The 144179-nt window shown below is 36.0% G+C and overlaps 1 protein-coding gene across 2 annotated transcripts; it reads left to right on the top strand.

Moving 5' to 3' along the window:
- Positions 1 to 24805: 24805 nt before the first annotated feature.
- On the top strand, positions 24806 to 132149 carry LOC149544629 (serine/threonine-protein kinase VIK-like). 2 transcript variants are annotated; one of them, XM_089795223.1, is made up of 12 exons: positions 24806 to 25276; positions 47221 to 47457; positions 53932 to 54006; positions 70331 to 70390; positions 90794 to 90888; positions 91807 to 91927; positions 92069 to 92148; positions 129146 to 129208; positions 129317 to 129432; positions 129571 to 129656; positions 131632 to 131750; positions 131863 to 132149. In XM_089795223.1, exons 1-12 carry the CDS (start codon positions 25253 to 25255, stop codon positions 132011 to 132013), a joined length of 1227 nt encoding a protein of 408 aa, XP_089651349.1. In that variant the 5' UTR covers positions 24806 to 25252; the 3' UTR covers positions 132014 to 132149. The 2 variants fall into 2 exon arrangements, with proteins under 2 accessions (XP_089651349.1, XP_089651350.1); XM_089795224.1 differs by lacking the exon at positions 24806 to 25276 and having other exon boundaries at positions 47215 to 47457.
- The last annotated feature ends 12030 nt before the right edge of the window (positions 132150 to 144179 follow it).

Raw genomic sequence — 144179 nt, 5'->3', positions numbered from 1 at the left:
AACAAAACAGTGAACAGAAAGGCAAGTTTGAGCCTGATTGGCTAGGTCCCTATGTTATCACAATAGTGTATGGAGCTAGTGCTTATCAACTTTCTACTCTTGAGGGGGAACAACTCCCTAAGCCTATTAATGTATTGCATCTAAAAATGTTCTATGCTTAAAAGCTCACAAATCAGCTATTTGTATATATCTATTGATCCTGAAAAAAATCCTAAAAATTAGAAAAAGTCCTAAAAAAATTCTAAAAACCATATATGATGATGAAAAAATCCTGAAAAAAATGAGCATCTTAGTCAAAGTCTATTCTTGAATACTTTGATGTCTCACCAAAAATAAACAACAAGGTTTTTTGCACCTATGTCTATTAGGCTTGTTGAACACTCATTGCTCATCAACTCCACTGTCCCATCTTACCTTACCTAGCTTGAAATTAACTCTTGTCATAGTCTAGGGGGCATAACTTGTTTAGCTTTTCAAATATCTTCTTGCGCGAAGAGGATTTTTTTGACAATGCAGTGTCTTCCAAACAATGTTTCTCAATACTTTTCTGAGTAGTCTAGAGTGGTGATAGATTTCCCTCTTGCAGGATGAAATAGGAATAACCATGTGACTGTCATACACATTGCACTACACATTGCTAAGATTTGATTGAATTTATTTATGTTTGTGTTTTCCATGATGATTTCTTGCATGAGTGTTCCCTCCCTAATAATCTCTCGATGATGTCAAGGACTAGAAGATTGGGGGCATGGTGCATGTTTTCTTTGTTTTCTACTTGTGGGTGTGCTTTGAAAATCTTAGGTGTCTTGAGTATTTTTTCTGGATCCACTTGATGCTTGGAATTTACTAGGTTACATCATTGTCTGTTATGCAAGTGCATTCTTTTGGCCATCCTATCATTTTGTGTCTTGATGCAAGAATAATCTCGCTATATTAAATCTAGGAAATCCAATTGCTTTACTGATCTTGACCTCTATGTCTTTGGTCTTTAAGTTAGATTCCCATATATCTAATAAAGATCATATTCATATCATCATAGTTCATGCTAGTGTTGATTGTATGATGTAAAAGCTTGATGATTAAAATAGAGTCTAAAAAGTCAAAGAGTCCTTAGCTAATAAACCACATTTTCATGTTAGCCTGCATTATAGGATTCATTCTAGATTTGCATATAAGAGAGAACCTCCTCTTTATCATTCATGGATGTGTCAACTAGCTACATTCATATTTTCTTCCTCCTTCTTGAGTATATTTTCATATCTTTCGTAATCTTGTCGTTTCACTATCTCACTTCAAATTTCTTATTTTGACCTACTTGCACCTATACCTAAAATCGACACCCTGGATTCATTTTGGGATCAAAATCAAAATCTAATTTTATGATTAAGGTTGAAATTGCATTTTAAAATCCACTTCTTTCTATGGAGTTAGCTTACTTGCTTGATCCTATCTTTGATTCTCACTAGAGCATTTCTTCACTTCTTCATTTTCACATTGCTCCCATTCTGTTTTCACTTACTGTTTCACTTCATATCATGTTTCTTCTATTTCATGCTTGCTTGGGGCATAATTTCATTTCATTGATGATTTTTCTTGTTCTTTATTGACATATCTATCTTTGATCTTGCTTTATCTAACCATATTTTGCCAGTTTCTGCACTTCCTCTATCATTTCAATTTTGATCCCAAGGGAGCAGACATAATCTATCATTACTAGTTTTTGGCAACATTTTCTCTTTCAAGTGCATATGCTTGACCATTTCCATTTGTTCTTGATCTATCTAGTGTTCTAGACTATCGCTATTAGTCTGATCACTCAATAATTTCTATTGCTATTATAGTCTCTTTATTGTTTGACTACATGTGTTCCCATATCGATCACACATTAGTTAGAGAATGATTTCATACTTTGAAGTTAGAGCTATATATCTATTTGCTATCATGGCTTCTTCATTTGATGTGTTCCCATATCGATCACATATTAAGATGACAAATTCTTAGCTTCTTAACTATTCTTTGACCACATATCTATTTGCTATCATGGCTTCTTCATTTGATGTGTTCCCATATCAATCACATATTAAGATGACAAATTCTTAGCTTCTTAACTTTTCTTTGACCACATGTGTTCCATATTGATCCATATTAAAAATCAAAATTGGACTTCATTCTTAATCAATTTAATATTTCAAAGTGGAATGAAGTATCTTTATTTGAAATTCATTTTATTTTAAGTGGAATGAAGGATCTTTATTTAAAATTCATTTTATCTTGAGTGGATGATGTGTTCTAATTTGATATTCATAATGAGTTATTAGGTGGAGCTCACCTGCCTATTTTCTATCTAAGTGGAGCTCTTACCCCTCTTTTAATATCCTAAGTGAATTTTCCACTCAAATAAAGTAAGGTCCACTCATTCTAAGTCCATCTCCACCCTTGATTTGGATGTTCATGTCTTTTGATCTACACTATCCAGTTTTCTTTAAAAGAGGAGGGTTTCTCTTCATTGAAAAAAGAGAGTAGAGATTTCATAGGATTATGTTGTTGAGATTTCATAGAGTTATAATGCTAAATTTTTGAGTTCTCATTCTATCATTCTAGTTATAATTTGCATACATTTAGTTCATATTCTTATGCATGTTTAATCTAGTTTCTTTCTATGCATTTGCTTGATTTCATATAGTTTGCATTTCATCTCAAGAATCTTCCATTTTGTGGTTTATTCACAAAGGATTCTATTACTAAGATTTTACTGAGAGCTTTCGTATGCATTTCCATCCTTTGCACTCCGTAACTAGGGAGCTCTAGGTCAACATTCATGGAAATACCTTGGATATAATGATGTAGTGAAGTGTGCTTTTTCAAGTACACACCCCCACCAAAGAACCAAGGTGATGTAAGAAGCTTCCATGGTCTTGCCACCTTCTATAGGAAGTTTATCAGAAACTTCAGTCATGTGTGTGCACCCATGTTTGATGCTAGAAAAGGAGGAAAGAAGACTAAATTTGCTTAGACAAAGGAAGCCAATGATGCATTTAAGTACTTGAAGAATAAAGTCTCTAAATACCCAATCTTGGTTCTACCTAATTTTAATAAGGTTTTCACTATGGAAACTGATGCAAGCAATTTGGCCATAGGTGCAATCCTAAGTTAGGAAGTTAAGGCAATAGATTTCTTTTATGAGAAACTAAATGATGCTAAGAAAAAATTTCAACTTATGACTTGGAGCTTTATGCCATGGTACAAGGCCTCAAGAAATGGAGGCACTATCTAATTCAAAAAGAGTTTTTAGTATATATTGATAACCATTCATTGAGTTTCTTCAATTCTCAAGAAAATCTATCTATCAGACATCTAAAATGGATAGAGCAGTTGTAGGCTTACACTTTCAACATCAAACATAAGAAAGATGTTACAAAAATATTTGTTGATGCCCTTAGCAGAAGGGTTGGTCTAATTGAATAAGTACAACTAAAAAGTGTGGGAATTGATTCCCTAAGCACTTATATGCTGATGATCCTGATTTTGCAAAGATTTTTCAAGTTTACATAGAGATGGTTGGAAGATACCATATAGATTTATGTAAATATCTGATTCATAATAGACTCCTATTCAAAGGAGCTTAGTTATGCATTCCCAAATGCTTGATGGGGACAAATATCATCAGGGAGAAACATTGTGGTGGTCTAGGAGGACATTTTTGCATTGATAAGATAATAGACATGGTGAAAAGAAGTTATTATTGGCCAAAGATGAACATCAAGGTAAAGAAGTTCATTGAGACTTGTACCATCTGTCAAAAAGTCAAAGGTGTTTCAACAAATTAGGGGTTATATCAACCCTTACTAATCCCCACAAGACCTTGGGAATCAATCTCAATGGATTTTTTGATGGGGCTACCTAGAACCAAGCAAGGTTTTGATAGTGTTTTTGTGGTAGTGGATAGATTCAATAAAATGGTTCACTTTATACCATGTAAAAGAACAAATGATGCTTCTCATATTGCACATCTTTTCTTTAAGGAAGTAATTAGGATCCATGGTTTACCACAAACTATTGTATTTGACAGGGATGTAAAATTTCAAGGCCATTTTTGGAGAGCACTTTTTAAGAAACTTGGTATGAACCTAACCTATGGTCCTACTACCATCCACAAACTGATGGGTAGACTAAGATGGTAAATAGATCTTTAGGAAATCTCCTAAGATGCCTCACAAAGAAGTATGCTTAGAGTTGTGATCTACTCTTTCCCCAAGTAGAATTTTCATATAATGACTCCATGAATAGACCAACAGGTAAGACTCCCTCCCAAATAGTGTATGGTCGTCATCCCAAGGGACCATTGGACCTAGTAGAACTACCATCTGATTTCAAAATCAATGCTCAAGGAGAAGAGTTAGCAAAAACCATTACAAAGGTGCAACATTAGGTCAAGGAAGCATTATTTTGAAATATAAGGAACATGCTGATAAGAAAAGAAGGGAAATCCACTTCAAAGTTAGAGACAAGATTTGGGTATATTTGAGAAAAGAGAGACTACCTAAATGTAGATATTCCAAACTTTAGATGAAAAAAGTTGAACCATGCAATATACTCAACAAGATGGGTGAAAATGCATATGAGATTTCTCTTCCCCCTACCTTGAAAATTTCTTCAGTCTTCAATGATGTAGACCTCACCCCATACAAAGGCATAGCAGGTTCAACAAGTGAATAAGGTGAGCAAGTAGACATCCATAGTGAAGACTATGTAACTAATCTCCCTCAAAGAAAACCACTGGGGTTAGAAGAAATTTTGGACACCAAGTTGCTAAAACAAACCAAAACCAAGAATTACATGTAGTACTTAGTCAAGTGGAAAGGGCTCCCCAATATTGATGTAACTTGGATGACAGAAGACCAAATCAAACAACATGGTACTTTTGTAGAGAAATTACCCTCAAGTAGGAACTTGAGTTATCAAACACAAGGGGAGTATGGTGCAGGAACACCTAGCATAAATAAATATCAAACCTCAGATCCACATATAAAACCTCAAAAAGACTAATTAATAGGCATCTAGACCAAAATTGTATGACCTAGTTCCAAGATTGGCATTGTTATAAGCCCTTGGTCAACTATTGTCAAAGATGGTCAAAGGGCCTAGAATCTTAAGATTTTGGATCTTTTCATGTTTTATCATGTGTTAGGACCTAATTGGGTCATTAGATTTAAGTTTTCATAACATTTTCTTGTAAAGCGCAAAATGTATAAAAAATGCAAAATTGCTTGAAAAGTTGTTAAGCAACTTTTTGTAATTCAAAGCAAAAACTTCCTCAATAGAAATAAAAAGTTTGAAATGTTGTTATGATGATTGTAAGGCCTATAATAAGCCCTTTCAAGTGGATGATAGGCATAGAGAATGTACTTTCAATTTTCAAATTAATAAAATACCCTATTTTTACTGCAAATAGCCTATTGTTCCATGTTGTACAAATTCATACAAAATCTTTGAAAGTTTGAGACCTATTCTTTTAGATAGGGGAATGAATTAAATTTCCAATTCTTCTTTTTTGAAGTCTCCATCTATTCTAAAACTCAAGATATTCACATTTTTTTGTAAGTAGGTTTGGATTTCTTGCTATCCTAGGGTTTTGGAGCATTTTCAAGAATAGAGGAGGATTTTGTCATGGGAATTTAATAGCCTCTAGTGTAATCCTAGTATTGGATATGTATTTTAAGATGAAAGTGGTTTTAAGGTTGTACTTGCAGGGATCATTGATAAATTTGATGCCCTAGGCATGCATTTCCCATGTGCATTCTAGTGAAAGGATGCAACATCTCCCATGACTCCAACCAGACTTGGCATCAAGGCTTGAAATAAAGTTTATAACTTTCTTATTGTTATCCTCACATTTTCCCACCATTTTTTTGTATGATGGATTCCTACAACATGTATTTCCTTTGTAAATGGCGGCATAATTGCCTTAGTTGCCTAAGCAAGAAAGTGAACAAAAGCCCATTTGTTTGTGTCATCAAATCTTGGTGCCTTGGTATGTTTTGTAAGTCCCAAAAGGGTGTCCAAAAATGAATTTTTTTCCCTAGGTTGCATGGAGATATTTCCTTTAAAATCTGATTTTCATCAAAAAAGGCTACTAGTCTTTTTGGATGATTTAACAAAGCAACTATGTGGAAAGACTTACATGTTTTGGTTTTAACCATTGTTTCATGTCATTGGTGACCTAGATAGACTATTCCAATGTGTTGGAGTCTTCCTTGGTCATTTGAATAAATTTAAGGTTGTTTCCCAAAATTGGTCAATTTGCGCATTTTGAGCAACTTGTGATAAGTTGTCATGTTCATAGGGTTCCCTAGTGATTAGGATTTTCCTTGTTTGGGTGTAGGGTTTTGATAACCTAGTATCATCCTGGTAGTAATTGTGATTGGTGCTTGCACATTTTATCATCTTTACCAAGAGATTTGGTTGAAGGACTTCAGCGAAGAGGGCTTTTGGACCAATTGATCACCTTGTGATTAGTCCCACTAGGCTCCATTACATCAATAAGTATTAACAATGTTGATTTGCTTATGTTCTATGAGAATATTGGAATCATCTTCATATTCGTCAATATCTTCTTGTTGATCTCTAAATTGGTTTAGGAATTCTAGGATGACTTTATGTTTCCCTTTCATTTCAGATGTTTGATCTGATCTATGTCCCAATCCTGTGGTATCTCTTTGATATTTTAGATTTTCCAAGATGGGTTGTAAGAAACCTTCTCTTGGAAAACCAAGAGGTCCACTTCCTTTGTATCCCATTTTTACTAAAATTTCATATCCTTTTTCATAATGCTCAAGAGATATATGTTCATATTTGATGATTTCTTGTTTCTTTTCTTTGTATAGGAATTGTTCAACATTTTTGTCATTTTCTTCATCAGTTAAGGTACCCCCACTCACAAAAGTGTTAAGAATAGTAGTAGGAGGTGGGTTTTTATCATTATTTTGTTATCAATGACTTGCCATATGATCTAGGAGACAAGGGTAAGTCCGTGATACAAATTTTTTTCCCCAAGGTATATTCTCCCATGCTATGTTCTTTGACATCAACTTTTATATCTGAAGACTTGGAAGTAGACGCTAGATTGCTAGGGTCTTGATTGAGGGAAGTGGATATAATCCAATTATATGGTACGAGATAATCTATAGATGAATTCAAGGCATTGCAATACTAAAAAGTATTGGGATCTCCTTTAATTGGTATCTCTTGTCTATCATGAGGGAATTTTAGAAACTAATGAAATGTTGAGGGTACTGCTTGTATAGAGTGAATCTAGAGATGTCCTAAGAGAATATTGTAAGCTAGTTCCATATCCAAGACTTGACAAGGTACATCTTTGACCACATGACCAACTCTGATAGGTAACACAAATAATCCCTTGGATGCTTTTCTTGTTCATCATAAGCTTTGATTGTGATTTTCTTTTTAGGATCTACTTCATTTTTTAGAAAATCCTAGTGCATGGACCATTTTTAAAGTACATATCTTCAATCTAGCTCCTCCATCTATAAGGACTCTTTTGACCTTGTGACTTTGTACAAGGACTTCAATATGGAGCAGAGCATTATGAGGTTGATGAATGGAAAGGTCATTATTTTTTGTAAAGGATATCAAATGTGGTGTAGTCAGATGTCCCACCATAGTTGGGAATTGATTCTAATCTAGATTGGTAGGTATTGTGGTCTCTGTTAGATATTTTTCAAGAATTTCTCTATGTGATGTGGATAACTACAGAAGCTCTAATATGGATATCTAACTTGGTGTTTTCTTCAATTGGTCCAAAAGTTTATATTGTTTTGATGTTTCAGGCGTAGACTTTGGTAAATTGACAACTTTGGTTTGAGATGTAGATGATTTTGATGAAATGGCTTATAGTGTAACCTTTGCTTGATTTCTAGTGGTAGCATTAACTTGTTTAGATTCATCCTTCTCATTAAAGGTAATGACATAAGCATAGTATTGAGAAGGATCACATTCATATAGGTTGTTAATGTACGTATAGGATGTAGTATTGAAACTAGCTTGTTTGTTTGGTTTTTCATTAAAGTCATTTCCTTTATCATGATCTAGAAGTAGATCTTTGAATGTAGTATGTTGAGGTATGCCCATCAACATTTACTTCACCACTCTCCACTAGGTCTTGTATGACATTCTTTAATCTTTGACAATCATTGGTTTTATGTCCTTTGCCTCTATGGAATTCACAATTGTCATCAGCATTCCACCATGACGGTTTCACTTTTGGTTCATAATCTTTTACTTTAGGAAGTGTGATAAGTTTTTGAGTGATTAACTTCCTCAAAGTTGATTCAATAGATTCTCCTATGGGCATGAATGTCTATTTCTTGGGTATTAGAGATCTCCTCATGAAAGATTGATTGTTTTGGACATCTTGAGCATTTTGATTTGTTTGAGGACTAGTAGATTTGTTTCCAAGATTTAGTACTAGTTGTGATGTTTTGACATTTCAATTATCTACTACTCTATTGCTTACGATGTTTTTTTCCTTGTTCCAATATTTGGATTTGACATTGTTGCTATCGAAATTGTTGTTGTTGTTATTTTGATTCAAAGAATCAGCATTATCTTTTTCCTATAATTTGAGTTCTCCTTTCTAGATCATAGCTTCAATTTTTATACCATTTTCTATGAGCTTTTTGAAGTTTTTTGGACATTACAATTGTACCCTATAGCTCATGTTCGGTGTAAGATTTTGTATAAGACTATCCATCTTTTCATATTCAGGAATGATTTATGGATATTCTAATAAGAGGTGATTCCATCTTTGCAAAAAGGTGAGGAATGGTTCCCCATTCTTTTTTTTTGTTTTGAAAAGATCTAACATGGTCATGTCATGTATAATGTTGTAGGAATAATGTGTTACAAACATATCAACTAACTCGTTAAAAGACTTAATACTAGGTGGTAACTTAGAAAACCATTCCATAACTTGGCCTCCCAAGCTTCGTGGAAATAGTCTCATAAGGTAAGTCTCATCATGAGCTACTTCAATGTAGGTAACGCAAAATTCTCTAACATGGTCTTGTGGATCTATATTCCCTTTGTATTTATCAAATTTGGGACCCTCAAAATGAGGAGGAAATAGAATCATTGTCAAACTTTTTTCGAAAGGATATGGGCATATATCTTCTAAGGTGTATCTCTTGGATGAAGATCCAATTTGAATTTCTTGGATATGTTGTTGAAGCATTTGGATTTGTGGTACCAAAGGGTCTGATGATAATGTATGTCCATGCAGGACATTTCCTTGAACATTGATTCCTTGAGGGTTTGAACTTTGAAAGTTCATACTAGGAATGTTATACCCTTGTTGATGAGATCCTTGGAATGTTGAGTTGAATTGTTGAAAATTATTTTCTTGACTACGACCTTGAGAAGGAACATGTTGAGGATAACCTTTTTGTGTCATGCCTTGTGGGGTCATCCCTAGTTGATAAGATCCTTGATATGTGATGTTTGGTTTTTGAGTAGGACCTTGTAATGTTACCATAGGAGGACTATGCCCTTGTTGGGTTACACCTTTTTGAGGAGTACTTTTTTTGGGTATAACCTTATTGAGGTGGTCCTTGTAATGTTACCATAGGTGGACTAGGACCTCATTGGGTTACACCTTGTTGAGGAGTGCATTTTTGGTTATAACCTTGTTGAGGAGGTCCTTGTAATGTTACTAGGACCTTGTTGGGTTACACCTTGTTGAGGAGTACTTTTTTGGGTATAAACTTGTTGAGGAGGTCCTTGTAATAGTAAATCTTGTTGATGACTATTTTGTTGGATTAACCCTTGGGATGTTGTACCAAATAAAGGACTTTGAGAAGAGGAATTTTGTTGAATGAGTCCTTGGGAAGGCGTAATATTTTGTTGCAAAAAATCACTTGATGGTAAAGGATCTTGTGAGGTTGACTTTCTTGAAAAAGATGTTGTGGGCTAAATCCTTATTGAGGAAGCTCTTGATCACTAGAGGTGTTCTTAAGTTCATTGAGATCAAAATCAATAGGAAGCTTGACACCTTGTTTTACAAGTACGAAGAAATATCACTCTTTATCTAGGTTTAATATCATTTCCATTTTTTTTCTAAAAGATAGGGTCTTTCAAGGATTTCTTAATTTCTACTTTAGTTGGTTCATCATCCATTGATTGTCTAGAGGACCTAGCAATTTCAGTGGGCCAATGATTCTCATAAGTATTTGTTTCTTTCATGTTGGTTTGTTGTTGTTAGGCTTTCAATTTATGATTTGTAGTTTGTACTACCATAAAATGGAAAAAGGGGAATTTTTTGGTTGAAGGATTTGCTCAAATGTTGAAAAATTGGATGTAGACAATGATACTCTAAGTCTATAGGAGATGGAGACTCCCTATGATTTAGACAAAGAGGTTTCAAAATGTCAAATTGAGGTAAGTTTCTAGATGAAGGATGATAAATCTTGATAAGGAAACTCATTAAGATAAAATTTGTTCAACATTTAGAATTTTAGGGATGTAAGCTTTTGGGATGGTATATTAGAAGTATGAAAGTGAGATTCAAACTATTTTTCATTATGTGAAATCTATAATTTTTTGATCAAATTGGAAGGACAACTCAAATGGGTAACTTGAAATGTTCTCAATTTTTTTTGAAAAGGTTCTGATAGCTCTTTGTCACAAATGTGTAGTAATAGATGCATAAATAGACTGAACAAATGCATGGGAATAAATGGCAGATGTGCACTATTGGTGATTACAAAAGTGCAGATAGATAAACTAAATGTGCAGGTGTAATAAACAAAAGCACAACACTGTAAATGAAAGCACATATTTAGTGATCAAATACACAACTATAGTAAATAAAAGTGCAACTATTATTGACAAATGCACAGTTCAGATGAATTTTGAGAAAAAATATTTTTGATTTTCTAATTTTTTGGTTTTTTAAAAAAAATTTCTAGTTGTTTTCTAATTTTTGGTAAGAAAGATATGCACAAACATAAAACATAATGAATGATTCCTATAAGTGTTTCTAAAATGCAATGCATAAACACACCACAATCCTAGGTTGGCCAAGACAATATCTATTGAATCCCCACTTGGACTAGGTCCGGCCATGCTAACTCAGTGTGGACAGAATGGTAGCTTGGAGGCATAGGCTCCCCCTTATAGTGCACTCACTTCTCAGCACACCAAGCTACAAATTCCAAGGGTGATGAAATCCCAAGGAACCACTACCCCACAAGAAAGCCATGAGAGGTGTGGGATGTCTTTAGGGACCCTTAGCACCAACGGATAGAAGGTTTTTGGCAATCAATAACACAATATTTAGTAAGTGCATCCATTTGGAAAGTTATGCATTCAACAACTTATAAACATTAAGGGGATCCCTTAGTCTACAAAGGTTACACTCTGTAGATTTTGATGCACCACACAGGTACTAAGAGAGAATCACATCTCAACATAACAATATTACAAACACTCCATGAAACTTTTTTCCCATGGATTTTTAATTATAGTAGATTGGAAGAGCTTGGTGTTAGCTTGTTACCACTTGGGTCATTCCCTCTCACCGGCTATGCTAAAGCCATTATTGAGAGGCAGATCCTCTAAAGATTAGCACAAATTTTCTCTTACACCTAGGATCCATAAATGGCAAGGGGAGAGGATACTTCTTTGTACTAAAATTGGGTAAACATAGAATATGGCTATCCCACAAAACACAATTGACATGAAGAAAACACATGAAAATGAAAAGCATGTCATATTTTAAGCCCAAATGAAGGCTATGGTTTTCATTTAACAACCCCTTAGAACAACTTGCAATCAAAAGGTACAATCAAATAATTTTGAGGGGCCTTCGACACAACGACCTACAAAACCAACCTAGAGGGATACCAGAATGAACAACAACTCATTAGAATTTAGAAATCTATCAATGCAACTAGAAATATATCTAATTCAAACTACAAAAATAAATGCACAGTTATATAGAATAGAAGCATAGTAAGAAAAGGTAGGAGCGCAACTATAAGAAATGGTATCTGTGTGTGAACATAAGTGCATATATATTAAATGTAAATGTAGAATAATGAATGTGCTCTTCTGATAAATAGAAGTGTATGTCTAGCGAATAGATACACAGGTAAGACTGATGTGCAAATGGATTAAACAAACACATAGATGTAGTGAATACAAGCACAAATATGTAGAAAAGCACACAAAAAATGAATAGATGTGTAGTTATGTAGAATGGAAGTGCCAAAATGACCTATACGTCACCTACACACTTAAAAACTTCAAACAAAGATCAAATTTTGGGGGCTAGGCTCCACGGCGGGTGCCAAAGATGTATGCAAAATTATGTGTCAATGCCTAAACATCAAATCTAAGCTAATAAACACACACACAATGAAGGACTACAAATCAAAATGAAATCTTTACCTTTCCTTACCGTATGCAATATGCCTCCATTATCCTTGTAGTCTTGAGTCTTCTTGATTTGTGAGCCCTCAAATTGTGATCAGCTCCCTTCTACAATATTGTTTCAAGATGTTGGAGATTTATGAACTTCAATGCAAGATCAAATGGAATGATCCTAAAATAACTAAATGATGAAGATGAATGATAATGCAAATGGATTATGAAATAGATAACTAATTTCTTGAGAATGCTTCTAATGCTAATTCGAGATGCTACAATTGAGTATGATTCTAGATGCTTGCTTCCAAGTTTTAGTCCTACCCATGAAAAACTTAGTCATTAGTATTTAAGTGAGTCTGTGTGTAAGTGTGATGTTTAAGTATCCTTTAGGCAACTTACTTCTCATCTTTCTTGATTGAGTACCTTTCTTTGTTTTCTAGGTCTCCCTTGCATTACCTTTACCTAATCATTATGTGTGAGTTTTCTATTTTTTTGGTATGCAAGTCGTCTAGGTGATCTAGGCATGGTTGATATGTGGTTATCCATGTTTCACCATTTTCTATCTTTCCTCAACACCCTTTTTCCTATAGATTCTAAGCAATCAAACTAGTTTTCCTAATTGGTGAACTTAATCAAGTGTGTATCCAAAGGATGAAGCCATGAATGTGATCTAGAAGTTGTGTATACAATTATGTCATGATGGAAAAACCCACAAAGTCGCAAATCTAGGTCAGGAAGAAGCTCATTCTAGTTGTAGAGGCAAACTTAATTTTGTTCATGTCACGCCAAAATTCTAATTACTATACCTATTTCATTAGAATTTCCTACAATTGATTTCTTCAAGTGTATTAAAATGACTATTTATCAAGAACCATATCCTATGCAGTCATAATAAATGGCAATCAAAGTTGTTGACTATGATAAGTTAATAGGTCTAGAAAGTGAATTGAAAGAGCTAAAAAACACATCATTTAAATTCTATGATTTGGGTGATCTCCATAGGAGACTCAAATTCTCAGCCAATTCACTCGATCACTCAAAAGCTTAAAGAAAGTCGACTAGTTGAGGTAGTTGGTTTTCCAATAGTAGTACATGCACCAGAGCTTGTGAGGGAATGTATCAAGAGATGCGACTTGGAAACAAAAAAAATTTTGTTCCGTAACCAATCCATCCTCATCTCAATCAACAAGGTGTTGATGCAATCCACGTTCGACATTCCTATGAAAGAGGAGTATTGTGATATTGACTTTGGCTCTTCTATGTCTATGTTTAATGAGAAGAAGACCCTTATATGGGAAGACATGTAGAGGACATGGTTCTAGACTACTTGCTCGAAGAAGAGAAAAAGGCCCAAGACCCTATTCATCATGAATTTGAAAAGAGAGATAGTGGATATTCTTTCTCTACTTCTCAAAATAAAAGGAAAAGAGGAGATCTTGGAGTTCATCAAGCACCATTTCTTCCTAGTGCAAGCGATATGTGCTGAGGATATGCAAATTGATTGAGCGCAAATTATCTATGATGAGCTCGCCTCATGGATGTATTTGGCTAGAGGATTTAAACAATTTTACATGTCCTCCTATCTAATTTATGTCTTGGCTACTCACCACATGTGGCACTACCCTCCTAGCATCCATAACTATGATGAGCACACTAAGGTATATGAGTTCTATCCACATCTGTAGTTGCAAAGAAGTTTCAAGAAGTATGTGACCGTGAATGATGCCTTCACAATGAGGCTATGCTGAGAATTGCAAGGATGCTCTGAAAGGAGATTCCCACCAGAAGCAATCTCGGCCATTAGCCAATTTGGATGCTCATTCATCTAGTTTTTGACCTTCTCTTACTTGTGGATAGGTGCTTGTGATGGTTTTCCCAAGAGACTTCCATGGTATCCAAAAGACAAGGTGGTTCTAGTTGAATTATGTTGACAAATTCTTGAAGCAAACACCTTGTGCTCTAATGTAAAGAAAATAGTCAAGATTCCCTTCCCCATAGTGGTTGGACCCTATTCTTGTGCTTCCAAATTCAATGCTCAAAATCTAGTGAAGGGTTTCAAGAACAAGATCAAATTGATAGACTATGAGTTCCTTAGGCCTCAATATGATATAGTCAACTTTGTAAGGGATCACTTGAAGTTGGGATGTGCCTACAGGGATGTTCTAGATATTGAGGATTTCTAGTTTAGGTGTCTTAATGAATACCAGACCCAAGGGAAATTGTGGTCACAACTAACTATTAATGAGATTAAGTTATATAATGTGTATGTTGATGTTTTTGACCTTGTAGATGATGGAGCCTACATGTATCTCACATCCAATGAGAAGATCAAAGGCACCCCAATTTTGTCTACCCCACCTATAGATCCTGTCATAGACACTATGTAGGTCCTTATTCATGGAATAATCAAAGGAATAGATGAGTGGGTGGATTGGACCTGAGTGAGGAAGAAGAGGACTAAGAGCACTGGTTCTACAGGTGGAGTATCTTCTAGAGTTGACCAGTCGACTACAACAACAACCACCAAAACTACTACTTCGACATCTGTAGGCCTATTATAGTCTATTGGTCAAGGTGGAGACCAAACTATAAAGAAGAATGTGCCAATTACTCCTACCTAGGAAGGTGTCTCTCTTCTAGACACCGGGAAAGTTGGGGAGAAGGAGGGAGACAAGGACAAGGAGAAAGAATAAGAGAAATTAGTGGCCAAGCCTACTTCCCCTATTCAAATCATAAATTTGGATGGTGAAACAAACCCCATGGATGGCCAAGAAGAAGACACATCTTAGCAAGGGGATACCTTTGCCCTCTCAGTGACTAAGATCACTACCTTCCCTATTCCTTCCCAGAGCAAGCAAACTCCCCTGATACCGAGGAAGCTATTTGATCCTGCTACCCTGCAATTAGCTATCAATGTGCTCTTTATTGAGTCATGGCTGTAAGAGACCATTGATAGGAAGAAGAGGAGATATGAAGAAGGGACACCATCGAAGGACTTGATCACACAAGCCAACTCTTCTCAGCCATCCAAGAAAACTAAGAAGCAAAAGACAATTGTTGCATTGGCTACTAATTCAACTACTGGCCACATGTTGGTAGAGATTTTCAAGCCAAAAAAGGAAGGCAAATTCCATGAGCTTTCCAAAGATGATTTCTAGATTAGAATGAAGAATCTTGGTATCCCTATTCATGACTCCATGATGAACATGTGGAAGTCCACCAATGAGAAGATTGAAGATAAGTTGGAAGAGGTTAGAGTAGAAAAGGAGGTCCTAAAGGCCTCTAACAAAGAATTGATGGAGTACATTATGTTTGCACTTGAGAGCACTTAATCAAGCCAATTTGACCCGAATGTAGAGGAGAACAAAAATCTACTCCTAAATCTACAACAAGAGAGGCAATTCAGGCAAGTTGGCTAAACATGGGTAGACCAATAAAGACTCAAGGTCCCCCATTAATTGAAAATTTGGGAGGTCTAGTGTTAGATGCTCACAAGATAAGGCAAATAGCTTCCAATCATCATACCACCATACAAAAAGTAGTAGGCAGACTAATAGAATAGCTGGCCCTATTGCAAGAAGTGATTGACATGAAGACCAACATTGTCATTACCCATGGAATCCTCAAGATAGGCAAGGAATCATTTTTTCACTATAAATAATTCTTGGAGTTTAATATTGAGAGCTCTATGAGGTCTACAAACAAGCTCAAGGATGTACATGACCTGGTGGGAGGTCATTGAGAAATTATTTCAATATCTAAAGATACTGCATACAGAGTCCTTTGTGTTTGCTAATGGTAAGCTTGTGGATATTGAGAGGATGAAGTCGAAGTTCTTGGCGTTTGTTGATGAAGTCGTTGATCCACTCAACTTTTGAATGTCCAAGATTCAAGAACTCTCAACAAAAAACTCAATCATAAGGAGAGAATTGGAGAAGTTCCAATCAAGGGTTGCCATAATTTATGAATTGACTGAGATGCACGAGTACTAGATGATTTGAGCTGACAACATCATCATTCCAAATGTTGAGGAACTAGAAAAAGTAACGTGATGCCATGAAAGCTTACAAAGCCAAATCAGTTACTTCTAAGAATGCATGATGTTCTGATGTTCTTCCAGACATCTGTCACTCTCTCCCTTCTTTCTTTTTGTAGCCATTCATGGCATTTTGTCAGTCTTTATAACAGTGTTAGTGAACATATTGTCTTTTCTAATTAAACAATAATGCCCAAAACTTGGAAAATCCAATAACATTCACAACAATTGGGAAAACATAATATTTATTGGTTTCCCTCTACATTTATAGGTACAACTCCCTTTACAAAGATTTATCAATAAGCTCAAAAGAAACCAACAATAACTAAATATGCACTTTTACTAGAAAGTGCATAAGGATCACTATTGTACTCTTGGGTACTAAGGTAACAGTTTACTTATTTACAGAAAATAAATGAAAAGCTCAAAGTCCTTTCATCAACAATAATCTAACTAGAATCTAAACACCACTATAGTTTGAATTAATCGTGCAAGAAAATAAATGAGAATGGACCACAAAGAAATAGTAGTAGATATTATGTATGATTGATCATCATAGCTCACAAAGTAACCATGATCAAATTGCTTTAAACACCAAGTCTTAAAGTATAGTAAAAGGTGATAGATGTATATCTATTTAAAAACTTCCTTCAACACAAAGTCTTTTGAAAAGAATTCATATATATATATATTCTATCTATCACTATTTCTATCTAATTAACTTGAAACAGTATTAACTTTATCAAAGTGTATTTTTATCAAAGTGTATATATATATATATATTATCTATCACTATTTCTATCTAATTAACTTGAAATAGTATTAACTTTATCAAAGTGTATTTTTGCCTCCTAATAATCTAACCCCTAACTAGTTAAATGCTCCAACATTTATAGTTCTTACATATCTGAAAAGGCCTCCATTAAAGCCCAACCTTTTGGTTAAAAATAGTTACAAGCAACAAAGACAATTTTTGAAACAATTGCAAAAAAGAATAAACAAAAAGTAACTATTCTAATTAAACTTCATCACCAATTTTCTCTCTGTCAGCTACAATTTGCTTTACTAGCTTCCAACTTCTGAAGGCATTTGCAAATTCTTGCATTGCATGGGAGTGTGGGTTTTTCAAGCTTGACAATTTTGATCTACAAGCATCCTTCTACCATTTGAGCTCTTTAATTCTTTGGCTTTGTTGTGGCATGAGGTTCTTATTCAAATACAACATCGATTCGATGTTTGCCAGTGTAGTGAAGTCGCTAGGAGTAGGTGTATCATTGTCTTTGATTTTTGTCATAACGTCATTAAAACTACTTGTTAAGACCTTGGAGTCCATATTTCCATCTTTGAATTGTGTAATCCCTGTGGGATTAACATGCATATCCTTTAGAAGCTCTTTGTGCATCCCAACGATCTCAGTTTCCATTAATCGCATTTCCTCAATGGCTTCTTTGTAAATACACTCCTTCCAACCCATACTGCTCTTCAAGATGAATAGCATGCATGAGTCCATAGATTTCATGGGATTTTCACCAAGAAATTTTAGTACTTTGTATTTTTCAACCTTATTAACTTGAAACATGATGGCTTGGCATCGATTCTAATTAGCTTCCCATACTAGCACGAGGGTTTGAATCTCACCCAAGAGTGTCTCTCCCTTTGCACATGTGGTAGTGAAATCTAGGATGAATTTACTACCTTCCTTTATTATAGAGGCCACCTAGTCCTATACTGCATTTGAGCGTAGTTTTCCCTTTTGCATCTATTTGACTAACTGTTGGCTATCTGATGAATTTGGATCAAAAGATTGTGGGGTCTGAACTAGTGGGAGAGCACCTAAATTCATCAATGAATCTATATAGGCAACCATGGTAATTACCAGCACCTTGAGCTCTTTCTTTACTTTGCTATCTTTCTTTGATTGGGTCAGCATGTGATCTCTAGAGAATTTGAAAAAGTGGTACCCATATCTTTGTTAATGGTTCCTAACTCTACAGAAGTGACCTTAAAGCTTTCAGTATCAATTTCTTGATATTCATTCTTCTGTTTGTATGTGGACTACCATCATTACCTTTCCCATTACTGGATCTTTGATTAGATGTGCATCACTTTTTAATTTCTTTCTCTTAGAGCCACGAGCTACTTATTTGGTAACGATATCCTTAATAGGTGTAGACATAGGTTGTAGATTCCTCTTCTTGCTAACCAAATTAGATAGAAAAGATGGGATAGCAAGAGTAGTGGAAATTCCTTGAGCTTCCTTGGTGGGAGTCATGAACTTGGATTGATTTGATTTAGGAGCTTCAATTAGCTATACATCACCATTAGGATTATCCAAAAAAATTGAGTTCTTCGCCTAGACCATATTCTTGAGCCATCATCTTTTCTTTTTGAATTTCCTACTGCATGAGCACCTTGGACTTGGTCTTGGACCTGGTTCTAGGGGCCATGGTTTGTGCAGGAGATGGCATTCTTTTTTTCTTATTAGGAGTCAATGAACTACCTGCAACATGAGATGAAATTGGAATGCCAGAAGCTAGCAGTTTAGAGAAAGAAACCATCTTTGGAGATTTTCCATTTTGCTTTTCATTGATAGTCCTCATGTTTATGCTGCTTAGCTAGTTATCTGTGTAAGTGTGGATAGATCTGGTCCTCAATTTTATATCATCCTCTTCTTCTTGGCTCCAATATACGTCCAATTGTTTCAACTCACTTGCCTCTTCCCATCCTAGTTTGACAATGTCTGAACCATCTTCAACCACCCCTTTCTAGTTGGAATTTCAGCTTGAGAGAATTGATTTGTGGAAGTGTTAACCTCGAGTGGTCTCTTCTTAATACTTCTTCTTCATCATTGAAATCTTTCCATAAATCTTCTAAATGTGGAACTATAGGTGATTGATCTTTTAAACCAAGAACTTGGGCTACGAAATCTTTGTTGTCAAAATCCCTCCTTCCCTGATAGGATCCAAGATTGAAACTAAGTAAATTGCTTTCGATGATCGAGGCATTAATCATGCTGTTACAATTTAAATGGCCAAGGTTAATAGGAAAGATTAACTCCCAATTTTCTTAAGGTAGGTTGTCCTTAATCACTAAAAACAACTGTCTACAGAGTTCAACTGAGACAAAACAATCTAGTGCACAACGAGGCAGTTTCACTAGTTTTTCTTCAAATCCACCTACTCTCAAATAGGTGAATTTAGGAAATTGAATAAAATAACTCCCATAATTTTGAATCAACCTTTGGGCTTTTAAGGATAACCTTGGCATTGGTTCCTTTTTTAAGCTCAAATTTACACTATCTAATAGCACATCATGCACTTTCCTAAAATCCTCTAAGACCGTGTCTCTTTGGAGCAGAGGGCAGTACCGATAGATAGTTAGATCTTCACTCCAAATTTCATGTGGAAGAGAGGTAATATTACTGACACGGGAAATGTAATAGGTCAAATAGGAAGCCATATAATAGTTTTCCCTAGATTCCTTAGCATGCTTAAGCTGGCTTCTCAATGAACGAGCAATTAACTCAGCCCAATCGAACAAATGTTCTCCTTTTAGAATGATTTCTATATAGCGATACATCTAGTCTTCAAAAAGAAAAGCATCCATTGAACCTTTAACCTGGTGTAACAAGACCATGAGGTCGTGAATATGAGGTTTCATATGGTCTTTGGTGATTATCTTGGGCAACCTTGAACCGCCTCTATAGTTTGTCTTTGTCCACTTTCTGGCCATGGTGTTATGATACTTGTCTAAGCTTTCCTGATACTCCACTAAAGATTGGGTAGGGCTAAAGGTGGCAAAGGTACATTCAGACAAATATAAAATTGAGGAAATGGTTTCCCTAGAAATAGATAACATGGTCTCCCCATCTTTGTTCAAAATGCTTTTGGTTCTTACATCATAGTGGTCAATGCATAACCAAGGTAATTGAGAACTCAAAAGGGCAGGGGAAAAAGCCACAACTTCAACCAGACCACTTGTCAAAATTTCCATACAACCATTGACTTCATCTACTTGTTCAAGGAAATTTGCTTGTAATTTCTCAACCTTGACACCTTCTAAGTTAGTATCAGCAATAATAGGCTTCCTACACTCCAAACTGGAAATATTTGTGAAGAAATGTAGAACAAACTTCATTTTAAATAAGGAAATAAAAACCCAACATTGACTCTTTCTTTGAAATGCAGAGGATAGAGCAAAGGGGGAGAGATTTATTGTATTCTCACCTATAATATGCTAAAAAAAACTAGACTTTTTTTTTTCTTTTTGTCGCTTCTCCTTCAATTCATCCTTGTACATAATAAATAATAAAATGGAAAACTTGTATTCTTTTAAAGGAAAAGGAGAACATACAAGTGGAAGTATGACCTCATAATAAGGTATTCATGGTGAATTAGTTGCAGCCTGATTCGCATGATTGAAACCCATGACAAGACCTCTTTATTTAATAATTCCCCTTTTTGGTTGTCTTTGCAATGATTACCTTTTTCTGACAAATAATCTATCTTTTGGGTGAAAGATTTCGCCCTTCCAAGTCACGATGACATCCATTCTTGTGTTTGAAATGAAATTAATTAAAACACAACCTTCAATCATTGCTTCTTGACACCTCAATTAATGCCTTAGGAACCAGGAATCCTCAAGGAATCACGAGCACTTTTTGCCCAAAAACTTTTAGTAGTAGAACCACTTCAAACTCTTTGAATTGAAGTTCAAAGGGGTTTGAAGCGATTCAAAAGAATATCCTCATAACACTTAGTGGGTCTCACCTACAAGAAAAATAGTTAGTATCAAATCCTTTAGTTGAACTTCTTTGAACTACTTCGAACCAAAGTTTAAAGGGGTTCAAAGAGGTTCAACTCGTAAGAGATGCGATGAATAACACAAGGCAAATCTCCATATGCAAGGTTTGATGATATTTGGAAATGGGAAACCGAGGAAGGCTAGTTCTATAGTTAACTTGGGCATTCCAAAAGAAAACAAAGAAAAACCAAAATAAATGGCAACTCAAAATAAGGCTAACAAACAGACAATGATTCAAGCTTGTCCTATTGTTAGCTTATTTTGTTTAGAGATGCTCTGCGAATGCAATCATCTAGTGTAACAGACCATTTTGAGAAGGCCTATATATGTAAATTTTTGAGAAGTTAATAAGATCGACAAAATTACTTTTGGGCAAACCCCTATAGCTAGGACTACTGTGTGTGACTCTGAGTCCAATTTTAATTCTATTGTTCATTTAGTGATGGTGTAGTATTTGGAACCAACTGGCTTTTGTTGAAAATTGAATGAATGCTAATAAACTATGATTTATTTTCTTCATTCAATAGATTGTATGCCTTACTTTCTTCAACATAAGTTTCCCTTTTCTCTTTTTGCTATGCATTGTAGTTTGTGTGTAGTGTATTTCGTTGGATAAGGAGGCCAGAAATTGGTCAATGGAGTGACTGAGAGATAGACAATTCAGGTATTATCAAAACATTAGTTAACTTTGTAATCCAGGAATTACCCATTTTTTCATATTTTCTTTTTCTCATGTTGCCATAGTTGGTTATTCATGCTTCCATTTCTTGCATTAAGTCAGAATAGATTTCATGTTGTGAGTTAGTTCCCATTTTCACTTGCCTAAGTTGTTTAAAGTGTTGAGCAATCTGGTATTTACCTCTTCTACTCTTTGGTTAAGAGCATACCCCCCCAAAACCCGAAAAACAAAACTCATTGCAAATCTTGCATGTAAAAGGGAGTTGTACCTTTCAATTCAGAGGTCTTTGATATATTACTACACTGACCCTTTCTATTGTTAACTTTTTGTCCTCCATAAGCCTTTGGGCAATTCAAGAGTCAACCAAAAAGATAAGGAAGAAAAACTGTTCACCAACAATGCTGAAATGAGGAGAAAGAGGTTCTTTTTATAGACTTTGGACAGACCCTAGCCTAGGTGGCAACATTTGATAGTGGAGAGATTTAAGGACACATGGAAGAATGAGATTGACTTGATTGAGGAGATGGAGGAAATCAAGGATTTAGTTGAGTTATGAGAGGAAAGTTAGGAAAAGGAAAGACACTTGGCAGTGATCTCATCAAGAGCTTTTTAGAGGACTCCAACTCTAGAGAAGACTCGAAGGACAAGTGTCTCATGAGCCCTTATTGACTACATGAGGTGGATTGATTGACTCCAAGTTAGTAGAGGAAGAGGAAGGACTTAGTCTCCCAGAGACATATGTCTCAGAGGTTGAGTTAATCAAGGCCACATATCATCTTTTAGTCCCATAAAATAAGACACATGGGTGAGGATAAATAGGATTTTTAATAATTAATTAAAATTAATTATTGGGGCAACTATGAGGTGGCACATGACTTGGACTACTTAGGTGGACTGAAAGATTGAGTCATTTGGGCGAGTAGATAGCTAAGTAATTTAAATAAATTACTTAATAAAATTATTTGAGAGACATAGGATAGTGTAATTGACTTAGGTGAATTAGTTTAATAAATTAAATAATTTATAATACTAATAAACGAATAATATTAATTAAATATAGAAATATTTAATTAATTATTAGCAAGTGAATTAACTTAATAAATTAATTTTTTTATTAAAGTTAATAGAGGATAAATTATTAATTAAATATATAATATTTAATTAATTAAGAAAAAGGCGAATTAACTTAATAAATTAAATAATTTATTAAAGTTAATAGAAGAGACTTTATTAATGAAATACTAAAATATTTAATTAATTTACTTGACAATTTTTAAGTGCATACATACATACATACATACATACATATATAATCAAAATTATAAATCAAAGATTTTATATATACTTTCCCTTCGATTAGTTGACTTGACCATTAAATATTAAATTAGGCATATTGCATGTGATTTTGAAGGCGACCTGTGATGAGGGTGAACAAAGTATGGTGTCTACATCGGGCTTAATAATTTCAACATATAGTCCCATTTTCACTATCAACATGTGTCACATCACTTTTTCATGTCCGCATCAAGTCTTGTCATCTCATCTGCCAAATCGCATGCTCAAGCTTGATTAGTCAAAGATGATTCATTTAACTAGTCTCGAACTTATGTTTATCCTCCAACTTAAGTTGTGTGGGTGAACAGTGGGCGTCTATTGGGTCACACCCCTACATATCATATGATATATAATAAGTGCTTGATTTCTCCTTCAAACACGACGAACACATAATTCCAAGTAGTTCTTGGTTAGTATTTAGATTGACAGTGAAAGACATAATATTTAGATTAAATCTTTTGTCATATTGATGTTAGAGCACACATCATATTCAAGTCTTTGATTCGATCATCTACACATCTTCTGCTATCAAGCACAATACATTATTTACATTAGAAATATAATTAAGAGATAAGTCACAAGTTGGCTTAGAGTAAATTTTTATATATATTCACATATATATTGGTTGCAATAATATATATATATATATATATATATATATATATATATATATATATATATATATATAATGAAAGGGCTTGAGAATCCTAGCTTGAAATTTAGTGAAGCTAATTGAATAAATCTAATCATCAAATTTAACTTTTGGAAGGATAGGAATGTTCTTTTCACTCACAACTTTCTAGATATAAATGTTTCTATGTATACTAGAGCTTGTACATGTAACAATGTAAGGAGTTGGTCAACCATTGGGGGAATGCCCCTTGTACGTTGGTCAGAGTGCCACCAGATTATGTTCTGCTGACCACACTTTGCCCCTTGGCCGTTACTAGGGTTGTAGTTCTTTCACCTGCCGCTCCCAAACACCTCGGTCGCAAGCTTCTTGTTGCTCTCTTGGGGGTGAGAATGGTGGATGGTGTCATTGCTTAGCTTCTCCATCATGACGTGGCTTTCACTGGTCCTTGGGTCCTGCTCCTGTTGCTATTGGTTGGCCTACCACTTGTGGTGGTTTTGCATGGCCCAAGGCCACTTCTTCCAAATGGTCCTTTCTTCCAATGGCCGTGACTATTTCACCTCCTAGAAATGAGGAGGAACAAGATAAAGAAGATAATGTTGATGGATGGTCTTTGCCTGACCAACATGTTAACCTTGTTGACGTATGAAGTTCTAGTGATCATATATCCCTAACCCTTTTTTTTGTTTGTGAATATGTAACTTTAATATTCAATTAATAATGAAAGACTATTCATACCTTAAAAAAATCTATTAACTTTCATAACCTACATAATAGACTCTTTTATATATATAAAAAATTATAACTAGCCTCAATTTTTTTTTCTGAAAAGTTAAGATGGAAGTATAAAATTAAATAAGCTTACGAAAAGAAAGGGGAGGAGATTGATCTTCATTGTTCACCGCATTTGGCAGTGGCAAATTCCTGACAAATAACTGTCATGAAACGAAACCGTTAAAAATTTGAAAAAAAAAACAGCTTTGGCGTTATCACTGACCGAGCCGGTCTGAATTAGTGAATAACCGATGCAACGTAACATCTAAATTCTAATTCAAACCATTGGCAGATACAAATGAAAACGAGCGGCCGTGCTGAGATTGGATTGGGTTTTGAATCTGAAATCTCCTCCCAAAAATGGCCCATCCTAGTGTGGAAAAGACAAATGATCGAATGAAACAAAATGTCTCGGATTCTCCCACACGAATGTTTTGTCTCTTCAATTCAATGGAGCGATTTCCAAAATGCGTACAATCTGAATTGGCATTTCCATTAATTGTTTTGAACAGTAGAGCTGTGTGGAGTGACAGATTTCATAGCTTCATCAATGGCGATATCTCAATCCGTTCAGGTAGATTACTTGTAAGTCTGTTTATAATGGTTTTAAATTGGCGCGGCATAAAGTTTTTTCAGTAATTGTTTGTTCATAAAGAGCGAGGTATTTCGATATTGATTACTGTGTTGTGGCGATCTAGGTTTTTAAAATGATTTTAAGATCGGGGCTGTATACAATATAAACCCAAAATTTCGGTGTTGCGATATTCTACTATAATTCACTCAATTGCCCTTTTCAATCCTATCTTGTTCTTGTTGTTCTATTTACTTTTCCGAGATAGTCGTTTGCTTTGATTCAAATAGAGAAACCCGAGAAACCTGCTCAGTATTGCGGTCACAGTTCCACAATCTTATTTGGGCCTCTTTTTAATAGTAATTGGCTGTCATAGACGGATGGTCTCATGGACGTCATTAAAATGCTTCATTCATTATTGTAAGATTATGATGATGGAATTTGACACCGCAATATATCCACAAACCTGATTCATTTTTAGTTTTGGTCGAACAATTCATATCGTCTAAAGATCTTATGGCTACATCACATGTCAAATTTGTATTGCTAGCTTTTTTGGTCGGCCTTCAAAATTCTCAACTTAATCTGAAAAAGATTTTACTTCATGTCGTCACCTGGAAGACCGAAAATATATTATAGCGGGAGACTATAGTAAAAGCCAAAGAAATCACTAAATAAAGTTCATGTTTGCCATAAGCCTCTGTGGACCTGCCAAAGATTTTTTTTTTCTTTTAAATAGAAGGGTACAATCTGTTAAAAATTTGTCGACGTTAAATTGTGACACTGTAAAAGTACATCATGGATATGCAAGATCAGTAAGTACAAACGAAAGCTAGTCCTTCCAATACCAGTATTTGATTGAGGACTCCTCATGACCAGAGGACAGATATATTTAGAATCATGCAGTCGAAATTCTGCTCTAGAAAATATCAGACTGCAGCAGAGTATCATCAGAAATGCCAAATCTTTCATCCTGCACCAAAATACCAGATTTCAAGAACCGTCCTTCCACAAACCAAGGCATGGTAGAAGGGAAGCTACTTTCAGGGTTCTCTATGTTTTCCATCTACTGCCCACTCAAGAGCCATGCAGTTGATAAATCACGTCACATTCACTTTAGAGGTTGAATTCCCACTTAAATAATTTGCTCTATGACGTTGATAATGATTTTGGGATTGACTGACAAACCCAATTCTCTTAAGTTCTTGACACTTTGGATTCCTCTCTCCCAGACTATAGAGCCTCGCCATTAGTTTTCCACCGGATTAGGTGTTCATATTTGGAATTGAAGTAAAATATCCTCCTCCTCCTTCCCTTGGACTGCAGTTAAAACTACTTCCTTTGAATCTAGATTTAATATCCTAGGGCTTGTAGGATACTGTTCTCTACTTATTGTGAACCTTAATATATGTTTTTTCACTGTTCAGCTATAAAATTAGAAAGAAATAACATTTACAGCAACCAGATTGACAGATCTATTTACCTACACAGCGCAGAATGAAATTTCTATCCACAGATTACAAATAGATCTCTATGAAATCAACTGTTTCTTTAGTATTGCTGACAATAGACCCAGTTTAGAAAATGCATTATAAGGAATATACAAACAATCAGTGCATAAACTGAGCACAATGAGACTGATGGTCAAGTTTAAGATATTTTCTGGTCTGTTACTATTGCTAGTTCGCCCAGGTAGGTCAATAATGCAGGTGTGTTGAAGTTGCACACTTCTTAGGGTGACTCAATGCTTGCTGATCTGGACCGTGCCCACCAGTAGGTAATTTGGAGTATCTTGATGCCCTCCCTGCCAGATCTGAGAGTGAGTGTTCTGCTGGATGGCTCTTAAAATGCTACAGACCTGCCATCTCCTTAATTTCTGTGTAAAAAAGGTTTGATGATGAGAGGGCACAGGTGATGTGGTTGGAATCTGTTATGATCACCCAGGTAATATATTGGCTGCTCTAAGTTCTCAGAGTATGATGTGATTTCTGCCAATTTAATCAAGCTTTCCACCTGGATTTGTGACTGTTGATGGAAACTCTCACACACTGGGTCTGATAAGATGTAGTCAGATCTCTGATCCCCCTGATTTATGTGGAATTAGTGTTGATGGGGATTCTAGGATAAGTAATTTTACCATTAAGATTCTACTAGTAGGATAGACATTAGCCCTTCAAGATGCTGATTCTGAATTGCAATTTGAAATAAGTGAGTTCAATAGTGCTGATTTACTAGCCGCCTGCAAACAAAGAGTTGTCAAGATGCTAACCAGTTGCCATGAAGCTGGTTAAGTTTGAGTCCAAAGATGTGAACATCTTTTTCTCTTCCCTTAGATTAGAGTTGAAGAGGAAATTCTTTAACTTCCTTTAACTGATATGTTGTCTTGAAGCTAGGTAATCTTTTTCGAGGGCTGCCTTTATTACCTTTGCTTCTTTTTTACTTGCAAACCTACATAATATTGCATTGTTAGTGAATTGCTCAACTGGGTCTGCATTGACATTGACTAATAACTTGCAACCCTAAATGAAATTGCATTGTTAGTGAATTGCTAACGTGTGTGACTGCATTAACATTTGGTTAAGAATTACTAATGTATTTGTTTGCAGGGGGCTAGTAAATCAGCAGCTTTGTGAGTCATCCGGACTTGTGATCTTGAATGGTCATTCTTGCTTTCCTGAATCAGAGATCTTCACTTGCTAGCCTTATTGTGGTGGAGCTAGCATGGTTGATTATGCCTTCACCTTTCCCTCCTTCATCTCTCTCATTCACAACTTCACCATCTTGCACCTTCCCCTTGTGGACCATGCTCTCCTTAGTTTCGTACTCACATCTCTTCTCCTATCTCGCCTCCTCTTTTGTCATGTCATCCCTCTTCATCCGTTGTTCGTTCACCCATCCACTTTCGCTTCCTGGATGGTGATGGTGAGCCCTTTTCCTTTCATCTCTCAGGACTCCTTAATCTTGCTTGCTTCTCTAGCTCTTGTGAGGCCTCTTCCATGTTTGACCTGATTGCGGCAGCCATTTGGAAGGCCACCATCCTTTCCATACCTCATTGCCCTCCGCTTCTCCTCTGCAGTAAACTCTGTAATACTTGCCCTATGAACCAATGGTTCGATGCTGACTGCAAAGTCTTTCATCGCGCAATGTGTTTTGCTTTTGAGGGCCGCTCCCCTGACTTTACACACCTTCGCTCGTCCTATTTTCATTTTCTTTGTCATAAGAAACGATCTTTTGCCGCTGTCCAATGCAAATCTCTTTGCCACACTGATCCGCAACCGCTAGCTTTTTTGGCATACCCTTTTTCCCCGCAGTTCCCCTCTACCCTCTACCCTCCACCCTCGACTTTCGCTCCCTTACCATTCATAGCACGGCTCTTTATGATATCCCGAGATAGCCTCCTATTTACCCCATTCCGCCTCCTTTCGGCCATTTATTTACCCCCTCATATATCTATGAGGCCATCAGATCCATGAAATGTAGCATAGCTGCTAATGAGGAGGGGTTCCAAGCTAAACTCGTCAAGTTTGGTGCCTCGGTTTTGATCCCCTATCTCTCTATACTATTTAATAGAGTGATGTGTACTGGATTCCCGACTTCTTAGTCCAGGTGCTTGATTTATCCTATTCATAAGACTAGTCTTGTCTCTAATCCTGGGAAGTACAAAACCATTATGATTGGGCACACATTTGCAAAGCTATATGCGACAGTTCTTAACGCTATGTTATCTAGTGAGCTTGACAAGAAAGGTTGTAGAGCTAGAGGGCAGGCTGGTTTCCAGACCAACTATCAGACTATGGACCATATTTTCACTTTACAGGCTATTATTGAGGAGGCTAGACATACATCAGAGAAGGTAAACTGTTGCTTTGTGGACTTCCAGAAGGCTTTTGATTTTGTTCTTTGGATGACTCTTTTTGAGAGGCTTCGGGAGATTGGGATTTCATAGATGCTTCTTACTGCTATTATGAGACTTTATGAGACTATGGTGGGTAGATTCAGGACCCTGGAGGGCTTCTCTGATCCAATTCATAGCACCATAGGGGTCAAGTAGGGCTGCCCTCTCTCCCCTACTTAATTTGATTTATATATTGATGAGCTTGAGGACTTCCTTTCAAAGTCATCGCTCCCAGGGGATGGTTGTTACTTACACTAGGTCCTAATCTCCATTCTTCTTTTTGCGGATGATGTGGTTCTTCTTGGTTCTTCCCCAGAGTGTTTACAGAGGCTGTTAGATGGTTTGGCTTCCTTTTTGATCAGCACTAGCTTGTGGTTAACTTGGGTAAGACTCGAATTACGATTTTTAATTGCTTGAAGACTTCCCATCTTCACTTCTTTTTTTAGGGCCATGAGATTGAGATCACTTCCTCTTACATGCATATTGGTGTTAAGTTCTCTGGGCCTCGCTTCAGTATGAGACCGACGATTCAGTCCAGAGTTAATAAGGGTATGGGTTCTCTTGCCATGCTTGAGAATCAGTGTTTTAGTCACCACTTTTAGGATACCTTGTCCAAACTATCCCTCTTGGACTCCCTTGTTCGACTGACGGTTCTTTATGGCTCTTTGGTTTGGGGCCCGTCTCTTCTTGGTTCTGATTGGGCATCGATTGAATGGGTTCAAACTTTGCTCTTACTATGCATCATCAAATGCCACAGGTTCACTCCTCATAGTATCATTCTTGTTGAGTTTGGCGCACATCCCTTCAGTCTTGTAGCTATTTTTGATCTGGTTTGGTTTCTTCATCATCTGCGGGGTTTCACTGATTCAACTAGTGAATGGGAACAATATTCCTACTTGGCATATTGTTCTTCTGTTGATATTGCAAGTTCTGATAGGTGTTCTCAAGCTCATTGCTGGTATGCCCAGGCTTCTTCTCTAATGAGATCGATTGGGATTGATATTGATCGCCTCTTCCCTTACTTGTTCATGCTGAATGCCCTTGATCACCTCCTCCCCTCGCGAAAGGAGCTGAAAGAACATGTTAGACTTGATATCTATAGACAATATATCATTACTACCTGGACTAATCCGCCTGGTGGGTTACGTCTGAGGATGACCTTTTGTGCAGAGCACTTTTTGGAGATATGTGATGGGATTATTGTTTGTCCTAATTACTTATCTCGGCAGTGGTCTCATGCCCTGTGTATCTCACTTGGATCCTTCAGGGTTGGTTCTCACCTTCTTCGGGCTCAAACCGACCATCATATTGACAGTGGGGAGCGGATCTGTACGCTGTGTACTTTACAGGAGGTCGAGACTGAGATTCACTTTATTTTCCGGTGCCCTATCTATTATGAGATCAGAGGGAGATTCTACTGCTTGTTTCGAGATTGTTCTTTTCTTTCAGATTTCTTTAGTTACTGTGATTAGAGATGCCTTGCACTTTATCTTGAGGAGGCTACCTTGCTTCAGATAGTACTTTACAGTCACTGCTTCCTCACCAGCATTCTTCTATTCAGCTGATTACTGCTTTTTTCACACCCTTATCTCCTATACGTGGTGTGAAGAGGTCATCTAGCTCTACTAGATCATGTGATCACTCTAGATCTGTTAGACCCCAGACACAGTCTTCCACGAGACCATGGAAGCAGACTAGAGGTTTTGTACATCCACAAGTCTTCTCCTTCGATGGCTGACTTCTTTTTGCCTAGAAAGGACTCCTACTCCTTGTTGCTGCAGCTCTCTGTTTCTTTCTTCATCTTCTTGTTTTTGCTGTTGGCTTTTTTCGGACACCGTTTGGTGGTCCTGTTGATAGATTTCTTGCTGTAATCTTTCAGTCCCATAGACCTTTTGGTGGTTTTTGGTTGGACATTAATATATTTATCTTATCTTATCTTATCAACTTTATTAAGAGCATTCGACATTACCTTGTTAGAAGAAGCTAACACTTGAGATAAGAGAGGGTCGTTACCTCCTTTGGATTGTAAATCTCTGAAGCCCCATCATCGAGGTAATAGAGGATTCTTACCTCCCTTGGATTGTTCATCTCTGAAGTAACCTTCTGCTTTGCTTGTACGTGCATGATGTCTTCCGAGCTCCACTTTGAACCTAGCTTCTTTTGGCAGCATAATATGCAAAAATTATTGAATATTTTAGCATTTCCATCTTTCCCTTTTCTATTAGCATCTTCTCCACAACTCTCCACCCCTGTATCAACCTGCAAGCTACCATCCATATGCAAGCACATAGACACACAGGAGAGATCACATATGCGTGAGTGAATCCTCAATCAACATACAAGGACTCTCAACACAAGAAGGAAGAAAACCATACCACACATAAAACTACTTGGACAAGGCAGGCACAAAGAAAGACAACCCACACATGCCAAGGCACCAGAGATTCACGTCGTGGGCGACAGTAATTGTGTCAAGAAATTCTTTCCTTGATTGCATTTAACTTGATTATAAGTTAACTTGCAACAATAGATGTTAAGTTCAAAGATGATGATAAGTGAATCTTATTTTCTTCGGAAAATCTTATCATTGCCATTTGTACTAGCAATGCACAGAAAAAGATGGACAACATTTTTTGAATGCTTCTCTCAGAAGAAACCAGAAAGTTGTAATATGCACTCTTTTTTCTTTTTCATTTTTATTTGTATTTTTTCCAAGGTTGCACGGGTACGTGGGTACGGGAACGGGGACGGGTACGGGAACGCATATTTTTCAAAATAGGGGACGGGGGTACGTGTGTATGCCTATTTTTTCTATATTATTAATATTTTATAGAAAATATAAAAATCAAAATATATGTCATGAGTCATGACATTGAGCATTCAAAACAAGAAATTTGAAATATATATATATGCTATTGCTGAATGTTTAATGTTTAAAGTATTTTTCATAATAGGGGACGAAGGGACTTGGGTATGTCAAACTTATTTAAAAATTATACCTTTATATTTTCAAAAAATCTGAAATTATGAGTCATTACAATGATTTTTTAAAACAAGAACAGTGATAAAGTTTGCAAATGTAATGTATTGTTTTCAATTTCAGATTTGCTATATGTTTGAAATAATAATACATGATAAATGCTTAGATGCATAACAAAGAAGGCAGACTTTAAACATGAACAAGAGGATCCTAAATCATATAACAATGACATATTGCAAATGATAAACTTATGACTTGAACAGTGATAAAGTTTATTGTTAATGAGTATCAAAGTTTCAAACTGATTTGGTATTGAATTAAGTTCGATAAACAACAAGCTAATACAAAAATAAAAAACCAAAATCAGAATCTTAATCAAGGTCCTTAGCTATGATGCTCTCCACCAAGTACCCGGTACGTGGGATACGTGTACCCAGTACTTGGGTACGTGGGTACTCGGTGGGTACGAGTACCAGGGGTGTGGGTACGAGTACCCATGCAACCTTGATTTTTTCTGATTTGAGTGTGTCTTGCAATGTGGGAAAGAAGTACAGAAATAGATGTTGCAATAAACTATTTGCTTCAATGATTGAAATAGCTATTCAAATCCCAATATTCAGAAATATCCACAAATAGAAATAGTTTGACATTTGATTTCAGAATTTCGATACAATACATCATCAAAATGAATACTACCTACATAGGGAAAATGCTTCAATTACACAATACAAACTTACTCATTAATTAAAATGCTTCAATTACTCAATACAAACTTATTCATTAATTCTAGAAATGCTTAGGTCTGATTTTACATTTAATCTGCAAATAGTCATCAATGAACTTGGATGCCACTTCCCAATATCACCTACAGAAGCCACAAATTGGATGTGTTTAAGAAGGAAGGTCCTAGATGCCTCAATAGCAGCAGAAACTCCCCTCCAAAACCTTGCTTGCACTCTCTACAAACTCCCCTGCCACCTCTCAGCTTGTATGGCCACCAAGGGAAATGGCACATCTGAAAAAAAGAGGCAAATGAACAGTAAAATCTTCAATAATCTCTACTTTGAAAACAAAAAAAAATTCTCCAAATTTGGAAGATACAATATTAAAAATTACTAATTTTTTTTAAGAAAACGCCTTTGCTTTCAATGTCAAGATCATGATCTCATACAACTTATAATGAAAAGACTTGCACAAGATAAATATAATATGCTTCAAATATTTGATAATAATATGCCATTTCGAGGGGGCAATCTCCTAATTCTCTTCAAGGGAGATACTTCCAATACTCATAAAAACTCCTTAATTCCACATGGCGATAATAACTGACATATATGTCCTCTTCATACCATATTTATGCCTTGGATAGTACTTGGGACGACTTAAATGCCCAAAAGTGTTGACATAGATTAGATTATTGTAGATAAGAATATAGGTATCTTTTTTATTTTACTATCTCTTGAATGGTGCTTTTTTTGACTTATGGTTCTTTGCGGTTTATGATCAGAATAATAATGCAATGATATTTCACAAATGTGAACATTTCTGATTTGATAATACTTCAATTATTTCAGAGTAAGGATCACAATTTTTTGATTATAAGAGAGATAGATCAAATTCTAATAGACTTGCACTTGTGAATTTCTGTACTTGACTCTATTCGATCTCATATGGATTATATATACAATTTTTTTTGATATGTGATTATATGTAATGTCCCCTTTTTGGGACATTAGAAATATTGAAGTCTTATTTTATATAATGATAAAATTGACTATGAGACGTAGACTCAAATTATTAAAAGGTCAATTTAATTTTATAAAGAGGGCAAAAGGTCAAGGAGGAATAAGATGAAATGCTAGAGGGAAGTTGAAGAGTCATAAGGGAATAGGACAAAAGTCAGAGGGGAGTCGAAGAGTCTTAGTTTGTGTAATAAAAAGGGAAAGAGGCTCATTGTTGGGTATGCTTGATTTGTGATTCAGTTCAGTTTTTTCTCTTGTGAGAGATTTTAGAAAGCTTCAGCTTTCAACTAGTTTTAGGACGTAGCTCCTCGTGCTGGCAGACAGTGGACGCAAACCCATCATCCCGATAGACATCAGTTCAGATGCTTTATTCACCCTTATAGGTTCTTACTCTAGTATTCCAATCTGACTGTTAATTTGTATATAAGATTGAGTTTTTGTGCTGGTTATTGTGTTGTTGTTGAATAATGCAATAATGCGTTTACGGAGTTGTATGGAAGTTTTTTGGTTTTATCATTGTGGGTCTGTAATGCATTTCTATATGCTTGAAATCCTGAATATTATTCTGAAAGGAACTGGTTATTAACTTGTGGAGAATCTTCTGGTTTAATCATTGTATTGTATTCCATTTGCCTAAATTTGAGTTTGAAGTTGGTTAAACATCTGTTGGATTTTGTATTGGATTTGATTGTGCTGGAATACATCTGCAAGGTTTTAGTTCTGAATATATTGTTGAAAGAAAAATTTAGTAAATATTCGGTTAGGGATATTTCAGTGGTATCAGAGCTATCAAACCTACCATCTTGTTGGGCAGAAGTGAGTTTACTTGAAAGATTATCTTGAAACGGGATTTTGAAGTTTATGGATCAAGGGCAGCAAGTGATCATTACTAGTATTACTATGTGAAGTAATTGCAGAGATACAATATCTATTGATCATAGTCCTTTTCTCTAAGGATTGGAAATTTATTTGCACATTCTCATGAGTTGAAACGATGATAGCTGTGGGCTTTAATGTTTCAAATCTTATACCTTTGTTGGAATAGGAGGTGACTACTATCCATGATCCAAATTCTTGTGCGAAGGGCTTTCTGAACATGGTTGTTTGATATTTCAGAGGATGTAAGCATCAAGCTTGAGGAACCAAAAGAGAAGAGCGACTCTCACACTCAGTAGCAATCAGTTGACAGTACTATTACATTATTTCTCTAGTAACTGGTGGGAAGTATAGTGCATTTGCTTCAGTCAAGGTCCCTAATGTTAGCCATGAGGAATATTGGAGAAAGTTGTTTCTCATTGACAAGGAGAAGCCATAGGACCAGGACCCACGAAAGGTGTAGGAAAGAGGAGTATAAAATATCTGGCCATATATAATACCAGTTCTCACATATGTTGTGCAGTATAAGAAAAGGTGGAGGCTCGGTTACAGGAGGACAACCAAATACTGCTACGACAATCATTCACAAATAAATGTATGGAGAAAAATAAATATTTTAATTGTGAAACCCGATATTAAGTTTACGGGTACAAAGAAGAAATTGGGTTCTCCTCAATGAGTTGATATATTTTCCTATAGTCTAAACGTATGCTCAGAACTTATTCATGGGACGACATGATAAAGATCAAAATTAATTCAAAACATTCCATTGCGGGAGTTTGGCAGGTGTGTTGCATAACTTTTTCGGGAGCCACATAAATTAATACGCGAATGTTGAGTAGAATATTTAGAAGGTGATGAAATACGGGTGCCAAAGCCAAGGTCGGGTTGCAGTTAGAGGAACGCTAAGCAAGAGTATGCAGAGAACAAAATATCATTTTGTGGACCGGTATTAAGGTATCGCTAATGTAAGCAATAATCAAGAATTTTGGCGAAGGGAGAAGATCGTTGTCCAAACTGGTCACAGTTCCTGAAGAAGCTCATACAACTGCATTCTTAAATCTCTATAGGATCATGAGGGCAGTTTTATGGTTATGGATACCATTAGATAATGCTGAATTTACTAGCCGCAGCCAGGTGCCTCCAGTTTTCACGACAATTTTAAAATTTTTGAGAGACGATTTCAGAAAAGAATCACACCTATACTCATGAGACGTTGGTGAGAGTTGGAAATCTATATTCTAAGCGTTCCTTGTAATGTATTCTCAACTCTTGGCAACGCAGAAACATTTGTTGGTTTCTTATTGGGAGCATTAAATAGTGATGGTTTTAATATTCGTTTAGGAAGATGTCGGGCCCACCAAGCAAGCTATTGATTGTTTAAATATCAAACTTCGTGTGCCATGAAGTTTAGCAGGAACCGACAAGTGAACAACTGTGTAGAAGTTGATTGCACTGCACCCATTCAGAGTCCCAATTTGTCGTGCTTTTGGATGCTTTAATAAATCCGCTACCGTTACAAAGAAATTGCAAGTATATGTATCAACACTAAGCTAACTCTTATAATCGAAAGGCCACAGGAGAATAGAAGTGACATGTGTCATTGGGTGCATGAGATTGGACGATAGGCAAAGGTTCATTCATTTCGTGGAAATAAAAGAATACATAACGTAAGTAGCTCTTACATGGTTGTCGTTGTATCTTGGTAGTAATAGATCATGTCAAATCTGAGAGCAGTGTGACGGCTTGAAGGCAAAACTATGATTAAGCTAGTTGCCTGGGTGTTAGCTTGATTGCGTGAAGTCAAGTCCAAAGGAATGATGTCAGACAGATATGATGTGATTGTTAGTGGATGCTATTAAGAGGTGTATTTTAATGGTAAATATAACACGTACTGAAAGGGTTGTTGTGCGTTAGCAAATATTGCCGTGAATGGAAATACTGAGAAGTTAAGTATTGGACTTCTACAGGAGATTGGAGGGTGTTGATGTGTTAGTCGATGTAGCAAAGAGTGCTACATATTTTTGTACTATATATGTCATATAAAAAACGACATCATTATGAGGTCATTGTAATGGAACCTAGAGAAGCGTTTATGGTAGTAAGACTATACCATCTATTTTCAAATCAAATAAAAATTGGATTGACATTGAAGGCGTGATACAATTACAATAGACAATTGTTGCAGAAATTCCCATTAGTTGAACCTGCTTGGGCACCACTTGTTTGGGACTCAACAATCAATCCAGTGTGGGGAAGACTCAAAACACATCGGAATAGGGGTGGACATTTTCAGAAATAGTAGTTGCTTGGGTTGCATCTGAATTTTGTAAACATGTTTAGGCAGCTACCCAAATTTACTGTCAAGGACAAGGATCAAAACCTTGAAGAAAAGCTCTACAATATAAGACGAAAGCTTGCATATTTTCCTCAATCAAAACATGGGTTACTCAACAGAGAATTATCTATCCACAATGGAACAACTAGATTCAAAAAGTAAACATGTGAATATCATTCTTGTTGTGATTCCTTTGGCTAAGGCAGCATTGTTGAGACATCCTGATAAAGAGGTAAGATTTGTAGTCATGCAATGTATTGTTCAAATTATGAGAATAATTGCACCCTATGATCCATACAACAGGAAAGTGATGAAAGAGGTATTCTAGTTGATTGCAGAAAGCTTTCAAAAATTATGTAATATCCATAATCCATCCTTTGGTAAGGCAGTCAATATTTTAGAAACAATAGCAAAACTTTGTGCTTGTGTGATTTTGTTGGACCTTGGTTGTGAAGACTTAATTCATGATATGTTCCAACAATTCATGATTGCTATTAAAGGGGACCTTAAGGGAGATGTTATATCCTTTATGCAATCCATTATGTTCTTGATAATCGAAGAGAGTGATGATGATTCACAAAATTTGTTTTCTACCTTATTGGCTGAATTGAAACAAACACATGCCACTTCTTTTGATGCTTATAGGTTGGTTGGCAGTATCATCAAACAATGTGAACATAAATTGAAACCATTTTTAGTTGGGTGCAAGATTGTAGAAAAAAGGGAAGAAAAATTGTTTCAACCTATAATGGGGAATGAAAAGAAAGACAAAACTAAGTCATATGGGCAGCTTAACAAGGATGAAGTTGACGATATTATACAGGACCACTAGGTTGAAAAAGACACAAATATGGGTCAGCTACTTGGGAATTCAAAGGAATCTTTATGCATTATGATATCATGTCTGTTGGTTGATGACTATAGGATTGATGAATCATCTTTCGGATCAGCTAAATGTGTAGCAACACCGGAGGATAATTGTTCTTATGATGATAATACTTTCAATCAATATAATTCTGATTGGTTAGATCATAGTAACTCACTTTTTGAGATGGATGCTATGTGGATACTGGAGAATCCCTTATTTGAGTTTGAGAGTGGAATAGCTTTTGATGTTGATCAACAATTATCGATTGATACTGATTGCAGCTAGGTGATGATTGATTTATTACATTTGATAGAGGGACATGATGGACTTTTCACTTACATGGCCAAGGAGCATATAATGAGAGAAGACAGTATTGATTGGTATTCATTGATTGACTTTTCTGATCATTTATTTAATGCTTACAGTTACTCTATTATCACACATGTCGAGCGTAATATGGGTACTCGGTTGGTTACATTTCTTTTCATGAAGGAGGAAGCCATATCTAGCTTGCAAATCTTCAATACAGTTATAAATTCAGCACACCTGTGAGATGAGCAATGTTGTGGCAGTTTGATATCTTGGAGAATCTACTATTTTCTCGTATGGAATGACAGGATATTCTAGATAGTTGGGAAGATGGATGTTTTTTGTTTGCTTGTGGGACCGACCGCATGGTCAGTAATGTTTCAAGGAGTTGGTTGGCGTGATGTTGAGTTCCCATCTTTATTTAACTCTAGCAGTGCTTGTGATCTTAGTTGGAGTCAAGTTCTTAGTTGGATTCAACATTCTCTCGCATATGTTAGCAACACATGGTTGGTTGAGAGGATAGATTATGCACATGTAGTGATATAGGATCTAGGTATTAGCATGATTGGTGCATTATGGGTTTGGGATCCAGGTGTTGATCATATGTGTTTATGGCTTGTTGAGGACCTTGATATTCTATTCAGTTTGAGGTTGGACACAGTGATGATTAGAGTTGTTCAATTTACAGGTGTAGAGTTTTTTCAAAGAGATATGGGATCCAGGGATCCGATTGAGAGATAGATTGCAGAGTGACATCTTGCTTCGCAGTGTGGCCGAAATTGTTTTTAGTTTGGGCTACAGGGCTACCTTCAGACTTGTATGGGATCCTGGTATTGATTGCTTAAGGACAAGTAATTTTAAGGAGGGGAGATTTGTAATGTCCCCTTTGGGACATTAGAAATATTGAAGTCATATTTTATATAATGATAAGCTTGACTATGAGACGTGGACTCAAATTATTAAAAGGTCAATTTAATGTTATAAAGAGGGCAAAAGGTCAAGAAGGAATAAGATGAAATGCCAGAGAGAAGTTGAAGAGTCACAAGGGAATACGACGAAAGCTAGAGGGGAGTCAAAGAGTCTTAGTTTGTGTAATAAAAGGGGAAAGAGGCTCATTGTTGGGTATGCTTGATTTGTGATTCGGTTTAGTTTTCTCTCTTGTGAGAGTTTGCAGAAAGCTTCAACTTTCAGCTAGTTTGAGGACGTAGCACCTCATGCTGGCAGACAGTGGAAGCAAACCCATTGTCTTGGGAGACATCAGTTCACATGTTTCATTCGCGTTTACAGGTTCTTTCTCTAGTATTCCAATTTGACTGTTAATTTGTATTTAAAATTGGGTTTTTGTGCTGGTTATTGTGTTGCTATTGTATAATGCAATAACGTGTTTACGGAGTTGTATGGAAGTTTTTTGGTTTTATCATTGTGGGTCTGTAATGCATTTCTATATGCCTGAAATCTTGAATATTATTCTGAAAGGAATTGGTTATTAACTTGCGGAGAATCTTCTGGTTTAATCATCATATTGTATTCCTTTTGCCTAAATCTGAGTTTGAATATTTGTAATGTCCCCTTTTTGACAGGCACCAACTACTTATTTTATTTTAGCCTTTATTTTCCTCGGAGGCTAAAAAGGAAAAAATAAGGGGGAAAAGATATATTAAATTAATTACTTATAAGGTTGCTAAACAATGAAATATTAAAAAGTAACTTTATATTGAATTGATTTAATATTAAAGTGACTAACATAATAAAATATCAAAAAGTCACTTAAAAGAATAAAGTGTTGGATTCCTCTAGAAGCTTCTTGGAGTTGCTTGTGAAATCTTTATAAGGAGCCTTTGGGGGGTCATTTTACATATCCTGAGTTGCATATTCATCTATTGTGCTGAGAGCCTTAGTGCTTGCATACTTGCCTGAGGGTTTGAAGACTCTAAAGTGCCAATTTCGATTGTGAGATATCAACCCTAGTTGTGAGTGGAGGAATTAGTATTCAACCAATTCATTTGTGATTAATTGGGAGATAATATTCAGTGATTTTTATTCAGCCCGTGCATCTAATTTTTGACATTAGTTGGCAAGGAGAAAGGTTTCAGTTTTCGCAGCGGATCCGAAAAAGCAGTCCAAAAAAGCAAAGTGAAAAAGCAGAGCCGAAAAAACAATTCGAAAAAGTAGATCCGAAAAAGCAGTCCGAAAAAGAAAATCCGAAAAAAGCAAAGTCAAAAAGCATGTCATCTCAGCTACTTATTCCAGGTTCTTTTGGTATTTACATTTGGCAATTGTAGATGGATACATTTGACAAGTAATATATGTCTTTTGTTATCAAAGTATTCAGTCATTGTAAACATTGAAGTATTGAAGGGAAATCAACTTAATTCAGCTGTTCAGTTTGTATGCCAAATGTTTGTAAAAACATCTCATTGCATAGTCATTCATAGGATGCATGCCAAGTGTTTGTGAAAATACCTCTTGGCTGTAGGTGTGCATTTTACATCAGAATTTCATGTACTTGCATTTGGAAAATAATAAAAAAAAGTTGCATATCACTTTGATTTCCAATTAGTTATTTTGCAATCATTTGTATTCATCAATATCATTGGCATTCAAAAATCATAGCAAAACAACAAACATCAGCAAACTGAGGCTGCAAGGGAAGTGTTTGACAAAATTCCTAAGGCAGAAAAACAGGGATAAAACTTCAAAAATTGTCAAGGCACTTTACAATATTATAATTAAGAAGAAGTTGGTTAAACATCTGTTGGATTTTGTATTGGATTTGATTGTACTGGAATAAATTTGCAAAGTTTTAGTTCTGAATATATTGTTGAAAGAAAAATTCAGTAAATATCCTGTTAGGGATATTTCATTATATATACAATTTTTAAAAGACACGTTGATGGATAGACATGTCTCAACGTATTTTGAGACATGTCTCTTCATTGACATGTTTAATCCATAGTATCGTTTCAAATTGGTGTCTTAACAAACCGATGGAGATCATTAATACACTCAATGTAACTAAGCATAGATTGATTCACAATCGGTACAATATGTACAGTCATGACACATTGGTATGAACCAATTCGTAATTGTTAAAATTGTGTATCAATAATATTAAGGTGATACTCAATATTGATTATATTTAATGCTCAATGTAATGGTCGATATAAATATCCACTCAATGCAGATTTTATCAATACAAATATATATAAATATATATACTTGGAAATAATAATGATAATTAGATTCTTTTTTTTTTTTTATCAATAAGAGGCCGAAGCCAAGATTCATTATTATTATGTGTGATTAATTATTATTATTTATTTAGTTTGTGTAGAGTCGAACCCAAGACCTCTCGGATAAGAGGCTCACAATTTACCGTTGTGTTGTAGGCTCTTGCCTATAATGATAATCAGATTCTCATGAATGATAATTCACTTTAAATAATCAATATACTGATTTATGGTTTAGTATTAAATTATGTGTGTATGGATATCAGTATACTCAAAGTATATTGATATGCATACACATATAGAATCATAGATAATTGTATTGATAATTTTGATTCATGTTTATCTGACCAAAGCTATCATTTTAACACTTGCTCTTAGTTAGGGAAGATTAAATTTATTTAAGTATTCAACACAATAGATCCATTTGTTGTGAAAGAGAGATATCACCTCATTGTGATATAAGGAGAAATATATAAATACCAAGTCACATGATATTCTTCATAACTCAAAATATCCATGTTATGGTATGTACACTGACATCAACTCTCATGATGTCTACCGTATGGATGCTTAATCATGGTATATCCATGGATACATTATCGACCATGATTTTCCCTTAAAGATCATTATGATCTATCAAATGATATCAAGTCTATCAAAATGTCTAAGAGATATTAATTTTCATGACATGTTCATTGATATCAAGTCACATGATATCCATCATGATAGTGAAATAGATCATTGTAAAGTTGTTACATTACGATATCAAATACAAGTGTTCATTATTTGAAAAGTTGTCACTTTTCAATAATGTCCATAGGGGCCCATAAGGCCATGGAGTCACACACATAACAACAAAAGAGTTTACAAATTAAACATCTTTATATATTAGTACAAATAAAGAATAATTGAGACTCAATCTCAAATTTGACTTATATTTTCAACCATACCAAGTTTATTGTGAAAATGCTCAACTTTTACCCTGGAGAGAGGTTTTAAAAGAATGTCTGTTGTCTGATCACTTGTACTAATATACTTCAATCGAATCACATTTTTTTCTATCATCTCTCTAACATAATGATAAAGAATCACGATGTTTTTTGATCTATCATGGAATACTGGATTCACTGAAAGCTTAATGCAACTTTCATTATCACAATGTATAGTAGTAGGATTCAAGGGCTCACCAAATAGTCCCATAAGTAATTTCCTAAACCACACTGCTTCTTTTGCTCCCATAGATGCTGCAATATACTCAGCTTTTGTAGAGCTTTGTGCAACTGAGGATTGTTTTCTATTAATCCATGAGATCATTGCTGATGTGCTTTTTTTATTAGTCACACTTTCAGCCCAATCTGAGTCAGTGTATCAATGTAGATCTAGGTTAGTATTTTTGTATTTGAGACCATATCCTATTGTACCTCAAAGATATCTTAAAATATCTTTTGCAACAACAAGATGTATCTCCTTTGGTTCACACCTAAACTGGTTAAGTGCATTCGCTGCATAACATTTATCTAGTCTTGTGTTGACCAAATCGATCAGGGATCCAATTAATTGTTTGTAGAGAGCGGGAATTGCAAATTTTGAGTTTACTATTTCTTTCTTTAATTTGTGCAAATTAGTTTCCATGGGCATAGACATGGGTCTACATTCCAACATTTCCTAACCTCATCAAAATGTCAATAGTATACTTTCCTTGATTAAGAGTGATGTCATATGATTGTAGCCAAACTTCTAATCCAAGGAAGTAATGTACAATGCCCAAGTTCTTAATGTCAAATTTTGAACCTAGATCCCTTTTACATTGGGAGATTAGATGATCTCTCCTATGATTAATAGGTCATTGATATATAAAATAAAAATTAACATATCACCATCAATTACCCTAAAATAGAGGTTTGGCTTTGTGTCATTCTTGGGAAACTCTAATCCCACAAGGTAGTGATTAATCCTTTCATACCAAGCTCTAGAAGCTTGTTTAAGTCCATATAAAGCTTTCTTGAATTTGTAAACATGCGATTCAGCATTATGTATAACAAAACCTTCAAGTTGCTCCAAATAGGCTTCCTCTTCAATCATGCCATTTAGGATTGCAGTCTTCACATCCATTTTATAGATATTCCATCCTTTAGATGTTGCAATAGCAATTACAACTCTGACTGAAGTGTATTGGACAACATGGGAAAATGGTCTCTTCATAATCAATACCATCTTTCTGAAAGAAACTTCTGGCAACAAACCAGGCTTTGTGTTTCTCAATGCTACCATTTGTAGCATTTTTGATCTTGAAGAGCTATTTTGGTGATATGACATATTTTGATGATACCATCTTCGTCTTTGATCTAGGATCTTGGACTTCTTGGTGTGAACTTTGAAGTTTGGAAGATGTCTTTGAAATTTTCCTTTGCCCATTCATCCTTTCTTCTGTCTTGAAATTCTTCATAGGTGATGAAGTCCCTTGTTGTGTTTGTTTCCTCATCTATGAACATTATTCTTCCTTATATACATGAGTGGTGAAGTCATTGGTTGTATTTGTTTCCTCATATGTGAATGTCATCCTTCCTTACATTTAAATTCCTCTAATGTTATTCTTTGGAAACCTATGGTTGAAATGTATCCTACATCTTTGTCTGCCCTTGGTTGTTCACTTTGCATCAGACTTGAAAAACAACTTTGAGAAAATCGTCAATAACTCATTAAAATGACTTTATCAATTTTCTTCAATCTTATAAAATGGCTTTATGGATTTGGAAATGATGGAGTCCTGTCCTTGGAATGACACTTTCGGTTTGATTTTCAAGAAATTTCCCATACTTAAGGCATTTTTCATCATTGATTCCTTAATGATTTCACCCTCTAAAAATCCCTTCTTTCTCCATAAGTACCACCTTCTATCTCTTGAAACTTATACCTCTTCTTTTCTATGCATAAACTTAAACATTACCCTTTGAAACTTGGCCTTTTCCTTGCCCCACTTGGAATTTTCATTGGATACTTGGTGATTTCAAACTCAAATGGCTTTGGACTCCACAAATTTCCACCTTTTCGTTGGCTCCAAAGAGTGAATTTTATCTCTTGGTTTGCATTCTTCACCTAGGTTGTCAACACTTAGTGTATTTCATATCAAGAGAGGGAAGACTTTATCTTGATTTGAGGAATTTCATCAACACTTACACAAGTTTTCAAGTCATCCTATGCTGGAAGGACTTTGCTTGTGCTTGTGAATTTCTAACAACTTTCCTTCTTTGAAATTAGGAATTTTGTTTCAGGAAATTTTTACAACTTTCCATGGATTTGAATAAGGAATTTTTTGTTCTGCTTAGGCAGAGTTCATCTTGTGGAGTTGGTTGATCTTGTGGTGCTGGTTGATCTTGTGGATTGGTTGTAGAGGGTTTGCAAAGATCTTGGAAGATGCCTCCGAGAAGATTGGACCCTAGGGCGATTGATGATCTATGTGATGCTGTGGAGACTAGGATTTCAAAGAAGGTTAGATTAGATTTCAGATCTGAGATGGAGTTGATGAAGAATAATATGGTCGCTAAGATCATGAGAGCTATTGTTGGTGTACCAAGGAATGTGGGTACCAAAGATGGTTATTAAGAAGTTGCTGAAGACTTTGAAGTTATTGAATCTAGTGGTGAAGACAGAGATGATCACACACAGAGACCTATGGAAGACAGAATTGGCCGATTGGATAGATCTAGAGCTTAGTTGAAATTGAAGCATATAATGGATGTTTCTAATTTCTCAGGTACTTTGAATCTTGAAGACCTGATTGATTGGATTGGTGAGTTGGAAGACTATTTTGAGTTAGAGGATATTGGAGATACTCTAAGAGTGAGGTTGACACAAACTAAGTTGAAAGAACATGCTGCTTTATGGTGGAAAGAATTGCAAAGAGATAGAGAAGAGGAAGGTGAAATGAAGATCACTAGGTGGAGATTGATGGTTACAAAATTGAAGGCTAAGTTCATTCCTGCTGATTATGAACTTGAATTGTTTAAGAAATTGTAGAATTCAAAGTAGAAGGATATGTTTGTGAAGGACTATATTGAGGAGTTCTACAAGTTGAATATTCAATCTGGACATAGAGATTTGTCTAAAGAAAAAGGTTGCTAGATATATCAATGGTTTGAGATTCAATATTCAAGATGAGACTGGTATGCTGAATATTGCTTCGGTTGAGGATGCTTATCAGTATGCTTTGAGGGCAGAAGAAAAGTTGAAGAGAAGACATCAAGGTAATTCCCAACGGAAGGAGAAGCAAATGAAGGATAAACAAATTACCGAAACTTTATGAACAAAGGAAGAGAACAAACAGAGGTGCATTTAAGGGTACTTGCTACAGATGTGGTGAAGAAGGACAAAGATCTTTTGAATGTTCACATAAGACTGGCGACAGAAGAACCATTGTGGTGAATGAGGTTGACCATTCGGTGAATGAAGTTGAGCAAGATGGGGAGAACTTGCTGATTTAGAGAGTGTTGCTTGGTAAGCAGATGCTAGAACCTTGTTATAGGCGTATTTTTTTTAGGACTCGTTGCAAGTGTGGAGGTAAATGCTGGAATGTCATTGTAAATGGTGGTAGTACTACTAACCTATTTGTTGAGGAGATGGTTTAGAAACTTGGTTTAAAGAGAGTGAGACATCCTTGTCCTTATAGGATTAGTTGGTTGCAAAATGAACATGCTTTGGAAGTGGGGGAGCAGTGTCTTGTTAATTTTCAGATTGCACAGTATGTTGATCAAGTTTTGTGTGATATTGTGGACATGAATAGTTGTCACATATTACTTGGTAGACCTTGACAATGTGATTGCAGGGTAGTGCATGATTGTGTCAAGAATGTGTTTATTGTTGAGAAGGGTGGCAACAAGCATTCTCTGATTCCTTTGTAGAATGTAAAACTTGGTAGTAGGAACTTGAGTTTTGGTAGTTGGGTTGAGTAGAGAGATTCTGAAAGGGTTAGAGATCAGCATGGAAAGCAAACCTGTTGCACATCGAGGACAGTTGTGAAGATGCCAATTGCAAGGAAAGATTTGCAGAAGTAGAACAAAGGCAAGAGTGTATGCTTGGAGGACATGTATGTGAAGTACCAGTTCGGGAAAGATGTTCTTCCAGCTATTAAGAACATATTTTCTTCACACCTAGGGCGTCTGATGCAGCAGCGTCCTAGGAAGTCAGCAATCCTATATGTAGGAGCATTAAGCTAGGATTCGTGGAGATATGGCTTGTGCGGTTGGGGTTATGTTTGAAGCACATTTGGGAACCTTGACCTGAGTGCGCATAAAGTTTGGAGTAATCGTCTTGGAGTTGAAGCCATTTTGTTGGTGTGCTCCTATTTATTTCTTTAGCCCCTTTGATTTATGGTTAAATTAATTAATTAAATAAGTCATGATATTATTTTACGTTTTAGGTACACTTAATTAATTGATTTAATTAAGTAGTTTAAATATGTTGGGGACATTACTTATCTTCTGTTATGCATGGTTAGTGCAGATTATTCAGATTTTGGTCTTACTGTCTTATTGTCTGAAAATTTAGAGATGTAAATAAACTAATTTGTTTTTAACAATGATTCTTCTTCTGTTTACAGTCATTTAGAAATGTTCTATTTAACAAAAAGTTATTCTACCTTTGAGAGATTTACATGGTAAAAATTAGACTGTTTTTCGACATATTGTAACAAATATATTGCATTACATGCAGAAACCACACTACATGTCTGATAGTCCGGTGCCTACATATCAGCTCCTGTTCTATGCCAGTCATGGAAATGTGGATGGCTTGATTGAAGAACTGAGGGGTGGAGTTCCCCCAAATTTAGCTGACTATGACAACAGAACAGCTCTCCATTTAGCAGCTTGTGAAGGACATACTGATATAGTCAAGATTCTTCTAGAGAACAAGGCTAATGTCAATTTTGTGGATCGTTGGGGAAGCACTGTAAGTTCCACATGATGTTTTTTGTTCCTCTTCAACTCAATGCTTCACTTTATTAGCATAGATTAATTTCAATAATGATTTCATTCATTTTCAACTCTTTCTTCAGTTTTTCCTAGGATAGATTAATGCCAGCATGCTCAGCTTCTATGTTGTCATTGATAAGATGCAGCAAATTTGCCTCTTTTATGTCCAATTCAGTGCAACATTGATAATGATTCCTAGATTCTGCACAGAATATTTTATGTTCATGATGTTGAATATGTCAGTCTTATGTAACATTTTGTAGCAAACTGCATATTCATTTAGTTCAAATATGGACTAAATCAAATTCCTGATATTTACCATATTGAAACTAATTTACCAACGATGTTACTACAGGGATGAGAAAACCAAAGGTTAAACTACTTATAGATAGGAGGCTTTGTCAGCTTTTATTATCTCTTAGCCAAGGTGGCTACCACATTATACTTAGCAAAGAACATTATAAACATTAGATTTAGTTTCTAATAGCTCTTTGTTTATTCATATTTCGTTATCTCCATCTATCTCAAACTGCAGAGTTGATAGCCTTTCCCTTTCTGTTTTGAGATCCTCGAAAACTGAGAACTGTTTGTAAGCTGGCTTGGAGTTGAATATGCTCTTCATAGTGGTCTTAGAATAGAAAGACTCTATGCTCTTTCTTTTACCAAGGAGAACATTCTGCTTTCTGATATGTCTGCATATGTTAGCTCCTGTTCAGCACAGTGGATGATTAGCTGTCCCTTGTGGAATATTCTCTTTAGGGGTCAAATAAGCTAAACCCGTTTCAAGAAATATTGTATTTTAAATGATAAAAAGGATGGTCATCTCTTATAGTCCAAATCTTTCTACTTGATATGTATCATCGAAACGTCCTAGAAGAGTCGATTAGTTAGACTTATTGCTGAATAATAATTAACCTACCAAGATGATCTTTTTAATTCTGTGCTTTTGCTATTTGTGTTGCTGTAATGTCCCTTTTTACAAGATTTGAGACCCTACAAGACTTGCACAATTCTAACTTGAGCAATTTTATAATTTTGACCTATAATTTGAAATTGCAGACTTATAAATTGAAATGAATAATGCTTATACCACATGATGATTCAATAGAGTGAAAATTTCAAATGCATACACAATGTCATAATGCAAAGGACTGGTAATTCCAAATGCAAATGCTGAATATGATGTATAATTCCAAATGCATATGTTGAATATGTGAAGTTCCAAATGCATATGCTACCAAAAGTAATAAAAATAAGGTTGCATACAATAAACATAAATGCAGTTTCGTGGCAATATAAATTATGCTTTTATAACCTGAATGTCTGTCTCTGATATACACTGTTTATCCATGCTGCTTATACAGGTTGCGTCTAATCTTTCTTTATCATCATATGCATTGATAATGAAGCTGTGTCCGACATGGATAATAATTGTTTGCACCTTTCGATTTCTATCAGCAATCGGTTTTGCTCAATCAAGCAATCCACAAGAGAATATATATTTAAGTCAATATTATGATTTGCCTCTGACCATGTCACAATGCTCATAGTTTTATTCATCACTAGCCAATCAAGGGGTGTGATGAAATGGATGCCACCCTTGGGTTTTGCTCAATCGAGCAATCCACAAGAGAATATATATTTAAGTCAATATTATGATCTGCCTCTGACCATGTCACAGTGCTCATAGTTTTATTCATCACTAGCCAATCAAGGGGCGTGATGCAATGGATGCGACCCTTCTATAAAAAACAAATGAAACAGTATTATCGTCCACCATGATAGTACTTATTTCTTTGTAGCCTAATCTTAGTATGCACAAAAAAAGATTAGTACACACAGAGCAAATAAAACTTATCTAATCAAATATTGATGCTTCAATATTGATAGGAAAAAGAACTGAGATGTTCTATTGAGAGCTCCTTTCCGTCGTCTACAATCACACACTTTAGTCTCCCCCTCTCTCTCGCAGGCAACTCCCAAAAGATAGACACAGACTCAAAGAATGATCCTTGTCACCTCCATCACAATAAACTGTTAACAAGTATCCACTCAACTGAAGATTAATCACCCGACACCTACAGTCACACACTTTAGCCTCCCTCTCTCTCTCTTTCTCGCAGGCAACACATAAAAACTAGACGCAGACTCAAAGAATGATCCTTGTCACCTACATCACAATAAACTGTTAACAAGTATCCACTCAACTGAAGATTAATCACCCGACACCTACAGTCACACACTTTAGCCTCCCTCTCTCTCTCTTTCTCGCAGGCAACACATAAAAACTAGACGCAGACTCAAAGAATGATCCTTGTCACCTACATCACAATAAACTGTTAACAAGCTATCACTCAATTGGAAATTAATCACCCAACACCTACAGTCTCAGTATATCATGTCGGAAATTCAATTTGTAATAATGCGATGAATTAGATATGTGTTCATAGCCAGCAAAAAGATTGTGTCACCTTGTAAATTGCTAGTCTGAACCGCAACTAACCAAAGTGCCTCACTTGCATCATCTATACATATTTACACACACTAACTCGGACTTCCCAATGAATGCGTGTATCACTTTGTCTGAATATAACTACTAAGATGAAGATGTATCCAACGCACACCCAGCGGTTACTCCACAACTGCTCACCCTTCTATCCTGACACTGCAACAGCAACCAACTTGGATACAAGCCAAAGTCTCAAGACCACGATACCTGTGTGACATCGAACAAAAAACAATAATCTATTTAATACGATCAATGCCTGATCGAATAGTGTCTCTTCTTTACTCTGCGTGACTATTTTCCGTTACCTGCACGATCATCTCCCCCAAAGAACAAGTCTCTTAACAGTTAACAAAAGAAAAGGAAAAAATACACTGTGGCCAAAATAAAATGAAGTTACACCTCATAACGAGTGTCGAGAATTGATGTGAAGCATACCGCTACCTCCATAAGGAATATCGACAATGTGAGTAACCGCAGAGACATCTCAAAAAATGAACCACCAAGAAAATGAGCAAAATCTTGAAGGCAACATAGACAACACCACATAGACGCCAAGAAAGAAATACATGGCACAACAAATTGCTAGATAATAACAGGTGTTCGATTCCACATATTATATGTACAACAGGGATGAAAAATAACACCCGAGCATTTATTACAACAATAATTCCAGCTGAGGACACATCAAGTTCTTGTCTGCTTCCCTTTGAAACAAATCTTTGATAAGCCTGTCATTAGAGTCAACACCAACTCTCAACTTCAGTGCTAACCCCAAATGTGGTGGCAACAATGGAGGCATCGATGGCGGGCTCAGATTCAAATACAGATCCATATTTTTGTCACCGACCATTACAAATAACAACACAAAAGCCTTAAAATAAAACTCTAATGCCGTATTTAAAGCACTTCCATATCCAAAAGCTTAAGCTTAATATGAACAACGCCAGAAACAGATCTCAAGTCTCTCACTTTTGTTGTCCTTTCTCAATAATTCATATTCACAATGGCAATAACAATGGCCTGGTTGGGTTTGGTTGCCCCCGCTGACCATTCATAAACATGAGAGTGCAAGATGAATCATCTCACTAATCAGAATATGAAGAGTCTATCGCTGGAATTAATACAGAAGATAGTAACATGATCTATTGCAATTTCAAGACGATAGAGTTATAACACAAAACGTAATGGAGCAGCTAAACGATGAAGAATGAATATCAATGATGGCATGAGAATTTAATCACTGCAGAGATATTTACATTGTAGAATTTGACACAGCTTCCATGAAAACTCAACACTCCTATATTGCTGTTATCAAACCTTGCTCTGATACCATGTTAAGTTTTGCCCAGAAATAAAGATAAACAACAATAAGGAAGAACAAAAGACAGGTACGAAAGACACGAGTTTTTCCCGTGAAAACCTTTCTACTTGAATGCTTTCCACGGAATACCAAATATATAAAGAACTGAGAGACTCTTCATCTCACAACCAAAGTTCTCTTCGATTTCCAAAACCAAGTCTCTTCATATTTCCAAACGCATGCCTTAATTTCATAAAATCAGAGATAAAAATCTCTATCGCAGCTACAGTCTTCAGCAATATGAAGCGATACTAAATAACGATGATGACACCTGTCGATAAGAGGATAGTTATACAGGGATTAAAGACTGATTGATTACAATTGAGAAAGTGTAATAAAAAATATCTGGAATATGACTAATTGATTTAATTTAGCAATTAGAAACATAAATGAACATCATAATGAAGGGAAGCGTTGAATATTCATTATCACTAAGTTGGAGATTAATACTAATGGAGGGCTGCATACCAAATGGATTTGAATTGTGCAGCGCTTAGAATGGTCAGGGAATGATACAATTAAGAAGAGACATGAATCATGTCCCTTGTATGTGACTCATCCTTCCGATGATAAGTATAAAGAGGTATTCCAAGCCAAACAATTGGGGAAAGAGAAACCTGCACAAAATACCTATCAACAAATATTAATACATCAGTGATAACATATGAAGGCCAGTAAATAGTTATAAATCGGTTGATATGCAAATCTATACAGACTTCCACTGTGACACTCAGAGACTACAGTTTCATTGTGACTAATCTTAGTGATAGCAGTCATTATATTACTGACAAACAAATATAAGAGTATATACGATACTAACAAGAGTGATAACATCTGCCATACCTTAATGCTTATCATCGCATGAAGTCCATAACAACAGATTGGATATCAAATCAACAGCATACCCAAACAAGTGTGAACACATTGTGCATAAATCGATAGGGTGAATGAAAGAGAATCTCCATCTTATAGCCAGTATACTACCACTACTTAAGAGTGATATCAGAATTATTGTTCAGCAGTATAATCATTGTAGGTTTTTTTGCTTGTAAATTAGAGAAAACAATGTCAATTCTTATAGGACCGGAAGGGGGACATTACAAAACCTATCTCAAGATTTTCCTTATCTAATATAAAACATATGTATGGTTGTACGTGTTTAAAAAATATTAATAATAAAAATACCCATATTTCGAAATTGCCTTCAAAGAATATAGATACTTGAATGTGGCAGCTTGAAATTACAAGTGTTTTGAAAAATGCTTAATGATATAACATAGATCTTTTAGTGTATCTTGTAAAAATGATCAGTATAGCCTAACCTACTTTGATATTATGTTAGAAATGTTAATAATTAGGTCTTAGGATAGTAATCATTATAAACAAGGTATAAATAAAAATGAGATGAGAATCATACAAGTCTTCTTTGATAGTAATAAACATGGACATAAATATATGCCAACATGAAGATCTTGCATTCTGGACTATATGAAGTTCATCTTGTCATAATTTATAATTCCAGTGCCTTAGAAAGGATGCTATGAGGTCTTTAAAAAATTATGGAGTCGCAGTCTCCTCAAAATTAGCCTCTCCTCAAGTTCATTACACAGTGCTCATAGGATTTAATACAATGCTTTTACAGTTGGAGTATTTATAAGGAGAAGATTTTACAATGTGCCTGTGGATGTAATATATATGGTAGGACCTACTAATGTCTACTTGCAATATGTAAAATACAAAAATGGACTTACTTAGCCTACTTGCAGGCTTAAAGGACTTACTAATGCCTATTTAGGTCTTATTTTATGCATATTAGGACTTATTATGCCTACTTGTGGGATTTAAAACTAGATTTAGCCACTCGGTGGTGTTGATGGAATGAACACTCCCCCTCAATGGCTTTACCTAAGGCCAAGCATTGATTTGAATCTGGAATATATAATGGCTTGTCTTATGCCCATTAGGTCTTACATTTTGGATTTGGACATTGGTGGTGTCATGTACTCCCTTTGAATGACATCATCTTAAAAGTAATCACCGTACATAGGCTTTAATAAGTGATGGCCAATATTCCAATCTCTTTTATATCATACCAGCCTTTCACTTGAATATAATTGGAGAGATTCTTTAATGATGGAAAACTTTCACTTTAGTGAGGTGCCCATGATTTTCAACATTCTTTTATAATAGAGGTAGAGAGAACTTTTAAGATTGTATACTTTCACTTTATTGAGGTGTTTGTGATCTTCAGTATACATTTGACAAATTCTTGATATTGTTGGCTATTAATGCTTGTGCTTTAGATATATTAGCATATGATTGATGATGAATCTTTAACTATTTTCTATGAAAACCTCACACCATCACCTAAATAATTGACTTGACTACAAATCCTTTTTATTGGTTAATTTCCCTTGCTTACACTTGAACTAACAAATTTATTATTTTTATAGCATAAAAAATGTATTGTTCAATTCTACAACATTCTTTAGATGCATTTCCTTTAAATGATTTATTGCATGTCTCTTTGAGTATTCTTTTTGGTTGACTACCTATATTAATTTCATTAAGTAATTTGGCAGCCACTATCAAATGCTCGACGATGTAACCACAAGGACATTTGTGATATTCTTGAAGCAGCAGGGGGGTTGGAATCGGTACATATTGTTTACTTTCACATCCCTTCAAATACAATGCTTGAAACATAAGATATAAATGGATTATTTATTTTGAAAGAAATATTAATTTATATCGAGTTCCATTTTTTCCATGAGGTGTAGTGGTTAGGAATAATGCAATGATACCCTCCTTTGAGAAAAGTTGTATCGTAATTACTAGTTAGTAAATGTTAGGGATAGAATAAGATATTGATGGATTACAACTATACTCTTATGATGCAATATATGTGACAAAAAATATCATTTTATAAGATTACATATATCCTATTTGAAGTATGAGCCTATGTTATACTTGATTTGTTGAGAATTATTTTACTATTAATAACATTGTGCTTTGTATTCTAGATGTGGTTGGTGATTGCTTTCTTTTGTTGGCATCACTTAGTCCTTAATGGGAGCCTTCTTAGGTCATAAGTATTAGTTAGATGCATGACTAGTAGATATATATCAAAATGAGAGATAATTCTTTAATTTGACCTTGTACATAATCCCTTAGATATTGTACTCCTTAAGTTTCCCCTTGCTCTAGAATCTTCTATATTGATTTACATTTTTTGCTGTAGTAATTTTCCTCTTAGAGTGTTGCAAGATAGGTCAAAGTAGAGTTTGCAAATTTTCCTACTACTCTTCAAGTTGTTGAGTACTTTGGTTTTTCGCTTGGTAAGTTTTTTCATTTTTAACTCTTTCTTTTTATAGAAGCAAGACAAACATGGGTAAAAATGTCAATGCAGGTAAAATACTTGTTAAAATGTGTCTTTCACTTGTTTTTGCTATAGTACTATGCATTTTCTCTTTCGAGATTCAATATTTAATATAATTCTTTTTGTAATTGAATTTGCAAAAAAAAACATTTCTTTAAGAGATTTTATCTTTAGTACTTGTTAATTGGTTGCGTCATTGCCAAGTTTTTGTCGAGCTTTTGCCAAGCTGAAAATTTTGGGCTCATTGAGTCCTCTCTAAGCTCAAGTCTGTGAACTATGGTTCAAAGTACCCAATATTTTATTTTAACCTTGTGTTTAGGGAGAATTGGCTGAATACCATCTCCAAGAAGAATGAGAACAACCTTCTTCCACATATGCTAATTAATGCACAAGGTCGTTGGAGTTGGCTCTTCATCTTTATACATGATAAAATATATACTCAACAACATGCATCGAACAAAGTTTGCAAAAAAACTGTGTTTCCCATCCCTACAAAGGTTTCATCTTTAATCTCCTTTCTTTTTTATTAGGTTTATAATTTGTCTTTGTGAGTCTCTTGGAAGCAACCCATAATCCTTGTTAAATTTATTTGTACATTTTCCTATCTCATTTAGCTCTAATCCTTTTCTTATTGTACTTCCATGCTTGGAATGATCATTGTTTAGTTAGGCTCCCACCAAAAGGGCTATACTTAGTCTTCTTCCATAAGGGTGAGAAAAAGGCAATAATGAGCTGATCAGAGGTATGTCGATAGGGAAGTACTGATTGTAAAGTACTATGATGGAGTAGGGTGGTCTCCTGAAGATAAAGTGCAAGACACCACTGATCATTGTAATTGAAAAAAGATGAAAGAGAGAAACATTCCCGGAATAGACAATAAAATCTCCCTCTGATCTCATAAAAGATAGGGCAATGGAAAATAAAGTGAGTCTTTGTCTCGACCTCCGCTAAAGTACACAACTTGCAGATCTAGTCACTGCTATCAATATGATGGTCGGTTTGAGCCCGAAGACGATGAAACCAACTCTAAAGGACCCTAGAGAGATATGCAAAGCATGACTCCATCGTCTAGAAAGATAACTAGGATGAACAATAATCCCATCAAAGATCTTCAGAAAATGCTCAGCATAGAAGGCCATCCTTGGACGTAAACCACCAAGAGGGTTAGTCCAGCTGGTGACAATGTACTGTCTGTAGATATCTAGTTTGACATGCTCGTTTAACTCTTGTTGTGAGGGTAGGAGATGAGCACTGGCATTCAGTAAGAACTGATAAGGAGGGAGGCAATCAATATCAATCCCAATTGAACTCAATAGAGAGGATGCTTGCTCATACCAGCAACGAGCTCGAGAACTAGTATCAGAACTTGCAATAGCAACAGAAGAGCAATACGCTAGGTAAGAGTATCTTTCATGTTCTCCAATCAAATCCACAAAACCATGAAGGCGATGAAGGAACCAAATAAGATCAAATATGGTTGCAAGCTTGAAGGGATGAGCACCGAACTTAGCAAGAATGATGTTATGAGAAGTGAACCTATGGCATCTAATGATATGTCGTAAAAGCAATGTTTGCACTCGTTCAATTGAGGTCCAATCAAAAACAAGGAGAGAAGGCCCCCAAACCACAAAGCCATAAAGAACAGTTGGTCGAACAAGGGAGTCCAAGAGGTATAACTTGGACAAGGTATCCTGAAAATGGTGTCTGAAACATTGTTTCTCAATCATAGCAAGAGAACTCATACCCTTACTAACTCAGGGTTGTATCGCCGATCTCATATTGAAGCGGGGAGCAAAGAACTTCACTCCTAGATACGTATAAGAAGAAGTAATTTCAATCTCTTGTCCTTGAAAGAAGAAGTGAAGATGAGAGGTCTTTAAGCAATTAAAGACCATAACTCGAGTCTTACCTAGGTTAACCACTAGTTGTCGCTGGTCACAAAAGGAAGCCAAACCATCAAGAAGCCTCTGCAAACTCTCTGGAGAAGAAGCAAGAAGAACTATGTCATCCGCAAAGAGAAGAATGGAGATCAGGACTTGGTATAAATAGTAGCCATCACCTTGGAGCGAGGACTTCCTAAAGGAAGTCCTCAAGCTCATCAATACACAACCCAAACAAAGTGGGGGAGAGAGGGCAACCTTGTTTAACCCCAATGGTACTATGGATTGGAGCTAAGAATCCCTCAGGATCCTGAATCTACCCACCCACAGTTTCATATAATCTCATGATAGCAGTAAGTAACACATCTCTGAAATCCCAATCTCACGAAGCCTCTGAAATAGAACCATCCTAGGAACATAATCAAAAGCCTTGCGAAAATCAACAAAGGAGCAATAAACTTTCATTGATCTATGTCTAGCTTCCTCAATAATAGCCCGTAACGTGAAAATGTGATCCATAATTTGGCAGTTTGCTTTGAAACCAGCTTGCCCTCCAACTCTACAACCTCTCTTGTCAAGCTCTCTAGATAACATAGTATTCAGGGCTGTAGCATATAGTTTGGCAAACGTGTGTCCGATCATGAAGAGGCTGACATTCTTGTCCTTATAGGATGAGTTGACTGCAAGATGATCATGCAGTAGAGGTGAAAGAGCAATGTTTGGTGAACTTCAACATTGGCTCTAGCTTGCAAAATATTGTAAGGAAAATGCTCATGTTGCTTTGTATGTCATATTTAGGAATATTGTAATTCCATTTCATTGGAGATAATGCAAAGTAGTTTCTTGTTCTTGCAAATTGTTGTTGTTTCTCTATTTTGTTGTGCATGTTTGTGTTAATAAGGGGATTGCCCTTCATCAATCATTGGATGAGAGCATGGTATAAGATGTAATAAAATCTTAAGGATGGTTGGTCTTAAGGTTTAAGGTTATATTTCTAGAGTCTTCTTGGGCAATTAAAATTATCTCTTTAAAGAAGGCATGTAGATTTGTCTTGGATAGTTTCGAGTGGATGTACATTGTGGCTCCGACTTGTAGAATATTGTAAGGAAAATGCCCATGTTGTATTGCATGTCATATTTTTGAATATTGTAACACAAAGAAGCTTCTTGTTCTTACAAATTGTTGTTATTTCTCTGTTTTATTGTGTAAGTTTGTGTTAATGAGGGGAGGGCCGTTCATCAAGCATTGGATGAGAGCATGATATAACTTGAGATGGGAGAATCTATTATGCTTAGGAGATTTTTGATGGAACAAAATAAGAGGCAAACAAACATACTCGAAGGAGGAATCATTTTAAGATTATATGCAAGTCACGAGGTAAGTGTTGTAAGGCTATTGTGGACTGTGGAAGTACTGACAATTTGGTATTAGAAGAGATGGTAGAGAAGCTTGGAATGAAGAGGCTGAAATGTTATTGTCCTTATAGGACAAGTTGGCTGCAAGATGATCATGTAGTAGAGGTGAAAGAGCAGTGTTTGGTGAACTTCAACATTGGGTTTTTCAGAGATGAAGTCTTATGTGATGTTGTGACTATGAGTGCTTGTCATGTTCTATTGGGTAGACCTTGGCAGTTTGATAGAGGATCTATCTATGATTGTAGAAGGAACTTGGCTACAATAGAGAAGAATGGGTAAAATTTTACTTTGGCTCCTTTGAAGGAAGAAGGGAAAAGTGTGAGAAACGTTTTGCGTTGTGAAGAGATGTGGTGTTGAAGGAAGGCTAGTATTTGAAGAAGGATCTTGAAATTGGATCCATAAACAATATGGTACTGAAAGGCGACAAAGGTAAGTCAAATGTGCTAAACAAAGGGTTTGATGGTAAAAGTCTTGTACTACCAAATATAGATATGAAGCATGATGAAGAAAGTGGAGAGCAAGAGATGTTGAAGGATCTAGTTGAAGAAAGAGGAGTTAAAGAGGAAGAAGAGTGTAGACAAGGAAGACATTTGGAGAAAGAATGAGGATGTAATTTACATCCTAAACCCTGTGAAATGTTCATGAGTTCCTCCGATGGAGCCTCTTTTCTCACCTAGGTTGTGTGATGTAGGAGCATCCCTGGTTCTTGGCAATCTTACATCAACCAAAAATATTTCCTTTCAATTTGTTCTTAGCATGTTCCTATTAGTTAGTTTCTGTATTTTTAGTGCTGTTCCTCCAAGTTTTTACATCGTCTCTTGTGGACCTTATGGCTTGATTTGGACACCATAGTGAATCTATGTCTGGGTTTGCATCATGATCCGTTTCTCTGCGGTTGAGATCCATTGGATTCTTGCTCAAACTTAAGGTCTTTGATCTTGCGATCCATATCCTAGATGGGCGAACCTATGAGGCTTGTCATGCAATGTTCTCGAGTTCGTGGCCGACCTACCTATGGTGCATGCTTCATTTCATACCATTATGATGGAGTTCTTTCAGATTTGGTTCGTGATCTATTTTTACAATTGTATGCTTCACAATTTAGTTCATACCATTAGCTTCATTACCTTAAGCCCTACCTATAATGTTCCTATTAGGAGAAGTTGTAGATTCGTGGCTGTCGTTGATTCAGAATCCTCTTCTCCTCTCTTTAGGAACCTTGGTGATCCTATGGTTTCTTATGATCCTAATCCTTCCATGATGAAACTCTTCTCATTCATCTCATGATGAAAATGAGGCTTAAGAGTGCCTCTTGAATTCATAAGCTTGCTATTGAGGTTGATAATATGCATAATTGGCTTCTTCAAGAGAATCACAATACCAATACTATTGCTGCTTTTGATGCCCTTAAGAAAGTGATCCATAATGATGAGCATAGAATTAATATTTTGCGTGGTCTTACTCACCTTGTCCACTCTCATGTTAAGCCTTTGACTCAAGCCGCATCCAAAATAGGAATGGTTCCACCAGTCACTACTATTGAACCCTCCTTGCCTTTTTCCACCCCTATATCTAGCGTTCCTACCTATGTTTCTCCTATTGTGACTACTTCTATTCAACCATCCAATCCTATTAAGAGTCTTCCTATTCCTTCTTTCCTTGTGAGTGTTCCACTCACTTCATTGCCTACCTCATACAATAGTGTTCCCTACACTTATACTAATCCTCCTACTGTGGTTCCTAGTGTCCCACCTGTAGCACCTACCATTTTAGCTAATTTATACACTCTTACTAGTGTATCAAATGTGTCATTGCAATCTATTTCCTCTAATGATCCTGCTATCATTAGCCATGCTCAAATTGTTTCTTCCTTACAACAACAAATTGCTTCCTTACATGTGATATGGGTTGTCCTTTGTCCTTTTGACATTATCCGTACCACTACCCCTAAACAAGCTGACATGCCTCGCCTTGATACTTCTAATAGGAAGGGTGACCGTGTGACTCATCTTAAAGCCTTCCAAGTTCTATGTAGTGATTATGCTCATGATCATAAGATCTTAGCTAAGTTGTTTGCTTGTACTTTTCGTGACAAAGCTTTGCAATGGTATTGTTCTTTGCCACCTTATTCATTGATTCCTTTCACAAACTTGCTAATGCTTTCATTCAACAATTTCAGAATAATATTGGTCCTTAAGTGTCTTTGATTGAGTTGATGCATTGCAAACAAGGTCCTAAGGAAAAAGTGATTGATTTGATTAGTAGATTTAAGCATTTGCATACTCATATTTCTTATTTTGTGCTTGATATTGATATTCAACATATGTTTATTGCTAATTTAAAAAAAGACATTAGAGGATTTTGCTTACTAAATTTACTTCCTTTTCACAACTTTGTGCAACACTTCATCATTATCAATTACAAGTGAGTCAGTTTGAGAGCACCACTACAATGGATTTTGTACCCGTTGATAAAAGTGAGTCACACCTAGTCACAACAAATTTCACAAACCTAACTATGCCAAGATCAACAAAGCCACATTTATAGTAGACGAACAACTAGCTGCTCCATCCAAAAGCGTCATTGCTTCTTCCTCTATTTTTCAGATGAATTGTAAGTTGACTCCTCTTTCTGAGTCCTTGCATTCAATTATGGGAAGGTTGGTTAGTGCTAATATACACTCCCTCTTGTTAGACCACTTCCTCCTACTACATCAAGTACACATTCCAAAGCCTTTTGTCAATATCATCATTAGCTTGGCCATGATACTGAGGAGTGTTATACCTTGAAACATAAGATTCAAGACTTGATTGATTCCAACGCTTTGTTTGTTGATAGTCATGATAATGGAAATAAATTTGTGGCACCTTCTCATCAAAACCTTCAAGTCTACACCAATCCATTACCTCAACACACTAATACGATTGCTCATCCTTATTTTGCTTCCCCTGACACAAACATTGCCTATGATAAACAACATGAAGAGAATGAACGAACTGTTAACATTGTGGAGTGTGTACCTCCACCTAAGAAAAAGATTTCATCTAAATCTCATGATCAACCTAAACCTAAACCTAATCTTGAACCTACACTTAAGCGTGTCAAAGACCTTACTATTTTAGTTGATGATTCTAACATTTTTCATGCTCCTAATGGTCCTCTCTATATTGTTACTAGAGTTGCTAAGTATCCTTCTTATGGTTATCTTGTTGATTCTACTTCTATGGTTAATGTTATCACTGAGGTACATGTAATGTCCCCTTATTTATTAATTTTAACAATATATCAAACAAATAATAGAATAAACAATAATAAATTATAATATAATTTATTATTATATGTTATAAGTATAATAAGAAAATTAATTGATCAATAATCATATTATCCATTATATATGATTATAATGTAATTAAAATATAATAAACAAATGATAAAATGGTAAAAATAAACTCAACACAAGTATTATTATAATTGGTTTGATAAAAGTAATTACCAATAAACATATATAATAAATAATAATAATATAAATTTGAGATATTATTACATTATAGATATATTAAAAAAATATAATAATTAAACATCAATTTAATAATGAAATATATAAATAAACAATAGATATGTTCATCATGTAGCTATCAAAATGTAAGTAAAAAACTGATGTTGAATTAGTAGTTGATAAGGGAGGTAATTTGAACGGATACGTCCCATGCAATATGACCCTTCATTGTTCTCATCATCCATTTAGGATCATCAAAGAGAGTTAAAAAAAAATAGGGAAGAGAGAAAGTAGTGATAATACAAAATAACGAAAAAACAAGAACTATCTCAGTCTGAATTACCAAAGAAGCCTTAAGACATGAATCAAGAAGATAATCGACACCTTAGTGTAGAAAAAAGAGACATAATAAATCAGAATCAAGACTTTAATAAAGTCTGCATAGGAAATAAATTTTTGTTTGATGCCCAATTTATATACCCAATGTCGAATGCGTCACAGTGAGCGACAAGTTTACAATCTAGACAACAGTAAAAAATCATCTGCAACAAGTGACGGGGGACATATTATGTCTGACTCAGCAAAAGGAATAATAGAGATAGGACATCAAAGACATGAAGAGATTATTGGAAGATCCTAGGACGAGAGCTAAAACAAATGACATCCTATACATCATAATAATTGATATACTGAATTGATAGTCACTGGAAGTAAGGAAGAAGCCATCCAATGCTTGGGAGAAAGAAAGGAATGCAGCCACTGATCAATCAACATCTACAATTTCATTAAAGGAGTTGTCATATAGACTATACCAAACATGGATCATTGCAGATGAGGGAAAGGAGTGGAAAATATGAAAATATTTCCCTAAACACATTGATTTGTTTATAAGAGACTACCATACCCATGAACGTATATGGGCAATAAGATTGATCCAAATAACATTAAGGATTATATTAATTGCATATAGTTATGATTCTCAATCATTCCTATATTCGTTGGGAAACATTCGATAATATATAAAAATATAGATAACCTTTTTTATGCTACATAAGTGAGAGAAACCGTAATAGGAAAAGACAAACATATCCCTCTCTTGAGATCAAAAACCCATACAATTTAATATGTTCAATACATTCGAGCATTTGAGTAAAACATTACCACTTGGATACATAACAAACTGTAAGTAAAAGCTTATGGTAGTATTTCAAGCCAATTAATCATATCTAGTGTTTTAATAACTATTGAGAGTACACATCTTAAGAATAAGCCATCTTTGTCAACAAAGTAAGAAAAAACACTATGCCTCAATATTACAAAGAAATCTAACAATGAACATTATAGATAATCTGTCCCCTATAATAGTAATTGGTAAGAGCAAGAAAAACTTGAAATAACATCATAATAGATATTACAAGTCCGAACTCTAACAGGAGGTCCTACAATAAATAGAGTAAATTCTATATAGGCCCATTACAATTGTAATACGAAATAAAAATCAATTACTATAAGTTTTTATAAAACATATCACAATACTTTGTCCATCACTAAAAAAGAAGGTCAACAAGATCAATCTTGCATATTCAGTGAGAATAAAGAAATTCGGGAAGTGTTATGAATTCCTTAACTATTTGAGCAAGGGACATTACAGAACATTTGTTTGCTAAGCAATTGCACCATGATTTTTATGATTCAACTGATACTTGGATTCAAACTTGTAATCGTTTCTTGTATCCCCCTCATGGTAACATTTCATTTACTGTTCAACTCTGTGGTAAAGTGGCGAATAGTGTTTGGAGGTTGGTGCCAATGTCCCCTCTAGGTGAAGGTACCATTCAACATAGATTGATAGATTTGTGACGTGCTTAACCGCCTCCTGTGGATCTTTGTCTCTGGCTGTTGTGTCGTGCATTGACAACTTGAGCTTTAGTGTAACGACAACGGTGATTTCAACAAGTGGTATTAGAGCACTGTGTTATGGGTTCAAATCCCTTGGGTCATGCTGGGGGGGATTGTTGGGAGGTTGGTGCCTCCGTCCCATCTAGGTGAAGGCACCGTTCAGTATAGACCGATGGATTTATGACTTGTACTTGACTATCTCTCGTGGATCCTTGACTCTGGCTATTGTGATGTGCATTGACAACTCGAGCTTTTGGTGTAACAACAATGGTGATTCCAACAAATAGTACCTTTGTTGTTATTCATACTTCCGATCAATTCCAAGTGAAGCTTGGTTTACCTTGGTTGACTTACATGCAAGCCATTGCTTCTTCTGTTCATTAGTGCATTAAATTTCCTCATGATGGTGAGATTAAGACGATCAAACATAGTCTATATCATCCTTCTAGGCCTAGGCATTGCGCTACCCTTGATTCCTTTTGGTCTTGTATTCCTACTACACCTCCTACTTGTCCTGATTATCTTTTCCAATCATATCAAGTTCATTTATGTTGAAAGATTGTTGAGTTGAGTATGCTTAGAGATATTACTTGTGTTCTTTTGTCTACACCTTCTATACCTATTTCTTCCAATTCTTTCATTTCTAATGTTTAACCACCTCTTGCATCTAATGCTTCTTCTAGAGTGGTTCTTCCTGTTGTTTCCCAACCTATTAAACAGTCCATAACAATGGTAAGGAACTTATGGCTATCGATCCTACTTTTCCTCAACAAATTTCTAGCAAGACTAAGCATAACCAACATGTTCGTGAACATCAAAAGAACCGTCAAGCTTGCGCCAAGGCCCATATTCATGCTTCTCTTTCTTCTTCTCCTTAGATCAGCCCATGTTTGTAGAGGAAGTTAATCATACTAATGATGTAGATAAAGGTGATATTTATATTTTGGATTCTATAGCTATTAATCTTGATAAAGAAGATACATTAGATGATGATAACCATGAGAGTATTGATCTTGATGTTGATTTACCTAACATGCTTTCTATGTAGTTTTCACTTGCACCTAGTCTTGAGCATAATGACTCTCCAGGGGGTCCTTGTTTAGACTTAGATATTGTCCCTGCTGTGTTGGATGTTGCTCCTTGTGCAAGTTGTCCACCTTCTCTAAACACTAAAGATTGAGATTGAAGAGGAGGGCAATGCGCTTAAGTGAGCTCCCTAGCATAGCAGCTTTTTGTGCTCTTGTATTGTGATGTGCTTCCCCTGTAATTGCTTGCTATATGTTTGTTTAGATTTCTTAAGACGACCCTTGTTGCTCCGTTGGCGCAAGGTGATAAGGGAATCAAAATGTTCTATCATTCTTCTATTTGTACCTTACTTCTTCTATATATTGTTATATGTTATGTTGTACATGTGCCAGTGTTCGTAATTGTACTCGTGTTTGTTTGCTTGGATTTGTGAAATGGCAGCATCGATTCTTTTTGGTCTCCATGATGATGGTCCAAAAAGACTCTTCTTTGTAATTCTTACATGTCATTCTTCCATTGTATTGTAATTCTACTTCCTTTGGGGAATGATAACATTTCATACTTGATATAATACTTATATATTATCATATGCTCATATTGACCCCGAAGTTAGTAGATTCCTTGGTGCTATCTATATGTTATGTGCTTATTTCCCTTGATTTGTCTCCTCTTGGGGGCATTTCACTAGTGGAAACATCTCTTAGTAGATGTACGTATACTCTGTTAAAGCCATTGCTCCTGTTAAAGTTTTATCAGTGATTTTAGGTGGGGGAATACACTCTGCTCCTCTTTTTTTTTGCTTACAATCATGGAGTAGTAAATATGGATTTTGAGAATGGCTTAGAGTACTTTAGCCTTGGACACTTGGTAAGCTTTTTGAGTTATCCTCATATCTATGCATTGCTGCTTCATCATCTTTTTTGCACACACCTTGTGAATACCTTTATGGATTATACACAATACTAAAGAAAGGATTCTCCATGTACACCTTTTTTTATAGGAAGTGAGCATCCTTGAGATTGGGCCTCTCTCTCCTTTGCACTCACATATGCTAGATCTCATTTATAGGTAACACATATAAGCTTGCTAAATCTCATATGTGGGTAACACATCCAGACATATGCTAAATCTTATATATGGGTAAGACAAGAATTTGCTAAATCTCATATATTGGTAACGCATTCAAACATAACATGCTAAATCTCACACACAGATAACACATTTATTCTCTTTGATTCATAATGAGATGTACATTTATCATTGACGAATTAATCGCACGTCTTCCCTCTTTGCTTCTTTCAGTTAGTGATTTCTCTCTTATTATGATCTTGGAGTTAGCAAAGACTCGATCCCTTGGGGGCCTGATGGATTCTTTGTCTCCTTGATTGTGATGAGATTATCTTATGTCTTGTGCTCTACTTTACCACGAGTTTGGATCGAGTCCAAACTCTCGCTTAAATTGGAAGCACTTCAGTTTAATGATTGTTTATCACCTATTTAATGCGGGATCATCATTTATTTGCATCTCTCCCCTTTTCTTCTCATTCCTCATTAGTGCTCCTATTTCATGGCGTAAAGCTCGAGGTGGGATCTAACAACTTAGGTCCTCCCTTGCCTTCATCCAATCACTCGGAATCTATTTTTCTCACCCTAACAAACTTTTCTTGAAACTGCACCAAATTTTTGAGATCTATTTTGGGGCCCCGAGGGAATCTTGAGGGTTTTGGGCCATAATTAGCAATTAGCAGTGCATCCCTGCCCTAGCCCTATTTTGGGTCTACTTCTTGGGTCCTATGTTTGGATTAATCTGAGGTGTTGATGCAAGGTACAGCCATCCTACAAGAGAAAGTTAATCTCGACCCCTTTATAATCTCATCCATTTGCCTCATTTTGCATCCATTACACACTCACAAGAACATGTCGCACTCAAGCACTCAAATTCTCAAGTGTTCAAACAATTCCTCAATTGAAGATCAAGGATTCAAGCATTCAAGCAATTGAAGGAGTTTATCTATCATTCAAGATCTCCCTCAATACATTCAAGATCCTTTGTTGTAACTTCTACATTCAATTTGGAAAGTGAGCTCATTGTATTCGATTTGAGAGATCCTACGATTGTAAGGTGAATTCCTACATTTACTTTACATTTCAGTATTTCAATTATTTTAATTTCAAAGTTAATTCCTAAACTGGTGTTTGACCTAGGCAATCCCTCCCATCAAGAAAAAAAACCCCCTTTATTTTACAAGTTTCAGATCTCAGAGGAAGAACAGGTTGCGGATTCAGATACCCTTTTCGTCAATCTTCGGAGATTCTGAAAAAGTTTCACATTTGGAGACCACTAATCAGGGTCTTATTTCTTCCCTACTGCCTAAAGTCGTCCTTGTTGAGAAAAGTCAACTTTGCCAAGCAACCAAACTATTTCTGGGTTTTGGAGATCTCACACTTTCAAGTTTGGGGCTTGGATTATTCATTGATTTGAGTTGCGCAGACATCAAAAAATCAGATCCAAAGTTTTTCACTCTTAAGGTGAGTTCTCTAATTATCTTTGTGATTTTAGCACATCTAGTTTCTAAATCTAGTGTCCTAATTTCATTCATAGCTTTTGCTACCTTAAGGGATATAAGGATCTTGCATTCTTTCTCTAATTCTATCCTATTAGATCTTTGCTTGCATTGGTGCCCCTTCATCACTTGGTTGGCACTAATCTTCCTAGATCAAATTACTTTAGAATTGAGATTTGAAAAGGTTGATTTTCTTTCATGCCCCTTTGAGGTGTTAGGTTATGTGATGAACTTCGGTTTACCTTCGTTGATTCACATCTGCCCCTACACACCAGTAGTGCCATTTTTCTCCATGTATTATAATGATGTGATAATAGCTGTACACCATTCAATCATGTCACTATCTATTCATCCTACACTAGACCCACTGATGCATTCCTTTGATACCATTGTAAAATTCTGCCTAGTCTGGACATATTTGTTTTTTCCCGACTTGTTTTGGTTTCCATATTGCACTTGGCAATAGAATCAACACAGACATTAACTATGCAATATATCAAAGATTATGCAGTACCTCATTGCAAACAGATTACTAACACCAGTGCATTTATCTCAAATTTCTTAATGACTGTTTATATATTACAAAATCAGATATGAATGAGGTTGCAGACCTATTTGTCTTCAAATACAATTATAAATAATTAGTGATTTTGTCGCTTCAGCTTCAAGATTCAATGCTATTCATAATGTATTCCTACCGTCACCAGTCTTTTGAGCCTCAAATGTCTTGACAAATAGGGCAACTTGTGAATTAATTGTTAATTCACAATTATGACGTTTTGTTGCTGATGAAGGATCTGAGGAGATAAACTGCCTCCTGAAGAGCTCTGAAACTCCCAAACTAGACCCTCTTATCCACTATGCTAGCCTTTGAGTGTCAGTTAATAGGCTAATCCCTCAAACTCTGATGCTCACAATAATGGGGAAATTATATGCTAGGGCTTGACATGCTACATCTCAGATTGTGGTTTATGGTCTAGATTCTAGAGCAATCATGGAACTCAGAGATTTATCGGGATTGGATAAAAGGAGTGGGTATGCTGAGGAATTTGCTCAAGCAATGCAGGAAGTGCATGAACAAGTTAAGAAAACACTCAAAAGATCAAGGACAGAGTTGATCTAAAAAAGAGGGACATATAGTTTCAGATTGGAGACCTTGTGCTGGTACATTAGAACAAAGAGAGACTACCCAAGGGAACCCATAATAAGTTACAAAAGAGAAGAAATGGACCTTGCAGAGTTTTGGAGAAGTATGGCACCAATGCCTATAAGATCAATCTGCCTGCAGACATAGCATTGTCTCCCATTTTTAATGTAGCAGATCTATTACCCTATAAGGGCCCTCCTTTAGTGGATAACACTAAGGCATCTACTGTTGAAGATATTATGCCTGAGTTACAATAATTGCCTACTCAAACACAACCATAGGCTAAAATGGTATTGGATTCTAGAATTGCTAAGAATAGGCTAAAAAGGTATTGGATTCTAGAGTTGCTAAGAATATTAGGAATCAAGTTTACATGGAGCATCTTATCAAATGGAAGGGATTACCAAAGCACAAGCTACTTGGGTGCAAGGAGCTGACTTTAAGAAAGTAGGCATTGAAAAGTCACTCCTTTCATCTCATGACTTTGAGTTCTTTTTACATTGGGAGAATGGTGCAAGAGCATTGAAGTTTTGGGATAATATCCTAAAGTTTTAGCTTGGAGACCCTTTAATGGAGTCTTGTAATGTAATAAGGGAAATTTGCAAGCCCATTGTGATGTTTTAGTTTTGTTTGTTATCACTTTAGCATTTTATAGTTCAAATAGGAGAAAACTTTTCATACTTGTCACATAATGACATTTGTTCCATTTTGAAGTAGCAAGGGTGTTGAGAGTCAGTTTTGACCTAAAGAGGGCTAAGGAGTCATTAGACACAAAAGTGCATCAAAAGGAAGTGGAGTTGCACAAAGGTTGACAAAGTTGTACAACTTTGCAACATTGACGATGTTGCTCAAGCAAGAATTGCAACTTTTGCATTTGAAGGAAAAGTTTGTTATGGAAACCAAAAATTAGTTGGAAGGAGGATAGGGAGTCATGCATATAGCCCTTAGGTCGAATGGAATCAAGTTGTACAATTGTAATCCATTTTCTTGCAATTTGATGTATTCTGATAGTTTTGCATTTTTGTAGGTCTATAGTGCCTATTTGTGAACTCAATAATACTTGTCTTCAAGAAAGTGTCAATTTAAGTTGAACTGAAGATAATGGGAGTTGTTTAAGGTCAGTCCATTCCTAGTTGATCAATGAGCACACTTAAGGAAGTGTTGAGAAAACACAAGAAACAAGACCACTGGTGAAAGATTCTAGACCACTCCTATTAGTTTTGCTTGGGAAGCTCTAGGAGAGATCTTGTAGGAGATTAAGACCACTGGTGAAAGAGTCTAAACCATGATGATTCATGACTTACATTGTGGGAAAGATGATAGATGGGTTTGATCTTTAAACGAATCAAAGATGTGTTAAACTCCTAGGGCCTCCCCACCAGTTCTTTCTTATCTGGTACACATAATTGCAACACAATCAATCCAAAATTCAAACAACAAAAGTCAGAAATTCATGTGAGACCCTGAAAATCAAAATTCAAAGGTTTATTGACAAGTGTTTGACAAAATGTCAAATAATCCAAAACTAAGAAAAACAAGGCTGAATTAGTAAGGGTTCTTACATATTTGTAGCAGTTATTTATTTCTTAATAAGAAATTTCTTTTTGTGGCCTTCTTGGATATGCAATAGTTTGTCTTAAGGGCTGCTTTCTTGATCATTGGGATCTTTGTTATTCTAGTAGGCCCAGCTCTAAAGATAATGTCATTACGCTCATATTTCTGAACATTTCTTAAAACTTTTTTGCAATTAAATTTGTATAGTGGATTAATAGAGACTAAATTGTCATTTTTTTGAATTTTTGATGTAGAATTTTTTTATTAAAGGTTTTGGAGTATGTCTATCATGAAATAGAGTAGGTGCACTTTAGTGGTATCTTTTAAATGCTGGAAAAGGGATCTCATTTTGCTAGATAATATATTGCATATGTACAAAAAAGTATGTTAAATTTTTTCACTTTTATTCCAGTTTTTATTAGGCTCTTAGGTGATAGACAAATGAAATTGGTTTGAGAAAGTGATCTCTTATTGATGTGGGTATGTGGGGGTTATTTATTCTGTTTAAAATGACAAAAATGCTTTTGCTTATTTCAGTGAAGAAATTCCTTGTTTTATCTTGAAACCTTTTATATAATTATTCAATTACCTAAAGTAATTTCTTTTCATGTGTATCCTCAGTACCAAAATGAAATTGACCCTAATGAGGTGGACTTGAAGAATTGGAAACGCATTGGTGAAGTATGTATTCTATAAATCATTATTTCTTGCTCCTAGGAAGCCCATTTTAAACAACCTTTTATTTATTTATAGCTGTCTAATGTGCTCTTTTTTATTTATATAAAATGTCATGGGTGTTTTGAATCATAGCATGTCTAGTTTAGTTTTCTTTCACTTCATTTGATATAATATATGGTGTCATTCATTAATTGTTCAAAATTAGTTTCATTGAGGAATCAAATAACATTAACGACAATATTAGTAATGAATAATGTTTTCCATGTGCTAGGGGAATTCGAGCATCTGATGTATTCAACAAGCATTTCCATAAAAGAGATGATGCCTTTTTGGATATGCTATATCCGTATATCCAATATTCACCTTCCCTTTAAAGACCCTTGTTTAATGTTTAGTTACATATTGTAGAATCCATGTTCTTATCTACATGGGAGTTTTTGGATATATTGGATTACCAATAGAGGCATTCAGTCTCCACCACACTGCTAAACATATTCATCCCTATATCTGAGATTTTATCATCCTTTAGTTACATTGTGGGATTTGGATTAATGATATCAGAGCACCGAGTTTTTCAATGCCTTTATTGCATGGTCTCAAATGACTTCACGATTGAAGCCAAATTGTATTATAGAAGCCATAGAAGCAATAATTGTTTGGGGGATGAATCAGAAAATAAAAAGCGTACAAATTCTTTAAAAATTGGGAAAAAGTTGAATTTACAAAAAACTGAATTGAGGAATAACAGTCAAAAACTACTTATTTTAAATTTAAGGGCATTTTCATAGTATAGATGTATTGGGAGAAAATAAAATATAGATTTGAACTTTTTAGTTGTAGGTAATAGATTTTCATTGTTTATATTTATATGGTTGATTATATTGCACAAAACATATACCGCAATACTATAAATAATAACTAGATGGTAACAATTTTCAAAATGTTAATAACAATACCATGTGAGCCTTCTATAGTATCTTCATAACCCATTCAGTTTTCTCATTGTCCTCTAGGGTTAGATAAGGCAATGTGCTGCATATGAGATACAAATCATAGAGGGGAATTTGTGTGTAAGGAGTCTTCCTACAACAACATGAGCAACAAAATTGTTTGTGAACCACATTTTGTGGTGCCACAGTGGTAACAACTAAGTCATGTCTCAAACAATGCAATTGCAGATTTGTGTTTACCGCATAGGTTAATTAAGAATTGCACATAGACAATGAACACGAACACGAACACGAACACGAACAGCAGAACTCTTATTATTATTCGCATATGCCAAACAGTACATTATGCTTCCATGTTCCAAATGATAAGATGAATACAATGCTTCCCGAAGGGGTTATAAATACTTTCCGAAGAACTTTCCCGAAGGAGTCCGTCAGCCACATACAACATGTCGCTACATAACAAAAACCTTTCCGAAGGGACCTGTTGGCTACATAACAAGAACCTTTCTGAAGGGACCCGTCGGCTGGTACACAATTTCCTTTCCGAAGGAACCTGTCGGCTGATACACAATTTCCTTCCCGAAGGGACCCGTCGACTGATACACAATTTCCTTCCCGAAGGGACCCGTCGACTGATACACAATTTCTACTAACGACATCATCCCCCCCCAAAAAGAAAAGTCGTCTCCTGACGACTATTACAGAATCTCTGAGACAAATCAACAACTAAAATACATTGACTGACTAACTGGTCTTCAACACTGTCACCTTAGCCAATCTGACATCTGACCTTGACGACTATAGAACAAAACTCAAACAACTAATACAAAAATATTGATCTACCACATCACTTTCACATTCATCCCATTGCATCTATAGCCTTTGCTTACACAATATTGACTCCTCAAGCTGACCTTGATAGCCACCTGTGCTGCTTTCGCTGCTTCCAACTCCTCGATACCCTGAGCCAAGTGTCGCTGCACTGCCTCCAATTGGATGATCAGCTCCTCCTGAGCTCTCTACACATCCACCAAGACAGCCTCATGGCAAACACCTACTCTCAGTGCCTCTGGTACACAAACACTCCATGCCTGTAGCAGCTCCAAGTCTTCTCAACTGGTCAGACTCCCACGACTGATATCTGCAACGACTGGGGGTCCAGGGAGCAACGCCCCCGGCAGGGTCGAGGGGTAGCACCCCTCACTGCCAAGACCAAATTAGCACTCTTAAACCCACACAAAACTGCACGGAGCACACCATTTCTGTCATTTTCTGCCGATTCTACACTCTTTCTGGCAATCGTTGGTTCTTCCTCTACCCTGTGGCTACCATGGACTCTGTTAACTGCCCCTTCTGTCCGTCAATAACACATTCACTTTGTACTGCTACAACTTTTATTGAACCCTTCCTCTTTGTTGCCTGTGTAGACCGTATCGTGTGTCTTCCTTGCTGTCGGTACCTTTCTGCTATATCTGTGGTTCGACCTAATACTTTCTTCCTGCGCAGTCGTACAGTAGAATCTTTCCTTCTTTTGGGTTTGTACTGTATGTTCTGTCCTTCAGCTTCAGTCATACCCGCGTTTTCTTCTTCGGCTTCTTTGTGTTACTTCGAACATTCATTTCCTCCTTCGGCTTCTCCATGTTCTTTCAGACATTCATTTCCTCCGTCGGCTTCTCTATGTTCCTTCGGACATTCATTTCCTCCTTCGGCTTCTCTGTGTTCCTTCGGACATTCATTTCCTCCTTCGGCTTCTTTGTGTTCCTTCGGACATTCCTTTCCTTCTTCTTTCTTACCTTCATCGATCCTTAGCATATTACAACTTGGAAAGAGCTCGTAATCCTCTATCTGCCAGTGGTAAAGACCATTTACTAAATCCAGATCGTCATCTCCTTCCAATCGTAGGACTCCCTCCTGATTAGGTTCCATACTTTGCCTCCTCTTATCATCTTCTCCTTCGGAATCCAACGATAGAGCTTCTTCTCCAACCATCTGAGTGTGTAGATCGATGACATACTTCCGGCCTTTGCTTTCAAGTGATAAAGTATTTTTCTTCCAATCGTGTTTTTCCTTGGCTTGTATCAACCACCCCCGGCCCAGAATGGCATCATATCCTCTCCGCTTCAGTGGGATCATGACAAAGTCCAACAGGAACGGTTGTGTTCCAATCGTCACTGGTTGTGCTGTGAGTACTCCCAATGGCTTGATTCCATGTTGATCGGCTGTTAACAATTGGAAGGTAGGTGGCCATAATGTCGGCTGTCCCAACTTTTTTTAAGTATCCTCTGGTAGCACATTGATACCGGATCCTCCGTCGACGATTGTGTTCGTTAGCACAGTCCCAAGAATGCCCATTTCAACAACTGCCGGATAGCGTCCGGATGAAAGAGCTAATAGCATCGGGTCTTCTGCACTTGCGCCACTTTCCTTCTCCTTTTTGTCCACTGTACTTGCTCCACTTTCTTGCTTCCTTCCATGTTCCCCTGGTAGTTGAGCAGTGGAAACGATGTTTGTGAGTGCCGATCGGAGCTGAGGCATAGTGAGCAACAGATCATTTATCCCGATGTGTATCTCAGCTTGCAATATTTGCCGTACAATGTTCTGTTTTGCGTAGTTCCGTACGGAGGTACTCGGCGTGTCCTTCAGGTGTGCTGTTTCTGCCTGTGTTGCTTTTTGGATCTTTGCCCGTGCTTCCTCCAGTCTCTTCTTTTCTTCCGCTGGGTCGGGGTACACTTTCGCTTGCTTCCGAGTGATTGCCAGAACTTCTTCCTCATCTATCTCAACAGTAATCAAGTTTATTCCGGACTTCGGGCACCTAGCATCTTCATGATCACCAGGTCCACACCATCTGCATAACAACTTCGGTGTATTCGCCGTGGTACAGTCTCGGGCGAAGTGACCCCACAGATTGCATGCGCGGCATTGAACTATTGGCCGACCATTGGCATCATATTGAATTCGACTCCTTCCACCATTATTGTTGTTGCCGGTATTGTTATTGTTGTTGTTTTGACTGTGTCGGTTGTTTCTGTATCCGCCCGATGTGGCACCTTCCGTACTGGTGTTCCCGTTCCCTCTTGACGGGGATGCCTCGTGCGTGAGGAACACTTGCTGTGGTGTTCTTGATTTCAGGTTGAAAGGACATTCCTTTACCGAGTGTCCTAGAATCTGGCAAATCTCACAAAATTGATCTTTTGGGTAGGATCCCTTCGTATGGCCTTCTTTCTTGCACTCCGTACACCATAGATCATTGCCCTTAGTCTCCTTGTTCATGTTTTTGAACTCCATCATCCGAAGCATGTTCTTCTGAAGAGAACGGACTTTCTTGCTGCTGCCTTCATCGTCGCTGCTATCTTCTCCGAAAGGCTTATCATCATCTGAATCGGATGAGCTGGTCTTCTTCTTCTTCTTTGTCTTCTATTCACTTTCGAGGTTCAATGCCCGATTGTATGCTTCAATATATGTCGATGGTGGCACGATCTTCATCTTTTTCCGCAGCTTTGGGTGAAGGCCTTCAATGAACCATCTTTTCTAGAGCCCATCTGTCGGCTTATTCTCCATTTTATTGATTAAGTCCTTCAACCTCTTGGCGAAGACCCTTACTGTTTCATTCTTCTTTTGCTTGGTATTGAATATCTCCGCTACAATTTCATTATTGTCACGCAGAAGTTGAAATTCTGCGATGAACTCCTTAATGTTATCCCAACTGTTTAACTTTTGTGGATCAGTATCAGTAAACCAATCAATCGCAACACCCCGTAGGGTGGCTGGAAACTGTCGGACCCATTCGTTCGTATCTGTTATGTCATTTGCCCTCCAAATTGTTTCGCATGGTTTACAATGTCGAATGGGATCAGTTGCTTCATCACCATCAAATTTAGGCAACTTTTCCTTCGGACTTGCCATTATCACTGTATGTTGAGGGTTTTGTTGTGTACCTGCGCTGTTTTGCACTCCCGCGCTGTTTTGAGCACCCGCGCTGTTCTGGACACCCGCGCTGTTCTGCACACCCGGGTTGTTCTGCACACTCACGCTGTTCTGCACACCCGCGCTGTTTTCGACTTTCGCGCTGTTTTCAACACTTGTGCTGTTTGCAACACCTGTGCTGTTTGCAACACCCGCACTGTTTTCAACACTCGTGCTGTTTTCAACTTCCGTGTTGTTTGGTGAAGAAGAGGGTTCGTCAATCGAAGCTGTTCGTTCCGGAAGTATATCTCGGACAAAGAGGTCACTCCACGCTCGTGCTCCTTCGGCACTTCAAGTCGTGCGAGTCGATCTCCTTCCGTCAGGACTCTCTTCCCGTGGCGTATGCAGGTTCAGAAACTCCTCCCTTGCTTTTTCCACCAAATTGAGCCGCAGTCGAGTCTCCTTCAACAATCCTTCCGCGCTCTTGTTTCCGTTGGCAATCTTCTGAAATCTCTTTCGACGCTCTATCTGCTGAGCCAAAATTAAATTTTTCTGCTCAACGCGTATGTCATCTTTTTCCTTCAACTTATTTTTATCTTTGTTCAACTGATTTGGCATTTAATTCATATCCGCCTGCTTGCGTACCAGGTCCATCGGGCAACGGCGCCAAATGTTTACCGCATAGGTTAATTAAGAATTGCACATAGACAATGAACACGAACACGAACAGCAGAACTGTTCTTATTATTATTCGCATATGCCAAACAGTACATTATGCTTCCATGCTCCAAATGATAAGATGAATACAATGCTTCCTGAAGGGGTTATAAATACTTTCCGAAGAACTTTCCCGAAGGAGTCCATCGGCCACATACATGTCGGTACATAACAAAAACCTTCCCGAAGGGACTCGTCGGCTACATAACAAGAACCTTTCCGAAGGGACTTGTCGGCTGATACACAATTTCCTTTCCGAAGGAACCCGTCGGCTGATACACAATTTCCTTCCTGAAGGGACCCATCGACTGATACACAATTTCCTTCCCGAAGGGACCCGTCGATTGATACACAATTTCTACCGACGACAATTTGGTTTTATCTAATACATCCATAAACTTTAGAAGTATGACACCAATATTACAAGAAGCGAGCAAGTTGAGATAAGACATCGAATTGTATTGACTTGAAGAAGACATAGAGTTTTGGCAACAACTTTACCAACCAAAACCCCATGACAAATTACTCCATTCAATGGAGCTTTCCATGTTAGTGGATTGGTGGAGATTAGAAATTTTGAACCTATTTCCAAACTTTCATAGAATGTTGACTACCTGACTCTCTTGTAGACTCCAATTCATAACAAATGCTTTCTATCTTGCTTGTTGGGTCCATAGATGGAATTGGAACTGAGATGACTGTTGTGCTGCATTTTGTCACTGCAAAATGTAGGTAACAATACAAAACTTTTTCAACTTAGTTTCACATTTCTTTGAGATAGTTCATTATTTAATTGGCTAACAATGATTAATCAATCGACCCCAATTTGAATAATGAATCCTTATACTGAGAGTTTCATCAAGTCCTTTTTGTTTTTCATTTTATTAAGTCTACGTTTGATTTTTGAAGCCTTCAATGCCCTTTTTCACATTTTTAGTGTGTCTGTTTGCTTTTGGTCTTTTGGTTTTGTTCAATCCCTTGCTTTCAATTTTCCCTTAGATTCGATATATCTTAGGGCTTCTTCGGACTTGGCAGTCAAAAGATATCATCATTTAAGTGCCCAAAAGGTGGACTCTCTAGATGCAATTGCATAATTTTAAATATCATATTATATTTTAATGTTGACATTCACTTTCTGAAAAATATAACATAATTCACTTTTTTATCTTTTAAAGTTACTTTTGACTTAAATTTATCACTTAAGTGACTATAGAGTACTTTATGTTAAAATATTTTCAAGTTGAGTTGCTTTTTAAATTTTTCACTTAAGTGACTTTATTAACTACATAGTTTGATTTATTTTTGAGTTACTTTATTTTTTATTTAAAACATCTAAGTTAAATATTGCTTTTTGAAATAATATTTGCACATGATATATTAATTATATAGTGTAAATGTTATTTTTGGCCCAATTAAGTGATATTTCCTCAAAAATCAATTAACCATGTGCTTAATTGATCAATTAAGTTGTCCAATACAACTTTCAACCCACTTACATGTTTACATGTAAAGGGTCTCCAAGAATGCAATTTGCACTGGAAAGGCAATTTTAAACACATAAAACATGTTTCTAAAACTTGTAATAGACCTCCAAGGATGTGATTTGCATGGAAATGACCTTTGACATGTTAAAGTGTTACATATAATGCCCTTGGGAGAGTGCGATTTGACATTTGAATGCATGTATATGCATTAAGAGACAATGTTTTTCATCATTTCCAGCAAAAATGTTTCATGCATTTGCATTTCTAGGACACAATTTTGTCAAGATCTCCCAGAAATTTGCACTTCTAGTCCATATGTTTGCAAATGGAGATAAGATAATAATATTAATGTCCAACAAAAAACCACAAGGGTTTATGGGATTGAGCATACAAACAAAAGAGCCGACCAAAGCAGGAGCACCAAACGGTGTCAGAGAAGAAACAAAACAAGACACAAAATTAGAAAAACCAAGGTAAGGACTAAAGATCCTTCCTTGGTACAAAACAATTAGTCACAAAAGGGTAGAACCGTAAATGATCCAGAGTCTCAGATTCTTGTTGAAAACCACTGGATGAGTGTCGTTGCCGAGAAAGACTAGTGCAGTGTTGGACCGATTTGGAGCGAGTGGTATTGGATGGCCTTTTTGCGCCCCGTGATGGAGACAGGGGGGAGAAAAAGGCGGTGATGAGCTGGTCTGAAATATGGCCCTGAGGTATGATTGACTATAGGGTATGTTCACAGAGCTGGGTGACCTCCCATAGGTAAAGTGCAAGGCACTGCTAGTCAATATAGCTGAAGAACGCTGAAAGAGAAAAGCAATCTCTAAATAGGCATTAAAATCTCCCTTTGATCCCATAGTAGATAGAACAGCGAAATATAAAGTGAGTCTCAGTCTTCACCTTCGCCAAAGTACACAATCGACAGATACGGTCCTCTCTATCCATATGGTAATCAGTCTAGACCTAAAGATGGTGAGAGCCAACTCTGAAGGAGCCCAAAGAGAATCTCAGAGTGTGACTCTAGTGCCGATAAAGATAAGCAAGGCAGACAATAATACCATTTTGAATCTCAAGAAAGTGCTCAGCATAAAAGACCATCTTCAGACGTAATCCGCTAGGAGGATTATGCCAGGTAGTGATAATGTACTATCTATAGATATCCTGTTTGACATGCTCATTCAACTCTTGATGTGAGGGAAGGAGGTGAGTAGGAGCATCCAATGAGAATTGGTAAGGAGGAAGACGATAAATCTCAATCTCGATCAAACTCAACAGAGAGGTGGCCTAGGCATACCAACAGCGAGATCTAGTGCTAGTGTCAGATCTCATAACCGTAACAGAAGAACAGTATGCCGAATGAGAATATCTGTGTTGATTGACAACCGAATCCATAAAGCCTTGAAGCTGATGGAGAAACCAGATCAAGTCAAAAATGGCAGCAAGTTTGAAAGGATGAGCTCCAAACTCGACCAAAACAATGTTGTGGGGGATGAGTCTATGACATCTAAAGATATGCCGTAAAAGCAGCATCTGAACATGCTCAATAGAGGCCCAATCGGAAGCAAGAAGAGAAGGTCCCCAAACCACCGAACCATAGAGAATAGTCGGTCGAACCAAGGAGTCTAAGAGGGACAACTTCAACGAAATGTTTTGAAATTGATGTCTAAAGCATTGTCTCTCGAGCATGGATAGAGAATCCATGCCCTTACTAACTCTGGAGTGAATAGCCGGTCTCAAGTTGAAGCGAGGTCTTGAGAACTTCACCTCGAGATACATGTAAGAAGAAGTAATCTCAACCTCCTGCCCTTGAAAGAAGAAATGAAGATGAGAGATCTTTAAACAGTTAAAGATCATGACCCAAGTCTTGGCCAGATTGACCACGAGTTGACACTGATCACAAAAAGAAGCCAAACCGTCAAGGAGTCTCTGTAAACTATCAGGAGAAGAGGCCAAGAGAACAACATCATCAGCAAAAAGGAGAATGGAGATCAAAACCTGATGCAAATAGCACCCGTCACCAGGTTGCGAGGAGTTCAGAAGGAAATCCTCAAGCTTGTCAATATATAACCCGAAAAGAGTGGGAGCAAGGGGGCAACCTTGCTTCACCCAAATGGTGCTCTGAATCGGAACAGAAAAGCCCTCCGAAGTCCTGAATCGACCAATCACCTTCTCGTATAGTTGAACAATAGTAGTCAACAACATATTAGACCCAATCTCGCTAAGTTTCTGAAATAAGGCCATCCTAGGAACATAATCAAAAGCCTTGCAGAAGTCTACAAAATAACAATAGACTTTCTCAAAGCGGTGCTTAGCCTCCTCAATAATAGCCCCCAACATGACGACATGATCTATATTCTGGTAGTTCGCTCGAAAACCGGCCTGACCTCTTGCTCTATACCCTCTCCTATCAAGCTCTCTAGATAGCATAGTGTTCAGAGTAGTGGCATAAAGTTTGGCAAAAGTATGCCCAATCATGATGGTCCTATAGTTACCAAGATCAGAAGTAGGCCCAGACTTATGAATAGGGTAAATCACATGTCGCAATCAAAACTCAGGAAACCTAGTACAAACCACTCTATTAAAGAGTGTAGGAAGGTAGGATCCAAGGACCGAAGCACCAAGTTTGAAAAGTTCTGCCTGGAAACCTTCCTCATCCGTTGCTCTACTACATCTCATGGATCTAATGGCATCATAAATACTGGAGGGGGTGAACAGATGACAAAAATGAGGTGGAGTGGAATGAAGAGTTGGCTGCCCTGGAATGTCATAAAGTGTAATGGTGTGGGAGGTCAAAGAGTAAAAGTCAAGGATGGAGGGCAAGGGGGACAACAAGGGAAAAGGGTACACCAAAAGATTTGGAGATTTTGAATAAGTGTGGAGCAAAGGGATATGCACTGAGAAGAGGCAAAAGAACGTTTCTTGTGGTGAAGAAAATGAAGGTGAGAGGAACATAGGTGGGTGAAAGCAAGGGACTGAGTCTCAAAAGCTAAGCGAACAGAGCAATGGAAAGCTTTACAATCAAGATCAAACCATTGGTTCACACGACATGTATTCTAATGCTTAGACTTGAGAGAGGGAGGAGAGCAGTGAGGGATAGAAAGGAGAGCGGACTCCCAAATAGCAGAAGCAATTAAATCAAACATGTCGGAGGTCGCATATGAATCACTGAAACTAGAAGGTGTCAAAAGTCTCCTCAGATGGTAGGAAAAGAGCTCACCATCTCCCTTGGGGTAGCGGAAATGAGTAGGGGTGTAGGCAGTGTCAGATGAGATGCAGGGGGGCTGGGGAGAAGGCAACAAATGGGGAGAGACGTGGATAGCAATGCAAAAAAGAGCATGGTCAGCAAAGGGGAGATGAGAAATGGTGAAACTGTGAATGGAGGGAATGAAGGAAGAAGAGGTGATGACATAGTCCACAACACTCGCACCGCCACAATGGGGGCAGTAGGTAAAGAGGTTAGAACCAAGAAAGGATGATAAAACATTTAGAATCAACAAACCAGAAGACTCGTAAAGCTAGAGGAGGTGGCGATTGTAACAAGAGAGCGGCCCAAGGGCATCATCCGAGGTACGTTGAAGTCCCAGATTGGTCGGATCTATCTTAGAAGTGCAGATCGAATCAAAGCCCCGGTCATGTATAGGCTCTGGAGATTCCTGGTTCGTGCATTGAAGTCTCCAAGAATAATGATGTCACTCAAAGATGCAAACTGCAAGATACTCTCCTGAATGTCGCAAAATGGATCCCATCCTCGGCCTCATGAATGGCATATGAAGAAGAGGTCGGTGGAAAGTAACATACAAGGACCCACGTGAATTTGGTAAAGGCGTTAGAATGAACCACTAATGTGTAGCTGAAAATATCATCTTTAATCAAACAAGCAACACCCTTGGACCCACGAACCCCACCAGAAGCATGAACCTCCTCTCTGCAAACTGACAACCACTAGTATCCAAGGTAACTTGGAAGAGGGCACATGGGACTCTCATGGGTCTCTGTAACAACCAAAATATCAGCGGACCCCACCGCATTGTGAAAGAGACCAGGTAATGACCATAAAGAGCCATTACCATTCTAGCAGTTGACAAGAAGAGATGGAGTGGAGGGCTTCTTCTTGTCAGACTGCTGTTGAAACCATCATGGAGAAGGCATTTTGGAGTTTTGTTGCAAGATTTGGCATATGAGAATCGTGTTTTTTTACCAAGGCGTTGTGCATTTGGAGGGCATGTTTTTGCCCAAAAACGTCCTTCTACATGCATTACATCATAACATTTTTGTATTATATGGGTTTTTAAACTTGCATTTTGCCTACTACATGTGAAAACACCCAAGTATTTGAGATTGAAGATCATTATTTGCAAGCATTGAAAAGGTCAAGGAGTTGTTTGGAAATTCAAATTTGGAGGAAAGTCAATCGTTCACACCTATTAATCTTTGAGCTTTTTGAGCTCGAAGTAGGTTGAATTTTTTAAACCTTTGCAGTTTTGTTGCATATTTTGGCTTATCATTGTACACTTGTTCAAAGACATGCCATGTATTTTGCAAAATTCCTTTAAATAAGATGAAAACTTCAATTTTCAAATGCTTGGAATTTTCTCAAATTCCAATTTCGAAATTGAGAGCAACTTGATATTTGTCATGTTTGAGTCAATAACCAAAGGTATGCTTTTTTTCCTTCGTGCATATTGTTTGTTTGTTGTTTTGATTTTTCCTTTTTTCAAAAAGGTTAAGGATTCTTTCCCAAGAATGCAAGAGCATATCACACATTTTCACTTTCAAACTTTTCATGCAAGTGCATCACATCTTTTCACCAACACATGTCAAAGCATATTGCATCCATTTCCCAATATATGCATTTACATTTGAAGAGCATTTACATGTAGTTCCGTCCTCCATGCACATTTACATGTAATCTCATCCTTCATACGCATTTACATACAAACCTATCCTTTATACCCACTTACATGTAATTCTATCCTCCAAACCTAATTACATGTTTACATTAAGTGATAAGTACATTTAAATCACTTTACATGTAATTGCATCTAGAGAACCCAATTTTTGTAAAAAGTCACACTTTTAAACACCAAAGTCGTCATTTGCATGCATCCATATGCATACCAACATGCATTCTTGGCCATACCCACAAAAGAGCATCTTTGCCCACATGCAATCCACCCTTGAGAGTCCAACTTTGGCCCTTTCCATCCGAATCCATATGCTTTCTGGTTCATTTCCAGCCATCATATATGTTCCATAAGTATCTAATCCATACTTTGAACACTCAACCCTTATGGATTCGTCATTGTAATTCAAATCCCAAAATTTTCATGGATCCAATCTCATTGGAAGATGATTTCATCTTCATGTTGCGGAGCACTCTTCAAGATATATCAGAACTTCTTCGAAGAACAGAGACATCCGATTGAGAAGATATACTTTGATCCTCAAGAAGCAGTTATTCATTTGGTCTCCATTTTTCCAATGGCTGGCCTAGAACCTGAGTTCGTGTGGGAATGTACCAAGCACTTTGCTTCAAAAAGAAAAAAGAGTTAAAGATGCTGATGGAAAGTTGTTTCGAGTTTACATTCAGACACCATCGAGAAGGTTTTCAAAGTGTCAGAGACTCCAAAATGTGCCAATCTACAAAGGACAATCCATGACAACTTGAATGAGAAAAAACTTGATCACATCAAGGTTTCAAATGACAACGAGAAACTTATCAAAGAGAATGCAGTGATGCAAAATATAGGAATTCCCAATTCCGCGGACATCACAAAGTACAAGGCTTTTTATTGATAATCTACAGCGTTGATTCGTTCAGAATCACCAGTTTCAATATTTTCTTTGAAGTGTTTTCCAACTTTGTAGTTGCAGAAGATGAATTGCATGAAATTATGCAATTGCATGTAATTCGATATGGAATCCAATAATTTCTCTCACCTAGTTTGATCGGATCAAAGTTGATTGAGTTGCTCCCACTTTTTCCTCCACTTTTTTTTCAACTCCTTTGCCTATATAAAGGAGTGCCCTATCATTGTAACAATCAACTTTTGTTGTATGCAAGAAAGCTCTATCAAACTTGTGCAAGCATAACTTTGATTGTGTAGTACCAATTTGGGAGAAAAGTGAATACAAGAAGCAAGTGGAGCTGAACTTTGATTGAGTGCAATTGTGATTAGTGCAAATTGGAAGTTTTGACTACAATTTGTGCCTATTGTCTCTAACTCATGTTATTATTGTGTGTTTAATAATAGAGCATAGTGAGTTAAGAAGCAATCGGAGCTGAAGCTTTGAATGGGAGCGATTGTGGTGATACATAGACTAGAAGCTTTGATTGTAGCTTTTATTATTATCTCAAATTCACGAAAAATAGTTAGAATTCCCTACTTCTAGAAGTCTTTGCGCCCCAATGGTAGAGGTTATTCTTATAGGATAGATTAAAACAAAACCTATAGCCAATTTGGTACGCTTTTAATGAGACTTTGAGTTGGGGTTGGTTTGTCGGTATCACCATTTCCAGCTATTAGATAGAAGTGTAGTTAGAGATTTCATCTTGCCCATTACTTGCTCTGCGGGTAAGTGGATTCTTTCTTGAAATCTAAGAGGAAAGAATATTAATAACACCCCTTACAAATCTCTCAACTTCTTGCTTACCTTGAGTTGATCCAAGTAATGGTGAGAAGGGGCTGCCTTCCATTTAAGGTAGGAGAGACTTTGTCTAATATGCTGTGGTCAGTCTACCTATTGTGCGACTAGATTTTCACAAAACTGTCAGTTGCAAAATATCCACCCAACAATTTTTGGTGACTCTACTTGGGACACAACACGCATTTGAGAGCCTCACGCTTCCATTTGAAGCATACATGTGTCCTTTTTTATTGTAAATATTCGTTGTGATCTTATTTCTTGAAGTTATTTCAAGCATTTACCAAGGACATGTAAATGGCCCAAGGTCCTTGGGGAAATGCTTTTGGACTGTTGAATGTAGCTCTACCTCTACATGATCTTCCTGATGGCTCATGAAAGAACTTTTCCAAGTTTTTTGGTGATGGACAACATCCTAATCATCATGGGTTAATGTCTAGGTCTAGAAGTTTAAAATTTGCTAGGTTCAAAATTCGGGCAACACTGACAAAGTATGGCACAAGCTCAAAGCTAACCCACACTGAGGCAACGTCAAATCCTCTCTATGGATTAGAAAAGTATTGATGATTACTCCCTATGCATTCACAATAAAAATGATCCCACCTCAGTTAAGTGTTGAATTTCATAGCTCTGCATATAACCTTCGTTATCTAAATCATTGGCAACAAAACCCATTGTGGATGTAACTACAAGAGAACTTGATGCATTATGTGGTTCTCTGCTGCTCCCAATAGATGCACTCATCCTAATGGTATCAATTGCACCTATAAATGTGATAAATGTGGCCATATCCTCAACTTTCTCACAACTATAACCATAAGTTTATCACCAATTGTCACTATGGATGATTGTACTATATATGTAACTAGTGAAGATGGTGCCAACCTCAACTCCATGGAAAGCTACTTGATTTGGGAGTGAGACTCATGAAGGGACAACCACGCTCTCTCTATAATGAATCCATAGTCACTCCTTGTTAATGCGTCTATGTATATATATATTATCAGATATAAATTTATATATATTTAAAGTATTATTATATGAGAATTTAATAATAATTCTTGCAAATCCTATATAAATATAACTCAAATTTATTATTATATTAATTCCTAATAATCGAATAGACATGTCTCATGAAGGGACATGTCTCTTCCTGGCCTATGCTCTTTTAATAAATAAGAGATTGCTACCATTTGGAAAACACATACCAAGAAGGCAGTGCTATTAATTTGCAAGTGATACTCTTAAATTAACATGGTATCAAAGCCTAATTGCAGATGTAAATTGAATGAAGAGTATAAGAAAGGGAATGGCATTTGCAAAATGGACGCTTCTGAAGCTCATAAAACTTTAATTAAAGCCCTTGAAGACTTTACTAGTCGTGAAAATTGGGATGACTTCTTCAAAAATTCAATTAAACAAGCTCTTCGAGTGGTATAATGAGCGAACGAATCTAACTAAGCCAATCACCGAGCATTGTGCCCTCTATTCCAACAATGCCCAACTAGAGTTGGACATCCTCATTCTTGGCTGTGGAAACCCTGAGCTTTTAGAAAAAATTTACGACACAGGATTTAAGTGTATTATAAATATCGACTTTTCCAAAAAGTACCTGCGTACTTGCCATGACATGATCTGGAAACTCATAGATATGACTAATATGTAGGGTTTAGTGGTTAAATGCCTTAGAAAATCAGCTTTTAAGTTGCATGATGCTAGAATGATGTGAAGTGATCTGAGGGGTAATGCAAAGCTAGATCATGGATTACCGATTTGGATATCGAAGTTCGCTATTGCTTGCATGAGTGTATACTCTTGGCCATCGACCCTTTCCCCACGGCAAGTTTGGAAATGGCTACTTTGTTTTGCGCTCCTAGTAGCCCTCACGACAGACCTAAAATATAGGGAGTATACGTCTCAAATTACAAGGCAAAAGAAGACCAAACCGGCCTTGACCCGCAACTAACTTCTTGATGAGGGAGGCTACCCAACACAAATGCTTAGGAAACTCTTAAGCGAGTCACCCACAGATCTGCATGAAGGCCTACCTGGCACTTTATGATTGAAGGAAAGGTTCTTCATGAACAGGTAGAAATCGATTGAGTTTATCATTGGCTTCTAGGTGCAGGATACCTCCGCCCTGCTCCGTCCCATAGGACAATGTGGACAATACCTATCAAATACCAGATAAATAGCACAGCCAATTTTAACCTTCCACCACACAAGTAGAGATCGTGGGAGAACAGAGTTCGGAACATGATTAGTTTTGGTAAAATGACAAGAAAAATGAACAAGAGTTTATATTGGTGTTTTCACCTTTGGTGTTTTTGAATGATTATTTATTCGAAGTTGGCATAGAAGCAATTGGATTGGGCAGTAACTATTGTCCAAACGTGAGCCAAGCTTCTGTTCTTTGAATATCAACTCGACTATTTGAATACCACCTATTATGCACATTTCCAAAGACACGACCCCATCGGGAAGTACTTGATGTCATAAGTAGATGGAATTACATAAGGACAGATTGAAATGAAGACCCCCTACTTGACGGTATTCCACGTGGGTACAGAGGGGCCCATCACTAAATAAAAGAGAAATAAATGAAGCACATATGATGTAAAGAATTATACCGAGATACACGTGAATAAAAGGGTAAGTACAAGTCACAAGTATTCGGGACCCACCGCTAATAAGAGGTATGAAGGTTGGTATATTAGTATATTATATGTTGAATTACGAAGTCTAAGTTATTATGAAACATAGATAATATTAAAGGTAATAACAAAAGTAAATATATGCAAGGAGAGGTTTAGATCTCATAATGGGAAACTAACATCCATCTGATCTTATATAATAAAATATATTGATAAGCAAGTCAATATAACATATTAATAACTTTGTTGAATATTTGAATACAATTAATTTATTATGAATTAAGTATAGAATCAAAATTTTTAATATCCTTATAATTAAATTACAATAAAATTATTATTATGAATAATTATCAAAAGTGATTTTTATTATAAGAGCTATTTTCCTTGATCCTTTTCTCTCCAAGGATGTTCTTGCAAGAAAATGAGATCAGATTCAGAGGGATCTTGGCATTTCATTAGAGGGAACCTTAAAGGAGAGGGAGTAGATAGAGGATATGGTTTAGTCAACCTTCGGTGATCTCGATCGTATTCATTCAGAGGGAGTAGACCATGTTGAGATGTGTTACCCGCGTCTTAGACTTAGCTTCTAAGTTTTTCTCATTTTTGAAAATTGCCTTGAAGTTGAACTTGAAATTGTGAGTTCAATGTTCAAAAGGTTCAAAGTTGGTCTACCTATTGTTGGATATTTGAGTTGCATATAGTCTGCATGAACCTTGAACCATTCGGTTCAAAGGTCTACTTCGCTTGTCTACCTAAGTGTGGTTAGTCCTATGACTTCTAGTGGATCGTAGTGCTCTTTTCGATATTGAACCTTGAACGGTTTTTTGTGTTGGTTCAAGTTCAAAGTTCAACGCGAGACTTAGGTTTTAGTCAGTCATGAGCATTGCATCCCAACATATTCACAACAGACTGAATTTGAACCTTGAACCAATCGCCCATGGTTCAAGAGTTCAAAGTTCATAACCTTAAAAAGAAAGGCTAGTTGCTAAAGACAGTTGGTAGTACAAACACTCATAAACTTTCCAAAAATGGGAGGACATGCATTCAATAATCATTGGTAAGAATGATGATAGAGTAAGATTTTGATGCGTGTTAAGATCAAAGTACTCATTAATGAGTAAAACGCGCCATGTCACATCAGTACTTTCCCTATCATTTCGTGACACGCTCTCTAGGTTTTGACTTCCATGAAATCCTTCTTTGATTATTTTGCCATGATGGGTTAAGGTAAGAGCTCTGTTTTCTTTTGGAGATAAAATGAGGTAGCAATTTTGTGTCCCTACAGAGGATTTTCGTGCAGACTATGTGGTGAATTTCTTCCTTATTCCTCTAAGAGCTACTGTTTTGCTTTCCTTTAGCAGAAAAACAACTCATTTGATTTCTTTTCTTTCCCCTTTTGATTGCATGCAAGTTTGAAAGGCTGTAGTTATCCTATGGCTGCATTTTTCCCCAAACTGCCCAAGGAAAATAAACCATCACCCTTAACCAGTTTCTTGCCAGGATTAGGAGACACTTCCCTTGCAAAAGAAGAAATTGAGAAAGTAGCGGCGAGAATTGATAAGGCTAAACCTGGGTCAATTGTTGAGAAAGTGTCTTTGAGCGGGTTAGTGCAAGCTGGGGGTTTTCCTGAAGCAAACCTCTGCCCAAAATTAGTTTTAGAATGCAAAGATAAGTATGATGTTGCAGAAACATATATTAGAACACATAGTGGAGAGGTCTTATTCTATGTGATCCAGGTGGCAGTAATGGGCACCCTGAGATCCCACCTTAGGAAGTATACAAAGACTGGACCATCAGCCTATCTTATGGCCAGTTCAACACTATTGCTAAGAACTGGGTTGCTAGACTAGAGAAAGGTGGTTCACGGTTGCCATGGCCCTTGACACAAGAACATATGATTCCTGAGACCCGAGACATCATTATTCTTCTCAATAGGATAAAAGGGAACCAACACGCCTTCCATTGGGAGAATTGGATGTACTTTTTAATCCAAACCATTTTGGATGAGGGAAAATATATTGATTGGGCAAAGATCATAGAAGATAGGTTACACGAGGAACTTTCACAAGTATCCAGAATTGTTGGCTTTTATATGTCCTACTATTTGTTCTATATCTTGGCTTGTTCCAGAGAGTGGAAAGGCTTACCTCATGAAGACTGGACTGGTAATATGACAATTTATGACTACTACCCCTTGCTGCAGAGGACAAGGAACCTTGAAGATATTAAGAGGGTCCAAGATACTTTCCTAGCTAAATTAGTCTTCGAATTGCAAGGCAAGGGAAATAGAAGGTTGTCAGAAGAAGCAGTTCAACTCATTACGATCTATGGCAGCTTCTTCATCCAGGTCCCTAAATTTACATATCTGAGAGTTGGAGGCTATAGAGGTGAACCCATGAAGTTTTCAGGTATTGCTTGGACCATTATGTGCTAATTGAAGTTTGCTGACAAGTAGCAGAAGTGGAAAAAAGTTGCAAAGCAAGGAGTGGTTTAGGCTTTGTCTTCCCAATTGAACTTGGCCATTATCGCTGTAAGAGCATCCAAGATGCTCTCAGTCTAGAGTCCGAGCAAGAAACTATGAACCTGTCTCCTTATATTGCTTGAGCTAAATTTGATGGCAAGGGTTTTGCAGAGGCTCAATTCAACTTGCATCCCCCTTCTGTTCATGTACCACAATTAGAAGATTTTTGGGCAGATTCTGAAGTAAGGAAGAGGTGGTGATCTAGGTTCACCTTGAAGCAGATTCAAGAATTCTATTTGCAAATGGATGTCACCGGTGTTGAAGGGGAAAATGAAGTGGCTGACCCATCATTTATTGAGAAAGTTGAAGGTTTCCCTATACCTGAATTAGATTGGGATAGGCTTTGAGTAAGATGACTTGCAGGCTAGAACTCTCCCTGTTCTTGACACAACTGAGAAATGGCTTATCGAGAAGAAGAAATCAAGATTGGGAGCAACTGGGCAGAGTCCTCAAAAAGGCTCTGCTAGTTCTAGTTCAAGTTGGCCCCTTCATCATACTGATCAAACTGTCACATGTCACCTTGTAGGTAATGTAGAATCCGAACCTGAAGTTGAACCTCTCGTTCAGAGATCAATTCAAGTTCACCATTCATCTAAGATTACTCGCTCGTGCAAGAAGAAGAAAAAAGTTCAACAAGCAGTAGTTGTCGATCTAGATAAAGAACAAAGTGAAGGCAAGCTGGCGAGGGAATCTACTGCCAAAGCTCCAAACAAAGCTATGGACCAGAACACCCAGTAGGCAGTCGATGGTGCTAATACACTGAGTTCATTAGCTGTTGGAAACTCTCTAGTTTTCCAAACCCCATCATCTAAAGGTGATTTGTCTGCACCCAACCGGTTTGACCTATGAGTAAGTAAGAAGAGAAGTTTACTATCTTTTGAAAATTTAATGTTTCATGATGGTTGTAGACATGCTATAATGCTTTTCATGCTTTAAATTAAGAAAGTTTCATATCAAGTTGAAATGGTACTTGGTAAAATTGATTTTAATTCTATTGCAGCATGCTTTTTGTTCTTGATCTTTGAAATGAATTTCTTCTGTCCTGTAAAATAACTGTAGAGGTATGCTGGGTCGAATTGTCAAAATTCAATTTTAGTTTTATTCCAAATCTTAATGCTGCAGAAGGACTTTAACTGGTTGAGTTTTCCTTAACAATCTTGATTCGGCAAGCTGCAATAGAGCTAACTGATTTGTTCTTGATGACTCTGTTATAATTTAGTAATGACCAACCTGTCTTATGCACCACCTCGAGACAAAAGAAAATGCTCTTATCTTTTCAATCTATCCTCTATTAAGTATTCTGGCTAGGACAAGGACTAAAAAGTCATCTTTATCTTTTTAATAATTTAGCATTGACAATGTTGTAGTTTGGAAGTGGAATGGAGGATTAAAAGACAATTATTCTTGTATCATTCACTTTTAATGATTATGAAAATTGATTATTATAACATCATATTATGATTTGTTTGTGCCTTTTTGTAGCTTTCTTTATTAAAAATAAATGAGGTAAAGTAATAGATGGTTGACAGGGTGCATATGGAGAAATCTATTTGGTGAAGTGGCGTGGTGTTGATGTTGCTGCAAAAACTATTCGAGCCTCTATTGCTTCTAGACCCCAGATAAGGCAAGCTCATTCAGCTGCACTGTGAAATTTATGGTTGCAAACAAAAATGACTGTTAATTGTAGCATATCAGATTGCCTAGCTTTTCATGAAACTATTACCAGTGTCTTTTTATTGTCATTTAAATCAAAATAATTAGTTAATTCTAGAATGATGAGTTTTTTTTTCTAATTGAAATAGGTATTACAAGGCTTCTGAAGTGTTCTTGTAGCTTTGGCAATGTCTTTTTTATTGAGAGAAAGGTAAAAGTAGGTAGAATTAATGTTGACAAAATGAAAAACGTAGGACAATGGGATTCAATGGATAACCAGTGACAGCTGAGAAGATTTAGATTAAGAGGACCTTAAAAGCAATGAAACAAAGCAAGAGAAGAGTAAATCATAAGTGACTAAACATGCCCAACCACAATGTGTAACTACTGCCATTTAAGCGAGGAAATGATCTATGTCTGATCTGACACTTTATTATCATAGATGTAATCTTCAACTTTTATAAACTAGAAGCGAGGGAAGGCCCTCAGTGAAGCATGAACATTTTCTTTTTAGTGCAATAGTCTTGTGAACATAGCCCTAAATTACAAGCAGCTCTCTTCTACTTTCTTGAGTTTAATTAGATTTCTGCTGAAACATAAATTATGGTAGAATTATTTCTCAAATTCATTTAACTGACACAAGATACTTTTTATTTTAATACTATAGAGTTTTTAGTCTTAGATATATTAGCACATGTTGATTGGTAGGGTGAGAAGATGCACTTATATATCTGTAATTTCTCGTACCATAAAATTGTATCCTTTTTGAAGAACATTTAATAAGTCTATTGAGCAGGATAATGAAACTAAAAAGGCTTAACAATTGTGGTTTTTTAAAGGATTTACAACTCTGAGGATTTTCAAGATTTACTCATATTTGGAACTTCAGGTCTAGCTTTAGAAAGGAGCTTGATCTATGGCAAACTCTACGTCATCCAAACATTGTGCAATTTTTCGGTGTGGTGAATGACAATGATCGCCTGATTTTTCTTACCGAGTATCTCCCCAATGTAATTCTCTTATCTGAATTTTAATATATACACAAGTTGAATTATGTCTATAACAATTACCTAGTGCAATATTCTGGATGTAAACAAGTTCAATTGAAATAAGAATTATAATCTTGAGTATGATACCTTGTTTTCTGTCAGGGGAACCTGGATGATGTTTTGAAGAGAAAATGGAGACTTGATGCACATACTGCAGTGAAATATGCTCTTGATATTGCCAGGTATATTTAAAGTTTTATATTATTTCCATCATCCATTATCTTGTCAACCTGTTTGGTATTCTTTGGTAAAGAACGGAATAAAAAGATAGGGAAATGGTTGGTATTACTAGCATGTGGGTATTTTTGGACTTACATTTATCTGCAATTATCATCTCTGATTTGTTGTCATTTCTTGAAATGTGTTAGCTCCACACCATCTTTACTTAAATTATATGAAAACATATATTATCTCCTTACAAAGGAACATTCGCATGCAAATTACATTCTTTCAATTGGTAAATAGGGGTTCTATTTGGCTTCCAACCCATTAAAAGTCTGATCAAGATTATTCATAGCAATGCTTCATCCCACAGGATGAAGACGTTGGCTGTAAATGGTTCATCTGTTTAAAAAGGCAGGCCTTATTAAACACTATAATATCCCACCTTAATATAGTACTGTTTCCTTCTATATAAGCAACGTTCTTTGGCTGAAGGGAGAATACAGACTACAAACATCATTGAAATTTGAAATGGGTTTTGCTCATTTATCATTCTTAAGTTTATTTATGCACAATTTATTGATTTTTACTGCATTTAGTGTTTTGTCAGTTGTACAGTTACTCTTGCCTACAGTTTCCTTCTGTGCCTTTATAAGCAAGGCAAATTTGTACAATATTTTGTGATCTGTTTATACAAATACATTTGTCTGGTGAAATATTTCTCTCATGTGAAGGTTATTTTTCTATTTGTGGTTTTGGAGTGGAATCTTTTATCCTTCCGTCAAACATGGTATTAGATCAAACATCCAACATCTTCTTCCACATTTTAGGTTCTTCCATCAGTGTCCTGGTTTGTTCGATTAATGATATATGCGTCTTTTCATTTGACGCATCTACATTAGTGACATTTATATTCTTGGTTTGAGAATAGACAAATATTTCTTTTGTAGATTGTTTAAGATTTCTAGTTGACCTCTCGTGATGCATTTAGTGTGGTAAGTGTGAAGCCATATTTTCCTAGACAAGCAGATTAATGTGCATACCAACCTAGCTGCTACTAGCTACTTTATCTGGGTTGTGGGATCATTTTGCAATGACTCAGATTCGTTATCAGAAGTACCTATGTCCAAGGTTTAAATCCTTGATCTGTGGATAGTGGGGCTATTGTTAGTTTGAAAGAAGCATTAGAGGTTGTTTACAACTTTACAGAGACCTATGGTGCTTGCATGGAAAAATAGATTTGTACGTGAGGTGGTTTCGAGATGACATGCCGCTTAAGTTCAGATATTCACAATGAATCTCCAGTTTATCTAAAATTAGTTTTGAGTTTCACTTCTCTTGAGAAGGTGTTCTTTTCTTGACTGGTGGCTATATATATTAGTCTATTTTTGATTGATGCCTTTCTCTCGTCTTGTTTGGTGAAGGCCTAGATTCATCTTTTCTTGGCAGATCTGTAATCATTCATTGTATTCGCCTTTTCAGCATCTATTCAAAGGATCAACATTATTTTCTTTTTGGAAACGGCTTCTTTTGTGTTTGGTTTCAAATCGACACTTTTATGTGACGACGTACCTAATATTGGACTTTAATTTTTTCTGTTCCCACATGGTTTCTAATAGCTCTTGTGATTTCATTTATGGCCACTATTTAGATTTCCTAATGCCTTTATTTTTTCTGCAGATTATGTTTGGCAATCCTTTGTGGTGCACATGATTAAGTACTTGCTCTTTAGTAGTCATTGACCAGGCTGCTCACAAGGTTCCCTTCTTTTGATCGACTCCATTGAGACCAGTGGTTGGGAAATTCTGGTCTGCTGTTGTTGATTGCTTGGGTGGTTTCTCTTTATCTTTCTGTGACTGATGTATGTGTTGTTTCATGTTCATTTGCAGTTTCCTCTGTCATCGTTGCTTGGGGATGCAATTTTCCATCAAAGGTTGGCAAGAATTTTCATGGGCAGTTGTACTAGTTTGCAGGTCTACTAGTTTTTAAGCTTGGTAGGAGTATGTTTTTATTTTTTTGAACCCACTTTCCCGCACAAAAAACTATTCCCACCTATTTATCTTCTAATAAGGGGTAGAAATCAATTGAGTTGGGTGATGACCACTTATGTGGAAGCTCGAGTTGGAGCGAGTGGTGGTATTATTGTGCAGCTTGCATTATTGTGGGGTAGAAATCAATTGAGTTGTGGTATTATTGTGCTTTGGGAGTGGAGCATAGAACCCAAGGCATTTAGTAAAAACAAACAACTATTAACCTTGCGCCAAATGTGGTTAGGTGGGTGACCAATCACATGCTCTTGTGCTGCTTAATTTTGCTCCATAGTGCCTTTTATAAGCCTTTTTTTCAAACATCCACAACTTTTAGTAATGGGATCAATTTTTGGCACACCGTATATCGTCGAAAATCTCTTTTCACCTTCACTATGGTTGAGGTATTGTTTGTTGCCTGGTAATTAATGTTTGTTAGTCTTGAGTCAGGAGGTTGTGTTGAGGGGTCAGTAGTTAGCCGATGGTTGTCACTTGACACCTCTCTCTATGTACATTGTACTTACCTTTGGGTGATATTATGAGATGTTGGCTTATGTGTGGTAGTAATGTTGTGTCTTTAAGATATATTGTAATGCTTACGAAAACAATGAATAGTTCTGAGTTATCTCAATTATATTTTGTATGCTTAGTGTTATGTTTCATACATATTTTACTATGTTATGAATGTAGACCCTACTAGGAAAACATTTGGTGTTGTTGTCTGGACGAATTTGGGAATGATGGTAGGTTGTTACATGGTGCAAATAACATTACGCACCAACCAATGAGCAACAAGGGTAAGAGCAACACTAGAGACGAATTGTTTGTAGGAGAAAGAGCATTTGTGATGGAGTGTGCGAACATATGTAAATACGAAGAAAGGTCTAATGAGAAGTTCCTCGAAGGGCAATGTGGACTTCGTTGGGTTTGAGTCCAACAATTGATGGTTTGATGTGCCATTTACCTAGGCTATTGGCACAACATTAACTTGCCCTTTGTAACTTGTGAGAAGAAGACAATAGAGAAAACCATCGTCAATAAATCCTACAGTGGTATGAGTACACCCAAAGGGAAGAGGACTATGGCGAGAGAAGAAGTCAGAAATGTATCCTCACCGCTTCATAAGGAATAGTTAATTCTAATAACCTTAAATAAAGATACAAATCATATCCCGAGGGGACAAGGAGACGAGTATGATGCCATTTAGAAAGCCTTGAGGTGTGAGGAACAAGTAGAAAGGAGATGAAAGCTATGAAGACATCTTGAAACACTACCTAAAGGGGGAGAAGGGTTACTCAAAGGGAATCGAGGAAGTGCCGAAGTGAGCGAGTGTTCCAAAGGAGGTACCAAAGAGTATAGATTGAATGATGTTGAATGAGGTGGCCGCAGAGATAGAGGAGTGGTAGAAGGTGACAAGATATTTGAACTGATTGAGGATACTTGACATCATTTGGAACATCTCACACTTATGTTGCTAGGAAATAGATATTTTTGTGGTGTAGAACCAGAACGAAGGGATTCAAGGGGGTCGGAGGTTAGAAGACTACACAATATAGAGCAGATAGAAGAAGACAAACACGTGAGGGATATGGTTGCGAGAGGACATAGGGTTACCATAGTCAGAGTGATCTATTTGGGTCAAGTGTACCAATCTCAACAGCCATTCCATTCAAACTTCGTACTCAAGGTAGCACGCAAAATTGGTCTACAATATAAAAGAATCAAAAGTTGCCAAAATTTACAAGGATGTATCAAAGGATCCTGTACAACATTGTAGAACATGAGAGACAATTTGGTCGGTCAATTGGTAGAATGATCTAACAAATGAGTGACAATTTCTAGCAACACTATACGGGGTGGGTGTCCATTGGTTTTTAGAAGTAGATAAAACCAAGGTAGCCTTATGGACTGACTTAAAGAAGATATCCCAGGAGATTGAAACTTCTTTGTAATGACAACGAGATTATCCAAAAAATCTATAGCATGAAGCAGATAAAGCATGAAAGTGTGTGGAATTACAACTCACAACTCAAGGAGTTATTGGGAAAAATGAAGAACCGATCGACTGACGGATTGAAGGGTTGGTTTGTGGAAGGACTCAAAACCTCCTTGAGAAAGATGATGAAGGTTGTGCCTCTTACATCATATCTAGATGCATCTAAGTGCCATGGGCATAAAAAGTGAAAGTAAGACATTAGTGCAAGTCCGATGATGATGTTGCCTTTGAAGGGAGTAACAATGATGAATAAAACAACAAGAAGGTGAAAGATATCCGCTCGATGATGGATGAGTTTAAAGCTATGAAGGGGAGAAACAACAAGATGAAAGGAGATCTATGGTGCATAAATTGCAAAGAAGAAAGCCACACTAAAGGCGCGTACCTTAATAAGGCCTTTTGCAACATTGTCACATGATAGGACACTCAACCAAGGAGTGCCATATAACATGAAGATGTGGAGTGTGCATGTACTCTTTGTACAAGAACAATCATCAATGGTTGTTGCCATAACCACCTCTAAACAATCAACCAATGTAGCAGCTGCATCATTTGGTGGATACCAAAACCAAAATATCCAAAGGGGTGATAGAAGCAATAATAATAACAAAAACAAAAGTTGTATACAATACAATGCCAATGGATAACCAATGATTCAATGTCGTGCATGTAATCAATTGGGATAGTTTGTGCAAGATTGCAAGGAGAGACCCCGACACCTTTTTCAGTTGTGTGGTCCTAGTGACCACGTGGATGCAAATTATCCAAAGCTAGGAGTGAACTTGTTGAACATTGATGGGTTAGGAGGACAAGAGGTATTTGCACTCATTAGACACAAGACAAGAAAGGCATAAACCCAAAGCCTAGTACAAAGGAAAGGCTACGAGAGGTGAAGGTTGACATTGAGAAGGAGATATTGGAAGAGCAAAGGGAAACCCTTAACATTGTCAACACTAGTTGCACATGGGAGTGCTTGTGGAAATCGAGGACCTCTTGGAAACTATGCCCAAATTGGTGATGACCATCCTAAGCACCATACATGTACTTTCTCGTATGCTAAACTACATAGAAGTTATGGCTAGTCCTTTAGTAGACCCAATGCTATTGATGATAAACAATGGTGTCATGTCCCCTTCTCAATTTTAATCCGGGCAACAGAATTAATCTATCTCCACATCCAGATAGATTAATATCGACTTCAGGCAGGATGCTATCTAGTCACAAAAGGGGAAATTAATTTAATATATTCCTGGACTTTATTAAAGGTGCAGAGTTAAGTCACTTTAATGTTTTAAAGTTATTTACTTTATAAATAGCTTTAAGTGACTATAGGACGAAAATGACTTTTAATCCCACATTCTTCGCACGTGGTATTTTTCCCTCTTTCCAAGGTTATAAATGCACGAGTTTGCATTGGGATTAACACACAAGAAGAAAATTTATGCGCTAAGTAATCTGAATCCTGGTTGCTTTAATGTGACTGGACTGTGACTTTGAGGACGAAACCCCTCAAGTCTGGAGACACATAAGGAGCTGGATGATACCCCAAGCCTCCTTTAAATTTGTGTATAAGACATTGGGCAGAAATCGGCAATGAGAAGGTTGAATGAATCAAGAATGGAAAAAGGAAAAGAAAACAGGTATGAAGAATATATGTGACCTTGGTATTTACAGTATCTACTGTTCTGTGCTTACTATCCAGTCATAGGCATCATTCCAGTATTAGCATTCGAAGAACTAAGGAACTGGTGGTGTAGCATTAGTTATAAATCGTATGTGTTCCTGTGAATATTCTGAAGCAGACGGATTGAGGCTCAGACAGACGTTTGGAGAGCACTGTTTTTCATGTGGAAGAAACTACAAAGGGCAAGTATTGGTTCTATGTTGTGACTGTCACGTCCATTAAAAGGACTGGAAACAGTGGAGATCTAGGCTGCCGACAGTTGGATTGTGTCCTGTATGACCAACGTTTAATTTGAGCTTCATCCTAGACGGGTTGGGTGGTCACTACGTTGGCAGGAATTACTGGGGATAGACGTGACTGGACTTCAAACATACATGCCAGTACTCAGGGTACAGATTTCTTGACGGGTCGGGTTACTGAAAAAATGTTAAATGGGCGATTTTGGGTTTACTTGTTGAAGGAGACGGGATTGAATGTGGAAAGGAAACTGAACCAAAACTTGGTCTACGGCATCTTAAGTGGTTAGCACAGTCGGCTCCATACAGCAGGAGACATTATCAGCAAGCCCAACGTGATTAGAGGTCTGTAACGATGTGCTTTTGAAACCTATTCTGTGCATTGTATGTGAGCAGGAATTAACCTTCCTCCATTTATTTCTGAATATCAAAGTATATTTGGGGTCACATTCTTATTTGCATAGGCGTGTGCTAGTGTATTGTATTTCTCATGAAGAAATAACATCTTTTCAGTGTGGACGATACTGTTGCATATTCTGAGTTATTAGTGCTATTTCAGTATTCGGATTGGGTGGGTCTTGTGATGCATTTTTGGCTGAGATTATACTTTCTGTTGGTCTGAAGAGCATCATACAGTTGCCTATTATGTGAGTTTGTGCTTGTGTGAGAGTGTTCCATTTAGCACTGTGGCAGCAGTTTTCAGAATGTCTATGATTTGTTTGACAAAATTCCTACTGCAGTGACAAACTCATTTGGCACAGTGATTGAATCAAAGATCATGAACTGTTCATTACAGAGGAAGCAAAACAGCTAATAACTTTGGGGAACAAATTGATGTTCTGCCATTAGCAATATTATTCCTTAGTTGTACGTTTTTTTGTGATACGTTGAACAGTAAAGCAAACTCAGGAATCACTACAGAAGTTTGTGAACTGTTTGTTATAATTACCATTACTAATACATATCAACATTGGCCCAATTTAATATCAAAATGTTATAAAGTTCATCAGTACTGCTGTAGGTAATAGCTCAGTATATTACAAATGGACGATACCCCGTTGTGGTGGAGGAAGGTTATATTCGGAACATCCTCACCGACACTATCATTGATGGAGGATCAGTGGTGAATGAGCTACCCAAGGAGACTTGGAAGAAGTTGTGAAAGCTGACATTGTGGCCACCAATGTTTAATCTCATGGGTGCCAACGAACATGATGTCAAACTAATTAGGAATTAAATGGCACATTGAGTAATGATTGGTACACAACCATTTATTCTTGACTTTGTGGTAAATCCATTGAAAAAGAAGGGTTGTGACGCTATCCTTGGGAGGGTGTTTTTCTTTAATGCTAAAGTGAATTACAATTGGATACACAACACACTATCCATGGATGACGAGGCGAAAAATATGTGATTGGCTTGAAAACACAAGGGGTGAAAGAGGATATGGCATCCTTCTTAGAATTTGAGTGAGACGGGTAACCGATTGAAGTAGAGGAAGGAAGATAGTGGATGAAGCCGAGCAAGGAACGTGTCTTGGAGCTAGAAGGTAGCTTGGAAGATGATGTAGACTCCATGAATGAGATTTCCATTGGTCTATGAGCCCTGCTGGCTCACACTATTTGTGTTGAAGAAGTATTGCTTTTGTTTTTGAAATTTTACGTTTTTTAAAGTATTGATGCATAATTGTTTTATTAAAAAGATATAGAAATGACAAACTTGAATGCAAGAAATGATAACAATTCACTCGAACTTTATTTTCTATTGATTGAATTGCAAGTATTCACAAATGCACATGCACAAATGCAATAACTTTATTTATTTCAAGAACCTGGTATGCAGTCATTTAATCTTGTCAAGAATTGGATCCTCTCTTTGATCATACATTGCCTATTGATGGTAAACCACAGCCCAATGAAATGTTACAGTGTCTATGTAATTGATTGCGGCAAATGAAACTCCAGATGTTGCTGCAGCAATTCTGATTGCAGCCTCAATGAACACTTTCAAACGACATTAATACTTATAAATTCTTGTCAAAATTCAGATGCCTAAGATAGCTGTCCAACCTAGTTCCAATTTGCAGCAGTAGTGATTAATGATTCCTCAATAAATACCTTTAAACCCATCTTGAAAATGCATACCAGTAATCAGAAAGACGCACAATTCATTGGCAATGAGAGCCAATTCAAAGTACAAATCAGATTGGAAGAAATTATCAATTTCTCCAAACTCCAATGCCAGGTTCTTGAGCTCACCTAATTCATGAAAGCATAAACAATAATAGCAAGATGAGAAAAACATTTTCCAAGCATTGTATTTATAACCTTTAATGCTAAGGCGCTCACCCTTTCACTTAAGAGACTTCCTCATTACACTTTTCACTTGGTTAAAATTTTGCATTTGGAAGCATATTCAATTTTTAAATATAATAACTTCTTTACAACTTAATGGCTAGAGTCTTCTTGTGCACACTTTTCAATAAAGAGTCTACTTCAACACACCATTCAATTAGAACAACAAACTCAAAGTTATTAATTTAGACTTAATAAATAACCTTCAATATGCACATATTATCAAAGCTCAATGAAATACTGATATCATAGTTTGCAGACTCGGACTCGGAGAGTACTCAGTAAACCCAAACTTTTCAACTCGGCATATACTCGACAAAAACTCGGGGAAAACTCGGCAACTCAGAAAGTCCAAAAATTTAAAATCTCTTAAAGAACCATATATGTTTTTTTGTAGAATACAATTACAAAATGCATTAAATTAGTAATTCACATTTCAATATAGAAAATGTGTAGTGTGATAGCACTAAAATGATGTGAAAAATGCATCTAATCCAATGTTTTCCCTGCATCAACATTTTTACCTACATTTTTTTACATCTATAAATATGCAAGAGTTAAACTTGAGAGTACTCGCCCATCAAAAAAACTTGGGAGTACTCGGAGAGTTTGCAAACTATGACTGATATAGTCTGGACTCAAGGCGTCACTATTGCATTGCCCAAATTAGAAACCCACTCTCTTGACTTACTATTAATAGTAAGTCGCACAAACAAGGACCCTGAAAACCAAGTGTCAACTCACAAGGGTTGCAAAGATCAACTAACATACCCATGCTCTTAAAACCTGCTAAATTGGGGATATTACATGGTAAACAAAAGATTATGAAGTGTTCCACCCATCATGTAGGATGTTGCAGATTGAAGAAGAGTTTGGAGAGAAGGACGTGTTTCCTCATGAGCATGGGGAATATAACTAAGGGGAGGCTTGAGTCAATGAGACTCCCTCAAATCACTTTGAAAAAGATAAACTCATAGGGTTCGAGAAGCCCAAGATGAAGGAGACAAACTTGAGAGATGAAGTAAATCCAAACACTATATTGGTGGGGGATGATTGGAACCAAGTCTTGAAGGTCGTGGCCTTCAAAATACCTTTGTAGTACAAGGACATCTTTGCACAGATGTACAAAGATTTGAAAGGGGTGCCTCTGAAACTATGCATGCATCGTATTCCACTTGTGTGGAGAGCCCAATTGGTGCTGAAGCGATGGTACCAGATGAACAAAAAGTATGTAGTGAACGTGAACAAGGAGATTTAGAGGATTTTGGAAGCCGACATCATATTTCAGGTATAGACAAGCGAATGGGTCTCACCTATCATCATCTCATTGAGAAAGGATAGGACCCAAGTCTTCATTTGTGTGGACTTCTGGTGTCTGAATGCGATCACCATCAAGGATCCATTCCCGATATCAGTGATAGATAGTATCTTCGAGGAGATAGCAGGGTACAAGATGTACTTCTTTATGCATGTCTTCCCAGGGTAGAATCAAATTTCCATTGCGGATGAAGACACGCTGAAAACTGCATTTGTGGAGGAAGGTGGATATGCCTACAATTGGATGTTGTTTGGATTGTGCAACACACATCCAACCTTTCAATGGACTATCTTACACATTTTTTATAGAATGTTCTTGGGGAACATTAAGGCATTTCTTGATGATTGGTCCATCTAGAGTGGATAGGATACCCACTTGGTGGCCCTACAAGAATGTATAGAATTGTGTCAAAGAGCACAATTGGCCTTGAACTAGAAGAAGTGAAGATTAATGGTGTTGGGAAAAGTTTCTCGAGCATATTGTGTGCAAGGCCAAATTGAAGACAAATCTGGATAAGGTTAAGGTAATTGTTGAAATAAAATCCCTAACTGATGTGAGCAGATTCAAGTCCTTCCTTGGACACATCATGTATTATTAGAGGTTTATAACAAACTTCGCAAAGGTCTCCTACCCTCTCGACAAGATGATTTGGAAAGGAGATCACACAAGGAGAATTAAAGTCAAGACTCTAGGTGCACCCATCTTCCTCTATAAGTCACTTTAAATTGATATAATATTTGCACTTTAGAAATTTAACATAGTCTACTTGACATTGGTGCCTCAACAATTGATTATAAAATGGCCTCATTTTAATGACTAAAAACCCCTTAAGTCATAAAGTGCAAATACAATGTTAAAATATAATATTAATTATTATTATAGTCACCTTTAAATGTTTTCACTTAGGAAACCTCCTTATTTCACCAAAGAATAGTAGATAGCTTATTGATTCAAGTACACTACATCATATGTCATCTCTTATGGATATGTTTTCTTCTTTTGAGCCTTTTGGTTGAACTAACATTTTGATGGGTTACAACACATACTTAAAGGTATGTGGGAAATGAATTATTCATACGGCTTAGGGATCTTTCAATGATGTTCTTTGTGTTCCGTCCTTGACTGCTAATCTCCTTTCACCTTATCAAATTACTCATGGTGCACAAGGTAAGATAGTTGAATTCACTTCTAGATCATGTATACATTAAAGATATGGAGACTAGAGAGATCGTTGCTACAAGTGTGGTTGATTGTGTATCTCAAATTATTTCTTCTCATTTTGCTCATGATGATGATGGTGTTCCTTTGGTTGATGTCCACACCTTCCATCAAAGGTAAATGATGTTTGTGAGAAAAATTTGGGTCATTTAAACTTTGAATTTCTTGAACCTATTGTTGAGCTTCCTCCACTATGTGCTTTTGTGGATTTGGAGATTAGTTCTATTTGGTAGGTTTACTATTGTTTTTTGGATCTTGCTTTGTGGGATGACTACTTGGTAGATATTTCTGACTTGTTTGTGGAGACTCATTATGTAGATTTGGAAGACGTATTTGAAGGGTTTTCCCTCCTCTTTGATGATAGTTTTGAGCACTATTGTTCTTTCCTCTTTGGATATTGGTAATGATAAGTTTTTGTATTTACTTGCTTTGTCACATTTCTTGGTTGAGTTTGATCATGACTATGTAGAGGCATATTTGCGCTCAAAGACTCTTAATTAGTTTTTAGAGATTCCTTTAGAGACTCACTCCTTTCAGTTGGACATGGAGTGACTTTCTCATTATTTGGTGGACTTGATTCTTCCTACGAGGACATGTATTTTTTGTAGGTATTGGATCATCCATAGTTCAAAACATTGTTATCCGTAACTTATCGCCGAGGGGAAAAAAGCAATATCGAAAAATATTAGAAACAAGTCAAAAACTTCTTAGGAAAATACTGTGAACTTAAATAATTGCTTAAATTTAATTAGAAATGAACTCTTTTTTGCAAAATTCAATAAGGAGATGCATCTAATGAGTTAGTAAAAAAACCAAACAAGCTGGTCTAGATATATAAAAATGCAAATAGGATACAAAATCGCATCCTCATATGGAATGTTGATGGCTTGTACCCATAATCTGATAGTCTAAACTCTGAAACAAACTAAAAGTATCAAATTATCTTTGTAAAACTATAAGCAAATACAAGTATCAAGTACAATGTCAAAATAGGCTACATCTTTCTCTTCCCCTTCTCAATAGCTCTAGTAAAATCTAGTGGAGTGTGAGGGGGTCTAGCTCTAGAAGTTTGTTGTGGCTGTGGCTATGACTCAACCTCCATCCTGGATGTATATGGTGCTGACACTAGCAATGACTCTGTTGGGTGGATATTTTGCAACTGACAGTTTTGGGTAAAAATTCAGTTGCAAAATAGGATGACTAGTCACAACATGTGAGATAGAGTCTCTCCTACCTTAAAGGGAAGGCTCCCCCTTTCATCGTTCTTTGGGTCAACTTAAGGAAAGCAAGAAGTCGAGAGATTTTGTAAAATGGGTGTTACCAATATCCTTTCTTCTTAACTTTCAAAAAAGAATCCACTTACTTGTGGAGTGAGTAATGGGCAAGGTGAGTCTCTAACTACACTTATATTAAGAGCTGGAAACAATGATACTGATAAACCTTCACTAACTCAAAAGCTAGCTGAAAATGTACCGTTCTGGCTCTAAGTCCGATCATATTTTTGTATGGAAAAGCTTTACAATTAGGGCACAAAGAGTCCTAAAAGTAAGAATAACTTAACTATTTTGCAAATTAAGAAAGAAGTATAAGCTACAGACAAAGCTTTTAGCTATATATTTCCACAATTGCTCTTGGTTAAAGCTCCAACTCCAATTGCTTCTTAACTCTTTTTATATTCAATTTACAAGATACAATTATAAAAAACACAAGATAACATGAATCAAAGATAACTTAGATGAATTATAGACAAAGCTTATAACTCATGCAAGTAACAATCGTACTTAATCAAAGTTAAGTCTCAAATGCTCCTTTGTATTCACTTTCTCTCAAAATAGTGCTACACAAACAAAGTTCTGTTGGCACAATTTCTCCAGAGCTCTCTTGCATAAAGATAAAGATGATTTTTACAATGAGGGGGCACTCCTTTATATAAGCACAGGAGTTGAGAAAAAGGTGGAGGAAAAAGTGGGAGAAACTCAACCAACTTTGACCTAGTCTAACTAGAAGAGAAATTATAGGGTTATATGCAACTGCACATACAACTCGCATTACATCTTTTACATACACATGTAACTCACATTACATGTAATTACATCTTTTCATGTAATGCATTCTCTTAGACCTACAAATAGAAATAAAAACAAAAACAACAATCTTAAAGATTGTTTCGCAGTGCCTTGAATTTGACGATGATATCATGCAATGTGCGAAGATCAGCAATTTCCATGGTCTTTGATATGGCTTCGATCCTTACTGCATTTGCATACGCTGATTGTGCAAATTTGAAATTTGTTGCCATAGAATCTAACAAGTGTTTTGTTGAGGATTTATACAAGACAAACTTGTTCATTGTGTGCGAACCAAAGTCTTCAAAATCTACATCAGCATTGATCCTGATTGTATATTATGAGCTTACCTTTTCAATTGCAATGAGATTACCGGATTCATCAATAACCTGGCATCCCATTATTTTCCAATCACATGTAACACTTGTTTCAATTGCTTGACAACACTTGACAATCTCCAAGGGCTGCCTGCAACTTTGTAATCAACTTCCTCAATGTCTCTTCTTTGTAACCAATAAGTAGAAGAATGTCACATGAGACCAAGGCATCTAGATCAAATCTTGCCATTTCATCCCAATCATTGAGGCTTTCTTTCAAATTATCTGCTTCTTGAGTCAACGAAGAGATCAAGTTTCACTCCATTTCATTCATCTCTTTGGCACGCTCAAGAACTGCAAAGGTCTTTGTGATAGCTCGAACTCCTTTAGAGATGATTTCTCCTATCCAAGACTTGGCGGCTTCAATCAGCTTTCTCTACTTGGATGTCTGAGAAATAACAACACTTTGAGAGGATTGTTGCCGAATGACCTCATTCAGGTGAGAAACCTCCAATTTGAGTTGATTTCTCTTCTTCCATAGCTCATGATTGTTTTTTGATACATTAGCCAATGCATCCTGAGCATCTTGTAAACAACTCAGATGTGATTGTTTTCCGATTTTAACCTTAGTAAACTTGTAATCAGAATGAGTAAGCTCTTCAACAGGTTTGTCCACCAAGGGCTCAACAATTTCAAGAAATTTGGTTCTATCTGAATCAACCAAAATCCTTGAAACAATGTTATCTTTCAAAGATTTGGATTTGGTCTTCTTGATAGTGAGATTATCTAGTGGTACAACCACTTTTCTTTTCTTATTATTTTGCTCAACCATGTAGGCAAGCTGAAACTTCCATCCGCAAAAGCAGGTATAATGGAGACCATTGGCATTGATCCAAATCGTATTTTTGTTGTCACTGAGCAAGATTTAGTTTGCATAGCTGAAGGCATAGGAGCATGCTTAGAGGACTCCGTCATTAAAAGTGATGAGTCTAAAAAATGCCTTTATTTTGTTATGTTTAAGATACTTTGTGATACTCCATTTATCCTTGTTTTAACACTTATAAGCCTATGTTTGATAAACCTTTGATGATTTATGGGGTAGAAAAACTATGTCATCTTTTGCCTAAATTATATCTAATATGCAGTATTTCATATAAATATCCAAATGTGCGTTCTTATGCTTGAATTTAGTTTGATGGATGTTTATTTGCAAATATGTCTTATATCATAACTAACCTGATGATAAGGATTAAAGGATGAGCAGAAGAATCCAGAAGTTGGTTGCCGACAGCATTCAAGGAGAAACGAGCATCAAGGAACAACCACGAAAAGGAAGTTATAACCACTCCAAGAAACATGGCAGCGAATAAGGAGGAGCTTTTACGAGCCATTACCTTCTCTGCATTTACGTTGTAACAAGCGGATGCTGAGACTTCATTGCTCCCTCCTCAATTCCATTATCCTTCCTTTTTGCTTTCAGTTGTTCTCCTATATTCTCTCCTGCGGACTTAACTTAGGATAGTTACTTTTCTATTATGTAATAAAGAGTAGATTCCCTATATATGTCGGGATCGACTCCTGTGTGTGAAGTTTTTAGTTTTTTAGTTTTTGGTTTTTGATAAGTTTTATCGAGTAAGAGAGAACACTGATTCACAGTTTGTTGCAGTTGTGTTTTACAATTCTGAATCATGTAATGACTGATTAATGAAATGAATTAGTTCTCTTTAGCTTCTATCCTGCGTTGGTAGATTAGAGAAGCCAACCAAGGGGGCCCACTTGGAAGGTGGATTAGATTAGGATAGAATAGATTCATTTTACTAGCAGTATTTTAAGTAAGACGTAGCTAGTTAATTCCTTCCTGTAGCATCACACTTCATAAACGTTCCTGCAACATCTGCAAGAACAGTTTAGTGGATGAGTCAAGATGGAATCTCTGTTATCTTGTCATTGTGTTTTAAACATTCATAAATTCAGTAGTTTCTTTTCCACAGCAGTAGTGTAGTTTCCTTCCTTTGCATTTTTACTTTCCTTCAGCACAAGCATAATGACTCATCAAGGTACCTAGTGCACATACTGTGCCGACCATTTCAAGTATATGTCCTTGGGTTGAAAATTTAAATGCACCTCATGGTAGGGGAAAAGTAGTCCTTAGCTTGAATAGATTATTCCTAAGCCAGGCCTAGCGCATGACTATGGAACACCTATTGTGAGGCGGTTCATTTTTGGCGCCGTTGCCGGGGATGGTGTCAAGCTAGGAGCATTTTTGAGTCATAGTTTTTAGATTAAGTTCTTTTTACTAGTGTGAAAATTTTAGTTGCATGCATCGAAGAGGAAGACGATGAGATGAATATCGCAGATTTCTTCCACAAGGATTTGTTAATTTGAATGAAGAAGTTGAGTTGCCCTTTGAAGACACAAGTCCTGTTTTCCCCACAGTATCATCATCAAGAGCTGAATCCCTAGATATATTTGGTCTCCAACTTTTCACTGAAATATTGACCAGTCTTCTTGATAACACTACCTCGAATCCACCAGTTATTAATCATCTAGTGCCTAACATTCTTTTTCAGCAGCAACCTCATAATCCAGTCCCACCAGTCATGGCACAACCCACTTTTCCATTTCCACTTCCAAGTCTCATAACCAATGCCAATCTCAAGAATATACCTCCCATTGCTCTTCCGAAGTTCTATGGCCTTGCAACTGAAGACCCTGATACCTTCTTGTTTGAGTTTGACATCCTTTGTCGTAGTTTCGACTACAACACTGATGCCCATAAGCTTAAATTATTTCCAGCCACATTGAAAGAATCAGCTTTACGATGGTTCATGGGCTTAGGAGCCAATGCAGCTGTGAATTGGATGAAATGCAAGCCTTGTTTTTGGAAAAATATAAAGAATATTGCAAAGCATCTGGCACAAGAGGAGATGATATCTTTAGGATATCACAGAAGGAGGAAGAGACATTAGAAGACTATGTTTCTCGATTTTTATATACACTACAAAAGAATCCTCAGCACACATTGTCTGAAGATTCCCAAAAACTAGTCTTTCTAAGAGGAGTGAATGAAGACTGTTTGGAAGCATTGGACCTAATGGCCGGTGGAGATGTATATCAAGCTCAATGGGATGACCTCAAAAAGATATGTCAGAACTACTCAAGGTCAACCATGAAGAAAGGTCGAGGACCTCGTTCTATGGTTACAAAAGGAATTAGTCAAGGCATTTCAAAACTTGAAATATCCAAGTTGTTGTCAAATTTCAAACAAGACATCATTAATGATGTCGCTACACAGTTGGATACAATGACTGTAAAGAAGAAGCAAGCAGAGGCTGAGTTACAACTAGCTGAGTACTGTTCTCATTGCCGAAAGCAAAAGAAGGATTGCCACTGTAAATTGGTTGCAAGTATGGAGAACCAACATCTTCCAACTGAATATGTAAAGATAGATGGGAATGATGAGCAAGTATTCTTTGTTGATCAACGCCGACCATGGGCTCAACGTCAAGGTATGCCTCAAGACCCCTTGCAAAATTCAAATTCATATGGTAATCAATGGCAAAAACGTAATACCCAAGGTCCTCCACAAAACCAACCCAATTGGAATAATGCTGGGCAAAATAACCCACAATAGTCTCAATGGTCTCAAAATTTCCAACAACCTTGGCCTAACCAGCAGAATAACCAATAGCCCCAGAACCAGCAGAACCAATGGCAACCACCCCAAGGGAATTGGCAATCTCCAAACCAATGGAATTGGCCATCTCCAAACCAATGGAAGGGATCTCAACAATGGCCTAACCAAAATATTGGTGCTCCACAATTACCCCCTCCAGCTCAACAACCTGCTTTAATGCCACCACCTGCAAATAGTGGACCTCAAAAGCAAACACAGCTACCTGCAAAGCCTCCGCCAAATCCAAATAGCCAACCACAGCAGCCCATGTATAGTGCTGATACCCAACAGTACCCTGCTTATGCACTAGATGTCGCAGATATACATTTGAGATCTGGAACGACTTTACCAGCACCAAAGCCACCTCTTATAACTGAAGTATCAGACTCTCTTGCAGCATCAGAACCTTTGGTTGATGAACCTATTGACCCAACTAATGTTACCATACCAATACTAGTTCAACCAGCAGTAGAGCCTCCTTTTCCAGACCAACTAATACAAAAGGAACCTGAACAAAGCAAGGAACAACCCTTTGACATTGTTAATCAGTTGAAGAATATGCATGTCCAAATACCTTTGATTCATGCTATTAAGGACATTCTTGCTTATGGAAAAGCTATAAGGGAAGCTTGTCTAAAGAAACTTGGAAGGAAGAAGAAGGATCCTACCACAGTTCATGTTGTTGGACACTTAGCTGATATCATGTTAGGAAGAGTGATTTCACCAAAATATTCTGACCCAGGGAGTCCAGTAGTAAGTGTCAGCATAAATGGTCAATTTGTTAAAAATGCCTTAATAGATTTGGGAGCTGCTATAAATGTGATGACTAAAGAAACCATGAAGAAGTTACAAATAGAAGGATTAAGGCCCACACCAACTATTCTGCAGCTTGCAGATAGTTCCACTGTCATTCCTGATGGAATGATAGAAAATATTGTTGTGACCTTAGATTCCCTAGAATATCCTGCGGACTTCATGATTTTGTCCCCTAAAGTAAACCTATTTGGCTATCCTGTCATTCTAGGTAGACCATGGTTGGCCACAGCTGATGCAAACATAAATTGCAGATCAGGGAATATGACCATATCAAATGGCCAAGCAACCAAGCAATTTGATCTATATCCTCCTGCACAACCATTACCAGATTTGAGTACATCTTTTTGGCCAGATTTAGGAGATGAAGAAGAAGAGATAAATTCCATAGTACAACTTATGATGTTACATAGGCAATCTTTTCTAAAGTTGCAAGAAGAAGATTCAGTAATCGAAAGCATCCTTACCAACACTTGTGTGGTAGGAAAAGATGTGTCTGAAAGCTTTGTATTAGAATTGATTACATATGAGGAGTGTGATACAAGTTGTACTTTACTTAAGGAACTTGAAAATCTTTGTTCACTACTTCCCTGTGAATTAGAAGGAAGCCCAATCTCTGAAATTGCTATGGTAGAATCCACTATTCCTGTTGAACTGAGTAAAGGCCATAAACTGCATGTTAACCCCAAATTGACATCTGTACAGATGGAACAATTAAAAGAATTTCTTCAGAAGCATGAGAAGACTTTTGCTTGGGATTATGGTGATATGAAAGGATTAAGCCCTACACTGTGTACCCATAGGATATACATTAATGAAGGTTGTCTACCACTTCGTCAACCTCAGAGGAGGATAAATCCAAGCCTCAGAGAAATAGTCAAAACAGAATTGTAGAAACTGCTTGATGCTGGCTTTATCTATCCTATATCTGATAGTAAATGGGTATCACCGCTGGTTATAGTACCTAAGAAAGGAGGAAAATGGAGAATTTGTGTAGATTATAGGGAGTTGAATAAGGCTACTAAAAAGGATCATTTTCCTTTACCCTTCATAGATCAAGTTTTGGATACACTAGCTGGAAAGAAGTACTTCTCCTTTTTAGACGGATATAGTGACTATAATCAAGTCAGTATTGCTCCCAAAGACGAAGACAAAACTACATTTACCTGTCCATGGGGTACTTTTGCATACTCTGTTTTACCATTTGGTCTTTGTAACGCTCCTGCAACGTTTCAACGGGCTGTAATTAGTATTTTTGCTGATATATCACATGATTGTATGGAAATCTATATGGATGACTTTACAACATTTGGAGTTACTTTTGAAGAAGCAATGATAAATCTTGAAAAAGTTTTGGTAAGATGTCAAGAACATAATTTGGCACTAAATAGTGAAAAGTGTTTCATGCTCATGCAAGAGGGTGTGGTACTCGGTCATTTCATATCTACTGCAGGTATACAAGTAGACCCAGCTAAAATTGAGGTAATTCAAACATTACCCATACCCACTAAATTAAAAGATATCAGATCTTTTCTGGGACATGCTGGATATTACAGGCATTTTATAAAAGACTGCAGTAAAATAGCCAGTCCCTTGTACAAGTTGCTCACCAAAGAAGCTGAATTCAATTGGACACCTGAGTGTGATAAAGCTTTCCTGCAGCTTAAGCAACTTTTGACCACAGCCCCAATTTTACAAGGCCCTGATTGGAACCTACCTTTTCACATATATACAGATGCTTCTGATTATGCCATAGGTGCAGTTTTAGCACAGAAACACTCAAATCTTGAGAATGCCATTTATTATATCAGTAAGAGTCTTCATGGTCTAGAACTGAATTACACAGTGATTGAAAAAGAATTGTTAGCAGTAGTCTATGCTCTAAATAAATTTCGGCATTACATCACAGGTTATCCTATCTATGTTTATACTGATCATGCAGCAATCAAATATCTCATGAACAAACCTGCTATAACTGGAAGGTTAGCAAGATGGTTACTATTGCTACAAGAATTTGACATAACCATAGTGGATAAGCCTGGAAAAACAAATGTCGTAGCTGATTATTTGTCAAGAATCAATCATCATGATACTGACACTACTCTGGCAGATGATGCATTTCTAGATGAACATTTGTTTCATATTGCTGTTAAAGTTCCATGGTATGCAGATATTGCTAACTACATTGCAGCTAATAAGATACCAGCGCATTTTTCTTATAAGGAGAGAAAGCTGCTCATACAGAAAAGCTTCCATTTCTCATGGATAGACAATTTTCTGTTCTATACTGGACTTGATCAAGTTATGCGCAAATGTGTAAGAGAAGATGAGACATATGATATTTTGCATGCATGTCATAATGAGCCCTGCGGAGGACATTTTGCAGCCAAAAGAACAGCTTTCAAAATCTTAGCCACTGGTTACTATTGGCCTACCCTTCATAAAGATGCAATCAATTATACAAGGAAGTGTGACCAATGCCAAAGAATGGGTTGCCCAACCAAAACAGATGAAATGCCTCTGAATCCTCAAGTGGTGTTAACACCATTTGACAAATGGGGAATGGACTTCATCGGTCCTATTGATCCTCCATCCAATGGAAAGTCTTATATTCTGGTTTGTACTGACTACCTAACCAAATGGGTTGAGGTTAAGGCTATGAAGCATGCCCGTGACGAAAAAGTTGTCGAATTCTTGTATGAAGAGATTTTTACACACTATGGAGTTCCTAAAGAATTGGTTACTGATCAAGGCACACAGTTTACTTCCAACCCGATTTCAGAATTGATGAAACAGTATAACATTAGGCATCGCAGATCCAGTCCTTATCATCCACAAGCCCATGGACAAGCAGAATTTACCAACTGTGAGCTGGAAAATATTCTAGCTAAAACAGTCCATTTGCATCGTCGGGATTGGACCAGCCGGTTACAAGAAGCTGTTTGGGCTTATAGAACAACTTGGAAAACCACTACCGGATTCACACCATTTGAGCTTTTGTATGGGAAAGTGGCAATGCTTCCAATTGAATTTGAACACAAGACTTTAAGAACAGCGTTGACCTTAGATATTGATCTTCCTGCAGCACAAAGAGAACGCCTCCTGCATCTTAATTCTTTGGATGAAATGCGCAAGACCACTTTAGAACACACTGAACTGGTGCAAAAACAGAGAAAACACTGGCATGATTGTCATATCCTCAACAAACAGTTCAAAGCTGGTGACTGGGCATTATTGTATGATTCTCGCTTTAAGGATATGCCAGGGAAGCTGCAGACGCGATGGTTAAGACCATATCAAATCATCCATGTCTTTGACAATGGAACAGTTCAACTAACCACAATTGATGATGTGCCTTTCAAAATGCTGATCAACGGTCATCGACTTAAACTTTACAAACAGCCTCAAACAAAAGCCGAATTCATGCAACAGTTCGAACAATCGGATCTAACAACAACTCAAGTATCTCTTCCTGCAGCAGAAGGTGAAAACCTTCCGCCTGCTCCTCTTCAACATTAATTTTAATTTGCATGTCCATAATAATAACTTTATGTTCGCATAAAGTCCATTTTCTTTTCATGATATTTCTTTCCATTCATATCGTAATCTTCCATCCACCCACCCCACTCCATTTCTTAATCTTCCATCCACTCACTTTCTACATAATTAAGTTTTTGTGTTTTCAATCAAATCTGCACATGCTGATGGATGCTGCCGTTTACATTATTTCCACCACCTTTTTTTTGGAGCATGTGACAATCCACTTGGCAGGTATAAACGTTTTCAAACTATTATTCATTTATAAGTTTGCAGATTTTGTTAATTATATATAATATTGCATAGTCTCTATAATTACGGCGTATTCCAGTCCCTCACCCATACTAGTCTGACAAGTGAGGACACTTGTCATAAAATTAGCAAGGGGCAGGGGAGTGTCGTACTATCCAATGACATGCCTGATTAACTGTGATGATTTTCTAAAATCTTGGCATTACCCTTTATGAATGAGAACTTTTTGCCATAAGTATGCCATGTCAAGTGTTGTACTCCCACTTTCTGAATGAATTTTTTTTTTCCCTTGTTCGTGCCAAATTTTTCGTGCTAAGCCATGATGTGATCTATTTTTAAATTTTGGCATTTGAACCATGTTTTCGGACGATTTCCACGCAAATTCATGATTTACTTTTACCTAAAGTTTAATTATGGCACATAACAATTGGTTATGGCAATTAATGTTGCCAAAAAGAAGCAGTGAAGCGTCTGAGAACTAACACAGAGTAGTGAAGTTTGCATTTAGAAAGGGACAGAGCAACGGAGTAGCAGAAGAAGTATCAAGAAATGGGAGGAGGTTTACAGAGAAGAGAGCCGGTTGAGCACATTTTGTTGCTCTCTGACATAGAAGCAGTAAGAAGATTCAATGCATGCGGGTGGTTAGGTTATTGTTTGAATTTAATAGCATATGATGAAGAAGCAGCTGTAGAATTCACCAGGACATTTGATGAAGGTGAAGCTTCTGTGTGGGGTTTGACAGTAATTACAACAGAAGAACGAATTGCAGAAGTAACAGGGTTACCTTCTGTTGGAGAGCATTATCCGAGCTCGCATGACGCTAGGTCAGCAAGGGCCCAGTTCACTACCCCACATGACCCTCCATTGGATGTTACAAAGCAGGGGTGCAAGAGATTGTCTTTGCCGCCTCCATATCCTGAGCTAGCAATACATGTCATCAGGTATTTTACTTGTGAAGGCAGATTTTCTCACTTACATGCACACCATTTTAAGTTGCTTAGTTGTATAAGGCACAATATTGCCGTGAATCTTCCAAATTTTCTGTATATGCTCTGTATTAGTGCGGAAGAGACTCAAAAAGGGAAAGATAATTCTGTCACTCACCATGCCTTGATTAAGTTGTTAATAGAAAGGTCTCTTAGGGATGTATCCCCTTTGACGTGGGATGACTTTGTGAAATTTAAAACCCTACAACCCCAAGTTGACCCTAGTGAACGGTAGGGTGAGGAAAACGTAGTTCCCAGTAGTGAGCCTGCAGAACAAAATGTTGAGGGAGCTGAAACAGAAAACGCACAAGGGATTGAACCGGAATTTGCTTCCATTCAAGAGAATGTGCCTCCACCTGAACAGGACATCCCTAAACCCACTACTAGTAAAGCTAAAAGGAAACGGAAGTCACCAGAAGAAACTGCTGCTCAACAAAAACCTAGTCTTGCAATTAAGCAATAGAAGAAAACAAAGAAGGTTCCTGCAGCAACTAATCCTGCAGCAGTGATACCGAAACAGAAAAGTAGGCAAAAGACAGTAGTACAAGAAGAGACTCCTTTGCGGAGAAGCCCTAGAATGAGAGGGCAGATATTTAAAGATCCTATATTGTCTAAAGCACCTGCTCCAAAGTCTCCTGTGCAGATAATTTCTGACCATTCTCCCCTTCACACTGAGATGACAGAAGCTTCTGGTAATCCTCCTGCAGCATGTGAGCAAGAAATTAACGAAACCTTAATGGATTTACCAGGTGTTTCAAGCCATGAGAATGAAGTAGTTCCTGAATGTCATGATTCGAATACTGCCTTAGTCCCATATAAGTCAACATGGATCAATAGTTTGGCGGAACATCTATGGCGGGAACAGAAAAAGAAAAAGGATTATGAAGAGGATAACAGTGCCGTCACCTTGCAAAAACTCCTTTTCCAATTATATGGACAGCATTTATTTGCTGAAGCACTATGGAAAGAGGAGAAGAAAAGAATGAGCAAGATCATAACATCACAAAATGAGGAGATTGAAGAATTGAAAGAACAGCTAGAAAGACAGAAACAGCGCATGGAACATGCACTTAAATTAGCTGATCAAGCTCTTGCTTGCAGACCACCTCCTCGAGTATATGCTTTTTGTTTGGAAGAACAATATCTTTTGTTTCAGTTGATGTTAACCCTCAGAAATGTAAATGCAGAATTCAAAACCACACAAGAGTTTTATGGGCTGTATCAAACCTTACCACCATGGCAGCAAAATCTATTGTGTGAGTTGTATATTCATAATTTTGTCATTCCTGCAAAAACTGAGTGGAATCCTTTGCTCTATATAGGAGATGTGCATTTGAAAGCTTTAATGTCATGGATGTCTAATGAGGCGAATTATGACAAACAACTGGTTAATTACAGAAATGAGGAGAGAACAAAACCTTTACCCTTGAGGGCAGAAAGTAAACAACCAGAAGAAATGCTTCGAGACTGGTTTACATTAACCTATGGGAAGAGTAATCCAGAAGTTAGAAAGAAGGTATTTGCTGCTAGAGCCAAAGTGTATGCCAAATATGAAAACTTGCCCTACTTTGCATTCCAGAGAGCTATGACCGGAGTAAGAGTTAAATGGGCACGGTTACTTGATTCTCTCAAGAAATCAGAGCCGCACAGTCCTATTAATTTGGAAGCAGCACTATATAGAGTTCCAAAATATTTAGAACTGGAAAAGCAACTAAGGCTAGAGCTATGGTGTCCTTTAACCATGCAACCTCCAATGCTTTTATGGCCCCTATATGATGTTGATGTTGACAAACTTAATAAGTTGCAGGAAGACCACAGGCGAGAAGTATGGGAAAGGACCAGAGGATTCTATTACACCTTCAAGAGCAGTAGAAAGGAAAAGACAGAAGTTGGGGAGCTCAGATCTTTGACAAAGAAGTGTAATGCTTGAGGACAAGCATTAGTTTAGCAGGGGGCAGATGATGAGTCTAAAAAATGCCTTTATTTTGTTATGTTTAAGATACTTTGTGATACTCCGTTTATCCTTGTTTTAACACTTATAAGCCTATGTTTGATAAACCTTTGATGATTTATGGGGTAGAAAAACTATGTCATCTTTTGCCTAAATTATATCTAATATGCAATATTTCATATAAATATCCAAATGTGCGTTCTTATGCTTGAATTTAGTTTGATGGATGTTTATTTGCAAATATGTCTTATATCATAACTAACCTGATGATAAGGATTAAAGGATGAGCGGAAGAATCCAAAAGTTGGTTGTCGACAGCATTCAAGGAGAAACGAGCATCAAGGAACAACCACGAAAAGGAAGTTATAACCACTCCAGGAAACATGGCAGTGAATAAGGAGGAGCTTTTACGAGCCATTACCTTCTCTGCATTTATGTTGTAACAAGCGAATGCTGAGACTTCATTGCTCCCTCCTCAATTCCGTTATCCTTCCTTTCTGCTTTCAGTTGTTCTCCTATATTCTCTCCTGCGGACTTAACTTAAGATAGTGACTTTTCTGTTATGTAATAAAGAGTAGATTCCCTATATATGTCGGGATCGACTCCTGTGTGTGAAGTTTTTAGTTTTTTAGTTTTTGGTTTTTGATAAGTTTTATCGAGTAAGAGAGAACACTGATTCACAATTTGTTACAGTTGTGTTTTACAATTCTGAATCATGTAATGACTGATTAATGAAATGAATTAGTTCTCTTTAGCTTCTATCCTGCGTTGGTAGATTAGAGAAGCCAACCAAGGGGGCCCACTTGGAAGGTGGATTAGATTAGGATAGAATAGATTCATTTTACTAGCATTAGCAGTATTTTAAGTAAGACGTAGCTAGTTAATTCCTTCCTGTAGCATCACACTTCATGAACGTTCCTGCAGCATCTGCGAGAACAGTCTAGTGGATGAGTCAAGATGGAATCTCTGTTATCTTGTCATTGTGTTTTCAACATTCATAAATTCAGTAGTTTCCTTTCCACAGCAGTAGTGTAGTTTCCTTCCTTTACATTTTTACTTTCCTGCAGTACAAGCATAATGATTCATCAAGGTACCTAGTGCACATACTGTGCCAACCATTTCAAGTATACGTCCTTGGGTTGACAATCTAAATGCACCTCATGGTAGGGGAAAAGTAGTCCTTAGCTTGAATAGATTATTCCAAGCCAGGCCTAGTGCATGACTATGGAACACCTATTGTGAGGTGGTTCAAAAAGCTCAAAAACCGTCAAAGATGTATCAAGTTGGGAAACTTGACCACTTGTAAGAGTTAGAAAATCCTCAAACACATTTGCCAAATGCTCATATTGTTCATTTGCGGGGATGAGAGGAGCAACACAAGAAATAGGAAAAGCCATTGTATTAACTTCCGAGACTCAAATAGGAGCGAAAACAATGGAGAATGAATCCATATCGTCATCTACTTCATCTAGAAAAGGTGCTTCATGTATGGATGATGCACGAGTTTGTGTAGGCCTTGGGGGAGATATGATCATGACTTCCCCTTTTTCATCTGTATCTTCTTTATCCGATTCTGTCTCCAGATCCTCTTCTGATTCTTCCTTTGATTCTTGAACTGGTTCAAAAATTTGAGATGGCTTAGCTCTTTTTCCACCCTTTAATTTGAATTTGAGGGAACCCTTAGCATCAGAAGATGAGGCACCATCTTTCCCCGTAATTTTCAGCTGTGACTTCCTGCCAAGAGGGCCAAAGCTTCCACAATCCAAGCCCATCTTAGGATTAACTCTTTTAAGGCCTTTACTTTTCAGCCATTTATTAGTGTTTACCAAGATGGATTGCAATCTATCCATGATAGATATACCTTCTTTCTGTTGCCAATAAATAGGAAAAGGGCACTTCTTATCGAAGTTGACTTGATGAAACTTTGGATCAATGATATTGCCATCATCTTCAACTTGGAAATTTGAAGGGATCTCCAACATGTTGAGATCAATTATCTTCTGCAGGGTTAATCTGCAGCAGTCCATATTCATTATGTCAAGCTCTGTTCTCATATCAATCCAGATGTCCTCGATGCGATGAACATGTGTGTAAGCTCTTTTTATTTGAGAATTCATTTCTTGTTAATCAAAGTCGAATTTGGCTTTGAACTTCTTCAAGGTGATTAATCGCAACTTTGCTTCCATGTTCTTTGCTTTTGGCACAGAATTGATTGAATAGTTGCTAATCGCCAGGGGGTTTGGCTGAAGTAATGCTGAAACTAGGCCTATGCATAGCATGTTGATCACTTTGCACGTCCATGAGCTGTCTAGCTAGCTCCATCAAGATGATTTGATATGTAGCATAACTAGGTAAGGTATACGATTCACCTTTGAAATATCCAACACTCAAGTATGTAAAAATTGGAAACTGAATGAAAATACAGCCGTATTGATTCACCTTTTCCCATGTTGCATCAAATACCCTCTTGATGGATAATTGTCTATCGAACAAGCACCGAAAATGCTCAAAGAAAGTATCTTGGACTCTTTTGTAATGGAATTTACTATTTGCCAGAGTGATTTGATCATAGTAATCCCAAACAGAAATCTGAAAACGATCTCCCTTGGTTGAGAGACCACAGAAAGATTCCATGGAAGCAACAATGTAGAAAAGGTAAGGAGTTCATGTAGAAAGGTGTAACAATGTAGACAAGGTAAGGAGTTCATGTAAAAGAGCGTTGAAGTTCTCACGTTGAGCAATTGCTGGCAAAGTGCAGTGCTAATCAACTCTCTCCAAAAGATGTGTTCCCTATTTTCCATGTTTTGGAAGATGAGCTTGTACTTCCATGGCTTGACATCAGTAGAATCTTTGAGACCGCATACTTTGCTGAGAAGGATGATGAGGTTTTTGTACTCTTGTTTGAAATTAGACCAATGAACGGTCTTTGGCCATCTTGAGAAGTTGTTTCTTTTGTTGTCTAATCAATATTGGTTGACATATTTCTGATAATCACCTTTCTTCTCATTCCAAAATGCCAAAGATGATTCTTTGGTTAGATCTGGACATTTTTCTTTATGTGGTACCTTGAAGATCTACTCAATGACCTCTAGATCAAGGCTAATGACAACCTTTCTGTCAGTGTCTTTGATAGTCTTTGATTTTGGACTAAAACGTTGTGCACACCTAAGAACAAAATCAGGTTCCATGGCTGCCATAAGAAATGCAGACACCAAGTGAATGTTACTTCTTTTGATGCGCTTCATCTCTTGGCCAACAAAAGTTTCAACTCTCCGCAGAAAATCAGCCATGTCCATATGACCGATCATTGTGTCCATGACATTGTCAAGAACAAATATGACTGATGATGGAGTTGCATGAGCCAATTCTTTATTGTATTGATATTTCATCTTTCTTTTGGATTTTGTTGATGAGGGCATCTCTTGCGTTTGCGCTGCAACACAAAAATCCCGAAACATAAACACATCATCAGAAGGAATCACCATACAAGTTGATTTGCGATCAGCAACAAAGATTTGGAAACGGATTGGAGACTGTAGATCCGATGAAATGATCTCAAAAAGAAATCATATGCATATGCAATGAACGAAGATGAAAGGTGAATGAAATGCAAAATGCCGAATGAAGTGTTATGGTGGAAAATGGAAGATGGAATGAAATGCAAATGTGAGGGTGAAATGAATGGGAATGCATGCGAATGAAGATTGCTGATTTCAAATGTGACTTAGGGTTTTCAAGGCATTATTGCATGAAAAATGAGTACATGTAAGTGCAACATGCAACGAGAGATGAAAAGTGAGATGAGATGCGAAGCATGGAAAGATATGGAAACATGTATTTGCTCATGAAGGCGGAAATGGAAAACGGAAGAGGGACAATGAACTTTATAGTCATCTTTGGTGAAAAGGTGAAGTCAAAGTACATGGAAGATGAAAATGACATCTTTTTGAATTTTCAAAAAGTGACTTTTAGTCAAAATCGGGGTTTTGAGATGCAATTACATGTAAGGCTTTTCATGTAATCGTGTCGTGCGAGTGAATATGGAAAGTGAGATGAGTGAAAATGGAAGCAGAAAATAGGATTATATGCATGTGCGGATAGTGAATGAGATGAAAAACATGTAATTGCATTTGTTGGATGAGATGCGAAGTGTTGTGACATGGAAGATAGATTTGAAATGTAATGATGCTTTCGCATGAAGTGAAACAACAAGTTCTTGAGAAAGAACTTGTAACTTCTCCAAAGCAAGCACAAAACACAAAACTCAAAAGAAAAATGTACCTTTGGAAAGTGACTCAAACATGTCAAAATGCAAAGCACTTCAATACACAAATTCAAATTTGGAGTTTGGGGAAAAACCAAAAACATGAAAATGACCAATTTCTTAATTTTTAAAGAAAAAATGCACTTTCCATGGTATTGATTTCAACAAGTGGCATAAAATCAGCAAGATAAGTACAAATTAAATAGCAAGAAAGAATAAGTCCACTTACATGAAAATTAAATGCCAAAAATGGTGGAAAAAGATGCTTCAATGTTGAATTTTTTTTCAAAAGTTCTTGGACTCTTTCCAACTTTGCAAATTCAAATGGGAGAAGGCAACAAACAAGGTGTTTTAGGTGGAAGATGCCAAAACATGCCCTATCATTGCTCCAATAACTAATTTTTTCACCAAGGAGCATGATCAAAATGTTTTGATCATTAAACACCAAAACAAGTGCCATGATGCAATGCAATCACCAAAATATGTAAAATCAATTCCTTCTTGAGCAAAAACTTGGGCCAAAAATGGATTGATTTGGAGTTTTCACCAAAAACCTGCCCTAGGATAGAGCTTAGAAAAAAGTCTTTTTGCAAGATGAATCCATTTTTTATGTTAGAAAATCCATTGCCAAGCCAAAATCGGGTTCTTGAAGGCCCATTACATGTGTTCTTCCAAAATCAGACTTTTTAGGAAGCATAACATGTTTTAAAATATGCATAAGGTTAAAATCAGACCTTTTAAGATGGAATGCATATTTTAAAAACTCCCCATAAGGCAAATTGCACCTTTTGAGAGGTATGACACATTTTAAAATATGCTCTTGGTTAAAATCAGACCTTTTGGGGAGGATTTCATATTTCAAATGAAAGCTCACTTTTTGGTGTAATGACACCAAAAAGGTCCACTTTTGATAACTTAAAGTCATTTAATAAACACATATCAATTTAGTTTCATTAAAATGTTACTTTAATGGGACATAAACCATATTTATATATCATATTAAAAATATAACACATAAATATCATTTAAAAAGTAACATTTAAATGAGCAATTGATTTGAATATCAAAAATTAGATTGAAACAATATAGTTTATATAGTCACTTAAAGTGAAAAATCAAAAAGTAACTCAACTTAAAATTATAACATAAAGTGCACTATAGTTATTTTAAGTGAAAAATTTAATGATAAAGTAACTTAAAAACATAATATAAAGTGAATTTAAGTTATATTTTTCAAAAAGTGAATGTCAAATTAAAAATATAACTTGATATTTTTAATTCGTGTTGTTGCATCAAAAAGGTCCTTTTTTGAGGCATTGAAATGACTATAACTCTTGACTGACAACTCTGATTATGCTCTAGGTTAGACCAAATCGAAGGGGAAATTGAAAGCCATGACATGAGCAAAACCAAAGGACTAAAAATCAACAAACGCAAACTCAAAAGCAAAAAAAAGGACGATGAAGGCCTCAAAAATCAAGCAAAGGCTCGACAGAAAGCAAAATGAAAAAGACTTGATGAAAGCCTTTAGTAAAACAATTTGATATACGAATTGAAGTCGATTGATTGATCAACTTTAAGCAATTGAATATCAAATTCAACTTAGAGGGATGCGAAATTAGCTTGAAAAAAGTTTCGTGTTGTTACCAACATTTTGTGGTGATAAACTGTAGGACAATAGATTCATCATATGTATCCTCCTCACTCTTGGTATCCTCATTGTAAGGACCAACTTGTCCTAAAATGAAAAAAGAATAGATTTTCTAGAAGTCAACAATAACATATCAACTCAAAATGCAAGGATTTTTTTTGTTTACTTTTCAAAGTTAGTCATTGATTACTTAGGGAAGATATTTTAAGATAGTCCGTTTGGGACAATATTAACGTTTAGCCATCCAAGCTCTTCTATCCTGGGAAAATAAAGGGGTTATCTAGACCCAATCTCTATCTACACAAAATAGAGGATAACGTAAGCAACTTATCTATCCACCCAGGATGGGTCCTCATAAGGACAGGACATACTTAACGCTTTGGTCAAAGACTTACACTCTTCGGGACCTGTAATGTCCCCTTTCTGGCATTCATAGCATGATGTTGTCGTTAGCCTATTTCCCCACAGTCCCGTAGGCTAACTAGGACATTAAAGGGGCTTAGAGGCCATTTGGCCTAGACAGTTTTAGTTGCAGGTCTTTCTGAGGGGTTCTGAGGCAACTTTGGGCATACTTACTATTTATAGTAAGTCATCTTGGACATGGCCGGACATTCAGTCACAGTGGTATGTCAATGGTAATTGTTTAAAATCGACAGGAAGACTTATTTATCATTGATAAGATTTGTTATGCATTGATAAAGCCATTTTATAAAGTTAAATTTAAATATTTAACTTTATTAATGCATAGACTATAGTTTGTGGGAAATATTTAAATTAAAAGAGTTCCCTTTATTTTTATAACACATTGGAGACATAAGGTACATAAAGGGAGTTATGTTTTATCCCACATTGAGAAAACGAAGGATTGAGCTCTTGTGAGAACACTATAAAAGAAATGGAAGAGCTTTTTTTTTTGTATGCTTGGATGAAGATTAATGTTATGTTGTTGGATATCTGATTATCGGGCTTGGAGGACGGAATCCCTCTTTGCTAGCATTCTCTTCGCTGTTGGAAGACACAGTCAGGAGGATCAAGGGTGTTTTCACTTCAGGAAACACACTGAGTTTCATTTGGGGCGTTCGCATAAAGAAATTTACAAGAGTTTGAGGTGCAGATTTGAAGTTAGTTATTGTTATAGTGCCGCATGAACAGTATTTTGCTACAGTCGGCATGAACAGTATTTTGCTACAGTACGGCGTGAACAGTGTTGGTATCAAGTTTACTTGTTTTTCCAGCTGATTAGAAGTTTGGAGGGCTGCCGACTACATCTGCAAAATACTACGGCAACTAATTCCAGGTTTCTTCTGTCAAATTTTGATACTTTGCATAATAATTGTTGAATACAAGTCTGAATAGTTGTTGCAGCGTTTAAGGCAGCTGTAAGTGCACATTTACATTTAAAAATCACCCTTTTATCAACAGATTGAAAGAGTTTCCAAATTTTTTCATATACTATTGAATATGTGCCAAGTGTTTGTGAAAATGTTATGATGTGTATTATGCATTTTAATGTCACTTCATAGTTGTTCGTAAATCTACTCATTGGAAAGCAATTTATTGAGGAAATCAGCTTTATGAGTTTGCATACAAAGTGTTTGACAATATTCCTTAAGTTAAATTTCTACAAGTCAAAGTTCAAATCAGGGGAGGATATTACAGGACCATTTGGGTTCATAGTGACTTGCCATAAGTTTCACAATTTACCCAAGTTGTGCCAAGGTTTTTATCAAGTGTATAAGTAAGTTCTACAACCTTCCTTGAATTTCAGGCTTATGGAAAGGTGCAAACTATCGAGAATATCTCTAAGTCCTACACCCCCTCTCAACTTTTGGGCATCCAGTTGGGTATAGGTACCTCCTGAGAATCATTCATTTACTGAATTTAGTAATTTAGAAATCTATAATGTGACAATGAATGAATAAATACCACAACTATGTCTAGGGCACCTGTGCACTAGAGGTATCCTTCACCTTCCAGGCTGCCTACATACTTGTATCCACGGGATCAATGCCCTTGAACCACTCTCACTATCGATATGTAGTTTTGCTTTCTAATTTTTTTGGATGTAACCATTGTGTAGACAAAACCCTTTTGGGGTACTATCCATTCCCCAACAATTCTTCGCCTTCATAGACTCACTTGGGCAAATTAAGTGGTGTTTCAAAATATCTAGTATAACTTGTACAAGACCGTTCAAGATTATAGTCTTTTATGTGTAATATTGTCCTATACACATGTATTTTATTTCCTCACCTATGATGCTACTGTATCAAGTTCTCTTGGAGTTATTGAGTTTCCTACCGTGTTTGTTTTCTTTTCCATGTGGCTTGTTCAACGAAAGTCAACTTGCTAAAACAATATTTTTGTTAAGTATGCAAACATAAGATAACATGAACAGCTAGATTATTAACCAATTAGATCTTAAGTGGATTGGGATACAAGAATAGTACTCAAAGGAACTCAATTACGTTGAGGTGAATTTAGAATTGTGTATTATACTATTAGAGTTTCAAAATAGAAACAATTGTTCTGGGACAGAGATATCTTTTGGGACAGAGATATCTTTCTTACTGTATGGGTCTTCTTAAATGGATTGGGATACCAGAATAAGACAATTCACATTTAAATAGAATGTAGGACAAAACTATTCCATGATGTGGCAAGTGTTTGGCATAGAGGACATATAATGTTAATGATCCATCTGAAAGAGTAGCAACTTCAACACAGTGTGGTAAGAGGACGCAAACCAAGTGATGCAAGAATATAAGGTCATGATACTAAGATCTATTTACTTTTACAATCTATTGTCAACAAGGAAGAGTATCTAGTTTAAATACAGAAGCTATGTTGTCTGACTGTCTTCAGTTGGGTGTTGCGTAATGAGTGCTTATAATGGGAACAAACAATATAGAATACAAGGCAACAAGGGATCACACAATAAACTATATTCTTCCTCAAGGGTTAATGAAACTACAACACAATCAGATCTGATGCAATTGACATTATCTTCAATAATGCAAGCAATATTGATTCCGAGTGATATACAAAATATACATTGGTCATATAAATGATGTGCTATCTCTAAATTACTTTTTTGTTATAAATTGTTTTCATGATTTGCTGATCTGATGATGCTATTTGGTATATTCACCAATGTACTTTGGCTTATTGATCTATCCTGAGCTGTTTGCAGTTAGGATATCCTGCTGACTGTATGGCTCCTCTAATAATAGATATATCATTCACTTGGTGAGAATGAAAACAAGAGCTCAAGGGTTCAACTTGCTATTTAATTAACCTACAAAGGCACTCATTGTTTTCAGCAACCTGTCTAAGTAAATTTTCCAGTTGCCAAATATTAGGTTGGTAATGGCATGACTCCTACAATTTGTACATAGCTGGTGCAGATGACTAAAGGAAGGTGATAGTTTGGTAAGTATGGGTTGTGGACTTGAATGTAGTAGGGTCAAGTATTACTGCAAAATATTTTGTTATATGACAGCAATTAGGAACACACACACATACCAACTCTTTTATACAGTATTTTAACATATTCTAAAATCTTCAAGATGCTTCTAATCTAGAAATAAAATTCAATTTCTTATAATGACATGGGGCTGTAGTTTTTGTTTCCAAATAACCATTTTATCATAAGCTTGTATGGTACAAGGTAAAGTTGTTATATCACTTTTCAGCCTTATATAGGCACCTCTAATATCCATAACCGGATATTTTCTCAAAACTCTTAACAAGACCTCACTATTTTTTGAACAAATAAATTCATGAAATGTTTTTTAGATTTCACCAACAAAACCCCATTAAATAACTAGATTAAAAGAAGTCTCAATATCTTATTGCAATAAATTTCCAACAAAATGCATTTTCGAAATTAATGTTTCATTGAAGTTTTTCATTAAAATGACCAAGAAATCCAATCATAGGTACAACAACTACAACAAGATTGGATAATAGAAAAGATGAACCTGAAATACAATGTGAAACACCTGCATGATGTTTCCAATCTACAATGGATTTTTGTCCACTGTCCAAGATCAAAGGTTTCCGTCCTTTCACCTTTTAAAAGCTAAGGCTTTCAAAAGTGACTCTCCAAGAGAGAAAATGAAGTCCAAATCACAAAATCAAGTATGCTGAAAATGAGCTCCCATTTATTTCCTTTTTAAAATAATACTTTTCCCCAATTTAAGGAAATAAAGTGCCCATAGATAATAAAGTGACATTAACAATATGAACTTAAGTTATAAGTCACTTTATAATAAATCAATCAAACCTTTAGGGTTTGAAATCTCCAATTAGGTGGACTCAAATATGCATGTGTGATAGCTTGTCGAAAAGGTTTTAAGAAGATGCTCCTAGTCCAACCCTGGAATGCCAAGAATACTAAGCCTGCTAACTTACTAAAATTAGTGAGTGTCTGGAAACCCCACTTAAACAACCTTGATTAGCCAACTGAAACTGCCTAGGCCAAAATCTGAACTAATCATAGAGAAAAATTGCCAAGCCCTTGAGACCAAGGCAAAATGGGATAATTGCGCAATGGAAATCATTGTCCCTGGAATGGGGAAAACAATCTTGCCTTCTCAAAGATTGCTTTCCCTCAAGAAATCTGAAATTGTATATTGAAACCAAATGGCTGGATTCCAGATTTGCCTCAAAACTCATACTCTGTCCAACTACAACACTATATTGGTATAAACATCTCTAACCCCAGAGTCGTAAAACAACTCAACATAATCCCAAACACTAATCAACAGAATATCAGGAGTCTAAAACATCTCATGTGTATACTCAATCAAGACAACATGTCATGCATTGCTATCATAAAAGAAAATGCTCTCTACCCAACTAAGTACCTCACTCCAGCTGTAACTATACACCTCTAATACCAAGAGGTGGCATAAGTTCAAAAGTGTACCAAAAAATCACTCCTCAACTCGCTAATCCATAAACCATGTGAATGCTCTACCTGGATCCCAAGCGGAGATCTATGTGATATCCATGATATCTCCAACTAATTTCTATAATACTTGCACCAATGAATCCTTAGTCGCACACAAAAAGTATTCATTTAGAGATTGAGTACAATGAATAGTAATATTGTGCATATACCATATAGATGAGGAACGCCTAATATTGATTATACCAAAAAGAAATCTTTGATACCAAGAGAAATAAAGTAGAATAGGGTAGGGTTAAAAGCCACTGAAACCGCACAAGTCAAGAGGGGAAGATGTTTCACTTTCGAAATGGCGAAGAGAGCAGAACTCCAAATGGAATTCACAATTACAATAAACAAAACAAGTCGCATACCTACAACATCCAACCTGACAGACATATATACCTTGTCAGAGGAAAACTCCCAAGGGAGAAACAACATGTCGACACATGACATGACAAACACCTATGCCTATGGAAAATTAAAGATGGGCCCGAGATATACATAAAGAAATCGAGATGCCAAATACAAATGTTATTATTTAATTTAATTTGATGACATGGATATTACGACCTCTATGTCTTATGAGCACCAACTTCCACACTTCGTAGGCACTAACCTACAAGAAGCACCAACTCCCACTGATGTCTTCATGAGCACTAACCTATTGCACACAAACTGATTTTCCGCCTTTGCAATGTTTCTATCTTCAACTGATGATAGATGATTACACTACTCTTTATGTATATTTCTCTTTTCGTATTGTATATCTATATAAATTTATCCACCCTTCTTCCTAAAGCCCGTCTTTAATAAGAAATAATTTTTATTTTCACCATATATATATATATATATATATATATATATATATCGCTGCTATGTTTGCTCGTTAAAAAAACTTATTTCCTTTTTCTATTTATTTCATCCCAAGGTCGATTGATAGTTGTTTCATCTCTCATCATGCATGCTTTAATAAATATTATCTTTTTTCATTTTCATGATGTTGTCAATTCTTATCTAAGCGGTATCATATATATATATATATATGATGTCAATCATATGGTCTTTGCATATAGGGATTTTGAATGTCCTTAGTCGACTCTACAATCAGGTATGCACACTATGATGATGCAAATTCTGAGGAGGCTCCTAGTGAGGCTTATGTTGTATTCTTGTGTTCAAGAAGACAACTTGATCCATCGATTTGATGAAATCAAGGATGAGGAAGTTCCTCAAAAGCCCATAACCCTCGCATTGTGGGGAACTCCACTTCTAGTTTTTCCAAAGGACAATAGAGGAATTCAACAATTGAGTGTTTTTGTCCCTCCTCCAAGTGTACCCAAACCCAATGTGTCTAATCTAAAGGCTCAGGGTGAATAGTTTTCCTCTTCTTTAGCAAGTTCATATCAAGCATTTGATATCATTGATCATGCAAAGAAAACAAAAATATACATGTTTGAGATTGGATACCTACAAGCCAACCAGATCATCTGGATTGACTTACCAAATTTGTTAATAGATACATACCTATATAGATATGCACACACACACACACACATTTACAATAAATGGTTAAATAAATCTGCTGTGCGAAAAACTATAAATGGTTAAATATTCTAATTGAAGTTTATAATGTGCCTTCACATTTAGATTGGTATTGCTTGAGAAAAACTTTTCTTATGAATAAATTTTCATTGAAATGATAATTTCTTTGCAGAGGGATGAATTATCTTCATCAACATAAGCCAACACCAATTATACACCGGGATTTGACACCATGGTATTGGCCAAATTTTTTTAGCTTTATTTTAAGTGATTTTACACCTGACTCAAACATAACAATTTTGTTGTTGGAATTTAATTCCTTTTCTTTTGTTTGTTTGAATAGGAATGTTCTGCAGGATGAAGAAGGGCATTTGAAAGTTACTGATTTTGGGCTAAGCAGGATAGTTCAAGACAAGAATCTTGCAGAGCCTGTTAAAATGACTGGAGGGACAGGCTCATGTAGGAGTTTCTTTAGTCATAGTCTTAGGATACATAAATTTACTATCGTTTCTAAGCTTGATGCAATGTAAGTCTTATATTTATGCTTTGCATCTTGGATGTTAAGAACTGAACTTAGTCCATTGATTAATCTGGCAGATCGATACATGGCTCCTGAAATTTATCGTGAAGAGAGTTATGACAAGAGTATAGATGTCTTCTCTTTTGCTTTCATTATGCAAGAGGTAAGTTTGATTCAAGACTAATGAGCATATGGCCACATCTAAATACCATATATGTAGTATTTATAATTATGATTTTTATGCCCAATACATCTTAATGCAGTAAAGGAAAAGCATCAACCCATTGATCTCCATCTTTCAGTAAGTCACTCTGATTGATGTCAACTTAAATGAAGTTACATGAAGAGGAATGCTGATCAAGTGGTAATTCATTGCAAGAGCCGAACTGCCTAGTAGACATCCCTTTCTCCATTTAGGTCTTATGGAGACTTTGAGATCATCTGTCTCAAAGTCTTCTTCAATGTAGAAAATTAAAATGTGGTGTTTAAACAATAATATTCAACAGGAAACATCTTTGACCTTTGTATTCCATATAATGATTTCTTTACATTCTTCAATTTCATATTGATATTATCAATCATCTACAGAAGATCAAGTAATAACACAAGACTAGCGATTCTATAGAGCTTCTAGGGTTCATCTTCGTGAGTCCATTTATACTTCCATTAGATTTAGTTTGGGAACATATCCACAATATTGGAACCTGGGTCTCGTTGTAGTAAGCACCCATTACCGCTGAACGCAATGCCTATGGATTACTTGTTTTGATTGCCACATCTCTTTATATGAATTGATTGTAATTTCTATCCACTACATGTTTTCACAAACGTGGTATCATAGAGATCCTTATTGTGACTGATATGATTTGGCATTTTGTTCTTACAGTAGTTTGACCTATTTCTTCCCTTCTATATCTGTTTTGGACATTCTATTTAAAATAGGACTCACAGCCTGCCTTCTTTGAAGATTGCAACCAAAACCTCTTGGGCTGTCTGTTAGCTGCCTAATCCAGGAGAGAACATGATATTACAAAAGCAGTTTATTCCTATGGTAACTTCAGTGTTTATAATTAGAAAACATTCAGCCATATTATATATTTCCTTTTTCAGAAGCAATTTTAATACATGCCTTAATAGTAACAGTACATAGTGTTCAGGCCCGCATGATACTAACATAGACTATAGCATCAGATCCAAATTGACTAGCCTGATAAAGCTATCACCAAATTGGAATTGGAAATTGATTGTTAATTATGCCTCCAGTAAAGGCAATGAAGTGTTATTGCGCATGCAGCTTCATGTACTCCTGGTCTTCTGTATCCACTTAGTTAGGGACTATCCACTGGCACTTGATCTGCATTCAGTGTAAAAAGTGTGTTCTGCCTCCATTTTTAACAGTATGAGATTTTCAGTCATCCTTCAACTCATTGGGCAGAGTTAAAATTTGTCTCATTTTGTTTCATCATATGTCCTTCCATTACCTTTCATCCAATGTAACATCCAACATCAATACAACTCCTCCATTTACTGAACGACCACATGAATTGCTAGGGTTTATTCGCAATGGCACCCTCACTTGACCATGGGTTCCTTTGGTAGCTCCATTGAAATTCAATAAATCAACCCAATAATAAGGGATTTCATTAGACTGCCAAATATTTCCAAGGTTTTCCATCACTCCTGTTTAATCAAATGTTAACTGGTATTGCTAGACTTTTTCAATATAAACAAATTTGTAGCAATAATTGTTTTACAGTTACTTTTGTAGATGTCATTTTCCTTATTGATTGAAACTCTTGGGGCCTAAGGAAACCTTCAACAAATCGGGTTATGCATCTGATGATATTTTAACAAACAAAATCCTGTCCGTTATTTTGCCCTCCAATGGACAGAATTAATATGGTGAGAAATCCTATTTACAGATTATAAATAGATGGCTCTACAGACAATGTACAATTTTATTATAAGTATATAGTTTCGTAGATGATGTGAGCTCCATTCTATCTGGTATGTTCTACAGATTTTGTGAGCCTCATTGAATCTAATACAAAAGAAATGAAATTTTCATATTACTGTCTACGACAAAAAGTGATGTTGCTAAAAAAAATTGATTCAATTATGTGCAATTTGTGTTCTAGATGTTTGAGGGAGGACCTTCAAATAAATATGAAGATCCCCACGTATTAGCAGAAAAGCGTGCAAAGGAGAATCACAGACCAGCACTCATGTCATCTTTTTATACTAAAGAAATTAAAGAGTGCGTAATAGCTTGTGATTGCTATGTTCATGAACCGTACATTCTTAATTTGGATATACATCAATATTATTTCTTATTGAATTTTGAAGGGAATGCAAGTTTTTTTTTTCAGGCTTGTTCGGAAATGCTGGGATAAGGATCCTCGCCAGAGACCATCATTTGAGGCAATTATCAAAGAACTAGAGGTAATTGAAGTACGAATGCTTAAGTCAAAAAAAAAGATGCATCCGAATTATTGGGTTAACAATTGTTCTGTAATGTAAAGAATATATAAACAATCCATTCTAACAAAATTCTTGACGAGTAAATGCTTTACTGTATATAAGACGATAAATGTAGAACCAAAAGTTATTTTTTAACACTTAGGTTAAATTTTATATTTATTACAACCTTTTGTAATGATGATGTTATTTCTTTGCGTTATTTTCTAGTTAAAATTTCTTTTTCTTACTTGCTAATTAAATACATTTTTATCTATTAAAAAAATACGTTTTATATGGCTAGTATCAAATTGAGGAAAATCAATAGTAACCAAATTATGGTTTCAAGGAGTTTATGTGACGGACCATAATTTTAAAATTATTATATTTAAATGTTCACCATGTTAGACATGATTAATAATGGTTTGTTTGTCTTCTAATTTTATAGATGGAAAGAATCAATGTCACAAAGGTGCTTTTTCATACTAATTGAATAGCTTGTCAAGATTAGACAAGTATAACAAAATGAAATATATTATTATTCATAAATAAAGATTTGTAATTGCATTTATAAGGTAACAAAAAAAAATTAAATATTAGAAATAAATTTAAAAAAGATAATTACCAAAACTAAAAGTTGTAAGATTACTGTAGAAATGTCCTCTGTTCTAAAAAGGGTTGTTAAACTAAACTCTCATGTCAACTTCTCAAAATATCTTGGCCAAGAGATTTGGTAAGCGATGGTTTGCAGTTGGAAGTTGTACACTCATTTTTTAGATTATGTTGAAACAAATAAAACATTGTGTTTAGGTGTTTGGTTCAATTGTAAGAGATTGTATTTTTTGTCATTTTGATTATAGATGTAGTGTTGACTAGAAGAGATGTTGAGTAAATATGTTATTGGATATAAATCTTTAGAAATAGTTATAAGCCATAATTTTTCTTTAATTACCTCAAAAGTTCTCATTTAATTTACTTTTGTTTAGAAGAGCGCTAACATTAACTACCTAGATATTTAAGATACAACTATTGATCTTGAATGTACTGGGAAATCTAAAGTAGATTTCTCATCTTCCAATTCTTGTACAATTTAGAACATCAAAAATAAAAGAAATGATTGATCTTATTGGTGCATAAATAAAACTTTCAGCTCGTTGTCTATGCTTAGTTGCATAAAAAAGCTCTACAAATTATTTGATGTTAGTTTCAAACATTGTTTCACAAGAGTATTTAGTGGTTAGTAGTTCAACATACTATAAATCTGTTTAGAAGTTCATCAATGTAGTTTTCGTTCAGTGCTGAAAAACAACTCGCTTTTTGAATGAGCATATTCATTTGAAACCCATTCTTCGATTCTACTTTCACAATTTAAAATGAACATTTCATTGTTACTAGTTATGAAAAAGACATCCACAAAATAACTAAGTCTAGAATTGTTGTGTTTGTAGACATCAACTAATCACATTGTTGGGCTTAATTTTGGTAAGCTTGTCACCCATGTTTTTCCCTCAAAACAATTAATGAGAGTGCAAAGGGTAGAGTCCTCATCTAGGACTTGAGGGGCTCATGCCTACAACAAGGTCCTAGGGGTGGAGCATACAATAGTGGCCTAGGGTTTGCAAGAAATTTCTCCAATTGGGGGCTTAGGTCTAATTCCCCCAAAGCAAAAATTGTCAACATGGCTTTGTAAGTTGTTAGAAAGGCTTGATAAATTAAGTGGTTTTGGAATGTAAAAATCATCATATTTATTTGAAGACCATTTTTTTGTTGGTTGTATTATTGCTCATCCGAGAAATGTTTCCAAGACATTGAGATGTGTTTATACTTCCAACAAATGCAAATCCACCTCTAGAAATTTCCCAATATCCAAAAATTTGTCTACCTCCTCATGATGAAAATAATGAAAAAGTCCATCTCAACCTCCTCCATCTATCGAAAAGCATCCACCAAAGACTCGCCAAAGTCTATTAAATCAAATTGGGAGCAACAAAACTCTACTAGAGTCTTTGATTGGAAGATTGCAACAAATTGCATGAGCAAATCCTTCAAGGGCATCACTTACAACCTCATTAGAATCAATTTTGACCAACATAAGCGATTTTAGTGCGTAACTTAATATATGGTCAAGTAAAAGAGGAGAAAAATTAATATTAAGTACACAATTATCATATGAGGGTATACAAAGGAAAAAATAGCCAAAGATGACATTTTCAAGCTCTTTGTAAATCGTAAGACTACTTAGAGGAGGTTTCTAATCCATTGGTGCCAACATGAAAAAATAAACCTTAACTTTTGGGACATTAAATCGCAACCTTAATTATCATCTTTCTCTCCCTTCCCCTTCTCTCTCTTTTTCTCTACCTCATCTCTCCCCCTCACTCTTCTTCCTTTCTCTCATCTCACCCCACTCTCACCATCTCTTTCTGCTAATTAGCATTTATCTTTACCTAATCTCCTTGAGTCAGTCAGTGTTTTAAGACTTCCTCACAAGCCATTGGTAGTTTATGAGGTTTTGAACATGCTCAACTTCTTATAAGTACTTCACAACCAGTAGGCTCCCCTTGCTCACACCATCTCTTTGCCCTAATTAGCATTTATCTTTACCTAGTCTCCTTGAGTTGGTTACTGTTTTAAGACTTCCTCACAAGCCATTGGTAGTTTATGAGGGTTTGAACATGCTCAACTTCTTATCAGTGCTTCACAACCAGTAAGCTCCCAAGGGGAGTTTTGAGATGAATCTTCATGTTTGAGATGGAAAGATGGATCCTTTAAAAATATTTTTTTAGTTTATTAATAGCACTTCATAATCTATCACCCAATATGAAGAGTTAGCAAACCATTGGAAGGCGTTGATTAGAATGTTGGCAGTAGTTTGGAAGGGTTTGCTGACCTCAACATACTGTATTTTGGGATTTTAAGTAGTTTTTTAAACCAAAAGAATGGCCCCTTGGTTGGAAAAAAAAGCACCATTTCAAACAAATGTAATTTGTGTCAAGGAATAAGATGGTAACATAATTTTCCCATTGGCCAAAACATAGTTCATGATAACTACACTGGAGTTCAACAATAATTTAATCAGTTTTTTGAAATCTCTTGAGTCACTAGTTTATTCCTTGTCCAAGTAAAATATGCCTTATTTCATTCAATAAGTCGTTCTGTTGGATTCAACTTTATGGTCTCGTTCTTTGTTTTGATCATCAAGGACTACCAAAGAAAGTATCTACAAACCTTCAAAAATAGTAACTTCTTGAATCCGTATTTCTAAGCAAATTATAATTAAATTTCCCACAAAGCCATGCTAATATGAAGATTTAGATTCTTTGTAAATTTTGTGGTTTTAAAATATTGTTCTAACATAATGTAGTAAGTGGTCTTTTAAGGTCTAGGAAAAAAGATAATAAAGAATAACATTGCAAAATTACTCAATCAAACATTTATTATGTCATTTGTTCAAAGGAAATAATCATTTAAGCTCTAGCATTTGGCATACATGTCAACTATTGCGTTGCCCACATACATGTTTGACTCGAACCGACTTCTTATTATTTGGGCATGGATTTGCTTACCTTGTTCTAATGCCAAAATGAAGAGCATGGATTAAGAATGGTAGGAAAATTGAAGTGATCAACTTTTACCCGTCATATTCATTTCAAAAAAAAAAAAAATGGAGCCTCAACCGAACACCTATGTTGAATATATCCCCCAATCATTACATTGCAAGACACCTCATCTCCTCCTTGAACATCACCAACCATTTTCAGGGCTTCTTCTCGTCATGTCCCTTATTTTTACTGCTTAAAATTTAAAAATAATAATAACGAACAACATAAGAAGTCTAATAATAAATTATATTATTAGTTATTATTATAAATATTATAATAATTCAATATCATATATTATATGATTATAATATAATTAATATGATAAATACAATAATATAATTCATCTGTATATGATATATATAAATTATTAATAGAATAAACAATAGCAAATTATAAATATAATTTCTTATTCTGTATTATAAATATAAGAGAATTAGTAACATATAATACAGATTAATCAGTACAATCATATTATCTATGATATATGATTATAATTAAAATAAAGGAATGCTAATAAACGTGACACGAGTATTATTCTAATCAACTAATTATTAAACATTTGTATGAAAAATAATAACTATATAAATTAGACATATTATTACTAGTAGTACTAATTAAATAAATGATATCATACAGTTGTGTCCTTTCATACAATCTATAACTCCATATTTATAACAAGTTCAATCTGAAGAGATCAGGACGGCAGGTTTTGGATACGATTCTGTAAACTATAAACCCGACACAGTGCAGAGACTATACAAGGCATCAATTTGAAGATTAGAGAGGGGATGAAGATATAGCGGAGGATTGAACGGATCATCAGGCAGAAGGAAAAAGGAAAAATGGAGATAGACATCCAAATCAGTTTTCAGAAAATCAACGATTCCTAGAATGGGATTCAGAGAACAAGTTAATCATTGAAAACAATAAATACAACATCAAACTATACTACCGTCGAAGGCTAGGAGAGCACCATTGGATGAAGGATCAATTACACGCACTTGCCCTTTACTATGGTTAAAGATAAATCAATTGGAAGATACATTTACTACTGAGATTCCTCATAGAAAAAGCATACGTCAGATGAGATTAAACGATTGAAGAACCTAGGATCAGTACGTCAAATACTCCTCTCTTATATATGTTTTTGGTGTTATCTCTGAGAAAAGCGTCAACCATACTCCTATTCATCAGTCAGACCCATGTCCATAATCGAAAGGAATACAAGAAGTAATAGGAAGAATTTTGTAGATACGAGCATGCAAATCAGGAACTTGAAGATCTAGTCAGCACAACATATATGATATAAAGAGGAAGGGTATGAAGAATTCATCAAGACATTAAGAGTTTAATATCAATATAACTTCATGACAAGCATAATTGTATCAAAGAAAACCGCTACAACTAAACATGGGGTTATATCAATAGTCATAGAGAACAAGTAATGGACAACAACAAATAAAGAGGGGTATAACATTCCACCAATAATTATATCAAATCATCTGTGAACGTTAAACTACAGAGATATGGATTATTTCTAGGGAAGAGATCATTTTCATCAACTCTTTATGTTACCGGTAAAGTTTGGAATCAAAATGCCCATCCATATGTACCTACGGTTCGATAGCAATTCATCTTTATAAGATAGCAATGGCAAATATGAGCCATTCAGTACCATCTACTTGCAAATAGATGTCATTAGGAAATAATCAAGATGAAGAGATGATCATCACATAAAATCAGTAGAGCCATAGGTCACAATCATTGAAAATACAATTCGTGCTAAAGTTTAAGGATGCTTAGTCATGATGTTACTCCAGATCAAACTTTTCCTTACTTTGATACAATGATATTACAATCTCAAGTCATAGAGGCAAACTCACGTTAGTTAATACTATAATGGTGATAATAATAGTGAGTGATTGTTGGCTAATCATACAAGCTGCAATTTATATAGAACATGGAAGAAATGATCGAACACAACAGAGATTTAAATTTAGCATTCTAAGTAAACATATAACAGGCAATCAGTGAAAGAATGGAGATAGGGCGGGAGATAAGAAGAATATATATTTATTAGATATGAGTAAAACTAGAGAGGGACATTACACTTCTACGCTTCCACATTTTGAAAACATCACCACAAGCAAATTATCCACTCAAATCCACTTCTTATAATGTAACCATGAATCTTCCTGCCTGATTCAAGAATAACAAGGTCTGCACATGCAATCAAAGCACTTGAATAAGAAAATTGATTGCATTGTACCCTGTCTGAAGCACCTCAGGTAAGAACTTTAGAGCCTGTTCCCCCTTTCCATTGTGTGCATACCGTGAAATTATACAAGTCCACAGTACATCTCATTTGGGAATATTGTCAAACACTTGGTGTGTATCTTCAATTCTTCTGCATTTGGCGTGCATATCAACCAGAGGACTAGCAAGATCAATCCTGAAGCCAAGTTCCATCTTAATAAGGCATAATTTATGACACGTGCCCTGAGAATGTTTCGAAGTGTCTGCATTTGGTATCATGCCTTCCTGCTGCATTTGGCGGAACAACTCCATGGCTCATTTACCACATCCATGATGCGCAAACCCCGTGATTAAAGACGACCAAGATATCAAATTCTTTTCAGGCATTTTCAAACATGTAGTGCACCTCCTCCAACATCCCACATTTGGCATATCCAGCAATGATGGTGTTCGTTTGGGCGTTTTGTCGAACACATTGCGTGCACCCTCAGTTTTTTCTGATCACAGCCAAATATGAAAAAGATGATTTCCTTTCAAAATCAGTGGTCTATAACCAGCTTTGATCGTTTCAGAATACACCTACAATACAGCCCTTTAACAGACTATCATAGGCCATAAAATCTAAATAATTTCTTCCTAAGCTGCCACTGAACTTATGTTTGGTTTCAAAATAGTACATGCTTTATACATAATTTATTTTGATAGGATGGTGAGTACCAAACCTAGTATAACCATTGTGGTGATCCCATTGCTTAAATATGATAAAAGATAAAATATTCGGTAGTATTGAATCGGAGTGGTGTGTAATTGCTCTGAGAATAGAGTTATCGTTAATTCACTTCATAGCGATGTCTCATATTTTCAGACAGCGCCATGAAATCCTTTGAGATGTGGTTAGCCATCTGCAGACACGAACTAAATAAATTTCTGTTAAACCCGAAAATTTGAGATTTTGAGAATGCAAATACGGAAATAAAAAATTCCAAACTTGTTCGAAAGTCGTGCTGCTTGTGAATCCCTGGGTTTAAATTTCACCTATGATAACGAGCAATTTTCATGCATGCTTGAGAAGCCTTTGAATAATTTGGCACATGTTTACTTGTTGATAAAACAAATCAATTAAAATATATTTAAAAATATATAATTATAAATATAATATCTAATGGTAAATATCTCTTAAAATGTAAAATTAATTAAGTATTATTTTTAAGTTATATATATATATATATATATATATATATATATATATATATATATATATATATATATATCTATATATATATATATATATATATAATTAAAAGCATATCTTAACTCTAATTTATTAAAATAAAAGAACTTGTATGAAACATGTTTAACAATTACATTATTTAAAATTTATATTTATAAATATAGCAATAAGATATATACTATTATAGATATCTTAAATAAATCTATCTAAAGAAATGCCAATATCTACTACAAAATAATTATAATTTAATTTACGACATCTAAAATTAGTTATATTTCTTTTATCTCCATTTATTTAGTTTTTACTAACTTAAACATTTTATTTTAATTTCTTAAAAAATGGATGATTTATATCTCTGAATATTATAATTTAAACAAATATTTTATGTGGCATTTATTAAATTATTTTAGAAAGTATATTCTATTTATAATAAGATTTAAACTTTTGAATGGTTGTCAAATTTAACCTAGAAGAATAAAAGTTAACATTAACACGCTTACACCATCCCACTCTCATTTTGCCATTGTAGAATGCTTTTCGACATTAATAATGGCACATATATTTTCAAATATAAGGGTTAATTAAAATAAATGTATATTTTTATTGATAATTAAAATAAAGTTAGTTATTTTCAAAAGTATTTCTAATTAAAATTAATAATTAGTTAAGCATCACACACGATAGATATCCATTATAAAAATGATTAAAACTTAATTTACTACCTCTAAAAATATTTTTATTTTCATTCTTTTTTTGGCACTTTCTTAAGCTTTTAATATTTCAATACTTTTTTGCACTTATGTTTTTTTAAATGATTATTTATATCTCTTAAGATTATAATTTTGACAAATATTTTATGTATGTATGTATGTATGTATGTATGTATGTATACATATATACATATGTATGTATGTATGTATATATGTATACATATATACATATGTATATGTATATGTATACATATGCATATACATATAAAGATTTTGACATGTAAATGGTTGTCAAATTTAAGTTAGAAAGTAAATGTTAACATTAACACACTCACATGCTTCCACTCCACCCATTCTGTCATTGTAGAATGCCTATCGACATTAATAAATATATATTTTTATAGATAATTAAAATAAAGCTAATTATTTTTAAAAGTATTTTTAATTAAAATTAATAATTAGTTAAGCATCACATACACATATATATATAATTGAAAAGTAAAAGCATAAGCTATGTCATGGAAATTCCAATTTATTAAAATCAAAGAATTAGAAAAACTTTCAAAATTTCAGCCTTAGTTTTTTTTTCTATATAAATATTTTTAATATCTTTATTTGTATATCAATAATTATCTTGCAAATATATCACACATGTTTAATGATTTAATATCTTTATATATCAACAATTAAATTGCATCAATCAACCCTACATATCTCTATTTATCCATGTACTTGAAAATTCTAGAACAATCCTTACATTACGAAAAGAAGGAAATGAAATAATTTTTCAAGCACTCATGCCCATTAAGGATCTTGTAGGTTGAAACTTAAATTGTATAAAGATTAAAATCTATACTAAGTAGCTCTTAATGTTGTTGCTAACAATAAGAACGAAAAAACTTCAACTTATAAATTTGCATAAACAAGATAATCAATGTAGATTTCATGATCATCAAAATGGGTTGAATGCTCTCCCTCAGCAAATAACATAGTTCCATATGTTTAAATTATATATATATATATATATTGAGGTTTAATATTTATTAAATAATGGTTCCCACTATTTACTAAATACTAAAATATATTAAATGTAATGATAATAAAATAATTCTATGATTATTACATGATATTATTGTGATTAATATTAATTAAATATTGAGAGTAATAAATATTTAATTGATAATTAATCTTTTCGATATGCACAAATTGACTTGGAGTTTTCTTTTGAGTGCATGGAGGGTTTTTATTTTCTTAAAGAGTTCATAGATAGATTTTGAGGAGTTTGAGTGCAAATTGGGGTGACTATGAACTCATTTCTAGTTCAATATCAATTGAGAGGACATTCCAAGAAGTTAAGTGACAATGATGTATTGATATGAAAAAACCTCTATTGATGAGTAATATAAGTTATAAAAAGTGAAAAAATGTATTTATAGTAAAAAATATCATCAATCATTTATTTGGCCAGTTGTTTAGGTCACTAATTATTAGTGATTAACTATTTAGTCATTTATTTGATCATTTATTTAGTCAGTTATCTTTTTTTAATCTTGTGATTTTACTTGATGACCAAATTAGTCATTTATTTAGTCACCTATACTTATAAATTATTAAAAAATTACTATAATTTGATCACTTTTAGTCACATTTAGTCTTGTGACTAAATGTTTTAGTCACATAGTCATTTATTGCCAAAATTCTACTTTTTTCTTTTGTTTTTTTGCAATTATTTATACCTCTAATCCTTCAATATAGATGCTAACCCAAGCTTTCCTTCTTCAATATTAATCTCAATCTTCTCTTGTGACTCCATGTGTTGTTCCATCTCCTTTTCTATTTCTTTTCTTACATTCTTCCTCATTGTTAGAGTGAACCATTCTAGTTCTTCATTAGTCTCTTTTGAATATATGTCTTCATTAATTTCTATATTCATTGTCTCATGATTCTCTTATGCCTGACTTATTCTAATATCCATCTCATTTTGAGTTATTGGCTCAGTATTCATTTTAAGTAGATTGTCTTCATTCTCCATTTTTTGGTTGTTACTCTAAAAGTTATCTGATTTGTGTTGTATTCAAAATCCATATTTGAAGTGTTGTCTTGTACTTGATGAGAAGAACCTCCCCATAGTCTTCTATGATCTCTTCCTTGTCTTTGGTTAATGAATAATATGAGATTATGTATATCAAGTCTACTTCTATTGATAAATGGTAATCCATATTCATTTTCTTGTTGACATTAAGGTCTACTAATTGTTTATGTAATTTATTTGCTTCATGTTGTTTTTGAAGTTGAACACCTATGTCATTATTTAGGCTAGTGATTTATTTCATCATATTGCTTAGTATTCCTATGTTTCTTTCCACTTTTTTTTCACAAAAAAATCCTTGAAGCTAGCTAGGTAATTGGATCTCATTTTAAATGTTATTTCCTAAAGTTACATTCTCCACTTGGTAGTTAGCTTCCATGTTTACTATTGGTTTGGTTTCTCATACTTCCACTATTTATATTATTCTCTTCTTGTTGAATATCAACTGTTGAAAATCTTGCTCCTTTATTTTCCTTGTTAGAGTTGTTGAGATTTCTTATTCCTTTATGGTGATTCCTCTTAGTTACTTTTGATTGCATTATGTATTCATATGTTTTTGCAATTGGTAATTCCCTCTGAGACATTGAATTGGACATTGTTTCATTTTGTGTTTTTATCATTTGATGGTCAAATTGGCTTTTAAAACTTCATAATTTTTACATGCTCTCTCTCTTTAATTGCATTTTGTTCATGCTCTATTTCAATGATTTCTCTTTTTCTATGTCCCTCAATTCTTTGTATTGATCATTAATTATAGGGATCTTGCCTGTGTTTATATACTCAAAATTTATTTCACATATGCTTCCTTCTCTATTAAAAGAGTCTTATTCCTTATTAAGGTGTGCATTTTCCATGCCTAGAATTATTTCTTTTAACTTTGTTGTTCTAGGAGTTAGATTATAGAGTTCTTCTTCTATATTTATATTTGGTTCCTATCTAAAAATTCTAATATTTTGTATATACCCTTTGTAGACTTGGGGGTTTAAATTGTATAAAGAGTGATTTGCGACAATTTTAAAGAGTTAATTTTCTGTGTCTACCTTCAAGTTAATTAATAATTTGAATTCATTTGATACTAAAAACCTAGTTTCTATTCCTATACTTTCACCCTTTAATTTTCCTATTCAATTAAGAATTTTTCTATGTAGCAATTGATTGGGGAATCTTTAATGGCTACCCAAGTTGGGACCAGTTCTATAATGCCTCGTGTGTTTGCATTTTGTACCATGGCCTATTTTGTTCAGTGATACTTTATGATATTCATGTTTATGTGCATTTGAGATGCTTTAACTATTTGACATTATTTTGATTGCCATTATCATAGTTAATAGATGTTAGATACTACACTCTTCAATTTGATCATATTTGCATGATGATGCTAGTGATGTGACATGATGCTTTATGATGATATCTGGTTATTTTTTATTCGGATATAAAACTTGTTTATGAACATGATGGACTTTGTTGGATTATAATTGATGTGCTTGCTACAGATATTTATATCTTTCTTATTGTAAACTTTTATTATGGTGCAAATGAATGATTTAAATAGATTATTTTAATGAGATTAATTAAATGAGTATTTACATGAATTTGTGCACTTTTTCTTCGGCTATATTATTATCATGCATTTACACTTGATCGATTTGTTTACTATGGAGGACTTATATCCCCAATAGTAGCATTTTGAGTTAGTGATTCGACTATTCATACTAAGCCAATGTCGCCCCTATATGGGTGACATATCTGTGTTCATTATAATAATAAACCCTCTAGTTAATTGGTAAATTCAAGATTCATTATACATTTGTGAGTAGACCCGTGAGCATTTCTGTGCATTTAAGACACCCTAGTGGTTGCAGAAGATGTTAAATTTAGCAATTTAAGTAATTAAAGAGAATTTTATATTTGATTTAAATTAATTTCTATTACCACCTAATTGGTCATAGTTAAATCCCAAGCAATTGGGATTGCCAAATTTTATGGGTTAAGGGAGATAATTAGATTATTTAATTTAAATAATCTATTTTATACTTCACATTGTAAAAAGTGCTTTTATTGGCTAAAAGTGAGATTATTCTCATTTCTCACATTTTAATTAAAGATTTTTGGATCAAATCTTCAAAACCCCTTTGTGAGCTTTTTAGTTTTTTTTTTGTTAGGTGATTTGTGCTTATGGGATCGTCATGAGAATAGGCTTATTAGATTTAGAGTGGAAAACTTCTCTTTTGTTGAGTGTTTAGTGGACTTTGGCACCTCCATTATTTTCTAGCATTGTTTTATGTTTTTTCCTTTTGACTGTGAGGTAGGACTTTTCTGTTTTAATAGTTTTGGCCTATTT

The sequence above is a fragment of the Cupressus sempervirens genome, chromosome 8, assembly GCF_028749045.1.
Source record: "Cupressus sempervirens isolate cs-2001-9-10 chromosome 8, ASM2874904v1, whole genome shotgun sequence".
NCBI classification, from domain to species: domain Eukaryota; kingdom Viridiplantae; phylum Streptophyta; class Pinopsida; order Cupressales; family Cupressaceae; genus Cupressus; species Cupressus sempervirens.
This window is presented reverse-complemented; position numbering and strand designations above follow the sequence as displayed.

What these genes read in the sequence shown, in the direction of transcription:
- LOC149544629 (XM_089795223.1), top strand. Translation starts at nt 25,253, where the DNA reads ATGGCGATATCTCAATCCGTTCAG. An exon ending in ATTGGAAACGCATTGGTGAA is followed by an intron (nt 70,391 to 90,793) that starts GTATGTATTCTA and finishes GATGGTTGACAG; the next exon opens with GGTGCATATGGAGAAATCTA. An exon ending in TTACCGAGTATCTCCCCAAT is followed by an intron (nt 91,928 to 92,068) that starts GTAATTCTCTTA and finishes GTTTTCTGTCAG; the next exon opens with GGGAACCTGGATGATGTTTT.